This window comes from Amphibalanus amphitrite, unplaced genomic scaffold (assembly GCF_019059575.1).
Source record: "Amphibalanus amphitrite isolate SeventyFive unplaced genomic scaffold, NRLGWU_Aamphi_draft 000152F_arrow, whole genome shotgun sequence".
NCBI classification, from domain to species: Eukaryota; Metazoa; Arthropoda; class Thecostraca; order Balanomorpha; family Balanidae; genus Amphibalanus; species Amphibalanus amphitrite.
In genome coordinates this window covers 825842-963249 of record NW_024881647.1, presented here as the reverse complement: position 1 = coordinate 963249, position 137408 = coordinate 825842, and the positions used below count along the sequence as shown (strand labels likewise).

The following is a 137408-nucleotide window of genomic DNA, read 5'->3' as shown; positions in this document are numbered from 1 at the left end:
CTGCCCGTCGCGCTCCTCCCGTCTACTCCATCCTCCGTGCACTGCCGTGACCTCTGCGCCCGCCCAGTCGGACGTCGATGCTCCGTGCACTCCGGTGTCCTGTGCACTCCTCGGTCTGCTTTGACGCTCTGTGCACTCCGGTGCCCTGCGCACTTCTCGTACCTCCTCCATGACTCTTCGTTCCTTTATACCCAGATTACTATCGCGTTGGTGTTCCAGGTGTGATAAGCATGGCTAGATATTCGTCGGTGTGGCGTGATAGGCCTAGTATCTTTATCTGTATGATGACTCATGAGTGGCATCGGTCCTAGTTGTTGACTTTCTCCCAGCTGGTTGTAATTGGGCCGGGTGCAGTGCTTATCACTTTTGCTATCTTCTTGCCATCTGTCGTGCACACCTTTGTTCTGCTGGGAAGCTGAGGTACCCTGTCCGGCGTCGGCGCTTTATTGCTTGGTTTGGTTGTAATCACGATATCTCGGGTATGTATTCCGCCATGGTCATTGAACTTCCCAGCTGTTCCTGTTTTGGCCGAACGCTTGTGATATTAGCGAATTCGTCAGTTATTACTCTGTTTGCTGGACGCTCATTTGTCCCAGCTGCCGTCCAGTATCAGAATCCCCGACCGTCGGCGTCGCTGCTCGTCAGGTGAATGCCAGATATGGGCATTGGCGTGTCCCACTCTCGGCACGGAACATCTGCTCTTCTGGATGTTATTTGCACCTCCGATTCCGCAGGGAGGGTGACTGGGACTTTTGGTTAGCATCTGTCGGCGGCTGATAACTTCGTCGGCGTGAGTGTAATTTGATGGCTTGACGCCTTCTATTTGCGGCACTTGCGGCATGATACGGCCCGAGGGTCCCTGCGTCAGCTGTTTCTTGTTTGACATGCTCACACCGGTGTCGATCCACTAGGTCGAGGCGGTGCCGGTGGCGATATCCCAGGCGCAGGTGCAGAGGGTTGGCGCACAGTGCCGGCCGATTGCGCTTTGGAGAGATAAAGTTCCGTTATGAGCTTTTCCTGTAGATGCGGGCGGGGAGGCGGCAGTGTTTACACCTCTGCAGTGCCAGGTGTAGCCAGTTTTTGACGTGGCCACCCAATTGGCGTGCGACCGATAAGAGGGGTCGGCGCTACGTCGGGTCCAGGTGGGGTAGACCATCTGCCGCCTGCGCCCTGCTGACCCGCGTTATCCATGAAGGTGTCGGGAATTGAAGCGCCGTTCTTCTCCGATGATTTCACTTTTGCGTGTTTGGCTTTTAGTCTCACATCAATATGCATGCCTTATGATTCTGTCAATTCCTGTAAGCTGTGATTCGAAAAAAATGTGGCTTCCGTCACATTTGCAGATGTGGACGAATCTGTTTTATCCTTTTCTCTCCCTCATATGTCTATGCTCTGTCGACGCCAACGTACTTTTCTTGCCCCGTGGAACACTCTTTGCCTCGTTCAATCATTGGACTTTACATTTTCCCATTCAGACGCAGACATCGTGGACTTATGTTCAAAAACTAACGTACCGTGTTAAAGTGTTCAAAAACAGATTTACTAGTCGTTTTGCGCAGCACACGCCAACATGAGCGTATTGACCTGATACAACGCATTTGGGGAAAGTTCATGCATGAAACGGATCTACTAGATCAGGAACTGAACATTACCGTTGCTGCTTTACAGCATTTGCAGACACCTAGCACAAACCGTAGGAAACGTGCTCTTCTACCCTTTGTTGGTGATGCCCTCTCATCCTTATTCGGTACTGCGACGACCACGGAAATCCAGGACATTCTGTCTCGTGTGAATGAGTTGACTGACGCTCAGGACGATGTGTTGGACGTGATTGACAGTAGCGTGACTATGATCAACCAGACTATTGTAGACATAGACATGAACCGCAGACTATTAACCGACTGATTAACTCGACAAACTACTTGACTGACAAATAGGTGGACTCAAGAGACGTCGTTCTCAACGGTTATTGCTTCTAACTTGGAGTCTCGGATGGACGAGGTATTTGCTGACCTCGGCACCTCCATTCGTGACTTTCGTAAAAGTATTATGAATATGGAACTACCTCAGTTTGGCCGAAAACGGCATTCTACCAAGATCACTGCTTCCCCCTAGCCGTTTCGTAGGAATTTTGGAAGGCATTCAGAAGACCTGCCCCGGGAATTAGCTTTGCCATTCTCCCCGTCGGACACCGACCAGTACTTCTCTATCTCTCATACCCGGACTATTAGAACAACTAAAGGTGTATCTGTTCTTGTGACTATCCCCCTGATCTCCGTTCAGCAACACTTTAACGTGTTCCAAGTCTTCAACGTACCCGTACCGAAACTGACTGGCAGTCAGACCGTAGTCGCCAACTATGATATTGAGCCCGTGAAATTCATTGCGCTATCTCAGGACTCGCTGAAGTTTATGTTCATTGATGACGATGACATTCAACTGTACTTGCGAAGACGTTTACCGTTCTGTCCCATTCGACGACCTATCATGAATGTGCTGACCTCGACGATGTGTGTCACTGCCTTGTTGACCAACCAGACTGACAAAGTTGACCGTTTTTGTGACAACGTTATTCACGTGAACCAAAGTAGTGACCCGACTGCAGAGTACATAGGAAACGGACATTGGATAGTCATTAGTGTGGACCCACTTGACCTACAGATCAGCTGTAAAAACGGTGACGTTATGAACAAGACCAAAGTTGTGACGACTGTGTCCCCGTTGACGTTAGTAACATTGGATTTCGGTTGTGCAGCTTCGAATTTCCATTTCCAGCTTCCCACCCATTACCGCACTGATTCCCATATTGAGCCGTACCAGCTTCAACAGATGAACCGTAGCTTAATGTCTAATGACGTATGGCAGCGTGTTACTGCCAGCATTGCTGAGGATGTACATTTTGATGATGCACTAGAGAATATGCCGCCGATGCAGATGAAGGCAACCATGCTCTCCGCTTTGAAGCAACGGATTAAAGTACTCAAAGTTAGGGATCGTCATTACTTTAGGACAGTAGTTATTCCTTCAGTGTCGGTCACTACAACAGCTGTGTTGGTTGCGTTAGTGCTTCTAACTGTAAAGTACGCCCGATGTCTGACGTTCAGCCCCTCTGTCCGCCCCGACTTCTCATCCCCTGACATAAATCCTAACCCCGACTCGACTCATGACGACTCTGCACCGGACCAAACGACCGACACCAGCCCTGGAGGACACGACAAACACCTGACTTGGCTCCCCATCTGTCACCGCCCATAAGATACTGCCGCTCGTCTTCTTTGTCTCGGCAGAAACAAGAGACCAGCCTATCGAACCGAGAGATATGAAACCGGGCCCCGGAGGCCGCCAGACACCACAGAGGCTGACTGGCGCCGAGGTCGCAGCCGGTCATGGAGACAAAGACTGGATGACCTGCCAGGCTGCCGCCGGTCAACGGGTACCCCAGGTGACACCACACAGGCGCGGCGCATCAGCTGACGCTGCTGCTGTCGGGTGACAGAACTGACGTCGGCTGACAATACCTGACGTCGGCGACACAACGAAGCCGCCCGGACTCGGTGCTCTGCTGACCAACGGTAACGTCGTTCCGCCCGGCACTGGGTACACACTCGATGCCCTCAGGGTCTCGTGGTGCGCGGTGAGCACCAGAGCCGCCCACGGGACCCCACAGCCGGCGGAACGTCCTACATCAGCACCGTGTCCCCGACACCTGTTCACCTGGACCCCATCGCCCCGGTGCCCCGGTACAGTATCAGTGGACTTTTAATGGTTCGATAGAGACTGAAAGTATGAACAATGAGCAATAGTGTAAGTGACAGAGGCAGAGATGGGTGAGTGAGTCACATGAACTGCAACCAGAAGTGAACTTTGAACTGAACTGGTGAACTCTTATTAACAGTAACTACTTCTTCAACTACGAGACTTTAATATCATCGACCGTCTTTTCTGTTCTTATATATCGCTAGTGTTGTGTTATATTGTGTTATGTTGTGTTGTACTGGGATGTGTTGTGGTATGCGTGTGGTGTTGTATTATGTGTTGTTGTGTTGTGAATGATATGACTAACTTGTGTTGTACGTCATATCCTTTCCCATAAAGTAATTGAAGTTGAAATTATGATTTATTTGAATCAAATTTCAAAAGGACCTCGCAGTTGTGATGTAACGAAGTACCTTCCCTTTCCTCTCAATTAGCCTCCTTGCCGACCGCCCCGCGTTAATTCCTAATATGGTAATCCTTTCATGATTGGCCCCGAGATATGACGTACATGTATGACGTGTAGCTTTGTGTGCCGGCCGAGCCGTGGCCGGGCCGGAGCGGGCGGAGCCCCCGGCATTCGACTGTCGGGCCTGGTCACTTGAGGCCACACATTTACTAACCTCTTGGCTAAAGGCAATAAAAGTCAGAAGGAACATCTTCTTTTAAAACACAACGCGAGAATTCAGGTTATATTTCTCTATCACGGGCGCAAGGTTACACCGTTGGCAGTTTCCAAAATGTTGAAATAGTCAACATTTTACCTTTGGTGACCTCTGGTGACCTGACCTTTGACCTGACCCCAAAATGACCAAGTGTTTTCGTCCTTATTTTGGACGTTCTTTCGATTGCCGCTTACCGCGTGTCGCTCCGTGGCCCAGGAGCCGAGTTAGAAGGGGGCGGGTGTTCAGACACCCCGGCCCGGCGCGGAATCTCAGAGCACCGGCCCGGCGCGGGTTAAAAACATCTGATATAAGATCATACTTGCGCCTTCCAGTTACTACCCTTGCACAGAAGTTGATAATCTTTTGAAGCCTCCTATGGTTTCTGTCTGAGGCGGTCCCAAAAACCGATATACGAGTACAATATCTAACGTGAGACATGACAAGACCATGCAAATAGTAGGTATCACATTTTCCGGGAGGTAGTACCGAATATTACTGAAGCCTATCAGCATACCAAAACACTTGTGACCGTGTGCCACTTCCAGTAGCGCGGGAACCGGGGGGCTGGCGGGGGCTGAGCCCCCCCCCCAACATTTCGGCTAGGGGGGCTCGTAATGTATTTGAGCCCCCCCCCCCCCCCTCAGCTGTAGGAATCGAAATAGAAAATCTACCAACATAAATTCATAGATTCATACATAGGCGCGGGAATCGGGGGAGGGGGCAGTGGGGGAAGATTGCCCCCACAACTCTGGGGCCGTGGGGGCGGTGCCCCACAACTTTTCATGAGGCCATGAACCGTTGGGGCAGCTTGTCCTCCCCAAATTAGGGGTTGTGGGTCACAAAGGAAGAAAGCATGTGTGAAAATCCACCTCTTTCACTGGCTCGGCAACTCATTTGGCAGATTAAAACCTTGATTCCAGGTTGCCACTCAGCTGATATGGAATACCTCACTTTTTTGCAAACATTTTTGTTTTTTTCAACAAAGGTCTGAAAAATAAGTGGCCTAAAACCGGTGAGAAAACTAGATTTGGGTGTACCCTAGGTTGATCTATAGTATGGTTCAGTAACGGCCAGCATAAGTGCGCGTTCTAAAAAGCGTGCCGATGTTTGTGGCCCATGCCAATGCATGTCAGCTGGTAGAGTTGGCATGGTTGATTGGGTTTGCTTGGAACGTAAGATGTACGGGATCCTAGCGACAATCTCCTTCGCTCAGCACCATTCAGTGGTAGGCTCAGCACACGCACAGTTGCGTGTCAAAGCCAACCTAACTATTATAGGACGACCGTTGCTGACACCTAATTTCTTAGAACAAGCATTGTCTGCCCCAAGCAATCCGTTGTGTAGGAGTGGATCCGAGGGGTCCTTAACCCTCGCCCATGCAGGGGGGGGGTTGGTGCAGCCCCCCCCCCCCCTGAGGATTTTCGGAAATAGTGCAAAAACGGCGGCGCGCAGCGCCGCCAAATTTTGGGTACCTTTTGGGGCAAACCTTGCGCATCTTTTGATAAAAAAAAATTGACCGGGTCATGTCAGGTCACGGAGTTATGACGTCACAAAGGGAACAGCCTCCGACCGGATTTTCACAAACTGAGTGCCAACGCCCGAGGTTTCCTGCCGGTGGTACGGACATCGGTTGATGGATCGTGATGAAACTTCCCATGCGTTGGGGCAAGTATTGGCTATCATATGGTATAAGAAACTTGACCGGGTCAGGTCAGGTCACGGAGCTATGACGTCACAAGAGGAACAGCGTCCGGTACTATTTTTGAAAAGCGCCCGAACCACTATTTTGCTAATTCTTGTCACGTCAATGGGAATATGCAGCAATATTAGCTTCTATAGGGAGCAAATGGACCTCCCAAATCCAAAAATACAATCAGATTTCAAAAATTTAAATTTTGATTTTTCGAATTTCTGCCGCCGACTGTGACCTTGCCGACTTCCGGCGCTCCCAACGCGCCATTTTTAGAGCTAGGGAAACGAAATACATACCAAACGATAGAGAATTGATCAAGTAACACGACAGTGAAGGTTTCAAGTCGATATCTCCCACCGTTTTGCCGCAATCGCCGCGGAAAGTTGAAAAAGTCTATTTTTTTCCGAAAATTTGACCTTTGACCGGTCAAAAGTAGGTCAAATGTTGACCTAGGACCAAAAATATACCACCAATCGCGAGATCTCGGCGAGAGCAATCCGTTGGTCTTTTCCGCTAAGCTCTACGACGCTTCGTTTTCAAACGCCAAGGGGGGGTCGCACCAACCCCCCCCCCCCCTGCATGGGCGAAGGTGGCAGATCGCCGTTTACGGGCGAGGGTTAAAGGGATCCTCCCACCTTAACATTAGATTTGAGTTGAGATAGCCAAAATGGGGTCCCTGGCTCACAATTACCGGTTTCGGCACTCACAACATCGAGAAATGCCTTAAATCGGAAATATTGAATTTCAAAATTGCAGCATTTTGATTCAGAGGGGCTAATGCATAGGAATACCCCTCTGAATGTGTGACGTCAGCGCAGATATCTAACGATTTCTAAATGTTTGACTAAAACGTTTTGTAGCACGCGGTGGTATATGCTGCTTTGCGCGCAACAAATGCCGCACTTTCAAATAAAGTCGCTAGGAACAGCGGAGATCCCAAAAAGTAAACAAAAGTAAAAGTCTAATATCTTGAAAACCGGTGAATATTTTTCGGTGAAATTTGGTATATTTATTTATTTATTTATTTATTTTATTCAGGCCTCCCTCCAACGGGCTCTTGTGTTGTCCCAATTATAGGAGGGCTCCATCTCCTCCCGGCCACAATACCCCACCCCCCAGGCTACGGCTGAAGTGGGAGCCTACCCCACACCTGGTGACACAGCCGGGGACGACGCCCGCGGAACGGGCGGAACCGGGAATCGAACCCGAATCCGGCACCGCCCGCACCGCGGGTCGACGCCTTAACCGACTGCGCCACCAGGGCCGCTATATATTCTTTTTTGCTCTTTCTGAACCGAGCGACATCACTTTCATGCCAATTCATAAGCTTTTTTGAAGGTGGGAGGGTCCCTTTAATCTGGAGTGAATACGGTGCTGGATTTTAGTGCTTCGATTTTTAACGTTTCACTGCCCAGGTCAAACGAAGTCACATACTCACCAACGTTTTGCAGGCCAAGTTACTACAGTTTATGTGCTAGAGAATCTGCTTTTGATCGCAATTGTTCCTATTCACATATCCAACAATATCTGTGCAGCTGTCTTTTTTTTATTCACCTTTAACCCTCGCCGGCCGAGGGGGGGGGGCGGGAGCCGCCCCCCCCCCCATAGGGTTTTTTCGCGATAGCTCCGAACACGTTGGCGATAGAGAGCTGAAACTTGGCATGCCTGACCTTTGATTCAAGCCGCATCTTTTGACACCAACCGCATTTTTGTGTCAGGTCAGGTCACTGACCTATGACGTCATAAGTGAACCTCTGCACTAGTGGTGCCAATTTCATGAAATTTCAATTCCAATTCCGATCCAATTCCAAGAAATTGCCAAGTAAATTTCCAATTTTGTCCAAAGCGGGGGCTATTCCAATTTTTAACGATTTTTGCATTTTTTGCGTAAATTTTAAAAGTGTTTAAAAGCGTTTTAAAGGCCTCCGTTTTAAAATTTTAAATTTTAAAGGCCTTGTGTTCCGATTAATTTCCAAAAAATGTTAAGAATTCCGTCCAAATTCCAAATTGGAATTGGACAAAAATTGGAATTCCAAGAAAAGAAATTCCGATTGGCACCAATATGCACGGTCTTCAGATGTCGCAACTTCGCAACGCCCTCACTGCCAGAGGAGATGTCACAGGGAAATGAAACTTGCAGGATCTAGTATCCATTATGAGTCTCACAACTTGTATATCTCGGATTTTTCCTTAAGGTTATATGAGGTCAGGTCATTTTCGTGACCTCACCATTATAAGTCAATGGGGAAAATGAAAACTGCTATTCTGGCGCCGGGAATGATCCCCAACTATCTCAAGCACACAGAATCTTGATTTGATGCACTCCTTGCAAGGTTAAATGCGTCACTTTTGCGATATTGACCTTGCGTGACGTCATTTATGACGTCATCAAGGTCATATTAGTTTTCGTCAATAACTCCCGATCAAATTGAGCTAGCGAGTCGGGAAAGCCACCAATGGACTCAGGAAGACCTGCCGAATCGAATGATATGCAGCATGACCTCTTTCGACCAACTTTGTGACCTGGGGGTGCTGACCTGACCTTGACCTGAGGTCAACACCCTAGGTTGACCTGACCCAAACAAAAAGTATATCATTCGACGCGCCTGAGCGAGGCGAACACGATGCTGCCAAAATCGCGGCTCTGCGGCCGTATTTGCGAAGTTATTCACCAAAAACTGAACCGTACCTTGGGGCACTTGACCTGACCTCAGAGGTCACCGGTTGACCTAGAACCTTAAAATCGGGTACCAATCTCTGCGTCTCGTAACGGCGCACACGCTCGTTTTTTCCGCGACGCGCTAGCTCCACCAGGGGCGAAACGGCGAGGGGTGTTGTACCCGCCCCCCCCCCCCCCCTCGGCCGGTGCGTATGTAGAAAACCAATAGGTCCGGCGAGGGTTAATCGCTGTGACAGCTTCGCAGTGTGCGCTGGTCACTTTCAGGGGCTCCACTATACGGTCGCAGGTGGGGAGGGGGATGTTCAACCCTAAAACGCACCCTTTATGCATAAAGCTTCATTACGAAAGTCAAATCATTGGGGGTCCGGCCCCCCGTGACCCCACCGCGCCGGTGCGGTGGAGCCCGTGGTCACTTTCATTGGAATAAGTAAGACAATGAGGAATGCTAGCCTGTACGCTTGTAGTGCAGGGAACGGAACGTGCAGTTGCGATACATGCTTTTTAATGAAAATAGCTGACACCGGTTAATAAAGCCACCGCTTAATAAATCCAAAACACCTTGACCAAGGTGGATTTATTAAGCGGATTCCACTGCAATACCGGGTGGCAGCGCCGGCAGCGCCGCCTGTAGAAGCAGAGTGAAACAGCGACGGTTCCTAGATGTCGCCTCGCTACAGGCCACTGCTTTCACGATGTCAAAGACAAACTGATTTAGTGGGTGAAATATTGAACACATTTTCCTACAGGGTCTTTCATAATGAATGTTACTTTTGAAAGAGCCATTTCTCAGGACATATATGTTCCTCATGTAATATGTACCATCACATGAAACAGAAACACATCAGCGTTTTTGCACACACAACTTTCATTTTAATACTCCTCAGGAATTTTCCACTGATCGCCCTTAATTAAGGCACACGTTTCGGCCCTCTGATGAAGGTGTCGCACCCCGCGCCTCACAACGTCTGGGTCCAGGCTTCCAGCAAACCCTTCCACTGTGGTTCGCAGTGGATGGCTGCAGGAGGGTTTTGTCTCAGATCAACCAATGCGACTCCCCAAAGCCAGTAGTCCAGCGGGGAGAGGTCAGGACTCCGTGGTGGCCATGGTCGCTCGGTGAGGCGGCTGATAACGCGCTCTTCGAAATTTTCGATCAGCCACTGGCGCAACAGCTGCCGTGGTGTGCACTGTGGCACCATCCTGCTGGAACCACAGGCCGTCTATTTGAACCTTGTCCCTGACCTGAGGCAGAAGCATTCCTTGAGCAGCCTGAGGTAAGCCACCCCGTTCAGTGTTGACCCAGGGGAGAGCCAATGGCTGAAGACTTGTCCGTCGACCGTAATCCGTAATGCGTTTTGGTGGTGTCGACATACTCTGCTTTTGCGTGAAAGAAAATTGGCGTTGTGAATTTTTTATTTTTTTGGAACAAAACCCTAATCAATTTGCAACAATACCCATATAAAATTCACGCGGAAGTGATAAATTAAGAGCTCCTAACTAAATGTTCAAAAGTAACATTCATTATGAAAGACCCTGTAGCTCTAACGCCCCGCAAAGTGTGCAAGCTGCTGAAAACAAGCATCTGTTGCATATCAGCGCACATATGCGCCCCATTATTTGACCCAGACCCCGTCCCTATGGAAGTACGGTCCGTCCTTGCCCAGCCAGCCGTCAGGCAGGGATGAGTCAGCCGGTTTCGAGTAAGCCGCTAAGATGCTAAGACCAGAATGAGACGGAGCCCCTCCCCCGCGACCGTGACGCCGGCCGCACGGTATAAAGCCGGTCGAAGTCGGTGGATCCTCACATTCGAGTAGTGGCCATCTACTCAGTGGCACAACAAGAACACTAGGTGAGTGCGCCGCGCCGGCGGCATCGCGTGCGATATACGATACCGGGAGTCTGTGAATGTGATAGTCAGCCGGCGACCGGACGCCGTCAGTCTGACCTGACCTGACCTGAGCTGAGGTCGAGTGGTGATTTTGTGACGTACTAGGCCTTGACGAGGGTAAAGTGGTGTGCTCTTGGGTATCTGCCCATCTGCAGGTAAGAAGAGGTGGCTTTAAACGATACACTTTTACCAAAATCGTCAAGTAACATAATTATAACCCACCTAAAAACTGATTGTTAACTTTCCTTAACTCATCTATGATCTAAGCGCCGTCTAAATGGATATGTTATCAATAAAGTTCAGCAAAATTATCCATATGAAAAGGCTGAAATCCCAAAGGCAGTGTTTTCATTGGCAAATTAATCGCATTTGCAAAAAGTACTAACTACCTAGTACGGGTCCATTATGTTGAATAGGGCCAAAAAGACTAAAAATTTCATTGAAACTGGTTAAAAGTTCTAAAATAGCCTACAAATCCCATTATCGAGTCGATAAGTCACTGCGACTTTATAACAATAGCTACCTACCTTACCAACTCCGTTAGCATGGACACACAAAACAACCTACAACGCATATTTGTCGAAAAAGCGTAAGAAAAGTTGATTTACACAGGATGAACAATAAATGCAACAAATACCTATCGCAAATCGTTACCCTAGATTCGTCATCAAATCGATAACAGTTAATTACTACGGGCTAAATCGTTATTAAGTTAGATGTGTCTATTTTTAATTCGTAATGATTTTAACCCGCGCCGGGCCGGGGGGGTGTTTGAACACCCCCCCCCCCCTTGCGGTTTTTCGCAGATATTTCAAAAACGGCGGCGCGTAGCGCCGCCGTTTTTGGCACACCTGTTCATGCATCTTTTCCGTACATGTTGTGAAAATTTCAGACCCAGGTCACCTTAGGTCAGGTCACCAGGTCACGCCAAGTGACCTCACCTCAGAAAAATAAGAATGCTCGTCATAGCTACACCGACTGAACGATTGCCTTGAAACTTCCAGCGATTGATAAGAGCAACACTATCTATAAAATGTATATCTCGGAATTTTGATATCGGTGACCTAAGGTCAGGTCAATTTTGCGGCCTCTCCATTAGGTATAAGTCAATGGGAGAAAATTGAAAAGCGTCTGTTTTGCACGAACGCTATTCTATACACTCTCAAACATCGAGATGTAGGTAAAATAGACACACTGAACCAGAAAATGGCAACTGTGACCCCTCGTTATGTCCCCAAGGTCATCTCAGGTCACGAACAGAATCTAACAGTTTTTCGATGATAACTTCTGATAGAGGCGTGCTAGAGCGCTGAAAACGCCTTAGCTGTGTTCGGCTCGACGTTGCGGTTCGACTGATATGCAACATGACCTTTTCCGGTCAGGTCATGACCTTGACCTGAGGTCAAATTTTCAAGTTGACCTTTCAAGGTCAAATTATAGTTCATTCGACGCGTCTCGACGAGAGGAACACGATGTGGCAAAAGTAATGTCATAGCTCTTTTGAGTCAAAAGTTATTGCCGAAAAAACGTTTTTCGTAAAAACGGCTATTTTTGGAGTTTTTGCCCTCTGGAGGCTAAACCGTTGACCTGAGGTCAAATCTGAGAACATTACTCAGAAAGGTCTGTAAAAGGGCTATCGAATGCGCTTTTTTGCAGCGCTGTAGCTCTATTGGTTCCCGAGATAGCCGTTGGCAGTTTCCAAAATGTTGAAATAGTCAACATTTTACCTTTGGTGACATCTGGTGACCTGACCTTTGACCTGACCCAAAAAATGATCGAAGTGTTTTCGTCCTTATTTTTGACGTTCTTTCGATTGCCGCTTACCGCGTGTCGCTACATGGGCCAGGAGCCGAGTTAGAAGGGGGGGGTGTTCAGACACCCCCCCCCGCGGCCCGGCGCGGAATCTCAGAGCACCGGCCCGGCGCGGGTTAAGACTAGTGATTAAAGACGTACGATTTTAAGGTGATTTTAGAGTAACGATTTGCTAGAGGTCTTTGTTGCATTCATTCTCTCAAAGTTAACAAAAAAATGCATCATTTAATTCCAAGTAGACGTGAGCGATGGCAAAGAGGAGAGGACCGAGGATGCGCCGACCGTGTTTGTTCGACCGCTCGGAACCCCCGCCGGCCAGAGTGGGCAGTAAAGTCCATCCAATCTCATGCAGCTGCAGCTTACCGATATCACATGTATCCGCTCCGTTCGCAGCCGGAATAGAGAGGCAGGTACATGCCGGTGAGAAGTGATTGGACTTTATTGCCCACTGCCCGCCAGTTGTTCAGCCGCGGTACCAAACAGAGCCATTCAAAAGGTCCAATCACTGATCCCCGTGTACCTGCCCTCCTGTTCTGTGTTGCAGAATGTGGCGGATCCTGGTTTCCCTCTTGCTGCTGGCTGCGGCCGACGCCCAGCTCGGTTCGGGCTTCCCGAGCAACCTGGACCTGGCCGATGGCTACCTGCCGCCGCCGGGACCGGGCAACCCGGAGCCGAACACGAAGCCCTGCGAGCAGCCCAAGACCATCTACCGCACGCAGACGCAGCAGGTCACCAACACGGTGACGCGCACCGTGGTGCAGACGGTGCCGCAGCGGGTCGAGCAGACGCGCGTCGTCACCAGCGTGGTGCCCAGCACCCTGGTGCGCACCAGCGTCACCACCATCGTCTCGCCCGTGGTGCGCACCCAAGTGCGGACCAGCGTCGTCCAGCGCCAGAGCACCCGCATCGTCGACGTGCCCGGCCAGACGCGCGTGGTGACCCAAACCCAGACGCAGAGCCAGGTCACCTTCAACACGAGGCAGAGCGTCGTCGAGCGCACCCAGGTGGTCACCAGCACACAGATTCGCGTCTCCAACGTCGTGCAGCGCGTCACGCAGACCGTCACCCGGACGGTGCCGCAAGTGGTCTACGTCACGAGGACGCAGCAGATCCCCGGACGCACTGTCGTCATCACGCAAACGGAGCAGCGCCAGACCACCAGCGTGCAGCAGTACCAGCCGCCGGCGCAGACCAGGGTGACGACACAGCAGCAGTACAGGACGCGCACCGAGATCCAGCAGGTGCCCGGACCCGTCATCACCCAGTCCAGCAACGTCGTGCGCACTCAGGTGGTGCAGAGCACGAGGGTGCAACAGGTGCCCCAGCTCAGCACGCGCGTCGTCCAGGTCACCAGCGTGCGCGAGCAGACCACGACGCAGACGCAGCGTGTGACGCAGACCCGGGTGGTGACGGTGACGCAGACGCAGACCGTGCCCGTGGTGGTGACGCAGACCCAGGAGCGTCTGGTCACCGTGCCCGTGGAGCTCACCCAGACGCGTACCGTCGTGCGGACGGTGCCCGGACAGAACGTCGTGCGCACCGCCGTCCGGACGCAGACCCAGACGCAGACCGTGCGCGGCCAGGACCGCATCATCACCGACTACCGCACCATCGACAACGTCCGGACGCGCGTCCTCACCAGCACCGTCATCCAGCCGTCGGTCGTCACCCGGGTCACCACCAGCACCGAGCCGTGCGAGGGCTACAACTACCAGGAGCCCAGCAACCCCCTCAGATTCTAGAGGGCCCCCACCATACACCGTCCACACGGCGGCGGCCACAGGCCAACGCGGTAGTCCGCCAACCGCCTGGCGGTCGTCGCTCCATCATCTGTTAAGCTGAATAAGTTATGCGCGTGTCCACCAACGACTACACTGAAAGTGCCACAGCTGCCCCTGACCATGTGACAACATAAGGCTGACATGTACTTACTCGTCATCAAATGATCAATAAACCACGCTAAAAAATTGAGCAGCGATATGTTCATTACGAAAGACTGCCAATGATGCGAAAATGCCAACAGTCTTTCAGGTAAGCATGCATGCTTTTTCATGCCTGTACCCCTGCGCTTGCTCGTCTTGCCCTGTACCCTCTATGTGCTTGGACTCGTCGCCCTTTGCGATTCATGGCACTCTGCTGTTTCACCTCAGCTGGCTTCTGAGGTCTGACGGTCGTTGTGTGGCGTTCTGTTGCAGGATGCGCTCGTTGCTGGCTCTGACATGTCTGGTGGCGTCGGCGCTGGCTGCGCCGCAGTTTGCCGGCCAGCCGTACCTGCCGCCTCCGACGCCCAGCTACCCCAACCCGTCCACATCGTGTCCGCCCGTTAACGACGTCTACCGCACCACCTACGTCACCAACACCGTCAACCGGGACGTGGTGCGAACCAGCCAGGTGGTGGTGCCGCAGACCGTCTACGTGACACGCACGCAGGTGGTGCCCACCGTACAGACGCGCCAGGTCGTGTCCACCCAGATCGTGGCCACCACCCGGCTCCAGCAGGTCGTCTCCACGGTCGTGCGCACCTCCTTCGTGACGCAGAGCCGTCGCGGCCAGGATCGCGTCATCCAGCAGACGGTCACCCGCACTGTGCCTGTCGTGCGGACCATCACCGAGACGCAGACGCGCGTCCTGACGCAGACGGTGCCGCGAGAGGTCGTGACGACGCGCGTCTCCACGCAGGTGGTGCAGCAGACGCGCCAGGTGCCGCAGATCTCCACCCAGACCAGCGTCGTCCAGCGCCAGCTGCCCGACCAGACTCAGGTGCGCACCCAGTACGTCACGCAGACGGTCGTGCGGACCCAGACGCTGCCGGCGCAGACGGTCCTGCGCACCGTCACGCAAACGCAGACGATCGTGCAGACGCAGACGCAGCGGCTGCCCGCCCAGACCGTCACCGTCTCGCGCACCCAGGTGCTGACGCGTACCCAGGAGGTGGTCAGCACCCAGTACGTGCCGCAGGTGGTCACGCAGACGCAGACCAACTACAACACGCAGATCCGCACCGCCTACCGGACGCAGCAGGTCCAGGTGACGTCCACTAGCGTGCAGCAGCGCGTGCTCTCGCAGACCCAGGTGCGCACCGATGTGCGCCAGCGCACCGTCACCCAGACCGACTACCGGACGGCCACCGTCAACAGCGTGCAGCAGCTGCCCGGACAGACGAGCACGCAGACGCGCATCCAGTACGTCACGCTCACCCAGCAGGTGCCGGGCGCCACCCGCACCATCGTACAGACCCGGACCAACGCGCGCACCGTCACCCAGACGTCCACCGTGGTGCGCGCCCAGGTCAGCACCGTCTACCGCACCCAGGTGGTCAAGGCGACCTGCGGATACAACTACGACGCGCCCAGCAACCCGCTCCAGTTCTAGACACGCCCTCCACCATTCGCCCCGCCATCAATTGTTACAATAACTTATGTTGTCACGTGGTCAGACAACAGCCGTGCACATTCAGTGTAACCGTGTAAGAGTGTGGACATCTTCAAAGCCAAGCGTCTCATACACAACTGTAACGAAATAAAAGTGTCCATAAAAACAGATACGGTGTTTTAGTTTTCACGAAACGCAATGCAGGCCCTCCCGTTCTTCTAGTGTGAGCAGTCCGTCCGACTAGATCCAAGCCTGTTATAACTCTTATTTTTTAGACTCAGCTATACTCGTGATATCATTGGAACCGTCGCTATATTATTTGATGCAGTCTTCTTTGCTGTGTAGTGTGTATATAGTGTCATCGCGCATACCCGAATTCATCTTTTCTGTAAGTAGGTATTAGGTGATCACTCAGTCAGACTCAGCAACATTGGTGTGGGCTGTCTGGTTTTACTCTGGCCAGCTCTGGCACTTACTCCGGCCGAAGTACGGGCAAGGTCTGGGGCTCTATTGGAGCTGACACACGATGGCCCAGAGCTCGCCCGAACCATAGCCGGACTTATGCCGCATCAGCCGTGCCATGTCTCAACCACAGTACTTAACAGTACTTCAGCCACAGTAAGCCAGAGCAGCTACGAGGCAGCCAGACTTGACCGTAGCACGCCATGGCAGGAAGCCAGACTTGAGCCGGAGCTGGCGGTCCGAAATCATACCAACTCCGGAGCGCTGCGGCAAAGACTGGCTAACCAGAATGGAGCCATGTCGACCCAAACCCTTCCGACAGCGTTCCGTTTACACCGACCCAAATATGGCATGTCGAAGTTGCCGGGGCAAAACGGGCACACGACACATGCCACATCAGGCGTGTCAAGACTGATCCCATTTTCCTTTGAAATCACAACCTACCCCGCTCGTGCTGAAACTTGTGGTCGTTTCTCGGTTCGTGTGACACGTTTCTATTTTGTATCTCCATGCAAGGTAATATTCTCCATGTAGGTACCCATCCACCCCTATAAGCTATCTTCACCGGCTGGATAAGGTGCAACTGTACCCCGGCGACAAGTGACAACTGCACGTCTCCACAGCACTAGCGCACCGACGTATACCTACTATGCATTTCAGACCCCATGAGACCCTACTTTTCGGCGATAATTTCTTCAATTTTTGTCCAATTAGCTTGAAATTTTGGCAAACGATATTTCAGCTCAAGCGCCAATTTTTGTCAATATGGTCTCTTAACAAAATATCAAAATTTAGAGCACTTGTCGTTGGCTCGTAATGTTAATCAGTTTTTACACCCGGATAGAGGCTCACTCGCTACCGCACCGGATTGGATAGGAGCGCTGGCCAATCACGTTGCGCCGGGCCGAACTAAACTCCGCCCACTGGCCGTGACCGGGATGGGTCTATGCCGCTTCAGTCGGTGTCAGCACCGCGGAGAGGTCGGAGCGGGACCACATACTGGAGACAAGTGGAAGCTGGCAAAGTTGTTTCGGGACGAAAGCCAAAAAAAAAAAAAATTATCTGTTTGAGGGCATTTGGTATCCTCTTCATCTTATTTTGGTATTTAAACATCGAACCAACTCAGAATATTCAGAATGATCAAAATCAAGGTAGGATCTATTGGAACTGAACCGGCCCTATGAAGGAAAGAGGGATAGACTCTTGGACTCTGAACATTTATTTAAGCCGGAGTTGCACCTATCTCATCGTCAGGTTGGGTCAGGTCACTACCCGATTACCTATAAGATCATGTGTAAGCCTGTGCTTAACCCAAAAATATTGATATATTTGGCAGTGCCAATAAATGTTTCTGAGGAAGGCGCAGAAAGCAACAAAGTAGGATGAAGAGTCTCGGGCACGGCCGACTGCCTGGGGCATCGCTCCAGCGAAACGACCGTATTTCGTGATTCGTGAAGCGGTGCGGGGCGCCGGGTGGGGCAGAAGCGTAATGTGTCGTATGGTAGAAATGGCCTTTATCGCGGTATCATGTGTGTGTTATGTTGTTAAGACGTGCACAAAAAGAAATAGCAATGTGGCAGGCGGACATTGGGCACTACACGAGAACGATCATCAATAAACTCGGTATCTTTTTTGTAAAACTTAAGTAACAGTAGGTACTATGTCCTCAATGGTGAGGAAACTATCTCTAGGCTTTCACTTTTCATGTTTGCATTTCAACACACAAGCTCTGGGGGCAAAGTTAGTCTGGCGACCTCCTCAACCTAAGTCGATGATCAAATGGATTAGTCCTGAAGGTGTTCAATGCTTAGTTGCACCGGGATGATATAAATCGATCACGCCGGCATACATTCCTAATCAAATTTCATATATCAAACACATAAATTGCATCATGTTAATGGTGATTCTGTTTTGCAATTTTGACGTAGTCTGACGCGATAGGTACATAATCTTACGCAATCATTTGAAATCAACAGCGTCTTTTATGCGCGTTTTTCACAAGCCCCGAATCTTGTGTGGAAATATAATTTTTTTGTGACTGAACAAGGTGTGTGTACATTTGTGATAGATACAATTAGTCGAGGGCTTCAGCTGGTGCGTTACTTATGCGCGTTATTTAGCTCATTCGGTGAAATTACGGCTGCAACGCCAACTGCACGGCAGCTACGGTCCATGCGAGCCGCCCCGGTGCGACAGCTACTGCCCCGCCCGCTCCACGCAGTCGACTGACCGGCCAAGGTCACTACCCCGTCCGCCGGGAGGGCGGAGCTTAATGGTCACGTGTTTGTGACGTCACACATACGCACGGATAGCCTCTACTCCACTGACGGATTTACGGAGCCGATTTTAACATTACGAGGCAACGACAAGTACCCTAAAATTTGATATTTTTTTAAGAGACCATATTGGTGAAAATTGGCGCTTGAGCTGAAATGTGCATTGTGAAAATTTGAAGCAAATTGGACAAATATTGAACAAATTATCGCCAAAAATTAGGGTCTCATGGGGTCTGAAATGCATAGTAGTATCGTTATAACGATTCTAGATCTCCAGAATAATGAAAGCCTTGGTCGATTCATATTTCAGAATAGATTGCGTAATTTGGCGGACCGGCTATATAAGACTCTTCAGAGCGTCAGGGAGGTGCGGTGCGTAATGGTCCAACGGACCGAAGCACCTAACCAGCAAAAGAAAAAAAGTCAGGAAGGCGCTAAATGGGTGACATAAAGTCAAGGCCTCGCGGGTCGCCCAAGAATGAGAATGATGTCATTTTTTCGGAACGAATGCGTAGAAGTTAACAGCAAATGGCCATTTAACGTCGGGATGACCGATAATGTGAAAATGAAGCACGGTGAAGATAAAAAAAAAAACAATCTACCTAACCTGACCTAACATTACGGCTAAACTACTGACCTTCGACAATGAGCCTACCAACCTATGCAATGCAACCCACAAACCTACAACCTACCAACCTAAAACCTACCAACCCAACCTACCAGCCTGCAACCTATTAACCCACGCCCCGCTGGGCTATTCAGCCATACGCGCCCTGCTGGAGTGGTTGTAGAAAGACGGGGAAAACGGCAATCGAAAGCTCTCAACAAGGCGGATCTTAAGAGCCCAAGTTTTTTGCTTAAGTAGGTCAGAGGTCAGGTCAAGGTCAGGTTAAGGGTACAACGTGCAAGTTTCTACAGTATCGGCCTTGCACCGTAGTTGCCGAAGAATGGACTGAGACTGATTGCCCAAAACGTGTTCTTAGGCTACCAGGACAATATTCGTTACATATAATATCATTCAAAGGTCAAGGTCAAGGTCAAGGTCAGGTCAGGTCACCAAAAACGAAATATAGAAAAGGACATGTGCGACGCATGTTTTATGGGTCATTTTATTCATAGAATTCAATAGGCACACTCAATAAGTGATATGGACCACATCTGGATGAATTTCAGGTCGAGGTCAGGTCAAGGTCAGGTCAAGTGAGGTCAAATTTTTTAAGTTGGTTGTTAAGGCCTAAAAATGTGTCTATCTGATGCAGTTTTTCACAGTGAATCGAATGGTGCTATTTTTGTTTCCGTGCGAGGTCTAGAACTAAAAAAAAACGTTTTAAAAATGTGTGCCGTGACGTCATAAAATTTTGAATAATTCCCACATTTTTGAACCGATTCTTCTAAAAATTGCTATGTAGGTGCACATAGACCACTTCTCGGACACATATTTGTTTTTTAAACACTCAAAATTTTGGGTTTTATAATCATTTTCCCAAAAAAGCCAGTTTTTTTAAGAAAAAAAGGGCCAAAATCCAAAATTTTCAAAAAAACCGAGATAACCATTTGATAGACAAAGTAAAATAAATTATCACCTTTTTTGTTACGTCTTGGATCGTTTAAAAATGAAGATGTTAGCGGCGTTTGAAATTTTGCCGTTTTTTAGACGAAAATAGCGAGCATGACGTCACTAAAACGTCATTTTCTCAAAAAAATTCCCGACGGATTTCGCTCAACTTTTCAGGTAATGTGTCAGATTGATGTATGATAAGGTACTGAAAGGTACTGAAGGTACGTCGCTGGCGTAACGTGTTTAGAAGTTATCGGCGAAAAACGGGAGGGGGCACATTCTGCCCCCCTTCAGCGGGTTAACCGAACTTACCAACCGTACTTCATCTACAGATATAAGTACCTGATCACCCCTGCCGTCCCTGCGATCACACTTACGTCTTCTGCTGGCCTCCTGCCGGAGCCGGGAGCCCAGCTCGTATTCGGGCTTTTGGCCTTGCCTCCGAACTTGCTCCGAACAACCTCAAACACCCGATGAAAATCAGGCGATAAAATACTTACAACCATCTTACAACAAATAACAAATACAAAACAAAAATAATGCAGCGCTGAGCGCACGTTCGGCCACCCCCCATCCCGCATCCCCCTCCACCCCACGCGTACAACTCCTGGCACGTGTTGAAATTACAAATACGACCAGAATGGCTAGTTCTAAGAGATATACCAAGGCAGTATGTACCATATACTAGCATATGGCAGCAAAAATGCGGCATCTCTGGGGGTGAGACTAAATGCTTACTTCGAAATCTAAGCTGCGTTGCGGCATTGGCGGTTATGTGCGGCGTGTATGCCGCATGATTAGTAAGCGGCGACCACTAAATTGAAAACTCAATAGCTTTGACCTGTTTTCAATGGATAACACTGCATACCAAAAATGTCCATCGCCTTCGTCATAGGATATTAAGATTTAAATAACTAACTTATCTACATCATTGTTTTGAACCAAATTAATACTTTCAACTTGACCCTCGCCCGTATTGGTGTTTTTCCAGCCGCGAACGTATAAGGTGTAACCCCTTGCCGTTTCGCTCCTGATCAAGCTAGAGCTTCGCGGAAAAAACGAGCGTGTTGCCCGTGACGAGAGAAAGCCGATGATACCCAATTTTAAGGTCCTAGATCATCAGTTGACCTTCCAGGTCAGGTCAATGACCCAAAAGGCGGGAAAATTGGGACCTGTTAGAACGTCGTAGTGTGGCTGCTATGGGGTTTTTCGGGGTGCTGATCACGAATATCATGCTAGTTTTGATCACAGATGATGTCTTCATTCATTTAGGTCAGGTCAGGTCAACCAGTAGAGGTCCTGCCGGGTATTTGTAGTAGGTGTCAACCGCCTCTGACAGCCTCGTAACATGTTACGAAGGCACCAAAACTACTTTGTAAACGTTCATGTGGTTGCTTAATTCGAATTCAGCTCGAAAAAAACTGGCCTAGAAACATGTCAAACTCGAAAAAGTGAACCGAGGTCACCAAAGGTCAATGACCTGACCTGACCTTCAGGTGACCTTGACACCCACCCTAATGCATGGGGGCAACATCATATCACATGTTTGAACGCTTGAAACCACGAAAAGACTGCAAACGCGCTGCTAATGCGAGCCGACATACGCTGAATCGCGGTTCCGGCCAAACATGGTCTCGAAAAGTAGGTCACAGGTCATAGGTTATTTGCGTCAGGGTCATGAAATTTTCAGGTTAGGTGTAAAATTGATCAACGCGAGAGTACTAAAAGTTACGTCGTGATCGGCCGCTTTTTACGCGAGTTATTTGCGAAAAACCGAGGGGAGTCCGTTCGACCCCCCCCCCCCTAAAGGGAGAGGGTTAACCCGCGCCCCGTAGGGGGGGCCGAAACGGCCCCCCCCCTGTCCTTTTCGGTCGATATCTTCTAAACGGCTGGAGATATCGCCACCAAACTTTCAGGACCCCTCCGGGCATCAATTTTACACATTGTGACCAAAAAAATTTCCAGAGGCTATGATAGGTTGGCCACAAATGACGTCAGAGTGACGTCATGTTCTGTCATTTTCGACCGAAAAAAAGACCTTCGTGAGAAGACCTGTCAGGACTACAGCTTTGAAGATACAGAAAAATGATCAAAACATAAAAGGTGTAGAATTAACAGGGCTACAAAACTGCTATCTCGAATTTTTGAAATTTTTGAGTTTTGACCCCCAAAAATAAAAAAGCACTTTTGGGGATATATTCGCCAAAAAAAACCAAAAAGTTTTTTGAGTTTCGAAAAAAAACCGCAATATATGTGATAGTGCCTACCGTCTTCTATCTACATACCAAATTTCAGATCGATACCTCGTTTTTTTGGCCAAGTTATAGCGAAAAAACTGTTCAGAAATGATGACTTCAAATTTTCAAACTCAATTTTTGGCAATTCTAGAACTCGTAGAGCAATACCCAGTAAACATGCCGACGTCGGCCCGACGTCGGCCGACGTCGGGGTGACGTCGGCAACTCGGCATCGGCATGCCGACGTCGGCCCGACGTCGGTCCAACCTCGGCACGACGTCGGCTGGATGTCGGATATGCCCGCATGTTCCGACGTCCAGCCGAGGTCCAGCCGACGTCGGGCCGACGTCGGACCGAGATCAATTGCTGAGGTCTAGCCGACGTCGGGCCGACGTCGGGGCGACGTCGGTCCGACATCGGCCGCTGTTTTGACCGTTAAAATAATATAAAATACATGTTTCATGTTTCATAAAGAGCTTCTGTATTCAAAATATCCTCAGGAAACTCAAATCTTCCTCCACGCCGCAACCCCCTGATCCGGACTGGACGGGAAACTTTATCCCATTTGGGATTGCCCGTAAGCCGAGCTCGCCCGTAGCCGGGTGCGGTGAGTGCTTGGGGGCTGCTCGGCCTATCCTTTGGTCAGGCTCAGCCCCGGCAACTCACCAGGGCCGGGCTCAGTTCATATAGAAAGGCCACTTTGCCAAAGTGCCACTTATCAAAGGGACACTTTGGGCAACGTTGGTGCAGGTGTGTAAGAGTGGCTATATGAATCCATTGTGGGGTCGCCCTTTCCAATAAGTGTCACGTAACAGCAATGGGACCAGGGACTCTATATGAACTGGACCCAGGGTGTTCGCCAAGAAGACCAATGTCTCCATCCTATGACCCTTCCGGCTCTGAAATTGTCTTGTCATACCGAAATGGCATAATCCAACAAAACAAACCTAGGTCGTTAGCTGGCTGCGTGGTGTAGTGGTTAGCGCGCTAACCTTGCGTTCGAATGACATGGGGTTCGAATCCCATCGCCGGCTGATGCTTTTGGCGTGTTGTCCCAGTAAACATGCCGACGTCGGCGACTGGGGGGCTCGAATCCCGCCGCCGGTTGATATTTTTGGGGCGGTGTCCCAATAAACATGCCGACGTCGGCCCCGTCGGTCCAACGACAAACGATCTCGTCAACCTCGGCAAACGATCTCGGCCCGACGTCGGCTCGACGTCGGCTGGACTTCGGGTGGACGTCGGAACATGCGGGCATTTCCGACGTCCAGCCGATGTCGGGCCGAGGTTGAACCGACGTTGGGCCGACGTCGGGCCGAGCCTCGGCCCGACGTCGGGCCGACGTCGTCATGTTTACTGGGATACGAAGACCACCATTAGACTCCCCGTGACGAGCTGCATCGAATCGATACCCATTTTATGCAAAAATATCAACTTTGAAATTTAACCTAATTTGACCTGACCTTGACCTGACCTTCACAAAAACGTGACCTAGGCTGGCCCCAAAGGCTGCCTAACCCAGATAATCGCATTTGTCATGTAAAATGGACCATAAAACATGTATCACACGACACATTCATATTGTGACCCCCGGTGACCTGACCTCGCTGTGACCTGACCTGGTATCAGTGACCTCAGATAGCAAAGTATGTGTTTCACGAACAATGTACCATCGATGGTTTTCAATAAATTACCAATTTACTCGCTTTCACAGCACATTTCTTGAATTGCCTGTGAACGGTGAAAATCTGACCTTTGACCTGACCTGTGACGTCATCGGTTTGACCTAGATCAATGAAATTTGGTCACAAGGTAGTTCCCGGGTGGGGCTATCGAACGCCGTTTGAATTTTGAAAATCGGCCGGTAACTTTCCGAGATCTTAGGGGGGGCCGAAACGGCCCCCCCCCTACGGGTGGTAGGGTCCGCCGGTAGCCCTACGGGGCGCGGGTTAACTCACAGTCCGAACTCCGAACAAGTTCGGTCTTGTTTGTGAATTTGTCGGAGCATCACGTAAATCTAGTAGAGATGATGGAGGGAAACTAGGCTTTTAAGGAGGGAAGGGAGTCGGTGACGGTCAGGGGCACTACAAGCTGGTGAGAGGGCTGACATACCATGTTTTGATAGCATGACTGAAACAGACTTTTTGGGTAGCCAGGAAATCGCATGCGAGAGCCTATTGAAATTCTTACATCGGCCTTTATATGCACCAGTCGTATACAGGTGCGGGATTTGGCATACGATTTCCAGACAATCGAAGCAGGGGTGTCGATTTTTCAAAATGGTTGGGGGTGCTCAACCCCTGCACCGGGTGAAAGATTGCAGCTTTGCCATGGGGCAGTGGGCACAACCGTACAAGGCAGGGTTGCGGCTGGGTGTCCCTATATAGGGTACTGATAATCCCGGGATTTCCACTAATATTCCCCAAAGGTAGAACATACTTCTTGAAAATCATTCTGCTCGTCCTAGTACTTGGCTACCTTATTACATAAACATCTTTCCGAAAAATTCGTATATGTATTTGCCGGCAGCTCGGCAACAGCCGCGGCACCTCTGTAATAAGGTGACAGAAACCGATGATCGCGATTAGCACCGGTGCAGCAGCCCTTGCGGCCCGCATGGGGACGGACATTGCGCGGAGGCAGCGGTAGCTACGAGGCTCTGGCGAGAGTCAGACGATCACAATAGTCGCTAAAAATGACAGGTGATCGCATTTCGCCTATTTACGGGTTTACTATTTTCCTCAGTGGCGTAGCCAGGTGGGTCCGTGAGGCACGTGCCCCCTCCCCCCATCAGGTTCAGGGGCCCTCGGGTTATTCGGGCCTGATGGGCCCTGCGGCGCCAATTGGCCGCTGAGGGTCCATGCTGGCCATATTTGGACTCAGAAGGGCCCCACATGACTCGTAATAACACCTCATGGGCCCACAAGTACCAACACTAAGAACTCCATAAGGGCCCAAGCCACTAGCCAGCCTCTGAGGGCCCCTTGGCGGCCTCTGAGGGCCCCTTACCGGCCTCAGAGGGCCACTTGTCGGCCTCTGGGGGGTCTTAACCGGCCTATTCTCAGTCAGCAAATTTGGTCTGGGCCGTAGCTTTAGGGCTAGCAGTCCGGCATTTGCTCCGGCGAAAGTACGGGCAAGGTCTGGGGCTCTACTATGAGCTGACACACGATCCCGGAGCTCGCCCGCACCACAGCCGGCCTTATGCCGCATCAGCCGTGCCGTACCTTAACCGTACTTCAGCCACAGTAAGCCAGAGCAGCTATGCGGAAGCCGGACCTGGCCGTAGGGGAGCCGGACGGAGTTGAGCCAGACTTGGCGGTCCGAAACCATACCAACTCGGGAGCGCTACGGCAAAGACTGGCTAACCGGAATAGAGCCATATAGACCCAAGCCCCGGCTCTGACAGCGTCCCGTTTACACCGGCCCAGGTCTGGCATGTCGGAGTTGCCGGGGCAAAACGGAATTGCGCCGAACCAAATTGCTGGCTGGGTTAGGGGGCCAGCTCTAAGAACTCCACATCCGCCTACAATAGCCCCAGGCCCACACCCATTTCTCTGAGGGACTTTATACCGGCGACTGTGAGGGCCCTCACCGGCGCCCCTGAGAGCCACAGCGGCGTCTCTGAGGGCCCCACACCCCTAACACTGAGGCCCTACGCCAATGCCTTTAAAAACCCTACATTGGCGGTTCTGAGGGCCCTTGTCAGTTGCCAGCCAGCTACCAGCGACCCTGACGGCTCCACACAGGTGACTCGGAGGGTCCCAGCGGCGTCTGAGAGCACCATGCCGGTCTCCAGCTCCTGAAGGCACCGGTGACCTCTTGATATCTTCTTGTCGGCCTATGAAGGGTCCGTTCCGTAACAGCAGTTCTGAGGGCCCCACGCGTGCCTGTGATGGCCCTAAACCAGTGTCTCTGAGAGCCCCCACACCGGCGCCTGTGATGGCAATCACCGGCGACTGTGAAGCCCATACACCGGCGCCTCCGAGGGCTCCACATTGCCATATCTGAGGGCCCCACACTAGTGCCTCTTAAGGCCCTATATCGGCGGCTCTGAGGGCCCAACGCCGTCGCTTCTGAAGGCCCCACCAGTGTGCATATGACGGCCACCCACCGGTGACTTGTGAAGGCCCCACACCGGCGACTCTGAGGGCCCCATCGGCGTCTGAGTCCGTGCCGGTCTCTAAAGACGACCCCACAGGGTTTCTGAAGGTACTTACCACCGGCCTCTGATGGCCCTTTGCCGGCCTCTGGCTCTGAGGGCCCGTCGCTGGTCTCTGGAGCCCCCTGCCGGCTTGGCAGCTCAAAGGGTCCGAGTCTGACACCCGTGTACGACGGACCCACACCAGTGTCTGCAACTTATCGTCTTTTTCGCCCTTCTTCTCAAGACTAACATTGCTTTTCTTTACATCTTTTTTCATGCATTGTAAATTGCGTAATTGTTTTGTTTTTAGCAGTGAAAGACTGCAGAACCAATTATGTTCCTCAAGCAGAGTTAGTGGGAGGTATTGAGGGACAAAATCATTTGGGGTGCTAACTGGAACATTTGGGGGTGCCCGGAAAACCATTGGGGGTGCTCATTTGAGCATTGGGGGTGCTGCAGCACCCCCAAAGGTATACAAATCGACACCCATGAATCGAAGTACTGTTTGGAGCCAACGAAGGAAGGAATGAGTGAGTACTAAGTTGAAAGCATTAATTTGGTTCAAAATGATGATGCAGATAAATTAGTTATTTAAATATAAATATCTTATGACGAGAGCGATTGACATTTTTGGTATGCAGTGTTATTCATTGAAAACAGGTTGGAGCGTTTAGGTCTTTAATTTAGTGGTCGCCGCTTACTAATCATGCGGCATACACGCCGCACATAACCACCAATGCCGCAACGCAGCTTAGATTTCGAAGTAAGCATTTAGTCTCACCCCGAACGAGGTTCGATGGTGTCGATAGGACTTACCAAAAGTACTATATACCAAGGCCTTATACTATATACCCTGGTCGGTTGGCTCACCTTTTGCCGAGTTTTCAATTCTTCAGGCAAAAATTTGCCTGAAAATAGGCTATTGCAAGCAGGGTATATAGAAATTGCAAGCGTCTGTGACTGTGTGCCTACTGCCTATATCTCTCGAATTGTACAAAACATTTTAGAAAATAGGTTATGTTTACACGTAATTCTTTATACTAGACCTGACGAAGGTTCCCGTATTTGTTATACCTTGAGCCTGGAACGGAGTCGTCCCCGCGCGCGGCCCGCGCTGCCGCCTCCGCGTCCGCATGAAGAATGGATGGGCGCTAGTCTCTAAGTATCAAGCGTAGTTCGTTGCAAGGACATTTTTCGTTATTGATACTTATTGTAATTACTATTTGTATCTATGCAAGACTCGAGTATTAACTACTTGGCGTATACTATCTACTAGTTGTGTTGATTTGATAATGGCTTCAAGAGCATCAGGCTGATATTGCAGGTTACTGAATGCTTTATTGTTATGAACTGAAACTGCAAGTGTTCACTACCAGGTAAAGGTAAGTTATCTGGTTCAAATTACCACAGAAGTTTCTTTTTTAGCTGCGGGCAATATTCACATGGAATTTTCATGCTACGAAATTCTTCATGAAAACAGCAATTCAGGTAGGCCCTTTTTGTGGCATCACATGAGATTTCTCATGTTTCACAATGCCTGAATAGCTGTTTTTTGTGAGGAATTCCTCAGTGTGGAAATTGCACGCCAAAATCAGTAGAGGCAGAAGGAACACAACACCTTCAATGAAGGGGGCACGCCGACTTTTGGTCCCATTCTTTCCATGCAACGTCCATAGGGCAAATGTTAAAATGGCAAAATCAAGGGGGCACGGTGCACCGGTGCCCCCCCCCCCCGCTCCACCGCCTATGCAAAAAATGGCTCGTCTGAATGTGGGGTTTAACAGCTCTCAGCAGGTTGCCTGCTTACTAACTTCAGAGCAATCCTCACTTTATGCCAGACATATCAATCTAGATGGTAGCATGGATCATTCCAGTCTGGCAGCATGAAGCTGAAACCAAATGGAGTATATGCTTGAGCTTAGGCTTGATTAGGTTTTAAGATGATCTAGAAAAGCTGTGTTGTCCCTGGGGAAAGACATATTGGAAAAGGTATATCCCAATCCCATGGCCTTATTTTAACAGATTTTCCAAGAGGCTTCTTGCAGGAGTCAGCAGAAGTGCAATGACACTTCACCTTCAGTTTGTAATAATTATGCAGAATCTAATTGTATGTTAATTCACAAAAAAACTTAGCCTTAAATGAGACTGCAGCCACAATGTTAGGGATTTTTCTTTTCAAACATCTTATTAGATAAATAGATACATTGATTTTATGTATATACACATTAAAGAAATCCAGCTTTTCCTGCCCTCCTTTTCAGCCATTGCCAAGATGCTGAGCCTGAAGGCAGGCAAGTGCCCTACTGATGAACTTTCCATCACCAACTGTGCCATCGCCAATGACAAGCAGGTGGCCGAGGATCGCACGTGAGTTGTTGATGCTGCCTCCAACTTACTGTTCCACTCGCCCTAGGAATGTGCTTTTGCGGCTTTTTAAAAGGTGCCTGGTTTTTTATTGCAAAGCCAGTGCTACTTATTTGAGCTATGACCTGGCTTTCTGAAGTTTGCTGAGTTGACTTATGTTATCATATTTTTCATGGGCATATAAACATGTATATAGGGTGCTGATCTCCCAACTCTCTATTCACCATCGCCACCTCCCCGCCAGTCACCTGGAGGTGTCCACCGCGCCGGGGACCTCCTTCATCATTACCTGCTTGCGCCACCCGAGCGTCGAGCCTGGCTACCTGGGCTTCTCGTTGCCGCAGCGCAAGTGGGCCAGCCTGTCCATCGGCCAGGAGCTCAGCTGCCGGCCGTACACCTTCAGCAACTCGCAGTACCTCAGCGCTATCGTGCTGGAGGCTGACTTTCTGCAGAAGCGCAGGTGGGTGTGCTGCGGCCACCGCGCCCAGGGGCCGGGCCGGTGGGTTCTTCTGTGTGAGTGTGGGATGAGCTGGTAGGTTAACATCAGCAGAGTGGGTAGAAGGGGTGTTGCTCTGTGGTAGAGATCCCCCAGATGAGCTAAGATTGAGATGTTTGATGGGATGCGCGTAGTGTGAGTGAGATGGCGAATTTCGAACTAGTTATCGACATTTGAGGATGAAATTCAGTTGTTTGTGAATGATGTGGATAATGGAAAGCACGGAAAGGACTCATGAACTACAGGTCATCTGTACTTAAAGGTAGTGTGCCAGCTTTCTTGGACCGTATGGAGTTAATGGCCCAGATAAGGAGAACCGGATTTTTAGAACTTATCCATACCTTCAAAACTCATGGAAACGTCTTAAATTCTTCAAATTTTGAGTACCCCAGTGCGAAATTCGCCCCGACGGGTTGTCGGTCGTACCCCAACCACATTTCACACCACTATGAACAATAAATGCACACACTGAAATCGCTATTACCGATATGCTCATCCAATCAAGTTTCGATAAACCCGTTCATCATCATCTCCTGCGGTTTCGAACACGCCTGTTAGGTGGCTTCTGATGCTCGTCGAGGTCGGAATTTCCAAATACGCGTGGTGCGTCGGGCCGCGCGCTCTGACTTCGGCCAAGAAAAATGCGTCAGCTGATCATTGTCATTTCTGCCACTTGCGTGTGGTGAAATGGGGTCATAACTTATAAGACGGCTTTTTCATATCAATTATTTTACATAAAATCATATTTCAAACCATAAATAATGTTCGACAGCTAAATAAAAGAAACAATACCAATACAGGCTTACAGTTTAAGGCTCGACATTGTGTTGTCTACGATTAGACAGCTGATAACTCATTCCCGTACGTCGTATGGTCGTAACACTATAATGACCTTTGCTTATTGTCACAAGTGCGCCGCATTCGCGATTGTTGCCCGACGCCTGTTTGCAGGTGAGCCCACTACAGTTGTTATACATATCTAAAAACCGAAAAACTTTTAGGCGAAAAAGGCACTATTCCAGGCCCATTTTTGATTTTTTTTGCGATATTAGGTAAAAACAGAAGCTTCTTATCCTAGGAAAAATAAAATGGGAAATCTTTCAAAGGTGGCACACTACCTTTAAAAGGATTGTAGCATCGGTCATATGTTGTAGCTCGTCGTAAATTTATATGTATCAGCAGTGTTGGTACTTTCAACATAACGTTGCCTCTACACGTTGTAGAATTGTACAAATCGCCACTTATTTCCGTTCTAGTGCCGCCCTCTCCGCTCATAACTCTCTCTGTCATTATATGTTATCATGGCCGGCCAGTCCGTCAGCAGTAAATGTGCCGTGCCACATATCATTGACCTGCACCATTACCGGCCGGCCATGGGTGTCGCCATATGTAGGCCGACCGCCGCACTTACGGCCATACCCGTTGCAGCGGGGTCCCTCACTCCTCAGTATCGATTGGACGCTGAACGACGCACCCCTATGTGCGTTAGGCCGTGACGGTCGCGACCAAATGCGGCCGTTGACGCCGATGGGTCCGGTCGGAGGCCATGAACTTGATTGGATCTGGCTCGTATACGACAGTCGAAGTTCGGAGGCAATAAGAATCGCCATGCCAAGTATCTAGACCAGGGATGCGGAGCCGTGGAAATTTCAGACGGCTCCGACTCCGGCTCCGGCTCCGGAGAAAAAAATCTGCTCCGGCTCCGGCTCCGGCTCCGGGTGAAATGTCATGGCGGCTCCGGCTCCGGCTCCGGCTCCGAGTAAAATGATCCGGCTCCGGCTCCGGCGGCTCCGGCTCCGGCTTCTACGAAGTACATCCCCTATGCGATCAATTAAATACGGGTGGAAGAAAAAAGGCGATGGGATTGGTGCACGTTGCTACTGTATTTGTATAACAAGGCTATTTTGAATACCACATTGTTTTACGCCTTGTAGGTGGTGGCAGCATTGCTTTGAATGCGAGGCGAGGTGTAACCGTGTATGCGAACACTGAAGGTAGGGAACACTGACCAGGACCTCGACGGTCCCTACTGTCAAACCGAACTAGGTAAATAATTGTTTCCTCTAAAGAAAAGGAGCCGGAGTCGCCCCCTTTTTTGACGGCTCCGGCTCCGACTCCGGCTCCGGGCTACATTGTTTCACGGCTCCGGCTCCGGCTCCGGGCAAAATATGCCGGCTCCGGCGGCTCCGGCTCCGGCTCCGGCTCCGGCTCCGCATCCCTGATCTAGACTGATCGAGGATTATACCTAATAAAACGGATTAAAGGGACCCTCCCACCGTAACATTAGTTTTGAGTTGAGATAGCCAAGTTTGCGGCCAGGCTCAGAAACCACCATTTATCCTGGTCATAACCCCCGCAGCTTTATGGTGTTCAAGAAATTTCTTCCCTTTACTTGCAGGGTGGGACCAGCGTGGTCCCTATCTCTTAACCATTACGGGAATCTGATGACGTCATCAGGCTTTCGAACGTCCGTTAAATGTTTGACTTAAACGTTTTGTAGCACGCGGTGGTATATGCTGCTCTGCGCGCAACAAATGCCGCACTTTCAAATAAAGTCGCTAGGAACAGCGGAGATCCCAAAAAGTAAACAAAAGTAAAAGTCTAATATCTTGAAAACCGGTGAATATTTTTCGATGAAATTTGGTAGATATTCGTTTTTGCTCTTTCTGAACTGAGCGACATCACTTTCATGCCAATTCATTAACTTTTTTGAAGGTGGGAGGGTCCCTTTAAGTTTTACTTCGCAAGGGGCTTAACATTTCCTTGAGTACACATTTTTTCCGATTTTGCGTATTGAAGCATTGAATGAGTTGTTGTTGTCGTCTCAGGCCTTTTTTACCCTACCTTTTTTAAATGACTTACCCAACTGTCTGTTATCGGAGTGGCATGTACCTACACCTCGAAATCCCTCGGCCGCATTGACCCATCCGCCACCATCGTCTCACCGCCGTTCGTCTCTGCCCTGTTCCAGCACCACCCAGGAGCCGTATGACACGGACAAGATGGCGGCGGCGTTTAGCGCCCAGTTCGCGCGCCAGGCCTTCACCGTCGGACAGCTGCTCGTCTTCGCGTTCGAGAACAAAAAGATGCTCGGGCTGGTCGTGAAGTCGATGCAGGGTGAGTGCTCGATGCTATTAGCTTTTCCATTGGTATGAGGTTGAACTCGTCTGCCGGGAAGAACGGCAAGTGCAAAAAGGGAATCTCTTTGTGACTGCTGGCAATATATAGTTCCAGTCCTTGAAAATTAGTAAATACACAGTAAGAGAAGGTGTAACTAAAAACATCCGTAGGTTCCGAGTTCCGACACTCCTTATGAAATTGTAGCTGCATAACTGCATGCCCGCAGCCGTGTGGCAATGGCTGTCCGTGTAGAAGGAAATCCGTCACTCTGAACACCGGCGGCCCACAGGCTACTGTAGCTGTGCTACTGAAGCAGACACTGTAATGTGTATATTGTCTGTACCTGCGGTGGGTGCGACCTGCACAGCTGCAGCTGTCGGTTACCGCCGAGCCCCACTGTGCCGGCCCCGCGGATCGAGCGCCCGGGGCACGCGGCGTGTATCGATTGACGTACCCCGTGTGAGCGGCTGTCCCACTGAGCGCGCTCTCTCCGGCTGCCTCCTTATCGGCTCTTCCCCCTGTCTGGGTCATGTTTGGTAGCAACCCCACAGCCACCTGTCGGCAGCACGCATTATGTCGCTGTCCCAGCACTGCTGGACGTGGATAGACTCGTCCGATTCTTTGTCGGACGGGGCTGGCGATAGCGTGATGGGGAGGTGTGGGGAGAATGGGAGGGGGAGCGTATGGCGTGACAGGGACCGTTTGCATGCATGTAGACTCGCTGGAAGTCCAGAACGGCTGAATCATGTGTGTTTTAAGCTCAGACGGAATTGGCGCCTAAACGTAGCCCGCACAGTCCTGGTTAATTTCGGGATATAATGAAGTTCATTTGTTGGGTTATGAAATTACCGTCGTGAGGCTTTTATTAGGGTCACTTATTGTTAAAGCCGCCACGTTTTCGCGCCAGCGGAAGCTTAATCAATGATGTTAGGATCAATGTCTGAAATCGCTGTCTAATGGTTGATCAATGCGGCTGAGTTCTCAGAGTGGGCCGCCCCCGCCTCTGTCGGTCGGGCTGCCGTTCCCCTCCCCTTCTGACCCCCGCTCGCCGCCGGCAGTGGCTGACATGATGGCCATCGCCAAAGGAGAGGACAGTAAGCCGCGGGACGCCCGCATCGGCCTCCTGCTGCCCAACACCACCGTCCAGTTCGAGAAGGCCGACAACTCGAGCCTCAACCTCGTCGGAAAGTCCAAGGGGTCAGTCGGAGGGTTTGGGACTTGTGACCAATAAACAGAAGCCCGCTCGCAATCGGGGTCATTACCCCGGCAATCGAATAAATGGCAAAGTTCGCCAGGAGATGCTGCCCAGTTGAATGTCGTCTTATATTACGTTCCGGAATGCAATTTTCTAGTCCGAACATCGTCCTGGCCGATCCAAGTCCAATTGGTCTTGTGGGGACGAGTGGGGACGCAGGAGTGGGCGATACATCGTATAGGCTGATACACTATCCTGGCGGAGCGGGGTACTGACGGTGTTTTTATGGCGCAGAAAAAAAGTTCGGTGATATATCAACCTTCTAAGACGATCGCACTGTTTGTATCGCGTTTGGTCTGCCCCATCTCTTCTAACTCCGAGAATCGACTCGGTCCGTGATGACTGTTTTGGTCCCGACAGAACCCAGGTGCGCCAGTCGCTCATAAACCCCGACTGGGACTTCAACAAGATGGGCATCGGCGGCTTGGACAAGGAGTTCAACGCCATCTTCCGCCGGGCGTTCGCCTCGCGCGTCTTCCCGCCGGAGATCATCGAGCAGCTCGGTACGTCAACCCCTTTGGGGTCACCTCTAGGCGGTCCTGAGCTGATGCCAGTGCATCCCTCGCCAGTAACCCTCGGGACTACCAATGTGTATTGTGTCTCCGCCGGCGATCCCATTCTGGCTGATCCACGCGCTTATCACCAAGACCGGGTGCTTATGTACGTTGATCCCTGTGGAGCTGATATTGTTTCTCGATCACATCTGCTTCCTCTCCCCCCTTCTCCTGAGCTTAACTTTTTACTCTATCCGGGCAGCTGTGTCCCCGTTACCTTTATTCCATCACCGAGCGTCTTCACGCGCCCCTCTTCTATCACAGGCCGTCCTCGTTCCCGCCCGCTCCTGCCGAGCTCACCAGTCGCCGTCGGCAGAACGAGATATCCCCCGGGAGGTGTAATGGGAGGAAATCCACCGTCCCCGGCGGCCAGCGGCCAGCGGCCCCTTATTACGGTGGCCGACGCTCGATAGCACGGCGTATGGCTGCCTGCTTCTGGGTCACCGCACGAGTGGGGACGCAGGAGTGGGCGACACATTGTATAGGCTGATACACTATCCTGGCGGAGCGGGGTACTGGCGGTGTTTTTATGGCGCAGAAAAAAAAGTTCGGTGATTTATCAATGTTATTACGCTATTCACGCTAGACTCGGGAAAGTGTGTTAGGCTAATGCTGGGAATGGGTGATTACTGTCATAATGCTGTTGTGATAACGATGATAACGAGCGAGATCCAAAAGTGGCAAAGATGTGAGTCTGGCAGCTCATAGGTGTTGTGTGTTACTATCTAGTGGGTCTTAACGCTACTCAGGACGATAAGTTCCAGGTGTTATGTGTTTGCATCTGATGGGTCTTAACGCTACTCAGGACGATAAGACTTGCCTCCTTCCTACACCGTGCACCGCTGCCTTCCCCTCCTTCCATTTCTCCTCGCAGCTGTCCTCCCTCTCCTACTGTGAGGAGTTGGCAGCATCCTGCTGGCTACCACTCTCGCCGCGTATCGACCAGACACACCTACACAGGCCGCTGTATTCGCCTCCTCTCGGCAGGCAGCCGACGACACGAAACGCTCTTAGCCGAGCGGTGGGGAGCCACGGCCCCGCCTGGCACTGAATACAATATATATTTTCATTGGGAAAGAAAATAGAAACTCTTCTCGCTGAGCAAACGAGAAGAAGTTCTTCCTTTCAATAACAAATAGGAGCTCCCCTCTGACTGCACAAACAGTAAATAAATTCTCACAGTGCGCCAAAACGGAAACGTACTTAAGATCTCGATAGCTTTCAACGTTTGGTGCGAATCGTTTTCCTTGACCCCTGCCCCTCCTTCCGACAGGGTGTAAGCACGTCAAGGGCATCCTGCTCTACGGGCCGCCTGGCACCGGTAAAACGCTGATGGCGCGCCAAATTGGCCAGATGCTGAACGCGCGCGAGCCCAAGATCGTGAACGGCCCGCAGATTTTGGACAAGTACGTCGGCGAGTCGGAGGCCAACATCCGAAAACTGTTCGCCGAGGCGGAGGAGGAGGAAGAGAAGGTGAGTGTCCGCCGCCGTGTGGTGCGGGCACAGCGCGCTACGGTGTCCCTGGATGCGGGCGATATGACATGGAGCAGGTAATTGCGGCAAAGGCGTTAAATTTGAAGGATTTCCTAACTTGTTGAAGGTGAGCTATGGCTAGTTTGAGCATAATTATGAATATTATGATGTTAGAAAATGACCTGATGCTCACGATACAATGAAATATTACTTTTTAGCCTTATTTTACTATCATTTCATTGTATCATGAGCATAAGGTCATTTTCTAACATCATAAGATTTACTAACTATGCACGCATTGTTATAACGGTTGAGCTTCAAGCGCAGTTCAATGCAAATGTTGTGAAATTAGCCATTCAACTTCCCAGATGCACATTCACGTCCCCGCTATTCCTAGTTACTTGCGTAGATCCATTTCACATTCCCTCCCGGTCATTTTCTCATCTTTATGATCTCAGCCTTTCATCCCTGGGAATTTTAGTGTCGGTTGGAAGAGCGATGGCTCTCCAGAGGATTGGTTTGAGAGGCCGCTGAGATTCCACTCGGATGAGACACCCGCGGACACATTGTCCCCAAGTTCCGCCGCCACCGCTCGGCAGGGGGGCTGACATCGGCTGTCACCGGACTCGGGGCATTGTTTGCCGGAAGGATGCATCCTGAGCTACCCGAGCGTTGTTTGCTGCAATGTTTGCCTGAGCTATGTGGCAAGGAATCCGCATTACTACTTATGAGCAGATCCTTGCATGAAACTTGCAACTGTTTGAAATTGTGTGTGCCAAATTGTATCTCAGTTTCTCCTCCGTTTAAAGTTTAAGCCCATGACCTTGGTTCCGTACCACGGCTGGCCCGACAGCGGTTCCTTGCCTTCGATCGCCCGCACCCGACCGTCAGCCGGCCGCTGCTGGTCCAACGCTGTTCAGAGGGGCGGCGTCCCTCCCCGCTGAGGGAGGGGGAGGGGGCGGCTCCCCGGCGGTCGATCCCGGCCGGTCACCCGCGCGTCCGCCGCCGCCGGCCGGTCGGGACGGCCGCCTCTCCGGCCTCTGTCGGCGGCAGTAATGGGAGACGACGCCGGGACCCGGCTGTGTGCCACGACCCATGGTAGCAGCCACAGGAGCCGGAGATGGAAAATCGCTACACAGACACAGTGGAGGACAAATGCTCGCTAACATTTGTATTGATTTGGCAGAGCGTCAGCTGGCACTTGACCTACTTAAAGAAGAGGCGTTTGATTAAGCGCATCAGTTAAAGAACGTGATTAAAAGCATACGTTTAAAGGAGCATTGATATTTTGCCCTTGGTACCTAATTTCCCCACGGTCCTATCCCCATTGAGTTATATGTTCAAAACGATGCTGTTTTAATTAAAACCAGTTGCAGACCCAGCCACTCGCGACCTCTGTACAGCCGCTGTGAGATTGCCCCGGACCAGCTGTGTCGTATCTGGGAGCTGTGTCGGCCGGCTCCATCCATTACCTCCCAACGAGAAGTCACGTTCATGTCATGAATTGGCCGGCGCAGCATTTGGATTTAACGCTGAACGCTATCAATTTTGACGATGTCAGCCAATGCCCGCCCGCCTGTCTTCTGAAAACAGCAAATACTCGACATCCTCAGATCTCAAATTCCCGAGAACTATTGGATCAACGACCAATCGGCGAAGCTATTTTCAAACAATATCAAGTAGGGTCTGGCAAATATCGGTCGAGTCCGACACCAAGCTCAGTTGTTCCCCTCAATCTGCAGGTCACATCTGTTGAATTGGGCTCATGGTTAGTCGGTCTAGTCTGAAGTTGAACCCAGGCTCGCCTCCGTCTCTCCCAGATCTGACGGACTTCTCTAACGTACCCGTGGGCTAAGAATTTGCATCACTGCTACCACAATCGTCGGTGTTCTTTGTTCTAGCCTATTGACCGTCCCACGGCCATAATCATATATTGTTTTGTTTTGTTGCTTCTAACTTTGGCGAAGTTAAACCGACCGACCTATCCGACTGCAGTGAAATGACTGCCCCAGGCGGAGTATGTGCGATCGTCCACGAATTTCGCGTGCTGGTACGGGATCTCCTGGGCAATTTCGGCGTGTTTCCCATTTGTGTGTGAAATTTAAGTTATTTGTGTCTTCTGCACGTTGTAGGTGTATAACACCGACTGGCGAACACCGTTAGTAAGTTAGTAGCACCGACTGGCGAAACTTTGCCTAGAAATAAATCACAATGCAATATTGTCGTCTGCCATTAAGAAAGAACGATGCATCATTTGAAGTTTTATTTTTTGCAATTAATATTGACAGTTCACTTAGGGCTGTGCTCTCCAAAGGTACCACATCCCGATTTCTGGACTTATCCTGAACATCTGACTTTCAACGTCCAGACCCGATCGATATCATGACCCTTCCGACCCTTTCTCCGAAACCGATTAACATTAGTAGCTCGCTTAGTGCATTTAATTTAATTTTCATCATGCAAAAGCTCAACACGTGCGACAGGAATCGTTATGGCGTTTATAGCCGAGCGTAATCTACAGCTTAGCTGAATACGTTGCATATGATTATTGATTAGCCTAATGTGCCCCAACTCGCACAACTCCCAACATTGACTCCCCCGTTCTCCTATGTACTCCACAGATGGGCCCCAACTCCGGCCTCCACATCATCATCTTTGACGAGCTGGACGCCATCTGCAAGCAGCGAGGCAGCGTGGCCAGCGGCGCGGGCGTGCACGACACGGTCGTCAACCAGCTGCTCTCCAAGATCGATGGCGTTAAGCAGCTCAACAATATCCTTGTCATTGGTGAGAGGGGATGCCGCTGAAAGGGATGGCGGTCGTCCGGTGTTGGCTTCGAGCGTCCGCTTTTGGCTATGTTTGGAACTTGTTGTCAGGATTAAGTTAGTGGGTTGCCGTTTCGTCATGCGATATGGATGTCTGGGCGGAGTCTATCGCGGTTCATGGCGGCAATGGTGACGCCGTTGGGAGGCGACCCCGACTGTGTCTCGACAACATTTCAATTATGCCCGAGGCGGCGTTAATATTGGATGAACGGCTGGATTGCTGGCCCGACAGTCGGGCGGCATTACGTGCCACTAGGCTGGATTGGTCCCCGGTGGTCATCATATATTCATACCGATTCCAGCACCGCAACAGCTGTTACCGGCTACTGCATAGCCGCGGCGTCACTAATCCTATCCATCACTCGCGGTCGGCGCCTTGTGTATGCATTCAGCGTGCCCCAAGTGTTGTGGTTTCGTTTTATGAAATGCTTGCCTGTGGGTCCTGTTGCTCACAACGTACTGTTTGGGATTAGCACAATGGGTCCGACACATTAGTTTGAAAACTCAACATCAGAGGACGTTGCCTGAGTATCCAGATCGCAATTTATGAGGTTTCATATGTAGACGTGATTTTCCACCCCACATCCCCCTTGCGCTCCTTTTATAATATATATATATATTGAGACGGGTTACACAGCACATTGGGTGGACGCGTTTCGTCTAAATGACTTTTTCGACACCCTCTCGGAAATTAAAACAATACAAACACACAAGAATAAAACTAGCACAGCAGTCTCACACTCTGTTGAAACAGAGTCTCACACTCTGTTTCAACAGAGCACAGCAGTCAGCACAGCAGTCTCACACTCTGTTTCAACAGAGTGTGAGACTGCTGTGCTAGTTTTATTCTTGTGTGTTTGTATTGTTTTAATTTCCGAGAGGGTGTCGAAAAAGTCATTTAGACGAAACGCGTCCACCCAATGTGCTGTGTAACCCGTCTCAATATATATATTTGTCTATTACGGTCACAAACCTACTGGAAGCACTTGATGTTTGGACAGAAGCGCTTAGTCACAAGTTACCTGTGGATGTTGTATTTTTAGACTATGCCAAAGCCTTCGACACTGTGCCCCATGAACGGCTTCTGGCCCAGGTCAAGGCTCTGGGAGTCGATGACGTAACATGCCGATGGATAAGGAGCTTCCTCACTGGCAGACAGCAGAGGGTGAAAGTAAATGGATCGCTCTCAGATTGGGGGAATGTAACGAGCGGGGTGCCACAGGGCTCAGTCCTTGGACCTCTCTTGTTCTCTATGTTTGTTTGTGACATTCCCGACCTGTTAAATTGTTTCATTTCCATGTTTGCCGACGATACGAAAGTCTATCAAGTCGTCAACGAGTCTGATGATTCAAATGGCTTACAAGAGGACATAAACTCTATACAGGATTGGGCAAGAACAATGCAGATGCTATTCCATCCACTGAAGTGCAAGGTCATGCATCTAGGATCAACTAATCCTGAAAAAGAATATACTATGACTACTATAGACGGAGACAATCACACTCTGGAAGCAGTCAGTGAAGAAAAAGACCTAGGAGTTACTATTGACAAGAAACTATCATTCTCAAAACATGTCATGAACCAGGTTAACAAGGCCAATAGAATTCTCGGAGTCATCAAACATACCTTTGCAAACATTGACAGTGATGTCTTTCAAGCCTTGTACAAGAGCATCGTGAGACCCCATCTTGAGTATGCCGCTGTTATATGGAGCCCCAAATTTAAGAAGGATAAAGACTCACTCGAGCAGGTGCAACGGCGGGCAACGAGACTGGTGAAGGGGCTGTCTCACCTGTCATACTCAGATCGTCTCAGAAGCCTCAATTTGCCTACCCTTGAATTCCGAAGGCAAAGATCAGATATTATCGAGACATTCAAAATCTTAAAAGGCTTCGACACGGTGAACTACCAAAGAGAGTGCTCGTGTTGTCGCAACAGCATGTTCAAGAACTCTCTTAGCCGTACCACCCGAAGTCATGGTCAAAAGCTGCAGGTTCAGCATCAGTTGGGACCTAGGAAAGCCTTCTTCGCGGCACGAGTGACTCGGGCGTGGAACAAGCTGTCTAGGAACACTATTGAAGCACCAAATGTCGATGTTTTTAAGTTCAGACTTGGGAAAGAATGGAAGGACCACCCCGACAAGTTTAACTACAACTTCTCCTACTAATGCTCAAGAGTGGCTACTCATCGTATTAACAACAGTAGCTACTGTCACTAACAACAGTGGTCGTCATTTTATGGCGACAACAAGCATGGCAGCCAACTCGTCTTCATCAGAAGAGGAGGAGGCGCCTCTTGAGTAAAGGGTCTTATTACTCGAAAGGGTATCTAATGACCTTTACTTAAGGTAAATACTTAAGGTAAATTACTACTCAGCTCCTTTTATAAGCTGCCTTGCCTGCTGCTAAATTGCACCTCGTACCAACCTCCTCCTTCCGTCCTTACTCCTAACGTGTCCTAATTATTCCGTCCCGTCCCATTACTGTGCTCTAATTCCGGCAGTAATTCTGTTTATGTGTCTACAGCGTCACACACCTTGCACCACCATGTCCCGTCCCGTCTGACAGAAATACCCTGAATCGGCCCGTCGCCCGCCTCACCCGCTATCCTAGCGTGCAACACCGATTGATCGCCCTCAGCGACAAGGGCAACAAGGTCGACAATCCCACCTCTCACGCAGGCATGACCAACCGTCGCGACATGATCGACGAGGCGCTGCTGCGACCGGGCCGACTGGAGGTGCAGATCGAGATCGGCCTGCCCGACGAGCACGGTCGCGGCCAGATCCTCGGCATCCACACCGCCAAGATGAGGGGCTACGGCAAGATCGCGCCCGACGTCGACCTGGCGGTGCGTCCCCCCCCCCCCCCCACGGGTCGATCCGGGCGTGGGTCCCGTCTCGCCGAGTCGGCGTGTACCGGTGATGATTGGCCGGTATTGAGTCGGCTCTGCGGGTCGTTTAGGGGCCGTGGCGTGGAGATGCCGGGCCGTTCGATGTGACCCGAATGAATCCCGAGGGCGTCAAAACTTTTGGGCGGGATATTGGAAAGCAGCCATTCGATCCAAACAAGTTTGCTTATCATTTGAAGCATAATCATTTCTCGAGCAATGATTGGGTGCGCCTGCATGATTATTTAGTCTTGCTCTCAGTCTTCTAAAGAAGAAAAATGCATGTTTTTCTTTATATCACTGGGTAGGTAGTGTTTCTAAATCGAGCTTGGCGAAGCTCGTCGTTTCTAGTCCGAGAGCTTTTGCCTCTTGTGTCTGTCCACTGAACCTCCTCTGATTGCCGCCACAGGAGCTGGCGCAGCTGACCAAAAACTTCAGCGGTGCTGAGCTGGAGGGTCTGGTGCGCGCCGCCCAGTCCACGGCGCTGAACCGCCTCATCAAGGCCTCCAACAAGGTGTCCGTCGACCCGGACGCAGCCAGCAAGATCTGCGTGCAGCGCTCCGACTTCCTGCATGCGCTGGAGAACGACATCAAACCGGTAGGCAGTGACTGGATGGGGTAATAAACGGTCTGCGCATAAGTTGGTTGTCTGGTAGGAGTTATATCAGTTACTACAGAGTACAGATCCACCTAAGTTGTACCACAATGCGTTCAAAGCTGCTTATTTGACTTGCAGATGCGCCCGCCGCTCGTGCTTTCGCATCTGATCATTAGGTTTTACCTTTCCTGCCGCCATGAGCGCCTGTTGCAGTGTGAGTCATGCAATAAGCGTGAATTCCTGTTTCGTTTTGCATCACCAGCCTGATAATATTTTCCTTCTACAGGCGTTCGGCACGTCGGCGGACATGCTGGAGCACTTTATGTCTCACGGCATCATCTCGTGGGGCATAGCCGTGCAGCACATCATGGAGGACGCCATGCTGTTCATCCGCCAGGCGCGCAGTCCCACCAGCAAGGTACGGTGAGGGGGTGCGGAGGGGCGTACCGCAACAGGAGGGGTGGGGTAGCTCTGTCTAAATTATTGGTGGAGACGTGAAACGTAGGTGTAGCCTGTGTGCAGGAATTAAATTCATGCTCGTAATTATAACAAGGTCGTCGGATGGTTCTGCTTCTTTTCATTTTTGCCTAGAACTTTTCTCTATGAGATAAGTATTGCGGATAAGCAAAGTAAGCACACCCTGGCGATTGCGTAGACACTCTCGGTTGTTTTACCGACACTGGTATTTGCTCCCGCCAGGGTGTGGTCACCGTGCTGCTGGAGGGTCCGCCCAACTCTGGCAAAACGGCCATCGCCGCGCACCTGGCCAAAAACTCCGAGTTCCCCTTCATCAAGATCTGCTCACCCGAGGACATGGTCGGATTCACAGAGGCCGCCAAGGTCCAGGTCATTCGCAAGGTAAGACAGCGCTCCACTCACCGATGCTGCGGAGCTCGAGCGGTCTTCAGACGGCTATTGCGGCGACCGGTGCTGGCATCTGGAACAGAATTAAGCTTATCAGAATATATAACGACATTGTGTCGCACACAGCCGTTAGTTTCACAGCCCTGTCGGGAGCCATCGAGAGCGGGTTCTGAATAACTTATACCAAAGACGTGAGAGGTATCCGGAGCTGAAATTGATGACGTGCCTGGCACCAGCCAGACGGACTTCGGCTCACGGGCTGAATGAAAAATACGTTCGCTACATGCAGCAAGGTAGCTCGTAAATCCTGGTCATTTACATCACCGAAAGGTTTTGGACTTTGGAGGATCCATCGATGATTCCCGTCGGTGAAAGTAAAGAAATTGTATGTTCTCCACGTCATCTCACCTTACACCTTTTCGCAGCTTTTCGACGACGCGTACCGCTCCCAGCTGTCGTGTATTGTGGTGGACAACATTGAGCGTCTGCTCGAGTACACCTCCGTCGGCCCGCGCTTCTCCAACGTCGTACTGCAGGCGCTGCTCGTGCTGCTCAAGAAGGAGCCGCCCAAGGGCCGCAAACTGCTCGTGCTGGCCACCTCCAGCCGCAGGTATTTATAACCCCTCGTGGAGCGGTACCGAGGACTGGACGTCCGTGGATTCGGACTGACCTGCCGCGTTATTACTAGAGTTGCATTAATGTGATCAGCGTTTCATGTATTATCGTGTTTTTCGCGTAATTGGTGCATTTTGTAAGAAATAGACGCCTGGTATGTCTCAATAAGCATAATGCTAGTCTGGGGAGGCTTCGTGCGCTTCAGTTTCCATGCCATTGATAATATTCTGTTCAAAGTTTGCATGTCGCTGCCTAGTCTGACACCCTTCACGTCGTCTTTTAGGGACGTGCTGGAGCAGATGGACATGCTGAACGCGTTCACCACCACGCTGCGGGTGCCGAACATCTCCAGCTCGGCCGAGATCGTCACCGTGCTCCGCGAGACGAGCGTCTTCAACGAGCAGCAGTGCCGCGACGTCGAGAAGAAGCTGGCAGACAGGAGGTGGGTATGGTGCGGGTGTGGACGGATCCGCGCGGCGTAGGTATGGTTTATCCGTGGTTCTGGTCTTAGTGAGACACGCTTCATGCATAGGTGTCTTCTGTATAATGCTGGCATACAAATGTCATTTTAGGACATTAGTTCGTTCTCGGTGTGGGCATAGAGACACTTCACACTCCGAACTAATGTATAAACAGTGATTGCTCCGTGGCTTTAGCTCAATGCTCCGGGAATTGTTTGTTGTATGTCTTACTGAGCGTCGGCGTGTCTCGATGCCGGGCCGGCGGCCCTAACCTCACGTCTCCGTGTCAGGGCACACATCGGCATCCGCAAGCTGCTGGCGGTGGTGGAGATGTGCCGCGAGGTGCCCGAGCGAGACCGCGTCATCAAGTTCATCTGCCGGCTGGAGGAGGACGGCCACGTCGAGCTGATGTGAGCGGCGCCCGCCAGACGCCAGACGCACACGCTTAGGTGAGGCCCGGACTGGGATGTAGTCACGGGGGGAAGGATTGTGTGTTGGGAGGTCTTGTGAAAAGGAATTGGTCGTAGGAAGCCGTTACATGTAAATGAAATTATTTCGTTCCTTAATCATGAAATGCATTTATTTCTCTTTTTTGGTAATGTAATATTTAATTGTTCGGTTTTATCCGTGCGTTTCAGGTCAACATTTCGGTGTGTTCGCCGCATTCCATTCCACTGCTAGGCTTCAGCCGCGGTGTCGCCACAGCCGGCGCTCCGAGCGAGGTGGCGCTGGACTCGACAGTCCGCCCCGCCCGCTCCTCCGGTGCCGGATTTCCCCGCCACGGGCGGACCACATGTTCCAGGTAGCAGCAATGTAGCTCGTCGCCATTGTCGTACGTAGAACGAGACCATTTGACCCCCTTCCCCGCCGCCCGCTCGCTGTCTTATCCACGGCACTGCGCGGCTGAGGCTTATTTAAAGCTATCCGGCTGCACAGAAGAATCTCTCCACGCTCGGCACATGCTAGCCTGTTCTGTTACCCGAAGTGGCTCTTGAATGGGCTAGTGCGATGAATGTCGGCTTCTAAAGGTAACTGCGCAGTGATGAGCATTTGCGCCCAAGCCTGTACCGCTATCTGATATGATGGTTGAGTTGGTCAAAGCGACTGCCTATTCAACTTACCGAAGTTAGATTGATGTTAATGGAGAATAGCGTGTAACCGTTCGATTGGTTGTTTTACTGATTTACAGCTCATATTGCGAAACATCTTCACAGCTGATACTGGAATATAATTATGTTGCTTTGGGGAATGTGGCGGTAACAAATTGTGATTTTTACCACTCTCAATGTATCCGCTTGGCCCGGCAGTCGAACCGTAGTTGGTCCCATCCCTTGCTGCCGGCCGCACGCGGCGTCTTAGAAGCTCCTCGTCGCGGACATTCCATGACGTAGGAACTTCTGCCGGCTCTGGCTCGGGCGACTAGCTCCAGCAGTTCCCATTTTGACTCTGGGTGTCGAGCATGTTTGCTGTTAGAGGCAGTGATAGTCGATTGCGTTTGATTGCCGCTGGTATCGTACCGGCGTGTAGACAAGACCCCGACTTATTCCTGGGGGAACAATCATGTCCGTAGGATCACGGGGTCACACCAGGCGTCTCGGTGTCGATGATAGGGGTTGTGACAAGTCAGAATGGTTGCGGTTGCCGGCGTATATGCAGTCAGATTCGTGTTGCGGTAGGTAGGGCTTAAAGCAATGGGTGTTGTGTCGTGTGCATTACCTGTATATTTATTGATTTTATAGTATATACTTCAATACGATGAACGGTAATAAAGCATACAATAATCTAGTTTTGGTTTTATGTCGCGATAAGATGGGATCTGAAATGATAACTTCAGTCTCTGAATTTGCCGATGATTTATCTTTTGTTGGATGCTGGATTTTAGACTGAAAAACACGGTTGAATGTGAAGTGCGCTAGACTCGATGTTTAGTTATCACGCGGGCTTAGCCAGAAGCCACGAGTCAGGTATCTGTTGCTGGGATAGTTATAAGCAGGGCTGCGGAGTCGATGGATTTACGGCGACTCCGACTCCGACTCCGACTCCGGCTTTCAAAAACCAACTCCGACTCCGACTCCGACTCCGGGCAGAAATGTCGACTCCAATCGACTCCAACTCCCGACTCCGACTCCGCACACCTGGCAGGGCTGCGGAGTCGACAGATTTTCGGTCACTCCGACTCCGACTCCGGCTGGGGTTTCCAATATCGACTCCGACTCCGACTCCGACTCCGGTCAAAACTGTCGACTCCGACCGACTCCGACTCCGACTCCGACTCCGACTCCGCAGCCCTGGTTATAAGACAGGTCCCCGCGCGACAGAGGAGGGGGAGAGAACGTGCGAGGTGACACCCGGTGCGGGGGAGGGGCGTTTTTGTCGCCCCGTGCCCGGTCCCAGGATACTGACCGCCGCGACAACACATAACCCACCACTTTTTGTCGTCAGCTTTGACAAATGTGGCGCTAAAGCCGCGTGTGGTGCGACTGTGTTTGTTCGGTCCGTTTTTACACCGCACCAGTAAATTGTGAATGATTTACTAGGTGGCATCAAATCTCTGGCGGCTGTAAAAAGGTGATTAAGCTGGGCAGTCGCGGAGCCGAGGGTTTTACAGGCGGATAGTTGGGCGCCACATGGCGAGCTCATTGCCAAGGCTGAGGTCAGCTCGAGAAATGACATCTAAAACGCCGTCGTCTTTTGACCAGCCGTTGGAATGCGGAAGAAAAACGAGCATCAATGAAGCCTTCGTCGTTATCGTTTTTGCCGAGGGACACAGGCGCTACACTGAATGAACTCTGATAAACTCAGAGCGGTCTTCTGTGCCTGAGTAATAGGAGCCTTTCAACCAACGACAGCATTCACCTGCAACGTATCCATTTCACACTACACTGAGTCATCCAGACTGGACATCCACGTTCGGTGCGGGTTACGGACAAAAATACGTATCGCTAAAGTACGTAGGACAAAAGTACGTAAGCAAAAGTACGTAGGATTAAAGTACGTATCGCAGAAGTACGTACAGTATAAAGTACGTACGGACAAAAGTACGTCAGGGACAAAAGTACGTATCGCAGAAGTACGTACGATATAAAGTACGTATGGACAAAAGTACGTCAAGGACAAAAGTACGTATCGCAGAAGTACGTACAGTATAAAGTACGTATGGACAAAAGTACGTCAGGGACAAAAGTACGTACCGCAGAAATACGTACTGTATAAAGTACGTATGGACAAAAGTACTTCTGGGACAAAAGTACGTATCGCAGAAGTACGTAGGGTATAAAGTACGTATGGACAAAAGTACGTCACGGACAAAAGTACGTTTAGCTAATGTACGTAGGGTAAAAAGTACGTATGGACAAAAGTACGTCACGGACAAAAGTACGTATCGCAGAAGTACGTAGGGTATAAAGTACGTATGGACAAAAGTACGTCACGTACAAAAGCCTACGCATAGCAAATGTACGTAGGGTATAAAGTAGGGTAGCCTTGGGCAAGACGCCCCAGATAATTTATTTTGCTACATAGGTACCTTCTTTTGTCTCACATCACCTGGAAGGCCAAATTTGTGCTCAATGTGTTCTTTGGACATTTTATTTTAAATTCCACCCCTCAAATTTATTCACTTATGATCGGACTCCCAGCTAGGAAGTGATTTGTGAAGCAACTGCAAATGGGGCATTTTGCCCCAACCCCAGGGCAAAACGCCCCACGGCCTGAGGCAAGAAGCCCCATACACTAGATTAACCCGCGCCCCGTTGGGCTCTGCCGAGCAACGCGCCCTGTTGGGGGGGGGGGCCATTTTGGCCCCCCCCCCCCTAAGGTCTCGAGAACCACGCAACCTAGCGACAAGCGGCAAACGGTGTTGGATAGCCCTATCAGGGAACTACCTTGTGACCAAATTTTATTGACCTAGGTCAAACCGATGACGTCACAGGTCAGGTCAAAGGTCCAATTTTCACCGTTTACAGGCATTTCAAGAAATGCGTTGTAAAATCGAGTAAAATGCATTTCATTGAAAATCATCGATGGGGAAATGTTCTTCAACACATATTTTGCTATTTGAGGTCACTGATACCAGGTCAGGTCACAGAGGTCAGGTCACTGGGGGGGGTCACAATATGGAAGTGTCGTGTGATACATGTTTTATGGTCCATTTTACATGACAAATGCGATTATGTGGGTCAGGCAGCCTTTGGGGCCAGCTTAGGTCACGTTTTGGTCAAGGTCAGGTCAAGGTCAGGTCAAGGTCAGGTCAAATTAGGTCAAATTTCAAAGTTGATATTTTTGCATAAAATGGGTATCGAATCGATGCAGCTCGTCACGGGGAGTTCAATGGTGGTCTTTGTTTTGCCGTACGAGGTCTGGAATCGCTAAAAATTGAGTTCAAAAATTTGACGTCATCATTTTGAACAGTTTTTTCGCTATAACTTGGCCAAAAAACGAGATATCGATCTGATGTTTGGTATGTATATAGAAGAGCGCAGGGACTATCACATATATGCCGGTTTTTCGAAATTCGGAAAAATTTTGGATTTTTTTAGTTTCTCTAAAAAAAATCAATTTTTTTTATTTTTTTGGGTCAAAAACCCAAAATTTTGAAAATCCGAGAGAGCAGTTTTGTAGCGCCGCTTTTTGTCTACTAGACCACATAAAGAACTTTGAAATTGCTTGATAACTGTGTATATTTGGTGAGCGTTTCAAGATTGCATGTTTTTTGCTCATTTTTGCTCGAACATGACCTCAGTTTGACCTCAATAACTCCTGACCTAAGGTGACCTAAGACTTGAGATTTGGTGTGAAGGTGTCAAATTGATGCCCGGGAAGGTACTGAAAGCTTGGCGGCGCTGCGCGCCGCCGTTTTCTTGCTATTCAGGAAAAACCACAGGGGGGGGGGGGCATTGGGGCGAGGGAGATTGAACATACATAGTAGTTGGCTAAATCTTATATGAGAGGTCCGTTAGACCGCTGGAGGCACGGCACTGAAGGTAACACCTTCCATCCTATCAAGTGTTCAGCTATGACACTATTGTATGACCAGGTTTTTCACCTGCCTCATAAGGCCAAATAATAAATCATTGCAATGCAAATCAGTTAACAATATACTTCCTTCGCTACAGTTGCTGAGAAAAATACATATAAATGCATAGAAACTTGTTGTTCGCCAGGTACCGAACATTAGGAAGTGGGTAGTCCGAACAACACATGAGGTAAAACGCCCCATGGGGCTTTTTGCCCTGCGACCTACTCGGGCGTTTTACCCCATCACGTAGTTCGGTCAGCGAAAAACGCCTTGCGCTCCAGCAAGACATAATTTAACACGAACCAGCCCGGCATCATAAGCGTTAGACAACAGTTGTTCAAAATACATAAAAGTTGTTAACCTGATGTGGACCACAAAAGAACGCGATGATGTATAATCAGACAACCAAACATAAAAATCACTCAACAAACACATTTTTGGCTATATCTCCTTAGAAAATTACCTATCACAATTTCTTTCCAGTCTGCCCATATAATGGTCATATAGTGCACATTTAACAGAAGAGAGGATCTTCCCCAGAACCCTGCCAGTTCCGAGAAACATCGGTGAGGCGTTTTATCTCGGCGGGGCGACTTGCCCCGGTCTACCCTACGTGTAGACAAAAGTACGTCACGGACAAAAGTACGCATAGCAAATGCACGTAGCCCGTAGGGTATTAAGTACGTACCCCACCCTTGGGTTAAGTTGATCAATGTGTAATACCTTTCTTATTCTTTGTTTAATGAGCATTTGTTACAAGGCATAGCAAAATTTCTCGGTGAGTAAATGGGCGAAATGGACATAGCTATATTACCTAGTTGGTATATGAATTTATCATATTAGTATTTTATCCCTGTTAGTATTTTTTTATATGTATTATATTTTTATTATATTTTTTTTTAGTATGGCAACAGAGCAGCAATAAAGAAAAAGTGGCTCAACTTACACTACTATACCTACCCTACTTCTAGCATACGTACTTTATACACTACGTACTTTGGCATACGAACCGTACGTACTTTTGCCTTTTGGCATACGTACTTTTTACACTACGTACTTTTGCATACGAACTTTTGCATACGAACATTTGCGTACGTACTTTTAGCATACGTACTTTATACACTACGTACTTTTGCATACGTACTTTTGCGTACGAACATTTGCGTACGTACTTTTGGCATACGTACTTTATACACTAAGTACTTTTACATACGAACTTTTGCGTACGAACATTTGCGTACGTACTTTTGGCATACGTACATTTTACACTACGTACTTTTGCATACGTACTTTTGCGTACGAACATTTGCGTACGTACTTTTGACATACGTACTTTATGCACTACGTACTTTTTCATACGTACTTTTGCGTACGAACATTTGCGTACGTACTTTTGACATACATACTTTATGCACTACGTACTTTTGCATACGTGCTTTTGCGTACGAATATTTGCGTACGTAATTTTGGCATACGAACTTTATCGCCTACGTATATTTGCGTACGAACATTTGCATACGTACTTTTGTCCTACGTACTTTAGCGATACGTACTTTAGTCCTAAAATCGTTCGGTGCCTACAACACTGAGGTTTCCTTCACCCACAATGTTCTGTATAGATGTCGCGCAGATCGTTGAGCAGGGCTGTGTGCCGAGACCTGGCGCTGCCTCGCCGTAAGTCGCTCGACCGTCATCCGGAGCGCGGCTGGATGATGAGAGAGAGAGAGCCCTCGAATCTAGCGCTTACGCGATTTTTACATTCAAAATGACTTCAGAATGGAGTGCCAGTGCGTCGCAAGCTTCTCTCCCGATTCACGCTGAACTATCTCACCAAAAGCGTTTTGCAATAAAAAAAACATCCTGGTAATGTCAAATAAGCGAATGCACCAGGCATTCCACAAGGTGCCTGTGCAAATTAGAACTGACATTTGCAAGTGCCAGCAATCATCATCCTCGGCTGTGCAGGTTTCTGCATAAATCTACCCCTTTCTTCCCGACCCGACTCCCTCCTCACCCCGGGCTGGGGAGCCCTCATCTGCACACAGTGCACCCTTCCGCCCCATCCAAGGTCGCCCCTGACCGGACCGCACCCGTCATCCCTCAGACCATCACAGGGCCGTCATCGCCGGCCGACACGAGACCCCGCGGCGACGACACCGGTCCGTTCGACCCGCCCTGCCCCCCACCTGTGCGGCCATCGACTCGGCCCGCGTATCGGGCGGCGGAGAGCGGCGCCGGCGGGTTTCGAACCCGCGACCCAGCGGGGTGCGGGAGGTAGTGCTGAGTTGTGGGACGTCTCTGCTGATAGCGTCACCTGGGATAGCTGGGGAGGGCTGGGGAGGGAGCAGGGGCGAGCTGCGGTGCGAGAGGCTGTGAGCGGGGGATCAAACTGACAATGAATCAAAGATGCGCTTCTGGCTGCGAGGACTGGGTCAGAGCCTGATTGGTTTTTGCGAGATGAGTCAGTGATAACTGCTGGGCTTCTGAGGTAGGTAACACGAACAGGTGTGGTGCCCGTTGAAGGAATCAGGGGAAGGTTGCGGAGAAATGGGATAAACCTGTTGAAAATATCAGAGAAAGGCGGTGTACTGATAAGGAGCAGAAGAAGTCCGATGAATTATAGTATCAGCAACTTTTGTGGAGGGAATCGCATAGATGCAGTAGGGGTCGTTGACTGTTTGCTCGAGGCTCAAGTAATGGGAGGCTGTTTGGATTGTGGGCTGTTTGCAAGAAGACTCAGGAAATAAATGCATAGGTATCAGTGGCTGACTAAAGGAGGGACCGGACACTGACTTCTAGACGATGAACGGCACAGACGGGGTAGGCAATTCGGAGAAGGGTGGAGTGCGCGCGGCCTCCTATTAGCAGAACCGGCGGGGGGCGCCCGGGGGAACAGATTAGAATGGACGGGGTGGACAGAAGCATAGAAGCCACACGACTTATGAGATGTCAGCACGGTGCGAAAGCAGTGGGTGGCCGGGCGGTATCTGTCGGGCGGAGGGCCGGTGGCCATTGGGCCTGCAGGGCGGTGGGCGGTGCACGCCCACTAAGGGAGATGGGATGGTAATCGGCTGTGCCGGCTTCCAACCACCCCCTATGCCCGCTACCGAGCAGTCATGCCGCACTGGAGAAGAGGCGTCTCCAGACACGGACAATGGGTTTCGTTGAAACAATACACCGGTCCTCAGACATGCACCAATTAGCGATGGGAACGGAGGCATCTGGTGACCTCGGAGGTCACGGGTCAAACACGGCAAGCTGAAACGGAGAGGCTTCATGTGACCTGCGAGGTCAAAGGTCAAAGGTGGCAGGATGGGAGAGGATTTATCTGCGTAGGATCATCGTAGCATTGGATGCAACATCTTTCACTTTCATCAGGTTTTTACGCCTTGATATCAACACTAAGCTAATAGATAGAAAGAATTGCATTCAAATTTTCAAATATTTACACTTAAAAATAATAATAAAACAAATAAATAACGAGAACAAAACTTCACGGAAAATTGTCGTACGGCCTTCTAAAGCGTGTTACCTACCGCTGATAGTGTTCTAGAGACTAGAAGTACAGCACATTGTCAGCAAATGTAAGATAGGTATCTAATGCAACGCAGGAAAGGTGATATTGCTCAGATAACGAATGCCGAAAACGAAAAACCGATAACGAATTCAAACACTGCACTATCAAGGCATTTGTTTCTATAAGCGTGCCGGTGATCAATTTAGGTAAACAAATGTGGGCACGGAAATAAACGAAACTAGCCTGCATCTGGTTTTTCCTGTAAATGGAATAGCAAAGTCCCGTGTGAACACTATTGAGCATACAGCCCATGGCAGCACCATCCTCGAATCCCACTTATTATGCCTGGGAGTTTTCATGAACTACAGCGATAACACGGACCCCTATCCCATCCCTCCGAACGCCCCCTGACCCTCACCCTCCGACCCGACCCCTCCCCGCTCCCCTGCGTACCGTCCCATTTGGTGGTGATGTATGTCGGACAGCTGTCCAGGACACGCCGGCAGGGGACGGGTATCGATGGGGGCAAACGGGGGCTGCTGTCATAATACCCACAGCCAACCGACAAACCAATACGCTGTGGGGTCCAGTCATGGTTATTGGTTAATTGGCGGCGCACTTCGATAATTTTAGTCAGTTTTCGAACGCACATAATGAAACGGCTGTGAACTGATTACCATGATATTGTTGCCAAATGTGATATTAAATGCGATTGACACGAGTCATCTTTGTGTACAGAAGCTTCAAGCTATGTGCTAACGTCTAAATACCCTCCCTAAGAAACTCGGATGTTTCACAACCATGATCTATTTACGGAGCGAGCGAAGCGAGCGTAGTCTTTCCTTAGATTAACGGAAATTTCTTAGTATGAGCGGCCGGCCGGCCGGCCGTGGTCACGCTTTTGCGAGGCTTATATCTCAGCAACCACTTGACCGATTTACATGCGGTAATTTTTGTAGGGTAGCTTCATTCCTTCTACCAAGTATTGCACTATTCCCGATGCATGTGTGATGTGGGTGACCCCTTATGCACGTGCCACGTGCAAAACGAAGAGGTGTCACTTTTGTAATTGTTGCAATATCTCGGTAACTACTGGGCCGATTGCGCTGAGAGTTGGCATGTAGGTAGGCACCCACTAGGCAATGCATATCCATGTGCCAGAGTTGGGGTGCTGCTGCACGTGCGCACGTGCAGGGGTCGTTTCCAGATCTCGAGAACGGCTGGACCGATTGCGCTCAAATTTGGTACACGGTTACGGAGCAGTTAGTAGGGTGCCGTGCACAAGTCAGTTGGGACCCATTTTGCACGTGCGCACGTGCAGGGTGCCGCTTCCAGATCTCGAGAACGGCTGGGCCGATTGTGCTCAAATTTGGCACATCGCTAGAGACCGATTAGTAAGGTGCCGTGCACAAGTCAGTTGGAGGTACCCCCTCGCAATTTCGCACGTGCAAGGCCCACCCTCTCGCTCGCTCCGTTAGTCGCCGCAAAAAGGCGTTATACTGGTTACTAAGTAGGTACAGCTGCACTGAAGGAGCAGGAAAATTAGCGGATTGTAGCCTCAGCTACCGTCTGTCGCGCGTCGTCGTCGTGCCCTTGCCATATCGCCCGGAGCACTATGGCAGCCATGGATTATCGCCGAACCGTTCCATGAACGTGTTCGGGGCTCGTAAACAATCGGCCCACATGGCCAGCAAAGTAATAGGGCCGCAATTAGCCTCAGATATAATGTGGCGCACATTTGGGTGATTAATGACAGCATTGCATGTGTTTTGCGCTCGTGCTGGCTGCTGGAATCGCTGGGCGTAACGTTATCATTTATTCTCTGACGGCATAATTCAGCGCTGCTTTGTATCAATTTTCATGCAGCCAGGGAGCTGGGGACCGAGTAACTGACCCCACGGGCCTCGTGACTGGATCGTTGGTGGATTATTTCTTCCTGATCTGCAGACACGTCGTGAGGCGCCACGCCCACGCCAGCCGCAAACCTCTGGCCGCTGACCGTCCTACTCTTCCTCGTAGCTCACAACCAATCAGCATAGCCGCACGTGGCAAGCTGGGGCATGTGCGCGTGAAATTCTGGCCGACAGATGTCACCACGAGCAGGTCGACCCTTTCGCTGAGGTCACGCGCTGTGTCGGGGCAGATGACCGGAACGGAAACAGCAAATGACTGGGCTGGGCCTGTGGCAGTGGACAGAGTCGCTGTAACATGTCAGTGACAGCGGAAAGATCTGCCGTGACATGTCAGTGACAAGATGTGGACAGGTGACACAGTCGCGCGGCTCCTACCGACAGACAGGCGGGAATACTGTCTCGGCGAGTTATGTCCAGCATCAGGACCTGTGTATGGGAGCGTGACACGTGTTCATGGATCGCGCGGACATTTGCATACTACTCGCCGTAGAAAATGGCCGCGTTCGTGGGCGTTAAATTAGCATAACGGCGTGGCTCATAGAACTGTGTGGTAAATAGTAACAGTACTTCAACAGTGACGTGCGCATTCGAAACCCCATGGGACATTTATTTAGCCTGACGGACAAAATGGTGCACTACTCATGTAATTAACAGCTAGTGTCATTTTGAAGATGGCAGGAATGCTATTGCTGCAAAAGTGGTAGAGGTCCTGGATGCTTGCATGCTTTGTTACATTATCTTTCTAACATAACCTTGTGCTCTAATCGGCTGTACCTACAGTTACATATGTTTAAAAGATGTCACATGGATGACACAAACAGCCTTTGTCACAACATTAGGCAGTGACAAGAAAGATAACATCATCGATAAACGACGCTCAACAACCCGTGCGTAGAACGGCGAACGTTCATCGTCATTTTATTTTATCAAGAGATCCCAAATGACAATGATCTTCCTCCATACCTCTATGGTAGATGCGATTGCGAACAAGCATTGCTTCCAGCTGCCACGCCACGCACCTAAGATCAATATCACCACACAATTATGTCCCGTTTTTCGTCAACTGACCTCTAACTCTTATTTTGTCAGCAGCGGTTTCATCTAACACACCATATTTAACAGTCGCGGCAAAAACAGACTCGAATTTCCCTGTCACACCGTACTGCATCACCACATCCGCGGTACGTCATACCAACTGCGCACCGCACTTGAAACCCGACGCAGCAGTTGGCGCCGTTATTTTATAGGCGTCTTATTCGCACAGGCCCTCGTTGATGTCGCCTGAAATCAAAATTTTATTGTCGCCGTAAACGGTCGCAAGCGGAGCTGGCTGTGGTGAGAAGAGACTCTCGGAGGCTGCGTGTCCGTGGCTAGGGGTAGGTATAAGAGGGGCTGGTGACCGCAGAGCCGCAAGGGGGCTGCCAAAGATGGGCCCTCAGACTTACTGTGCGGTTACTGATGGTGGTTGCCTGCGCGGCCACTGCACGGTTATATAGCTCGGGCATACGAAGGGGATGGTGTGCTTCGAGATGTAAGGGGTGTGAAAAGTTATCTTTATGGCAGTCATGTATAAGGACACCCGTGGGATCCATAACGTGTGCACAAGGAGAGTTATTATCCTGCACTGACGTGTTCCATGACGTGTTTTTTCCATTCCATTCCAGAATGTTTATTGCGCATCGACAACCTATAAGTAAAACGATCGGAAAATGAACATGAATAACAGAGATAAAGCAAAATAATATAAGAGTGGTGCAAAAGCACATTGTGCTTGACTCTAGGCACCACCTCTTGTAACATAATCAGATAGACATCATAAACATAAAACTACATGAACATAGCCTTCAGATCAACGTCGAATATAACATAAACATACAACGTAATGAAGGTAACGTAGCGTATTGAAACAAAACTACCACTGCCGCCGCCACGACAGGCCACCGACCCAACCCGCGCCGACGTCACTCAGCCCACCGGGGACGCCGCCCACAAAACTGAATGAGGTAGGTAAATTAATAGGTAAATCTGTGCGAACGAAGCAAGAAATTTTGGAAATGCTGAGCCACCGCACGACCAGGGCTGAAAAAAGTGCTTCGGTGGTTGTCGTCCGAAAGAAAACGGGATTATTTGGTTGTCAACTCAAGATGTCTAATCCGCGCCCCGCTGAGGGTCCTTGATTTCCACAGCTTGCTGGGGGGGGGGGGGTCAACAACTCGCTCTTAACCTTCCAGGCGGTGGGGGGGGGCATTTTTTTGCCCCCCCCCTTTAGTTTTTTCGATATATCTCGAGAACCGCTGCGCCGATCGTCACCAAACTTTCAGTACCCTCCCGAGAGCAGCTAGCGCACATGGTGACCAAAAATTTTTCCAAAGGCTATGATAGGTTGGCCGCTAATGACGTCAGAGTGACGTCATTTTTGCCATTTTCGACCCAAAAAAAGGTTTCGCGGGAAGAGCTGTCAGGCCTACAGCTTTAGAGATACAGAAAAATGTTTCAGACATAAAAGGTGTGGAATTAAGAGGGCTACAAAACTGCTATTTCGGTTTTCGAATTTTTTGGATTTTGACCCCAAAAAATCAAAAAATAGATTTTTTGAATATAATAGCCAAAAAATCCAAAAAGTTTTTTGAATTTCAAAAACACCGGAATATATGTGATAGCCCCTACCGCCTTCTATCTACATACCAAATTTGAGATCGATACCTCTTTTTTTTTGGCCAAGTTATAGCGAAAAAACTGTTCAAAATTGATGACGTCAAATTTTCAAACTCAATTTTTAGCAATTCTAGACCTCGTAGCGCAAAACAAAGACCACCATTAGACTCCCTGTGACGAGCTGCATCGAATCGATACCCATTTTATGCAAAAATATCAACTTTGAAATTTGACCTTTTTTGACCTGACCTTGACCTGACCTCCACCAGAAAGTGACCTAAACCGTACCTGATGGTCTTATAGCCAACACCATTGAGTTGGAAATGAAAAACTGGCCATAAAACATGCATCGCATAACCTTAGTAAAGCTGGGCTCATTTGGTGACCCTTGGTGACCTTTGGTGACCTGACCTGTGACCTGACCTGGTATGACCAGTGACCTCTAATAGCAACATATTTACTAGACAACTGACGCCTTATCGCTGATTTTCGACAAAATGCGTTTTACTCGGTGTTATAGCGCTTTCCCTAGAAGCCCCGTGAACGGTGAAACATTTTATCTTTGACCTGACCTGTGACGTCATCGGTGACCCCGAGGTCAATGAAATTTGGTTTCCCTCGATAAATTTGACAGGGCTATCGAACGCCGTTTGAATTTTCCGGATCCGTCCAGTAGTTTTGGAGATACGGGGGGGGGGCAAAAAAGTGCCCCCCACCACCGCGCGGAAGGTGGCTGGTAGGCCCACCGCCTGCCGGGTTAACCCTATTAGTGGCAGGCTCCTGGCTACCCCCTATTAGTGGCAGGGGGGGGGGCTGTTTACGACCCCCCCTTGATATCTCGAGATCTAACGGGCCGATTTTCAAAATTCAAACGGCATTCGATTTCGCTCAACGTGATCTACATTTCTAAAAAATAAAAATTAAAAAATGTCAATAGGGGGGGGGGGTAGAGGGGGGTAAAAACGGGCAAATTGCAGATACATTTTAGACTGTTTATCACGGTCAGGTTTCTGAACCAATCTTAACGCAACTTTTGCCGATCGATAGAGAATGAACCAGAAATTCACATGGATCCCAAAAATATGCATTTTCAAAAATCATAGGCGGATACAGATCATTGAGATTGGGGGTACACAAAAAGTATAGTAAATAAGGTTTTTGTTCGTACTGTTTCTAAAAATGGTGGTAATGGTCTTGTTATGTTACAATTTTCTTATGAGAGAACGACTACAATTGTATTGGTCATGCATAGGCGGTGTCAGGGCACCTATGTTGGGAGGTAAAACATAACCCCCCTTTTTGGACGCCTGGATCCGCCTATTATAGCAAAAACGTGTCAAAAGAGGATGCACAATAGCTGTATATGTTATCACATGATACCTTTCATTCACTGTTCGTAAAACTGGTGCAGCATCGTGATCTTCGCCCAAATGACTCGCTTCACGAATAGGACCCCCCAATTCCCAGTGCTCTGGAGCCGCCCCTGGTAAAGTTATGAACTTGAAATTTTCAGGGAATGTGCCCAATTTAGTTTTAGGAAAAGTCAGAAAATTTCAGCATCGTAGCTTCAGCGGTTTCGGAGATATTCCCGAAAAACCTGAGGGGTGGATAAAAACAACCCCCCCTGCCACTAATAGGGTTAAGTCTGATCCTAGGTCAAGTAGTGACAAGCAGTAAACGGCATTCGAAAGAACGTCCAAAATAAGGACGAAAATATGTCATTCATTTTTTAGGTCAAGTAAAAGGTCAGAGGTCACCAGATGCCATTGAATGATTTTTTTTTCGAAACAGCGGCACGCAACCCGGGAACCAATTATAGAGCTACGGCGCCGCGGAAAAGATTCGATAGCATTTTTGACCCTTTCCGCGACTCTTCGACGGTGCCACTGGTCGACTTCCACTCACCTTTGAACAAAACGTGCTCAAGTTAGTACATGCACTTCAGTCGTGCAGAAGCCACGGACCCTGCGTGCGAATACATCCAAATTCCTCTCCTTGATAGCGCAGCGCGCTCAGCTGTCAGGCTCAAATGTCCGGCGATCTTTATTCCTCGACCTTGGAAGTCCCGAGACACCATATCCTCGTGGGCATGACATGGCGTGCCCTCCCCACATTAAAATATTACCGGCACTGGTGCGGTCCCACTGCGGACCTACCCCCAGGCGCCGCCGGGGGTGGGTATGACGTCACAAAAGGAGCCCCGGCGGATTGGAGGGGACGCTAACTGACCGCCGGCCGGCGGCCAGGGGCGGCGCTGAAGGGTGCGGGCAGGGGCCGGCCGAGTCCTGGAAGGTACTAGATTTGCCAGACACGTGTTGCCAGTGGACAACCACGGCGACCACTTGGTATGTCATTGGTCGCCTTTATGAGGGTCGCCGGTCGGCCGTCCGAACGATGGTCGAACGACGCAGTATATACTAAATAGCTCCGGGGAGTTGGAATATGTCTGTAACTACCAGGAAATTTTCCACTGGGATGCCGCCGCGTAGGGAGGTAACGGACTCGAGAACTGCAAGTCGATTTGATGGGGTAGGGGCAGAGAATGGTTTGCGTATAGGCAGAGGCGATTGGGTTGGGTGGGCAGACGCGAATGGATTGCGCGCTACTAACCGCACTAAGCGGAAGGTCTAAGTCTATTCAGGCGCTGCGCGTGGTCGCCATAGGATCGTCTTCTCGGTTGTCGTCGACAACGACAAAACGATACAATTTTTCACCCCTGCGCACGACAGTCCCCGCCGCCAAGATCGTCGCCATGCAAAAGAACACGTAATAACCGTGTAATTGACATTTGACCAAAATTTTCGCCAAAAATTTGCAACATGTCCCGGTAAAGTTCCTCTCTCTGCAAATTATAGTTGGGACACGCGAGAATGAAATGATGAATATTTTCTGTTTCAAAGCCACAAGCACATTCAGGTGTATCGTGCCTTTGTATTTGAAATAAATGTGAATTTAGTTGTGACATTTGCATTCGTAGCCTAGAATGGAAAATATTGCCCATTTTAGTGCCAATTTTGTAAAAGGGAGAAGGCCCAGGCACCCCCAGTCGCCTCGAGATCTCTCGTTGAAAGGAACGAGGAGGAAGGGATCGGATGGATTCGGGAAGCTGGTTCCAGGATTTGCCTGTTGAGGGGAAAAAGGACTTCTGGAAGGATGTGGTTCGGTTGGGAGGCATGGTGTGTGTGTTGGAGTTGCGTAGTGTTCTGCCGGTGTTTTCTGCACGTGTTTCTGGCATGATCATCGTGATATAATTTGGCGTTTGGTGTCTTGGATTAGTGAATGTATGATATAAAGTGAGTTTGTGTATTTGTCGTCTTACAGTCAGTTTGTCCCAGCCCAAGTCTTGTAGAAGTTTTTCGGTTGACGTCCTGAACATAGCCCCCGTCACAAGTCTCCCTGCTCTGTTTTGTAGCGTGTCAAGTCGGGCAGCGTCTTGTATTGTTATGTGTCCGTCATATATTGTGTCACAGTAGTCAAAGTAAGGTCTTATATACGTCTTGTAAATTTGGTCGAGAATGGGCCTTGGTATGTAACGTGCAATGGAGTAGAGTGGACTGAGTGATTTGTGTACCTTGTTGCATATTGCATTGACGTGTTGGTGGAAGCGTAGGTCCTTAGAAAGTGTCAAGCCAAGGTGAGTATGAGTTTCATGAATGGGTACGTTTGCGCCCTCGAAAGTGAGCTTTGGTGGTGTGTACTGATGTCTGTGTGAAAATGTTTGTTGGATGGTCTTCGTAGCGTTGAATGTAATTGCCCATTCTCGACCATATTTGTGGATTTCGATGAGGTCTTGTTGTAGTGATAGCTGTACGGCGTCAATGTCTGCTGTCGTGTGCGAGGCGTAGATAGATGTGTCGTCAGCGAAAAAGAGAATGTCATTCTTTATTCGTCTTGAAAGTCCGTCGAGATACATAAGTGCCAGCAAAGGCCCGAGTACGGATCCCTGCGGGCAGCCCGCATTTATTGTTTTAGTGGCCGAGAATGTGCTGTTGATCCGTACTCGGTGTGTCCTGTCACAAAGATATGATTTTAACCAGTCGAAAAGTGAGTCAGTAATTCCGAAGTCGTGCTTACTCTTGTACAACAGTCCGTCATGCCAGATCTTGTCAAAGTATTTAGAAATGTCGAGGTAGATAGCAGTAAAGTCTCGTCCCATGTCCAGTGATTTGTACAAGTTGTGAGTCAGGTATAAAAGCTGTTGTTCTGTACTGTGGCTACGCCGGTACCCACTCTGCTTGTCGGTCAAAAGAGAATGATTCAGTAAATGGGAATATATACCCTTGAAGACAATTTTTTCGAAGACTTTAGATAACGATGAAAGTATACTGATGGGACGGTAACAAGTGTAGTCAGAAGGTGATCCCTTGTTTTTGAAAATTGGTTTTATGTTTGCTTCTTTAAATTTCGATGGATAAATTCCCTGACTTAGTGACATGTTAAAAAGTTTGGACAATGGTTCTGCGATGATGAGAGCGGTTAACTTGATAAGTTTTACTGGAATTTCATCGGGGCCCGTTGATTTGTTAGGATCGAGTGAATTTAGTATTTGGAGAACCTCTCTCTCGGATGTCATCAGTTCACCCAGAGTGGGCACCGGCGTTCTGTCTGAGTCATGATTTAGTGGATGTCTGTGTGTGCCGGTTAAGTCGACCGTCGCTTGACTGGCGAAATGATTGTTTAATAGCGTCGCTTTTTCGAAGTCGTCAGTTAATATGTCTCCGTTATGTCCCTCTAGCGGTGGAATAGTGTAGTCGCGTGTTCGTCCTGTCATTGTGCGTAGTGTTTGGTGGTACTTGCGTGGGTCGTGCTTAAGTGTCAAAAGTTTCTCCACTTGGTGTTGGATGTGTTGTCGCTTCAGCCTTTTGTTCATCGATGTCACTTTGTTTCGTTGATATTTCCATCGGTCCCAGTCGTAGGCAGTCTGAGTTTGTTTGGCTCGTCTGAACAGTCTGTCGCGTTTCCTTATTTGTGTTTTTAGGTCGTTTGTCGTCCATGGCTTTTGAAATTTGTCTCTAACTATCTTTTTTGGAATCGATGCGTCGGCAGCACTTGATAAAGCCTCTATAAACAGTTCGGTTGCTGTGTCTATGTCGTTGTCCAGAATTTGTTCCCAGTCAGTGTCTTGTAAAAGTCTGGTAAGAAGTTGTGAGTCAAGGTTTGCATAATCCCATATCGTTTTATGAGTGAGGTCTGTCGTTTGTCGTGGAAAAGCAGTACATACAGTCGCAAATATTGGGAAATGGTCTAAACGTGAAAACGAAGGTAATATCCCACTATCAATAATAATGTCAGTATTGTCTGTAAATATTAAGTCACGTAAGTTGCTTTTGTCGTTTGTCATTCGGGTGGGTTGTGTGATGAGTTGGCTGAGTCCTAGCATGCTAGCAGTGTCTTGGAGTCTTAGGTCGAAGGTCGTGATACCACTGTGATTAGTCATGTTGTTGAGATACACGTTCCCGGCGTTAAAATCTCCTAAAATGATGGTTACAGTTGGTGAGTGTTTTTGAGCGAGGCTTACGCTTTCCGAAAAACGTTCAATGAAACTTTGTAGTCTATTAGCGTTTGAATTTGGCGGCAGATATGTACAACAAATAAGAATAGTTTGATTTTGCGTTTTAATTTTCGCCCATATCCATTCCTCTTCCTCCAATTCAAGCTCAGTCAATCTTTTTATAGGCAGTGAGGCGTGGGCATACAGGGCCACTCCGCCTCCGTTTCTGTCTCTATGTCTAGTGAAAGGATCGTGAAAACCGCCTAATTTATATAATGTGGGAGAAACTCTGTCATCTAATTTAGTTTCTGTAAGCGCACAAACTTTTACATCATTAATTTCGACAAATTGAAAAAGTTCGTCAATTCTGTTTTCTGCCGTCACGCTATTGATATTTACATGAGCCACATTCAAATTTTGTGTTAATGGCGGGCCAGGATTTGGCTCAATGCCGCTCATAGTTAGCAAAAGATTAATGTCATGATATATACTTAAGAGGTACCATTGAAAGTTTGAAATGTTTCCAACGTTGTCAGTGGGGTGGATAACAGTTAGTCGTTGTCTTGAGTACCTGATACTGTATGTGATGTGTGCTGTGGTGTCTGTAGGCCACAAGTGTGTTGCAAGTGTGATGTTTATATCGATCATATATCATGGTTACAAATCGGCATATCTTCGTGAGATACGTAAGTCTTGCGGTATAAGATACCATGCAAATCATGCAGAAACGTAACTCAAACTACCGTCTCTTTCACAGCCCATAGACTCGTCATCTTTCAGATCAGACTTCATCAGAGCTTGCACGTTCAGCTGCCGTGCGCCGCTTCAGACGGCTTCCCGCTGGCAGCTCTGACAACTGCAGCGCGAAGACATACACGCTCGTCGTCGTATCAGATCGGGAATAGAGCTGGCTATTGGCGATGTTTAGTGGGTCTTTAGTGAGGCGGTATGGGAGCGTGGGAGCTGCTTCACGCCGACGTCCAGTGGGCTGGGCAGAATGAATGGAATGGTGCGCCATTCCAGTCGTTATAAGGGCTGTAGCGGTCACGGTGTGACACAGAGGCACACTCCACCGAGATGGGGCGACCAGCGACAGCGATCCGGTCTTCCCAGGCACTGAGACGCGTCGGTTTTCATGTAGAATGATCTAATGAGTACCCAAGGACACATGCATAACAGCAAACTGAACGATGTATAACCGGACAAAAGGCGCTTTTTGGTAGTTTTTTGTTTGAGATTTCACCGAATACTTACGTTGCAATGCACCTAATGGTAAGCGACCGATTTATTTCCAACGCAACCGAGTGGGGTTCGTTTGGTACGGCGTTATTCCCGTTTAGCTACGGACCCTCCTGAACCAATTTCAGCTGACGGCCAACCAACTGGCTGACTTATTGCCGGCGTTCCGGGGATAAGTGAAGAACACTCGGCTACCGTTTGCTCTATTTCAAGCGAAGGTCATGCTTTCGACTCATTTTAGCCCTCTTGTGAAAGGTGAGGGGTTCCAAGCTATCACATGCACAAAGTAAGCCAAAGTAGAACAAAGAGATAAACAGAGTAAAGTTTCATGTATCAATTCGAAAACTATTAACGCCCATTGACAACTGTAATCTTAAACGAAACGAGAACGCAATAAAATGTGTTAGATAAATTTATTTGTATTCCCAAGTGTTGGTCCTTTCAAGCTTAGCGAAGATGTTCAGGCATTGCGAATGGTCCACTCCCCCCCCCCCCTCCCTCGTTTCTTTCTACCGCTGTGCGTTACCTGTGGCTCTGCCACGGGCAGGGTCAGGGGCGGCCCGCACCGCGCCGCCGTCGTCGCCGGGGTACCCCCGCGTCGGGCGGAGCCGGCCGAGTCGACTGCCGACGGTCGGCAGGAGCGCGGTGGTCGGTCGGCGGTGGTCTAAGCGGCGCGTGGCTCCAGTCGCGGCGTGAGGCGCCGCCGGAGAGGACGGCACGAGGGGCGGTGTGGAGTCGGGACGCACGGCACCATTGCAGACGGGCGCTACAGGTGTGCAGTGAGTGACAGTGTGCCGTTTGAAGTGAGGCTTCAATCTCTGTCACGAGAAGTGACTGCGACATTTATAAGTAGGGATATAAAAAAACTAACAGTTCCTCAGACGGAATCGAACTGAAAAAAGCATAACAGCCTCGAGCCATTGGAACACTGAATCTGGTAAGTAACGCATTTTCTTTTAATTTACATCTGATACAATATGTTATCATTGTGTTCATTGTGATGTGCTGAAAATCGCAGTTATTGTTGAGCAGAGTAGGAACGACTGTTTTTTCGTTCAGTCTCGTCTAAAAATATGCACATGTTCTTCATGTCGTGTCATCTCGTGTCTTACCCGGACGTTTATGGATATCTTCACCGATGACTTTACCGCATTTGTTGCACGCAATTAGCTATGTACCTGCCATGATGATAATGTGTCTCCAGCAGTCTCGACGTGACCCCTGTGGTTGTGACCATCTCCACCCTATAAAGTCCTGTCACAGCCCCCCCCCCCCTCCCCTGCCTGTGGACTACATGGATTGTGGCCTGTGGACTGTGGACCAACTTTAGTCTCGTCACAGCCTCCCAGCGTGGCGCCGCTCGCTGTAGTACTGTCAAAGCCTCCTCAGCCGTCTAGACTAGTGGAGTGTGGACCGACCACCGCCTCCAGTCGCTGCCGTGCCGGCCGGCGACCACTGCAGCTCCCATAAATCAGAGCGCGCACTCAAATTGGCCGGCCGGGGACGGCAGACACGGCCATCATGTCATTACCGCAGCCCATGGGCCGCTCCTCGGCGAATTGAGACGTCACGGGCCGTCGTTAAAATTCAATCCATTGTACTCCTGGGAGGGAAATGTGTATGCTTCCAAATCATGATGGGGATCGATCGGAGTATAATCTGACTTCTGGCGCCTTTTCTCTTTGCTTATAGATGAAGTAGAGCTGAAACGGGTTTAATATTTTCTATCGATGCGTCTTATTTGGTTACTGTCGTGCCTATTTCCATCAGTTTGTCACATATGTACATGCTCATGAATAGAGAAACAGCTCATAGAGAAACGTCTTTTTAACGATGAAGTAATTGACGCATTGTTTTCCTAACTGATCAGCGGCTACGCGGACCTCTGTCCTAACCCCTGGTATCCCGGGTTGTTGACCGCCTGTTGGACGGATGTTGAACCTCCACGTGGCGCTGCAAGATCGATGCCTCTCGGGAGAACGCCCAGTCTTTAATTGCTCGACATCGCGCCTCATTAAATCCGTTAGACGCTTCCTCGGCCTGCGTGACGGGAATTTTACAGCACATACATTTCCGCCTGTCATGTCTGCAGTCGCTGCCGAGAGCTGATTTTATAGCTGCGCGGGACGCTTTTCCGGATGGTAAGGAGAACGTGTTCCCAGCACGCATTCGAGAGGCGTAGGGCATTACGTCCCCCCTTGCTGTTTTCATAGGTATACGAGAGCACAATCGTGCGTGAAAAGCAGCCGCATATAAGTCGGCACACACTGATTTCAGCGTTGTGAGGGTGACTGCCTAAAAAAAACTGCCGGCTGAACAGCTGAATAAATTTTGTTACGCCTAATACGAACATTTTCTTTTTATATATTTTCGAAGGAATTTCAGACCGATTCAGTTAAGAAAACACATCAATTATGCATCAGTGCAGTGGCACATTAGGAGCCCATCGCCATTAAATACAAATTCATTAGGATGCATCCGAGATCATGTGATGGAGCCAACAATCAATCAAAATTCCCACGACCTGGCGCAGCCGGAGCGAGCTGAATGACGTTACATAGGTATTCGGCTATCATGGCTACCTATATCATTGAAAGCAAGGCACACATTAATTCACATCATCGTCTAGCTATTTTGTAGGAAGCAATGCTTGCGAGAATATGGAAACGCGTATTTTGATCTGAATGCCAGCTAAATGCGTGGTGGGTCCAGGAAGGTGATTTTGGAAGCTGCGGGGCCGCGGAGCGTACTCCCCCCAAAAAAAGCTCCCCAATTTTTAAAACTCATCAGAATTCGCCTGAATATCCGTTGCAGTGTAATGAAAAACAAACGTTTTCAGCGACGTTGTTTTGTTATATTTCTAGGCTAAAGCAAAGCTTTGCCGATTCCTGAGGTTGCGAGGCAAATGCCCTAAATGCCGGAATTAAAATAACATTAAGGAGTTAAAATGTTATGTATTTAAAGCACAATGGATGTGCTAAATTGGTGCCTTTAAAATGTTACAAGGTTCAGAAGCGTTTCTTCAAATATGAATTTCCTTGGCAGGTTTAACAACTGATCCAATGTGACCCCCTTTATCTCCATGTTACATTGAATAATCCATTAAATATCATCCTTCCTATCTCACGACTAGGAAATCCTGAGAAACGAATCCATACTACCTCAGATAGCGCCAGACGAGCTCCTTATCGACTTTAAACTAACGATTACCACCTATTTTTTTTTTTTTTCTACACCGCCACCCATGAACAGGTGACCAGGAGTGCCCCCTCCCTCTATCCCAGCGACACACAGAACCTTACGTTAACACCAGTGAACTTAAAATGATAAGTCGCGGCACTCCCAGCTAAGAGTAAGGAAAAAAACAAAAAAATGCAAAAAACGAGAGAGATATCAGTGGAGTATGCATGCTGTTAATATAGTAGCTTAAGAGAAGCAAAGTAGTCACAACTGAAAACAGTTGGTGACTGCCCTTCTACGCCTGAAACGCCCACTGATGCACACTTACACAGGGTATTGTTAGTGGGAGGAAGGGATTAGAGGGGGAGCAGTCATACATACATGGAAGATGGTCGTAGATGGTCATCTCTGGTCAAATTCAAGCAAGGTCATTCACTGAGCCTCTGTAAAGCTGTCCAACTAAGCAGAGCTTGTTGTCAGACAGCCCACAGAGGCCAGTTCCGAGGTGGTTGGAGTAGAAAATTAATGCAATTTAAGCAATATAACGAAAATGAGAGGTAACATCAACGAGAAAAAAAACGGAGAAGGAATACAGTTGGGAAGGAAAGACGGGCAAGAGAACTACTACCCTACAATAAACGTAGTTTTAATGTTTGACGGCCAGACGGGCCACGAGCCCCCGCCCGCACCCCCGGAAAATCATTTTCCCGGGGGTGCCCCCTAACCACCGCCCGGGCGAGGGGAGCGCCGACCCGACCCGACAGGCCGGTACCCCGCCCGCCCGGGCGGCCGACCGGTCCCTTTCAAGTGGGACCGGTACCCAGGTTGGCCCGGATGGGTCATAGGGGCGGGGGCCCAATGCTCGGCAACTCAGGGCTCCGGCACCTATCTAACATGAAGTTAATTCGCGTTGTTCCCGATACCGCCAGCAGCAATTAGCGCTGAACCTGGTGGATCACCTCATTAGCGGGTGTAATAGCCGCGCGGCTCTGCCGTCCGCGCACTGCAGCGACGTTGCAGGTCCTCGGTAACCTGTAATTATGTGGGGCACCACCCGCGCCGCGCTAATGTCGGGCCCGGCGGCGGGGGTGCAGGGGTGCGGCCGTCCTACAGGTCTGTGTGCCGCACCCTGGGTTAGAGCAATGGTGGCCGGACGGACGTGGTACAGAGATGGACGAGACGGGGCAAGCAATCATCTCTTACAAACCAGAGTCAAGCATTTACGATAAGTAAATATGTGGTGAGACCGTCACTCCTCGTCCTCTCCGCACTTTATCCTCCTCCCCCCACAAGAGGGAAGCCAATGGCACCAACAGACCATTCCACAATTCCACCAATGTCCCGCCATATGACTGTTAAACGGATCCCCCCCCCCCCCCGGGCTACGGACATGTGTCAACAGACTGTCTGCGTGACAGTGGGCTGTGATTTGTCGTGTTAGCTCTGTCGAGGTTTTATGGACACGCCAGTTACGCCAGTTGTGTGGTAATGTGCTTACAGAACAGATTACTATTCACTTGTGGGCAAGGTCTCCTGGGCGTTCACAACAGCAAAGAGCACGGATAAATTAGCCGGGAGAATTACGACATACTTCCGATGATGCATTGGCCGGTGCAATTCATCCGAGTGCCCCATGCATTAAGATAAACGATGGCTGTTACCCCGGGGAAACCCCCAACACACACTTTTGGTCCTGAATTTACCCCACGCCAGAAAGTGAACCACATAAGTGCCTTATTTTGCAGTAGCCATGACCAGCAAGAGCCGTTAGTATGCGCAATTTGGGCCTCACCTTATATGTTTATTTTTTCTTGTATGCTTCTGCTGTTAAAATGAAAATTGGTGTATGGAAATTGGCCAACATTTAAGTGCGCGATTGTACAACATTAAGAGCAATATTTAAGTGCCAAAAGCCTAATTGTTCCACGAAATCATTTGTATCCGATCCCGACTTTGTTTTATCGTGTTTGAATGTAGGCATTTAACTGTAATCCCTCCATAGATTAGCACACAATTCTGACTAAACCAATGGAATGTGTTTGGACCATGTAACGTGTTCTGGAGCTGTCAGTATGTCAACGCTCATTTGTCATATTTTTCGTGATGCGTCGTTACTATTAGCCACCATAGCTGATCACTATCAACGCTTGAAGTTGATTTCTGATCTGTGGTCAAGCATGGAGCCAATTATTTTTGAAGATTCTCTGCTCAACACATCGTGATGACAAATGATGTTCTATCTAGATGTTATCTGAGCGTGTCCTTTCAATGTCGCTGTCATCACATATCAACACTATGTCTAAATGTGTGTTCTTCAATTAGTTTCGAATAACAACGGCTGAAATAACGTTTGAAACATAACTGCTTTGCCCCCCTGAACCCTATTCGTACGACTTTTTAATTGCAGTGTGATTTATTTTGAGAGCAATTGCATGCCTTTTGTCGCATTAAAATCATCCTTGCCCTTCTTGAGATATCAAAGGTATCGAATCGCCCTCCTCCACTCACACACACACACATGTACACATACCAGTTAGGTAACTGGTTGAGAAAGCTCACCAGTAAAAGGGTTCAAAAAGTTGTAACTGATCGGACTCATATCAGTCGAATTGATAATATTGCGTGGTACTATTATACAACCTCTGATTATTTTGATTTGGTAAATTTTGTTTTCTGCTCCTTGTCCCCTGCAATTAAAATTTGCAACGAATATCGGTTTACAGTATTACACCATCCATCATTTTCATCTGATACTTGATATTATCTCGTTTTTTATCGGTCCGCTCTGTGTTTGGACATAGTTTTGACCTATCGGGCGACCCTGTCAAAGCCAGGTGCAGGCAGCTGGCGATGGACCCGCATGCTGCTGTCAGGGAGGGGTGCCGACTGGCGAACACCGACTACCGAGGACCGGCCTGAGGGTCCCTCTCCCATATCTTATGTTTATTGTTTAGTAGTTCCAAGAGCTGTCAGAGCACAGCATTATCTCGATGATTCCACTCTCGCCCAGTGTTGACGCTGGTCCGCGGAGACTGACGACCTTGAACATCAGAAATGCTATCGAACTAGCAGACATAAACTACTGGCACAAATGCAACAGGGCATAGGTCGTGTTCCGAGAGAATGAAGCAGGTTTAACTAATGTGCTTCAGTATTTGAAGACTTGTAGTACTGGGCAAGATTAGCGAAAAGAGATACCTCGGAGAGGAAACAGTAGTCAGTAACAATAAAATAAATTCCCAGGGAAGCACAAATGATCATTAGCCTGTCTGACCGATCCTTTCATCACAAATCTCTGTCTAATCGATCGATTAAACAGCGCGACCTGCAAAGCCATCACTCTCTGGGTAAATCTCCATTTACATATTAAGCCGCTTGATCACGTGATCGGATGCGTCTGGAGCGGCCAATAGCTGTCGCCCTGTCTCCGGACCGCTCAGGTCACTGGCCTGGTAAGGCTCGCTATCATTTCCCATGCGTAGTAATAGACAGCTCGCCTCGAACTCCTCTCATGTCGTAAATTCGGTAGAGGCGTTATTCGGCATATGGAATGGCTGATGTGACGAGAAATTCGCCAGCGAGAGTAAGTGCGTGCTTCAATAATAATATCACTCGACTATTCTTTTGGAAATACGAGTATGCGCAGCTGGTTGTATTCGTAGCTGACCACACAGTCCTTCCTCTAACTGACTGACTGTCAATATTGCCGACAAGCGTATTTCGTTTAAGGACTGAGTAAACGGACAAGCTTCCAGGCATACGAACAGGATGCATAAATTTCCCTCCAACGGCGTTCTACTCGTAATTAAATCGAGTGATAAGAGGGCCATCACTCTCAAGAAGACCATTATCGTCGGCACGATAGAAAAGAGCAAAAAATGCAGTTCCAACCAAGACGGATGCTCCCTCGCGCATCCCGCCTCACCACACGCAGGTGACACCGGAGTGGCAACAGTCGCAGGTAGATGTCCCGGCAACAGTCGCACGTCCCGGCAACAGCCGTAAGTTGACAGATGCCCATGTCCATCCCTCCTGTGGCGGCGGCACTTCTGAAGTCGTTACCACCACCTCCCGCGGGTCGATCGAGCCCCTCTCCACCGAACTGGCCGCGCCGATCAGCCGTAAATTCCTGTCGACTCGTTTACACGCGCGACATAACCATAAAGCCCGACTGCCGCCTGTGCAGCCGTCCCCCGCCGGGTGCGGGAGGTGGCGCAGCGCTCACCGCCTCACAATGCTCAGCGCAGGATGCTGTGGGTGCAGGAGGGAGGGTGCAGCGGGGGGGGGGGGCGGCAGGGGTGCCGAGGGGTGCAGCGGGGGCGGTAGGGGTGAACAGGGGTGCGTGAGGGCCGGCTGCGCGTTGCAGCACCCGATGGCAGTGAGTTGCAAAAGGCCGGTTTGTGTCTGACTCTGAAAGGCACCGGGTACATCGCACGCGCCAGCTGTCTTCTGAGTAGAGGTTATGCTCGCCTGTTAGTGTCGGGTTTTAATGGCAGTGCAACGACAGGATATACGGCAAAATCGATTTAGCCATGAACAGAAGTCTCTTCAGTGTCATCCACGCTAACAGCAAGAGGATGCTTTGTTCCCATGAAAAGGCACATAGAGATTAGAGGGTCAGGGGCCCGTATGTTCTTGAAGCTTTGACAGAACATTTAATTAACCGGTGCTCTGAAAGCAATCTGCACAGCTGATTTTACGGCGATGTTCCTGAGATCCCCATTGCCCCTGGCTTTTGGAATATTGTTTAGCGCCCCTAGCAGCACTTTCGTTTAGCACCGCAACAATGTCACTTACCATCTACCACAATCCGTCAAGCACAATGTCCTTTGTATTTACGATTTAGCATAGCGATAGTTCCTGTGACTGGGAGGCTGCATTTGTCATCTGTCACAGCCGCATGGCAGTTCTCCATCCGCTGGACAGTGCAATGTCCCAGTCCGTTGACCGAGTCCCCCAGACCTCAGCCCGGCGGTACTCCACCGCCCCATCCCGCCTCCAGCGGAGTTCATCTGCCCGTCCCGGCGCGGCGTGTGGGAGCCGGTCCTGACAAACGGCCGTGTCAGCGTGATGTCCGATAGGCCTCAGAGCTGGGTGGAGTCCGCTGCCGCCTCCGTCCCTGTCTGTCCCGGCCTGCTCACAGCGAGACCGACCCACCACCCGGCAAAGCACCGTCAGCAGGACAGGCTGTTAATTAGCCCACTCGATGCGTACCTGCGCCGGGTTCGAGCCGCTCCGCGGCGCGTTCGAAGTCCGTCGTGCGTCGCTCAGCTGGCGCGGCTCCAATTAGCCAGCTGAGTTGAGGTGTGGTGATGGGGCAGTGGTGCGCTGGCCAGGTCTCCCAGCACGCACACAGAGCGCGGTGTCGTGACCCCGCTGAAGCCGAACCGTACATCGGCGGGGAGCTCGCATCGTGCACCGGAGTCGTCTGTTATTGGTCACGGTTCAGAGGAGAATGCGCTTCCCGCTGGGTGTCGCTGTCGGGAGTTTGGTAACAAGAAAGGGCTACAGCGAGTGAGAGCGATGGAATCTCAGGGCTGGAGGAAGCGCTGATGAATAGCGGTTGGTGTTCGTCTGCAGTCGGGTCTTGAAGTCTCCGGCTCTGAATGCTGTTTGACTTAAACGTTCTCTTGCTTGAAGGTGCAATGCTGTTTCGTACCTGCAACATCTTACGAGCATATAGAACAGACAGTAGACATATTTCCTTTCTGCAATTCTCCTTACCAAACAGTGTATCGTTTCACGCCAGTGCAACACGAAACTGTTCGAGAATGGGCGTTGCTCGCTCAATGTTTCCCTCTCTTACAGCCACGAGCTCCGCCCGTCTCGAGTGTCCTGGCTTTGCGATCTCACCCCGTTACAAGCTGTGCATGATGATAAGCCCACATAAGCAGAGCACAGGACTGGGCAGTGCCCACTCAAGGAGGGCAGATGGAATGTAATAGGGAGGCCGAATGCAAAACACTTCTCTCTTGGTCATTACACGATTTGGCAACAGCGTGCCGCGTGTGTGCGGATTTGCATTATCTCATTGCAAAGACTTGTCAGTGTTAAATGCATTGAGGCATTACCGGCCGAAACGCACGCATGTCGGAAACGACAGGAGCACACAACACAGCTTTTCAAGAACCTGGATGGTCTGGTACTCGTTTTTGCTCCTTGGCGTGTCTGGCCGGCAGTTGTGTCCCCAGATAACGCAGATTTATAGAGCCGCCAATGGACGGGTGGCCCAGGAATATGAGCGCCCTCCGATGATCGATGGACCGACCGGCTCCGTTTGTCGGATTTATGGAGGTCTCGCGGCGGGCGGGTGGCCAGTGGACGCCGTTTATAACGCTCTGCCGTGGCGGCTGACAATAAGTCCCAATTTACGGCACTTAGCGCCGTAGGTGGCGTCACCGGGCTCGGTACCGGTGACGTTCGGGGCGAGAAACGATTGGCGAGTCCATTCGCATGATGATTGCTCTATTGCCATGCAGAGTATGGCATGATAAATGAGCCGATGAGACGATACAGGCACCTAAGGATTCATCATTCAGAATTATCCTAGCTCCAAACGTAAATCGGTTGAAAAAGTATGAATATTATATCAGTAAACGCGTTTTGGGGCGACTAACGGAGCGAGGGAGAGGGTGAGCCTTGCACGTGCGAAATTTCGAGGTGGTATCTCCAACTGACTTGTGCACGGCATCCTACTAACCGGTCTCTAGCGATGTGCCAAATTTGAGCACAATCGGCCCAGCCGTTCTCGAGATCTGGAAGCGGTACCCTGCACGTGCGCACGTGCAGAATGGGTCCCAACTGACTTGTGCACGGCACCTTACTAACTGGTCCCTAACCGTGTACAAAATTTGAGCGCCATCGGTCCAGCCGTTCTCGAGATCTGGAAACGACCCCTGCACGTGCGCACGTGCAGCAGCACCCCAACTCTGGCACATGGATATGCATTGCCTATAGTTGGTGCCTACCTACATGCCAACTTTCAGCGCATTCGGCCAAGTAGTTGCCGAGATATTGCAACTATTACAAAACTGACACCTCTTCGTTTTGCACGTAGCACGTGCATAAGGGTCACCCATATGCATGGGGAATAGTCCAATACTTGGTAGAAGGAATGAAGCTCCCCTACAAAAATTACCGCATGTAAATCGGTTAAGGGGTTGCTGAGATATAAGCCTCTCAAAAGCGTCCGCACGGCCGGCCGGCCGCTCATACTCAGAAATTTCCGTTACTCTAAGGAAAGACTAGGCTCGCTTCGCTCGCTCCGTAATCAGAAGCATGCCCTCCCTGACTAAACGGGGTGATTTTTTTCGAATGAGGCATGAAGATTATGCACCAAAATGACAATGGTTTCTGTTTGCAGGATCTTGAAATGAAGATAAGAAGCACACGGGTACTTTGAAGATGTTTTGCCGGTCTCGGCCGGCGGCGGCGCTGCTGCTGCCGCTGCTGCTGTCGGTCGCCTATGCCGATGACCCGGTGGTGACCCAGCTCGACCTGAGCGCTGAGGTCAGCCGACTGACCCACCTCCGGCTCAGCCCCGACTCGGGCCAGGTGTACGTGGCCGGCGTCAACCGGATCTACCAGCTGTCCTCGACGCTGGCCCGGCTGCAGGAGGTGGTCACCGGGCCGCGCCAGGACAACCCGCTCTCATGCCCCGCCTCCGGCTGTCCCGCCGACGTGGCCACCGAGCCCACAGACAATGTCAACAAGGTGCTGGTGGTCGACCAGGAGTCGCGGACACTGCTGGCGTGCGGCTCGGTGCTGCAGGGCGCCTGCACCAAGTTCGACCTCAACAACATCTCCCTGCCCAGCCAGGACCTGCCCGAGGCCATCGCCGCCAACGACGCCAACTCGTCGACAGTGGCGTTCATCGGGCCGGAGCACTACCACGCGTGGGGAGCCTCCAACGTTCTGTATGTGGCCACCACCTTCACCTTAGTGGGCATCTACCGCAACACTGTGCCGGCGATATCCACACGGCGACTTGACAATCTGGACTTTGTCGAGCGCTCGGTCAACAAGCACTCGATGCTGACAGTGGATGTCAAGTACCGGGACCACTTTCTGGTAGAATACGTGTACGGCTTCCATGAGAAAGAGTACGCCTACTTTCTAACGGTGCAGCGGCTTTCCCATCTGCCTGGCCAGCAGGAGCGGGGCTACATCTCTCGGATCGTGCGCACGTGCGTCACCGACGCCAACTACGACAGCTACGTGGAGATGACGCTGAGCTGCGGCGGCGACAACCTGCTGCAGGCGGCCAGGGTGGCTGAGCCGGGCGACGACCTCTCGCAGGACGCCGGCATCCTCGAGGGCGACAGAGTGCTCGTCGCTGCCTTCTCACCCAGCCACGGCTACTCCAACGAGCCGCAGGACCGCGCCAGCATCTGTGTCTTCTCCATGAAACAGGTGGAGGACATGTTCAGCGAGAACATCCACATGTGCTTCAACGGTTCGATGCAGTACCGGAACATGGAGTACATATCGGGACCCATCCTCAACGGACACTGCCCGAAGGCCGGGGTGAGTATGCCGTGTCAGGCATTTAGGAAAATCTTTTTTTTATTCACATGGCAATATTCAAAATTCATTTTCCATTTCCTTAGTCACTTGTCTCTGATCTTAACATCTTGCTCATTTGTACAATATGCATGGTAGGTAGTGTTTTGTGCCCTTAGCTTAGACGTAAAGTAATAAAAACCAACAAAGCGTCAAGCTTCCCTGATAAATTAATGAAACAGGAATAAAGAAAATAGTTAATGAATGAATGAACGAATGAATGAATGAATGAACAAATGAATGAATGAATGAATGAATGAATGAATGAATGAATGAATGAATGAATGAATGAATGAATGAATGAATGAATGAATGAATGAATGAATGAACGAATGAATACAACAGGGACTGAGCAAGTGTGAAAGGGGAATTCAGACGTATGGATGAGGACGAGTGTGTTTCGCTGAGTCACAGCGAGCCACAGGTCACCAAGACAGAATGCATGTAAACCATGCGAGTATTAAGTACCGCATTCCGCGCCCCCGTCGTAATCGCCTGCGACACGTATGTAATGCCTCAACAATCGACTTATTAAAATGAGTAGAGCCCCTGCAGTAGAAAACAAAGGGCGTATCTGATGCTGAAATTCTCGGCAAGGTATTTTTGTTGCACCGGCTCTCCATTCGTTATAAGTCATTCTTTTCCATCGTCCATTTTACGCCATTGTGGACGCATATTTCTCCAAATCAGAATGACGTCCAATCGCCTGAAATGATTGCAAATTATTATAGAACGGCCTGCATTCGTTTGCTTCGAATTGATTCCGGCCATCTATGCATATCCCGTCCAATTTCCCGTTTAAATTGTTGGCCGCCTGGCGATGGTTTTCGGAGCAGGGAAGCCCAATATTACTGCAGCTATTTCCGGATCGTTTTCAGGTATTCCATTGCTGGATTATTCATAGCACCATCCAACATTAGTAGAAAATAATCACGATGATGGCATTATGTTCCATTGTCTTTCAGACGACTGGAAAAATTCGCCATTTCTGCTCGGAGGGTCTGAAGATCTCTGCGGTGCACCCTCTGACGGCCGAGCCGGTGCTGTCCTGGGACCAGCGGGTCACCAGCGTGGCCGTCACCTCCACGGGTCGACACACGGTGGCGCTGCTGGGCACGCAGCAGGGCACACTGAAAAAGGTGAGGTCCAGGGACGGGAGAAGTGGCTTCCCCAGCCGCTCAATTCCCGTGATGTGTGGTGTGAAGACAATGCTCATGCCAAGCTCGTACTGCGTGTATTTCCGTAAGGATAGTGGGTATGGCATAAATGGGCTGATTCTTGACTCTTGAAAGAAATGTTTAATCCATTAAACTTTTACAACTCAAGCTAATGAATTGTAAATTCAAGATCCTGAGGTTGCTGACAATTGAATTATGAATAGATCAAAGATGAAATATAAAACTAATCAGACTGATGCTTTTTAACTTTTACCTCTTCTGGACCCTGAACGATGCGTTCAACGCGTTCAACCACCCTTAACCCTATTCCTGGCGGGGGGGCCTCAGGAGCCCCCCCCTCCTGAGGTTTTTTGGTTATTTCTCCCAAACGCGTTGAACTAGGAAGCTCAAATTTTCTGACTTTTCCCAAAGGCTTCTACGCAACATGTCTGAAAATTTTGAGTTGATCTGACCTCAGGTCAGGTCACCAGAGGCGGTTTGGTGACCCTACCTCAGAAAAGTTTGCAATCACGCCAGAGCTAGAGTTTTTGACCGATCAATTTCTTCTTTTCAGGCTTTAGTTAGGGTACCAGTATGTGCAATTTGTATATCTCGGAATTTTGATATCGGTGACCTAAGGTCAGGTCAGTTTCGCGACCTCCCCATTATAAGTCAATGGGGGAAAAATCAACTCCCTGTTTTTACCACTAAAACGGGTCGGAATGGCCCCATATACCATACATGACTTCATATACGATCAACCTTCACTACCTTGAGGTCTGTTTTGCTGTTGGGCAGCTGTGAGGTCATGTGACGTCATCAAAGGTCACCAAAGGTTTTTGGCCAATAACTTTTTTTATTTTATTTTTTAAATAAATTTAGCTCGAATGTTTGAATGGACGGATTGACAGAGCCGAGGCCCACGCTAAGCAGAGCTTGTTGCGTAGGCCCCGACCCCTACCGTCCGATCGCGCAATTCCGGGTAACGGGAGAATTTAGATGCCAAAGTTTAACGTGCCCTTCAAAGCCGGACACGGCCTGTCCCACTCAACTGACTTCAACTGGCTGCGGCTGCTCCCACCAACCGCAGACCATCCCCGTCAGGAGTCTCAAATATCGAGCGCCGGAGCGACTCGAACCCGGGCTCTCACTACCGGGAGTCCGGTGCTCTACCAACTGAGCTACGGGACAGGCAAAACCGTACAGGAACTCCGTACAGGAACAAGATACAGACGCGTGGATGGTCTCATTGTGTTCATCTCGTCAAGACGCATCGAATGTTATACATGATGACCTCGAGGTCACGTGACCTGAGGTCAACCTTTGACCTTGACCTTTCGAGGTCAACATATATATCATTCGATGCGGATTGACGAGAGGATCACGATGATGCCCTTAGTTTGTTCCTATCTTGACTAATTCGAAAGTTATTCGAGAAAAACTCTCTCCATATCTAGCGCCGCCATTTTGACTTTTTCGACCCCTGTGACGTCATCTTTGACCTGACCTGAAAATGACCTTAGTAAAAATTGTAGATCTTGACCGTGCGTATCCGATGCCGTTTACCGTTTGTCGCTGCGATGTGTAGTTTTTGAGATCTGAAGGGGGGGGCCGAATCGGCCCCCCCCGCCAGTTTCTTGTCCCGGCGGAGCCCGCCAGGAATAGGGTAAAGGCCGCCGTCCACTGTGCGGAACGCGTGCGGTCCGTACGGAATTTAACACAGAACCCTATGGGCGCATCCGGTCCGTACGGAAATCGTGTGCGCTCCGTCCGGACCGCATCCGAACGGCAATCAGCTGTTGATTTTCCGTCAGCTCTCCGCATGCGTTTCGGATGCGGTTGCTACGGAGACGGAAGAGTGATGTCCGACGCGTTGAACTTTTCCGCATCCGGAACGTCCGGAACAGACTTGGTTTGGGGCCGTATCGGAGGCAAACATTGTGAATAGTACGAAGAATTGGAACTCGATCATCATGAAGTAAGTAAAAATTATTTCCTTAGAATGGCAAGAGTATTCGCTGCTGGTTACTTGCAATATTTTATTTGGTAATAAGTGATAGGAAACATTTATTAGCTCTCCGCATCCGGACCGCATCCGGACCGGATGCGGCCAGCGTGCGGCGACATTCCGGACGGACTCCGGACGGAATTCCGTCGCAGTGGACGGCGGCCTTTAAAGTTCTTGGGTCTCGGGGTCAATCAACAGGTTAATTGCGCATTAATATCCCACGAGTAGGCATTTTGCAAAACACTTGGCAAATTCTCTATCAAGTTTGGTGAGTTAGACGGCTGTGATGAGTGAAACATTCACCGTTTCAGGCGCTAAGGGAAGAACCTCATGTTTATGGTGCGGGTGATCGTCTTATGCCAATGAACTTGTTTACTTGTCTTCGATGTACTTTTTCCATTTAAACTTTGGTATTGTTCCCTAGCTTCCTGCCAAAGTAGCACTTGGTCTCAATACTTTCCAAAAGAAGCCGTCGAACTTCGAGTGCTCTTCGTTCGACAAGCCCATTGATTATTTGTCCTACTTTGGAGTGACTTGCAATAGTTTCTTGTTGCGTCGAGCTGGTTATCAATGACATATATTTTACCTTTTGGGCTGATAAATTTTAGACTACAATTTACCTTTATATGATAAGCTTCTTGATAAATTGTAATGGGAATAAGTTGACCTACATACACCTACATAAATTGACCTGTATATGCATAGGTATTTGCAATTGGAAGCCAGCGTAAACAATTTTTCATATCACAATAAAATGTCTTAGTTGAGACTGGTTGAGACACCACATCTTATCATCGCCACAGACGCCATATCTTATAGAACTCAATTTTAGTCCGTGAATCCACCCAAGTTCCCTATCTTTCCCTCCCCCGCCGCTCCCCACTCCCGACTCAGCAATCCACGGATGCCGCGGCCCGTTTAGATTGGGCAGCGCTAGTGGCGCTCGTTTGGCAGCGCCCGGCCATAACCCGGGAATTAGGGGTGGCCCGGCGCCGGCCCGGTCGCACAAAGTTGCCGTTTTTTCGTGCTATTTGCTGGCGCTCTATCGCAGACTCCGATCAGGGGCCGGCGTACAAACTCGCCAGAACTGGACTCTGCCAAACTACCGGCCAAATGCCTGAGTTAAAGCGAATGAAAACGTTGTTAACTTGAAAAAAAAAAACAAGCGGTACAGATTAAGTCACGGGGCATCTCTGTTGAACCTGAACCTGTATATTTTTCCGATGCGATTCGCATTTGGATTGCTAGGATCTTTAACCCTCGCATGTGTAGGGGGGGGGGTCGGATGGACCCCCCCCCATGGTTTTTCGCGAATAACTCGCGTAAAAAGCGGCCGATCGCGACGAAACTTTCAGTACCCTCGCATTGATCAATTTGACACCTACCCTGAAAATTTCATGACCCTGACCCAAATGACCTTTGACCTGTGACCTCTTTTCCGAGACCATGTTTGGCCGGAATCGCGATTCGGCGTACGTCGGCTCGCATTAGCCGCGCGTTTGCAAGCTTTTCGTGGTTTCAAACGTTCAAACATGTGATTTGATGTTGCTCCCATGCATTAGGGTGGGTGTCAAGGTCACCTGAAGGTCAGGTCAGGTCATTGACCTTCGGTGACCTCGGGTGACCTCGGTTCACTTTTTCGAGTTTTACATGTTTCTAGGCTAGTTTTTGGAGCTGAATTCGAATTAAGCAACCATTTGAACATTTACGAAGTAGTTTTGGTGCCTTCGTAACATGTTACGAAGCTGTCAGAGGCGGTTGACACGTACTACGAATACCCGTCACGACGCCTACTGATTGACCTGACCTGACCTGACCCGACCTGGTCTAAATGCTTAAAGACATCATCTGTGATCAAAACTAACACGATATTCGTGATCAGCACCCCGAAAAACCCCTTAGCAGCCACACTTTACGACTTTTTAATAGGTCCCGATTTTCCCGGCTTTGGGTCATTGACCTGACCTGGAAGGTCAACCAATGACCTAGGACCTTAAAATTGGGTATCATCGGCTTCCTCTCGTCACGGGCAACACGCTCGTTTTTTCCGCGAAGCTCTAGCTCGATCAGGGGCCAAACGGCAAGGGGGGGTCCAACCGACCCCCCCCCCTACACATTAGAAGCTGGAAAACGCCGCACACATGCGAGGGTTAAATTAATCGAATATCAATCACTAATCACTCTATAGAAACTACCCAAAAACCAACTCTCAGTGTCATGTAAGCCACATACTTGGATAGTTGCGTATATAGGTGGCCAGGCCACCTTTACCTTCGTCTTTTGGGCGAAGTATGAGTAGAAAATCATAAGCGTCGAGTGCATTCTTCCGGCACTTTTTTCCGAGCACACAAAGTGAGCCCTTGCTTCCCGTGGACCGTAGGCCGTTGATCCCATCAGTGAAGACCAGTGGGGAGCGACAGCACGAGGTGCTCCGACACAGGCGCGTCGTTGTTTTCCGCCGGCGGGATCAGCGGTTCACCCGCCGCCTGCTGTCGGCGGCGACGGCCGAGCACGGGCCTATTAGCGGCGGCTTACCGGCGCGCGCCGCCGGCGACGACCGGCATACTAATGCGCCGCGGGCAGATTTGACGGGCGGCGGCGCACATCGACAGCGGTAACCGGAGCCGTCGCCGGCGACTCGGCTGATCCGCTGCGGAGCGGAGCGGCGCCGACGGACAGGGCGGGGCGCCGGCCGCGGCTGGGATAACACAGACAGAGCAGCAGCTGCTGAATGGGAATAAGGTTAGGACGGTGATTTGTATTTCGGTAGCTGCTTCTGGTCCGTTTGAATAAAGGGTGTGTTCACCTTAGGGATCGTTGGTGATTTCACCAAGTGTTGTTTGATGTCAATACACGGCATGAATTATGTAACGTAATTAAGTCCTCATTCATTATTTTGGAATCACAATCGTCTTCAGCCATCATTTTAATCTGAATGACCTTATATTTCCCCTAGACTGTCCTTGCCCTCCGCCTCCTCACCTCTCCCTGTCCCTTCCTCTCCCCGTCCCTTCCTCTCCCCTAAGCCATGTCCTTGGGGACCGCGCACGGCGGCAGCATATGTACAACATCCGGCCGCGGCCGCAGCCCGGCGACCGATGGCTGTTCGACGGCGGGGAAATGTGCTGTCAATCTCAGCCGGCGACCAATCACCGTCCGCTGATGGATGTCGGCCGCCGCTCTCCTGAACATGGCTGTGCGCGAGTCCGGGTGGGAAAAGATTGGGCGTGTTTCTAAGGGACCTAGTCAGGCCGATTTGACGGGTTAGATATTGGGTATATTTGATTGAAGTGTAGAGTGGGATGTCAGATGGAACAGGTAACATTGAAATATCTAGAATGTCATTGGAGAGTGGAAGGGATTGCTTTATGTATATTGATAATCGAACGGCTAACGGGCGGGGTATAGATTGACATCACCGGAACAAGTGACGTTCAAACGTCACGATCACTGCAAACAAGGTCATAGCATTCATACCAAACCATAATCGCTTTCATCTCGTTTATGATTAACTTGTATCCGATTAGATAAATGCGCATCGATCCTGTTTTATTTCCGTCACAAGCGTTTTCAGTTGCACGCATTTTGTCTTATTCCATTTCTGTTTCCCTCGAATTCATCTTCCCCTCGCTCGTTCCAACGATGTCCTTAAATTGTTGACGCCTCTCACAATTGCAAATAATCGAATTCCTGGTGTGAGGCCCTACATACCCGTGCTCAACTCCTGGTATATGAGACCCCGCATACCCACGAAAATTTCAGCGAAGGTCACCGTTTTGTAGCGACTCAGGTAGGTGAGTTAGTGGCTCGCCTCTTGCAGGCCGCTATTTATGTTATGGCCCGCGGGCGGCTATTATTTTCCGACAATTGAAATTGATAACGACTCTGAAGCAAGCGGCTATGACCACCAACTGCGCTGGCGGATGTAATCGCTCGTTGGCATTCGGTCACGGTGGTGACTGTAAGACGGGCGCGCACCCTGGTGCTCCGGTGTTCCCTACCGGTGATAGTTATGTGATGTGCACACGTTCCCTCCGTCACTGTGATACTGTGAGGTCAGGCTCGCCACCCCCCGTCCATCACACAGCCACAGTTAATGCAAACTATCAGCAAGTGATAACTATCTTCTGACATCTCATTATGTCGGCACTTTGTGCTGTACAGTGAGTGTACACCTCATAGTTATATCTCATTTCATTCAATTAGAGAAGTAAAGGGACCATTCAAACAGAGTTACCTGGCTGGAGACGGCCCAGACGAAAATATTACATGATTAACGCATGAGTTCGACTCGGTAAATGCAACGATAAGGTGGGCGCGGGCGTGTCAGTATGCGGCCAGTCACCGTTTGCATTTGATTATGCAGACAGGGTGTTCTTCAAAGACGACGCCCTCCGTTAGCTGGCCGCGCTCGAGGTGTTCTATGAGCCGGCGGAAGGGGACGCCAGGCCTGGGAACAGACTGCATACTTCCGGAACTCGGCTATTTCCAATCCCAGCGCACCCGTCCACCGCCACTTAGCATGGGTAACAATCGGATAAATTGGCCTGGGAACCCAGAAAGATAGTTCCTGTCTCAGGGTCTGGTGAGGTTCTGGGGAAATACGCACTATCGCAGCCCCATCGTAAAGGAGGGCAAAGGGAAACGAATAACAGTAAAATGTTTACTTGACGAGCTGATGAAGAATGTTTGACGAGAGTGCTTGCAGCGAAGAGGATATTCTACTACTCTGAGTGAAAGATCAAATATATTTTCAAGCGGGTTTCTAAAGGAGGGAGCGAGGCCTTAGGCAATGTTGATCATTTTTTAATAGAATAATAGAACAATGTTCAATAGCAATGAAAAGACAACGTCTGCCATCCATTACTTTCATGATACACTTGCTATGACAGATCTAATGTGTTTATATGTACTCGACTGTTTGATCATTTTAAGCATGTCGATCGCTTCCAACTGTTGTCACTGGACTTGGAACAGCCAACAGCGCCCGTAACATCATCGGGCCGGTATCGGTGTCTGTTTTTGGCCGGTGCCCGTGCCACCCACGGCAGCGTAATTGGCTCATTATGTCGGCTGTTGTCAGTCGACAGTCACGGCAGCCAGCCGGGGCTCAGCCGGCCCAAATTATGCCAATCAAACCGCCGCCAGTCGCCCAGCGGCCACCCCTTTTTATTCATGCCGGCTAATTTTCATTGTTCGAGGGCGCTGTGCGGTGCGTGTGCCGTACCGGCGTTTGCATGCAATTTGGGCAGAATTAGCCTGCCATACTTTCATCGAGCGGTCTATTGTAGTCATCATTAAGGCAGAATAACGTCAAAGCTAGAGGGATCACAGGACCGGGAGGGACTGACAGTGGGGTGAACACCCAACAACCAGCCGGTGAGTGAGTAATTCGTCTAGTTACAAAACAACGTCATGCAACTGATGTTTTTTTCGGTGCATCGTTCTCATGCGGTAAGTGAACTCTCAGTTATCTTTCAAGACGGAAAAGCGTGACTAAAAATGATGTGGGATGCATGCGTTGGAGCAGCTTAAAAGCTCCTTCAACATTGAAAGGTGAAAACGCCCTCCACCCTGCTGTAGGTTTTGCCAAACTACTTTAATGCCAATTCATTCTGAGTCACTGGAAACGTTAGCGTTTAAATGCGCATTGAAGTACGGCCGTAATCACTCGAGCTCTCCGTACGATCCTGAGCGCCCACATGCGCTCGTACATTGCGCAGATAATTCCCAACAGCCGGTAAGCGCCGTGGGCTGAAAATTACGATATAACCTGTGTGACATTTACTGCCCTTTCACATGTCAGGAAACCACTTAAGAGGGTAACTTGCATGATACCAACGTTTTTTATCACATGCTTACGCTCGGCAGCGTCGTTACTTACCGCAGGGCGCCCCTGGCCCGCCCTGTTCGAACTCTCGCCCTGGCTTGTCCACTCCCTCGCCCTGACTCGTTCTGTCTCAACCCACTCCCTCTCTCCCTGTATCCCAACACTGGGCACCCCGCTCATCCCATCCTATCCAGCTCACAGTAAAACAGACGCTGAACGGCCGGGGCGGGGAAAACTGACACGGCACGCCGCCGGCCCCGCTGTCGGCCCATTCGGAACGCTTCCTCTCGGCGGCGCTCCTGTCATTTCCTGTCGCCTTTCAGCGGCGCTGTCTCAGCCATTCTGTGGGGCTGCCCGGCCCGCCGGCGGCCTATTGTTGCCGGCAGGCAGATACGATCTGCGCCCCCCGGCGGCAGACGCGCGTCCCAACAGACGCAAAGCTGCTGCCGCGGCGCCGGAGCTGCAGCTGCGGCCGCTCGTGCTGGGAGATAGATGGGGCCGATCGGTGTGTTCCAGATGCGTTTGTATGGACAGATCGGACGCACTGCAGAATAAGATTCGCAGCATCCACCCCGCTTTGAATGTTTTTTCTTATGTGCACAAAGTAAACTTCAACGCCACTGGCCATAGACCACTATATATCTGGACTGTGCACGGATTTTGCCGACTGCTATTAGGGCCCTGCTGGGAAATTCGACGTAGCACGCGGAATTGTGTATTGACGCTCTAGTAAGCCCATTTAAATGAAAGTAACTTCTTAAATGTGATGTATATTTTAATAAATGTATAATTTATAGCATGATTTTTAACACGATAAATAAATAAAAGCACTTATAGACAGGTATATCACACTGTATTAAGTTCAAAGCATCAATAGACAGGAACAATCCGTGATCGGTCGTTTTTGACAAGAGACAGTCTGATGACATATTGGACACACTGCAGATTAATTTGCCTGTCTAAATCAGACACGCACCCGGCTCAATGCTTTGAAAGCCCACACGATCTGCGCCACGGAATTACGAAGATTCCTATGGGTAAATAACAAAGCTGCCGGTGCTGCGTTTTTAGCGAGACCGTCCGAGGTGACCTGCTGGGCCACAACTGTTCCCTGCTTCCACTGAGGCCGATTTCATGCTCAGCATAGGGACAGACGGGTTCTGTCATCTGTCCCTCTGGAGAGAAGGGGACTTTTGAACACCGTTGTCAGCGGGTGATGGCGATCGAGATTCGAGATTTAGACGGAGTCACGAGATCTCGGTTCACTGGACACTGCAGCAGAGCTTCGCACTTAGGAATGCACTTTCTTATAGTTCTTGTGCTACATTTGCCTTTAGTTACTATTCGAATTGTAAATCCACATCTGAAATTCTCAGCCATGTAGGTATCTTACACAATACACATCGACGAATAGGATCGTAGTTATTGATTGCATAGACAAACTGATCCCAGGAATGTTGCATTGTGTTTACGTCCTGCGGCTCAACCTTTCTCATTTTCATGAAGCTTTCTTATTTCATGAAGCTCTGTTCGCGCATCGCTGGTGTTGAGTGACGGTACACTGTCCATATTGACTCCATGAATTGCAATGTTTGTTTTTCGCTCAACTATACACATCAATGTTTTGAAGGAATGCAGGTCGTAGCGTTGTAACTTGAGGTGCTTCTCGACAGTGTGACTCCCTCAGCGAGCAATGTGAAGAAAGTTATCGTTTTCCTTTACAATGGTAGTCGCGCTGTCTTGAAACACACGTTTGAAGCTATACGTGTGCTGTGCCGAAGAGAGAGCGACTCGGCAGCTGTTACCAGAGCAGGACCCATTGCTTGCATGCAGGAGCGGAACACAGATTGCTGATGTGGGCACGCCAGCTCTCCGCAAGCCATAACATATGTGACCATCACTTGACCAAATTGCAAGACTTTAGCTAGTTTTGGGCTTCACTTGTGACTGATATTATAGGAGCCGCTAGTCTGGAAACGGATCCGCCACCTCTCCTTACAGTTATCTTCTGCTCAATTTTTCGGTCTCGGCCAGCGTCACAGCATGTAATAAAACTCACAGGGAGCCCAGTGGTCAGAATTCCAAGACATTTTCAGCTTTAGGGCATATAGAAATTGACTTCATATTGATGCCTTAGCCAGGAACCGGAAAACTGACATTGTTGCATGCACTGTCTTGGCTCTTTGAATATGCTCACTCCCTGTTCTGTTCATAGGATATTCTGAAGTGATTATCACTAGCGGCACATTTTACTGTATTTCAGTGGCATGTATGCATTAAAAGGTTTCATTTTATTTAAAGACAAAAGAGAACTATCCCGCATGTCAATGATAAACAACAAACAACAATAATCTTGCAAAAATATTCGCTACATGTCTGTGAAAATTTGCTAATTCTCGTGAAAATTAGCTGGGAACCATCATCCACACCATGTTAAATCATGGAAGAAATGGGCAGAAAATGCCCTTCTTTTTTCGATGATTGCGCTAATATTATATATTTTTTGCTCAATGTAAGATATAACTCAGATTACAAATTGACTAGTGGTGATGTTTCCCAAAGCACATCATCATATGGCGAATAAGTTGGCTGTGACGACCTTCGAAAGTTAGGGCCCTAATGGCAGGGCCCTAATTTCCGTGCACAGTCCAGATATATAGTGGTCTATGCACTGGCATATGCAGAACATCGATACTTTGTGTTTAGTCACTTGCATTCGTACCATATGACACAATAACGTTTTGATTTGATCTTTTCCATGGAGGGTACCCGACGTCACTCCCACTTGGCCCGTAGAGTAAGAAGCGTCCTTGAAATCCACTTTCTTCCATGCCCTATTTTTCTGCTCCAGGCTGAATCCAACAACGGTTCCAACTGATATGTAATGGCTGCCCCATTCCCCTGGGTCACACCGAGTGACCTCTGGCGTGCGGGTCAGGCCTGCCGTGTGCGCTGTGTGTCGGGCTCGCGTGCGGTGACCTACTCGCAGCTCCCCAAACCTGCCCTTCCCTCAGCATTGTGTGCCGACGGCGCTGGGAAAACCACTTACCGGAGACAAAACGAAGGATGGGCGCGGAGATTTTGCAAGGATGGAACTACCCGGTGCAACAGATTTAATCAATCGTGTCAAGTCTGCTGCTTTTTGTCTTGATGTTGCGTAAAGATTGAACAACTTGTGTTAAAAAAAAAAAATCAGTTACACTTGGCTCATGTTACCTAAAAGATGTTGATATATCATGACCACACTGGACCCGGTATATCCAAATAGCCTCATTGATCGCCACTTAAATCAAATCAACCCCTAGTAGCGCACAATCTCAAATGTTTGCGATGCCCGCATTGCTAGCCCGATTCAAGACCGTGCAATGTGTATGCTCGCCAAAAGGCAGCCCGGGCGGGCGGTGAAGCACCCTCATCTCACGGCTGGGCTGTCGTTCTTTCATGCCGGCTCGGGTGGCTGAGTTGCTAAGATTCCTCAGCAATACAAACCCCCGCTGTTTGTTCTCACTAACTCTGATACGTGCCGCATTTAGAGCTCCCAGTTACAGTGATTGTGGCGGGCGAGACTAGCACGATAACACCGACTCGCATTGCAGAGGTTAACAAAGTTCCTCATATACAGAGAAGCTTATCGCCCCAGGACATTAATCTTCAAGTGAACTGGCGACCAACTCCTTCCCCATCCACATCACCATTTACTCACCACTTCTCCCACCCGCCTTCCTCCAGCCAACGGCCAAACGCGCCGAATCTCGCCGTCTGATTAATTAAAATTCAGTCCCGTTCTTCACGCTCGTAATTTCCTATTCTCGCACAATGCACAGGCTGCGTCGGCTGTCAAATAAATATCCCAGAGAAGGAAATAAATACAGCTGCTTTTTGCCGGCTTTGTTACGTTGTTTATTGGCTTGGCGACTCAGAAGGCTTCGTCAGACGGTAAATTCCTAAAAAAAGAAACTCCAGCATCAGTATCGCTGCGCTACTCTAACTCACCAGGATCCAGCTAGTGAATGTATCGTGATGTGATAATTTTCGTTCAATTATCATATTTTTACTTTTTATAAATGACTTGGGAAACATTACTCACGCTGGAGAGAAATAACATTGACGCAACATGCCAGACGATAGATGCATGCTTTGCCTGTGAGACAATTAACTATCACCTCAATGCAATCATTGGCGTGTGTTTTCGTCACTGGCAGGTGCTGGTGTCGTCCATGCGCTCAGCCCGACAGTACGCCGAGCTACCCGTCGACCCCGGGTCACCGGTCCTGGCCGACATGCAGGTGGACCTGCCCGGAGAGCACGTCTACGTTCCCACAACACAAAAGGTGAGTATGTGACAAACGACTTTCTTTGGTTTTGTTCCATCCTCAACTCGACATGGCCTGCACTTGATTGTCGTCGTTTGTGTTTTACGTGAAAATTTGCCAAAACTCCGGGGTCCTCGCTCTAATTTTATGGTTTTAATTAACTACGCTAAGCTTCTTTTCCATGTAGCGTCGCCTAGTCTAATAAGCGATTTCGCCAGTCATCGGGCAGATTACGGAGTGCCACTTATGGGATCGTCTGCGTCTCGACCAACGCGGTTCTGTCTCAGATTCCCCACATTCGAGTCTGCTGAGCCACAAGCGCCCCGAGTGGCCTAGCCACGTTCGTGTGAGTTTTAACGAGGCCTGGAGAGGATCACGAGCGGTGGGCGCTGTCCGACGGAATCTCGAGCGGCGCCGGAATCCCTCGCCAGGTGCGGATTCCTGGAGTCCGGGGAGCCGCGGTGGCGAGCTGCGCCTTCCATAGGCGGCTGTTTGGGACGGCGGAATCCGTACTGCGAGGGACAGTTGCGTAAGTGGCCCGTGCCGTACGCTGCGTCGAATTCCGAGGGGATGAGGAAACGTGACCTGTTTGTTCATCAGCTCCCGCGGTTCGGGGTGACAACTTTGTAACGAAATCAGCAGAGAATCAGATTTGTATGACCAATAACTGTCTGCATCCGACCTAACAATTAGCGTAGAGTTTTCCCATGTCATAGGTATGAAATATATTTCATTTTATTATTCCCCTTTGTTTGATGTATTAGTGAAGAAATATTGACTTGCTGTAGATGTGTGTAAAAGGTGCCTTGCTACGTACTTATGTACAAATTATATATTTATAAAAAAAATTAAAACGTTGAAACGATGACTAGATTTTAAACAGGGGTACTTTCAACAGATTATTTCTTCAAAAGACTTTGTTTGGGAAGCTAGCCTGAAGCACATTGATAAATGTTGCGCTACCCCACAGGGGAATGGTTTATTAGTACTCTACAAGAGCAGTTGACATGGGTCGATCACTTGAAGAGCAAAGATCAGTTCTCATGCAATCGGCTCAGCTCACTATGCATGATCAAGTCTCCACTTCTTCAGCCACTCGCTGTAAATGTGTATTTCAATCATCTCACCTGCGTCTTTTATGGACGTTCAATTGATTGGACGGACCAAACGACGTCATTCCGTCGAGTCAAAGAGCGGAACGGTTCGGAGCACTGAACGAATTCCACACCGAGGTCACACTGTGCGCTGCGCCCACGAGCTTCGGTCAACGAACTTAAAGAGTTTGTGACAAATGACTTTACTTCTGATCCTAACGTAAGTATTGTTGAACCCATTCATCCGATGAAAGTAAAATTACTGAAAGCGATAAGCTGCGAAATACTCGATTGTATTAAAACTCTCGCATCTAGTCACACCACTCAATTTTCCCCCGAAGCTCCTATAGCGGTCTGTCTCTGACTCACAGGGCTCAGATCCCCACCAGACAGCGCGGCGGCGCGTCCACTGTCGCGTCTGGCGGTATTCAGATGTGTTGCTACGCCCGCTGACGCCCCAACAGAGCTGTTGGTGTTGGCCCTCTCCGCCGTCTGGTTGTCGTCGGTCTCGCTATCGACTAGACTGGAGCTACTGAGAGGCAGACGGCGAGACGGCGGACGTGACGTCAAGTAGTTGGCGGGGTGACGTCATCAGATTAATGGAGGTGACGTCACACGTCTACGGAATACTGGAAATGGAACACATGATTACGGTTTCATGCTGATTGAACTGACATGAAATCGCTGATAAAGGATGATTTTCTCCTAAACGGTAGCGTAGGAAGACGAAAAATTGGTTATTTTCCTTAGAAGGAGAAAGGAGTGTTGGACAGATGTTCGACCGACAAAAAAGTTCGTCCATATTTACCCACTTGCAACGCCACGTGTCATTGCTCACTCGATACCATGAGTCGATGCTTAACTGTCGAGTCAGAGACCGTGCCCCTGTCAAGTGCGTGTCTCTCCCCTCGTCTCCCCTCCAGGCAGGGGTCACCACAGGTCATCTCACTGACACGCCCCACCCGCCATTTCTGACAGCTCCGACACCCTCGGAACACAGCCCTGTCCATCCATCACGTGACACAGGGGAGAGGTCACGTGCCGCGGGCGACCACGTGACACTCAGGCGCACTCTGTAACCGGGCGACAAATGGGAGGTGTCAAAAGACACGCTGCCATGTCATGTGTGGTGATGACAAAAACGCGCCGCCTGCCTGCGGGCCCAGTCGTCAGCGCAGGGGGAACAGGCCGAGTGAGATGAGACAGAGGGAGATGTTCGCTGTCCCTGCCTGCCGGCTAAGAAACTTGACGCCCTGTGTTTCTGTCACGTGATGGAGATGTGAACGGGTGGGGTGGCTGATGCCAAACGACGGCTCTCAAAAGCTGGGCTCTTGTTGCGCTCTGGGGGAATTCAGAAACTAACGGCAAAATGGCATCCATTACCGACCCGTTCATAATTCATTCGCATGTATTTAGCCATGCCATAAGCATATTTGCCGTTGCTTGTCTGATATCTCATCAATGGAAATAGATGAGCATTTATCGATAGATGCCCCCTTTCCCAATGCATCCCCAACTTCAATGTGTTTCTAATATCCCCGTGACCAACTCATCAGTCTGTAGTCCAGCTCCGCCGGCACTCACAAATCCGCCTCGCGCAATTCCCACGGCCGATCAGGCGTGAAACAGCATCGTCGTCGTCGACGCTCTGTACGTCCGTCGAAGTCGACGGAGCGGTCCGATCAGCCGATTGGCGCGGGGATCTGGCGGATCAGAGCGGCGCGGCGCTCTGATCTGTCCGACAGTGCTCGCCCATCAGCTCAGCCTGAGGGGAGCTGGTCGCTCAGATCTGCCGTCTGCGGTCGGTCGTGGCCACAACACACGGGCGGTGACAGCCGCCACGCCAGCAGCCGACCGCGAGATGCGCAGGCTAGGAGATAAATCCAATGGTCGCTCCGGATGTTGGCAAAGGTCCCGGGAAAGCTGCTCAGTCTGATATATGTAGAAGCGGTATGGCTCGTTTCAGCCCCAGGCATGACTGCCGAGACTCCCTCCTTCCAGATGCGCGAACGGTGCACAGATTTTAGCCGAGTGAGCCCGTTCCAGACGTCTTGAACAATGTTGATCTCTTGTGCCCGCCAGGTTACGCTGCTGAGACTCCAGACGTGCGAGCAGTACACCAACTGCACCGAGTGTCTTCAGACCAAAGACCCTTACTGCGGCTGGTGCTCGCTCGAGAAAAGGTAAGCTGATTGCTCAGATCGTGAGAAAAGGTGAGCTGATTGTTAAGATCGTGTTTATTTTTATCCGAAGCTGCACCCTAAAGCTTTCAAAGGCACCGGGCCATAGTCTGTTGTTAGCAGACAAGGCGACCGTAAGTAGTTGGCCTTCGCCCTGGACCCCTATTCAAGCCCGCTAGCCTTTCTGTCATTTCTCGCCGCGTTGACCTCATACTGCACCGTGAAGAAAGGCCTCCTTCCTGTCGCGCCGCGACCAAACAGCCGCCTTATTTTACCACTCAACAAGTGAAACCGTATCGGATGTCATTGTGCGCGGAAGAAAGCAGGCTGGCCAGGTCATCACGACTGGCCGGCCCTGTGAAGTCACTTTGACGCTGCAGGTCGGCGTTTGTGTGAACGCTCTGGCGACCTATGAAGGCACTCTACTGGTCTGAGTGGTTCTGCGCTCTCCTCTGTCTGAATGGTATTGTCCGGCCAGGTGCTACCCATTCGGGCAGACGGTCTCCGCGGGTCCACTCGGCGCCGAGAGGAGCGCTAACGATATTCGGCCGACCAGCCGACGGGTCAAAGGGTTATCGATCGTAATCACCCGCCGCCAACTCCCCGGGCTCTGGGGTGATTAGAGTCCAATCAAAACGCTCCCAGAGAGCAGCGGTTACGGACAAAGACGCCGGAAGGGAAGTAATGGAGTCGCTTCGCGCGGTGCCGTACATTTCTCTCCGCGGCCGAACTCCCCACGGAACAGTTCAGCACTGCGACCGGTGCAATCGAGATGACGCGTGTCCAGACACGGAGAAGTCAGGGCTGTTCATTTGTTGAATCCCGCTGGACCCGTAGCTGTGCCACCAGGTGTGGATTGATGTAAATTGCCTCTCCTGATAGCCTGTTACCCATATGACTCGTGACTTCAGATACGGATGATTCTAGAGTTGGAATTGATGTTGGCTATAGGATGCAATGTTTATTTTGCTCATTTGTGTTATTTCATCTTGAAACTTGATAGAAAAGAACAGAAAGTCGGGCCTACCATTTCACGAGCACGGTTGATCTGGAATCTCGTTTACGAAATATACGGCGCCCTCTGCCAACAATAAAAGCTCAGTGATCTGTAAAAACTCAGGCCCCATGTGCGAGATCAGTTGTGTTCAGCGGTCTCATGCAAAGCCCAGGAAGCTCCTACCTGTGTCCGTCCGGCTGACCCCACCTTTCCAGTGTCACCGGCGCGCCCGGGCTCCCCCGGCACTCTAATCTTGCGCCGAGACCAGCGCCGTCCGTGGCGCCGGTCCGTCTGTCTCGACGGCGAGTAATTAATTGTTAATTACACCCCTGCCTGGCGTCACTCGCCGCCGCTCTGATCCGACCGGGGGGACCGAGGCGTACCGACCGTTTTTGTCGACCGATGTGCCACGGTGGTCCGACAGGCTGGTCGGGGCGGGTGAAGTACCCGTATGGTATAGTTGAATGTTTTGGCTGAGTTTGTTGAGCTAGTGAGATCGAACAGCTCATTGTCTTGGATGCTGGGATTGCCTTTGTCTGGCAAGTGTTAATTTTGTTGGAGTTTTGTCGTTATTTGTTCACTTTATTTATGTTGACACTGTTATCGACATTGAAGTTAAGAGACTGTCAAATGCAGGGTCCGTACTTTAGTGTTTTCTGAAGTAACGCTTTGGGTTGGCTTGTTCAGCGATAAGTTAATATTTTCCCTACATTTATTGAACCCCTTGGTTCCCGGCCCAGCCGAGCCTAAAATAATAATCCGCCTCAGAGCTCGTCATGTGGTAAATGACCCATGTTTATAGCAGAAGCGTGTAATCCTTTGATAGCAATCATAGGTGGACATCCGGAGGATTTGAAACGGCGTAGGATCCCCACCCTCCAACACTTTCCGCCCCAACCCGTCCTGTACCCACCGTCCTGTTGACGTCACGCCCCGACTTTACAAATGACGTCACGCCGGCTGGCCCGGTCAATTGATGGCCGATCGCCGATGTGGAACCGTGGAAGGCTTTTTAGATCTCGCCGCCGATACGGTGGCAGGACGAGACCTTGTTTCCGATGGGGCGATCTAGGTGTGGACGGAACAGAAGATTTGGATTACTGGACCGTAGCGCGGAACTTTCAGGCAAATATGTACATTTGGTTAGTTTGTTTGCAAAAACTCCAACAGCAACTGGGTAAAGGCAGCTATAAAACATGCATTCTGACGAAGGAGGGATGATGGTGCTGTTTTTTTTTTGTGTCTGCAGGTGCACGGTGCGTTCCGAGTGCGGAAAGGCCGACTCGAGCTCGCCGCGGTGGCTCTCCATTGACGCCGGCCAGCAGTGTATTGACATGGAGAGGATCGAGCCGCAGCACATCGCCATCGACCAACAGGCCCAGGTCAGTTCAGTACTGGATTAGTCGCGAGAGTCAGGTCAGTAAAACTGGGTCAAAGGGGAGGTCAGATTCAGATGTCAATCAGAAGCCCGTCAAGAAGACAACCACAGTCAACTAAGGCATATCGCGCATAGCAGCTGACGCCTTGCAACGATAAGTAAGACCTAAATCAATCTCAAAGAGACGTCTCTCATCAGGTAACGGAAAAGCTTTGTCCGCAACCGCAGACACGCTTTCGAATTCTGCGTTTGACGTTGACAAAAGCGGCGATGTCACCATCAATCGGCCGTCGTCGCGGTCAGCTCTCGGACTGTCAGTCACTCGGAAAATCCGCCGAGCTGCCCCTCCAGTAGGAGACAGGACCGTCTGCAATAAAACATCCGTATCTGCCGGAATCGAGGGAGTATCGAGGCGGACGTCCGTGCCCATCGCTCGTGCAAAGAGGAACGGCCCGACTGATTGACAGCACGCTAACTGGGATGTCCACGTTATTTGGTCGGCGCCGAGTGCGCGGCGGCGGACGTCGAGGAGTTGGAGACAGGCGTGAAAGATATGGAGTCGAACGTGGAAGATTGTGTGACAGACGTGGAAGGTCTCGTAGAGGATATGGAATATTTGAAGACGCGTTGAAGATGTGGAGACACAGACGTCGCAGGGAGGGCGACGGGCTTATGAAGATAGAGGGATTTAAAAGGTTTGGAGATAAACCTGGCTTAAATAGAGGTTAAAATGATAACAAAGTCAGTCCCACGCACAAGGGGGAAAAGCTCAAATTATTGAGTGCTCAAAATATTGAGCGTGTGACGTCAGAGGCTCCCATAGGCGTAATGTTGAGGGCTCAAAAAATTGAGCCGTTTCAGGAACACGTTTTGCAAAAGCAACTCGCAACACCTAGGGAGAAATGGCAACACCCTAGGAGAATCACTAATGATGCAAAACAGATTAGGCTTTCATATTTTTCACTGCTCAAGCTTCAATGATTGGGGGAACACCAATTTATAGGTCGAAATCTTACGGCATACCAGAATGACTTAAAAACAGGCCAATATTTATGTCGAAATAAAAGTTATTTTTTGTCCATTCACGTTTTTTACTAGGGTTCTGTTGGAAAGAGCATTTTTCATACTACCCAAAATGATTGCGACTCAATTTCACATTACTCATATCGGAGAATATTTTTCATTTGGCGGCGCCGTTCGTTTATTTCGTCGCGACGTCTCCGGTCGCGTGGTTGTCGTCGTCCTCGTGTTGAAGGTAAGTTTTTATCGTTTTAGTTATATTTAGATGTTAAAAGGTACACTGAAAAGTTTGAATATGCTGTGATTTTAAATTTGGAAACACGTAAACGTCAATCAATTCACGTTTTCCTCGATTTTGATTTGCGTGCAGATAAGTAACTGTCGACGAAAGTGGCGCCATCCGATATGATGTTTTGAAGGAAGGAGACACAACAACATATTTACGTGGAAATTTTTGTTTTTTAGTGGTCTAAGTGCTTCAAAGAGGCTGTGAATGTTTTCTTCACACAATTTTTCATTAGGTATGATGAGGTAAAAGGTAGTTTCAGTCTTAACTTTCATATAATTGACATTAAAACATATGATAGTCCACTCCTGGGGCATTCCACGATAGATCGTACCACTTTTTTCCAATTTGACACCCTCATCTCTCGGAATTTGACGAGAATTGGTCTCAGGGGTAATCAGGGGCTCTGAATCCACCTGTAACAATTTCAGGCTTATCAGATAAGTATTTTTTGAGTTATGGTGTATAACATTTTTTGGATCTTGCTTTGCAGTGCTAAGTTTGGCGGGCTGTAACTCTAAGACGGATTATTTAAATGCCAAATTTTATATAACATTGAATTTGCAATGAAACAGAGATTAATATGTATTTTTGAAATTTCGAAAAATACGCTTTTTTTGATACATGACATATCGAGTTTTCTTTCATTTGTATTTTTTGGACTTTGGGACCAAATTTTTTTAAATTTTTATTTCTTTGAAAAAATATTTGGCTCATTGTTAAGAAGTATCCAAAAAATTAGGAAGGTGTTCTTTCTATAAATGTATTTATTTTACGTCACGATAACGGTTTCGAATAGTGATTTCGGGAGGGGAGCTTATAAATGGGGTGGTAAAGCTGCCTAGTGACATCACGGGTTACTGAAATTTCAATTGAAGTCTGAGTCATCTGAAAAAAGTGAAAAGAGGGTTCATCCAACCCTCTTTCCTATAAGCGCGAGGGTGAAAAACAGGGTATATAGGTGAAAAAGGCTGTGTGGTTCTGACATTGTTTTGGACGCCAATGACCATAGCTGTCCGAGATGAAAGTTACAGGACGCATACATGGTGTCCTCCAGAGGTCTCACAACTTGTATATCTGGGAATTTTTTAAGGTTACATGAGGTCAGGTCGGTCACGTGACATCACTGTTATAAGCCAATGGGGAAATATAAAAACTGTTATTTTGGCGCCGAGAATGATCTAAAACTATCTCACATACATATTATCGTGATTTCATGCACTCCTTATGCTTCACTTTTGCATTGTTAACCTTGCGTGACGTCATTTATGACGTCACTAGGGTCGTACGAGTTTTTCGTCAATAACTCCCGATCAAATGCAGCTACAGAGTCGGGAAAGCCACCAATGGACTCGGGAAGACCTTCCGAATCGAATGATATGCCATATGATACCCTTTGCCCAGCTTCGTGACCTGAGGGGCTCTGACCTGACCTTGACCCGAGGTCAACTACTTAAGTTGACCTCACCCTAGCAAAAAGTATATCATTCGATGCACCAGAGCTAGGCGAACACAATGATGCCAAAATCGCGGCTCTGCGGCCATTTTTTGCAAAGTTATTTACTTAAAACCGAATCCGTAACTTCAGTCACTTGACCTGACCTCAGACGCTACCGGTTAACCTGAGACCTTAAAATCGGGTACCAATCGCTGCGACTTGTAACGGCACACACGCTCGTTTTTTCCGCGAGGCTCTAGCTCTATTAGAAGCGAAACGGCGTGCTGGGGTCGTATCAATCCCTCCGAAACCCATTTTGCTTGCGGGAAAATGAGGAACTTATAGAAAAAACACCTTTCTAATTTTTTGCATGTCGATTTGCAATGACATGAAGTTTATTTTGAAAAAATAAAAATGTGAAAAATTTTGGTCCCAAAAGTCATTAGAGGTAAATGAAAAAAAAATAAGGTTTTTGCTCACAAATGAAATTTTTTCTTTGGAATTTTTAAATAGTAATATTAATTTTTGATCCATCGCAAGCTTAGTGTTGTTTACTGTTTGTTGGTTGCTTAACCCGTTCTTGAGTTATAGGCCATTAAAATCACCGTTACGAACCGAAGTTAAAAAAATGTAATGCAATATAACTCAAAAAGTTTTGCTCTGAGAAGTCTGATATTTTGCCAGGCGTCTTTGGGGCCTATGATTACCCCTAGGACCGATTTTCATTAAAATCTGAGAGATGAGGGTGACGGGCCTGGTACGATCTATCGTGGAATGCCCCTCCTATCAGTGATTGAGTACCTTGATATTTGGCATTTCTTATTAATTTGAATGTATTCTCTATCCATATGTCCTGATAGTAAGTGACAATACTCTGCCAATATGTTTCCATAGTTTTCACATTCATTTTCCAGTCCTTTACATAACATCACAATTTATAATCAACAAAACTCAACTCCTTCGTTACTTCACAGCACTGACAGCATGAGAGACTGACAGTCAACTATTGTGTGTGTGAATGCTGAAACAGGATAGCCACTTTGCTGACTGGCTCATATGAAATAAGATAAAAATGATCCTTTATATCATTTCCATTTGGAGGATCGGAGTCAACGGAAAAGGAAGGCCACTTTCAAGCCTCAAGGTCTAGGCCGCCAGACACCAGTCGACAGTCACCACCAAATTTATAATAGATTAATTCATTATTATACTTTGAGACCCTTAGGTCACTTGATCGGCATCACATTTTCAGTTTCAATATAGTAAAGGTTTTTATTTGTATGATGTGAAATATTTTCCTGAATCAGAATTTAATTATCCCTAGGTACCTGGTAGAGGTTTCGGATTTAATGCTCATTGTTGGTGTGCAGTCAGGATTTTTTGACAGGTCCAGATAAGGAATCCTGAGCAATTTTATAGTAAAGTGGCCTCCTTATAAGTTATAATCACCGCACATTTTATCAAAACTCAAAAGCATTTGCAGAATTCATTCAATGAAGAATTTTATCAATGTTGCACCCATTTCTTAGACGACCTAGGCTGCATCTTTTTTTAGTTCCTGTTGTATGACATATTTTCCATTTTGTTCCACTGCATAAAGAAAAAATCGTTTGAGATCACCAAACAGCTTTTCTTTTTCTGGCAGGTCTGCACAACAAAGCGGTCGCTGGCGAGGACGTCGGCCGTCCCTGTGGGTAAGGTCATCTGTTCAGCCTTTGTGGAGATCAGCAAGACGTCACCAAGATGAAGACTTCGCTGGAGCAGAAGCCGCTGACCCGCGTCCGATCGGGCAGGTCATGCTCGACGGCACGAGCCACAACTTGAACGACTCGGTGACATCAACCACATGGTAGAGCAGGTGAATGAGTTTGGCGACGTGTTGTGCGACTGCAAGAAGGGTTGTCTGCGTGTTCTGGCCGGCGGAGCGGCGACGCTGCGCAGTCTGTGCTGGTGGTGAGCAGCTGGCCGTGGTGACCGCGCGCGCCCACATGCGCCGACAATCTGTGCGGCTTCGACGGCCCCGGGACAGCCCGATGCCGCCCACTATGCGACGCCGACCGCGCACTGTCCGTACGGCCACATGGAGGTGTGCCCGCGCCTTTTGCCCGCACGCCGCTACCTCGCAGCTGGTCTGCAACCACGCCGTCGCCGCCTGTAGCCCAATAACAAAACGGCTGTCTGATAATGCCGCGTGTTCTTTGTGATGTTGCTACTGTGATGGTTGCTACTGCTGGTCTGAGACTCGATGTTTCCATTCGTTCCTTACATGTTAAGGATTTGATAATGATTAGCTTAGTCCGAGCTTAGGTCGTTTATATTATTTGTTATATGACATATTTTGGATCAAAGCAGTACGACACTGCCTCCTGCTTTTGTGGTGTATGCTGGCAAGACGCAGGTTCCGGTCGCAGGTCACCCGGTTCCAATGTGGTCGGGCTGGCATGCGATAATGTGATGTTGTTTTGCTCGTCTCTGTGTTCCACACTTGATGATGTTTGTGAATCTAACCCACATTGTATAGTATTTTTGTTTGTTTGCGGCCGATGGCCTTGTAAGTTGTAACCGTGGCAATACAGTTTTTCCTGCTATAATTCTCCAATATTCAAGCGTGGGTGGATATCTTTCTGTATTCACGTATTCCCTTCTCCCAGTACAGTCAGAGAATATCAATACAGTATTCATACGGATTATTCAAGCCCTGTATAATTATTTGAGGTGTGCCGAATCCGAAAGGCGACCGATAAAACTACTAGCGGAAAATGTGACATGATGCCATGGGTTTGTGAAAAGTTTTAGTACCACGTAGCATTCAACTTCCTGCATTTCTGTTTCAACTCAGTTTAACGTATTTCAACGAACATAACATCAAAAATGGCAGCCAGTACCGGCTTCACCTGTCACGGAGAACGCTCAAAAAATTGAGTGTAGATGCTGGCCGGCACTCAATTTTTTGAGCGCCAGCTGACTGTCGTCTGTCGTGGCGCTCAATTTATTGAGTATCGCGGTCCCGAACGACAAGTGGCGCTCAAAAAGTTGAGCGTCTTTAGGGCATTTTCTTTCCAAAAACACCGATATAAATTATCACGGCGAGTGTTCGAGAAGAAACCTTGTTGCTCTCTCTTGCCATTGATACCTTATTTGGATACGATATTTGCCGTAGTGTGACGCTAAAGGCATTTTAAAATACCATCGTTTCGCCTATTCCTTCATAATGGGGCCCGCTCAATTTTTTGAGCGCTCAATTTTTTTAGCTTTTCCCCCTTGTGCGTGGGACTGAAGTGATTCTTGGAAGGAAATGAATGGTAACAGACGGTCAGTGTATAAGCTCAGTTCCCATGCATCATTGAGTAGGCGTTCGGCGTCACATTGGGGCCCTCCGTCCTGTCTCTGTCACAGGCAGACACCGCTATTTACTCTCAGGTAAAGGGCGACCTGCAGCCATTAGTTCAAGGACGATCGATCTGTGGATGTCGCCCTGCGTCAGCTCGGGGTCGGGGTGTTTAATTACACCTCGCTAGATTTAGATCAAACGCCCCGATCTAGATGAAACGAATTGGTCCCAAAAAGCATTTCAGTGTCGGTGCCGCGTCATTACGATTACACTGCTGTAAATTCGTTGCGACAAAGGCATTCGACGCTCTAAAGTCGCTCGAGACAAAACACCTCCAACTCTCCAGCCACAGAACGTTTCAGAAATACGGCACTCGGCTTGGCGGTCACGCCCAAACTGTGGGCCGGCGAATACCGGCAGGACCACTTTATTTCTCAGTAGAGTTGTCGTGTATCGTGAAACTCAATGCCGCGCCGTCGTACAGCTCGAGTCTATCTTCTCTCGAGAAATCTCTGCGCTGTAAGAGGGGCCTCGGCGGCGGTCGTGAAGCTCCAGAAGGTCGCTGGCCGCGGCGCCGGGTCCCGTATGGCCCCCATCCGGCGCCGGACACTCCTCCGCGGGGGCCGCGACCCTGACTGCCCACTGGCGGCTTTGGTGCCGCTACAAACGAGACAACTTCCCATGCAGTGAATGCTGAACTGAGTAAATCCAATTTCGCCTCCAGATTTGTTGCGTTCTTCTGTGGAATGGTGGATTCAAAGTCGCGCTCAACTGCTTTGATGGTCGGCGCAGAATTTTTCGACACCTGCGGACGCCATATGCGGGCCTAGCTCCGACATGCAAATCACGCCGGCCTACTGATTTGTTTTTGACCCCGTTTTCACTTTTCATTGAAACCTGAGGCTTAAAAGAAGAAGTTCATCTTGGATATATATATATATATATATATATATATATATATATATATATATATATATATATATATATATATATATATATATATATATATATATATATATATATATATATATATATATATATATATTCACGTTTCGCTCAGTTTTTCTTCAACTGGTATGTACTACCTTCATTAACACAATTCAACGACATTCTGTTGCCGATTTCACTGGCCATCAACTCTTCTGTCGTTCTCTAGGCTAACCTTCGAGCGCGCTCGTCCTCGAAGTAGGACCTAATGCATTTTCCTGCCATCTGAAAGCACTTTGACTGCGAACGGGTTTTTGTTCCGACTAAAAGTATGGGCGTGTTGGAGGCGATTGGGTCTGGGCGCCGTCACTCCCAGGATGCCGGGCAGTCGCCAGCTGTCCCGCTGGCCCGGAGACATCGCCAAACGGCGCGGGGAGACGCGGCCGGGCGAGGGACTCAGAGTGGCAGCTGCCGGCAACTCTGGATCGGCCGGGAAACTTCCTGCCGCCGAGAAAGTGACGTCCAAAAACGGTTAAGACGTAACGATGCATAGAAGTAGGTAAGCGTGATGAATACAAATATAACGCATAAAATGCATGAAGATTTGAGCACTGCGTCAAAGTAATGCTCAACCTCAAAGTATCCCACTGGCGGCAACCGACACTGACGTGACCAATTACACCATCCGACATTTGAGGATTGAAAGCATGATTTAGCCTTGAATGGGGTGCAAAGAAACATATTAAATCATAGCAAACGATAATGCTCATCAGTAGCCATCACCATACCGCACATTTTTTCCACTAACCTGTACTAAAAAAAAAGAAGCATCCAAGGCTCCCACCACACATCACCCTAATTTGCTATTCTCGCTCTATTTTCTGAGGCTGGCAGAGGCGCCAGCCAGCGGAACACATCACTCTGCATAATCGCCGACTTTGTAGCGCCTCTTGTGAGCCTCCCCATTGCCGGGTGCCCTGAATGGCCCGCACCGCAGACTTGAGGCGGTGCCACTCCGTCTAGACTCAGACAGGAGACAGGCCGTCCCAGTCAGCTCCGCCCCTCACAAAAACGACTAAACAGCGAGGGAAGTCAGTGCGTTCAGACAGTCATGTCACACCTCGGAAGAAAGGTGCTCGTTTTTGTCACTGATGCAGAACGTTTAAACAGTTTCTCCCGACTATTACAGTCTTGAAAATTATCATGCACGCATAAGCTTTACTGTGGCGTCTTTTTGTCTTTGCTGTTCGGTCTTACGAGACCATATAAAAAAAATCTTACATTTTTGGCTTACAGTCTAAGCAAAACGTAGCCTTTTACAAGTCCAATGGACGTTTGGTGTCAATTCAACCTCACAACTACATAGATCGGTAGGCATCCTAGCGTCCATACGCTTCGTACGATTTTTTGTAGCTTCCATTCGCACTCCGACGTGGAGGGAGGACGGAGCAATACCCTTACCCATCGATGTCTGTCAGCAACCGAGCCTCGCTCCTTAACTGGAGCTTGTTCCCGTCCGGTAGACCCATTACACGTTGGATATTTTGATGTGATTAGCGGATGTGGGAATCCGCTAAAAATATTTGCTTGCAATGCATCTCTCTTGACACTGTTTCTTCGGTCTTACCAAAGGTCTGTTTATTCGCGAGCACCATAAAATGCTTCAAAATAAAATGAGCTTTCAAGATATGTGTCCTGATACTACTGTTTGGTGCCTTTACAAACCGCGTTATCTAAGGATTCGGCCGGAGCCTGTCCCTCACGTCGTCAGAGTGGTGCAGAATCGCACCGCTCTCGTCTGTCACCTGGCAGTTCTGTCACAACAAGCTGTCACAACATCTGTCACAACAGCTGTCATCACTGCGGGGCCTAAATGATGGCAGCCAGTTTTTTGTTCTTGATATACACCGCGCGTCGACGGGAGCTGACACGCGATGACCCGATACCGGTAATTCGGGCACTCACAGAGTGACAGGGAGCAGCGCGAACAAATCGGCGACACTCAAAAACGTCACCGGTGCGCGGCTGATGGCCGGCGCCGCACGCAAAGATGGCTCACGGGGACAGTGCAATCCGTGACGGCTGACAAGGAAACGCGTCCGTTCCCATCGGGCGGAACCGGCATAAGACCAGACCTTTGCAAAGTTTGATAGACACAAGCCTAATAAACGACTGAGAAGATAAAAAGGCATTTAGGCAAACGTGATAAAGAAGACGATTTTTCATGCCAGACTGGATTTAGGTGTCAAGCTTCTGAAACCAGACACTTGTCAGCCCTTACAAGCACACATACAGGTGGTGGCCTTGGTTATGATCTGGGAGGCAGTGTGGATATAGGTTATGTAAGTGATGCCTTTCATCTTTGTGTCAATGCAACAGTGTAATTTTTCAAAGGACCGCCCTAATCATGTCAGACAGGTAAAGTCATTTATGTTGTCCAAAGCCGCGGAATTCTCAGAATACATACATGCTGAATGCTGATTGCTGGTGCTGAATATGATACCGAGTCCGGAACACGGGACATACAAACCAAGCTATTCGTATCAGCCACTCTTTCTTATTGCTGAGCACAGAGCATTACATAATCATTAACAGCTATTCGTATCAGCCACTCTTTCTTATTGCTGAGCACAGAGCATTACATAATCATTAACAAATGGGACAGTATCCACATCCAGTAAAGACCATTACAGTTTTACATGAAATCCATGATTAAGTTGAGCAATAATAGACATCCAGTTCCCATTCAAATGTTTACCTTCAATAACATGTTGCTCGGCATAATTGGACATGTTTGTGGCTTTCTCTTGTCGCTTCTTCAGCTAATAACAGTGTCACATTTTGTCCTTTTTTGCATATTAACCAGGTAACGAGTCGCATTTGAATCTCATATTAAGGCACATTTATTTGAGGAAGACATTGGAAAACATTGCAGTAGGCGCCATGATCTTAACCCGCGCACCGACGGGGGTCTGCGCCAACTTAGTACCGACGGGGGGGGGGGCGGATGACCGCCCCCCCCTGAGATCTCGAGAACGAAGCAAGATAGCGACAAGCGGTAAACGGCATCGAATACGCACGGTCAAGATCTACAATTTTTACTAAGGTCATTTTCAGGTCAGGTCAAAGATGACGTCACAGGGGTCGAAAAAGTCAAAATGGCGGCGCTAAATATGGAGAGAGTTTTTCTCGAATAACTTTCGAATTAGTCAAGATAGGAACAAACTAAGGGCATCATCGTGATCCTCTCGTCAATCCGCATCGAATGATATATATGTTGACCTCGAAAGGTCAAGGTCAAAGGTTGACCTCAGGTCACGTGACCTCGAGGTCATCATGTATATCATTCGATGCGTCTTGACGAGCTGAACACAATGAGACCATCCACGCGTCTGTATCTTGTTCCTGTACGGAGTTATTGGCCAAAAACCTTTGGTGACCTTTGATGACGTCACATGACCTCACAGCTGCCCAACAGCAAAACAGACCTCAAGGTAGTGAAGGTTGATCGTATATGAAGTCATGTATGGTATGTGGGGCCATTCCGACCCGTTTTAGTGGTAAAAACAGGGAGTTGATTTTTCCCCCATTGACTTATAATGGGGAGGTCGCGAAATTGACCTGACCTTAGGTCACCGATATCAAAATTCCGAGATATACAAATTGTAGCTACTAATGACCTAATAACATCCTGAGACTTTCAAAGGCCTCCGACATCTACTGTAGCTCTGGCACGGTGACAAAGTTGCAAAAAAGTGACTTGAGGTTGGGTCATTCAAAGTGACCTGGTGACCTGACCTTGAAAGGTAGGAGGTTCAAACTTGCACACCATGTGTAAAATTGATAAGGGAATAGTCATACCAAATTTCGCGGCGCTACGCGCCGCGGTTTTCCCGCTATTCGCGAAAAACCTCAGGGGGGGCGGATATCCGCCCCCCCCCCCGTCGGTGCGCGGGTTATTAGCATGCCTTACACATATAGGGGGTAGGCTGTCCCGCAATACACCAACGCCGTGCGGTACAGTTTGTCAGCAAACTGATCGGTAGTTGAGTGTCGTCGTTCGATTTTATCGTATTTTATCGTGTGGAGCTTCGTAACTGACGTGACATACAGTACTTACGTTCCACACTCCTGGAAGAACCGCATGTACATACTCTTAATTACGAGTGAGCATTATTTCAGCCTTTCAGTATCATTTATGCCCTCCGCCACGCTCAGCCTGAGTCTCCTTGCGTCTCGCCCGGTGATGACGGAGCACGGCAGAGCGGCGGAATCCATCTCCCAAATCGCATCACGTCGTAATGCATCACGACTGGTGTACTTGGAGCTCTTCGTCGCACAAGGAGCTCTCATCGCCGGCCTGTGGTGTCGACGGTGTTGCTAGGCCGCAACTGCTACAGGATCTGACACGGAAAACATTCCACCGAGCGTTTCTGAGGGACTAAGGGAGTTTTTGTACGTATGTGAGCTTCATATTTTAAAATTTTAAAGAAAGGCTCAACGTAGAGCATGGTAGATTGGTTTCGTGTCGAACAGCTCGATAGTGTTAACCCTCGCCCATGTAGGGGGGGGGTTGGTGCACCCCCCCCCCCCTGAGGTTTTTCGGAAATAGTGCAAAAACGGCGGCGCTGCGCCAAATTTTGGGTACCTTATGGGGCAAACCTTGCGCATCTTTTGATAAAAAAAAATTTGACCGAGTCATGTCAGGTCACGGAGTTATGACGTCACAAAGGGAACAGCCTCCGGCCGGATTTTCACAAACTGAGTGCCAACGCCCGAGGTTTCCTGCCGGTGGTACGGACATCGGTTGATGGATCGTGATGAAACTTCTCATGCATGTTGGGGCAAGTATTGGCTATCATATGGTATAAGAAACTTGACCGGGTCAGGTCAGGTCACGGAGCTATGACGTCACAAGAGGAACAGCGTCCGGTACTATTTTTGAAAAGCGCCCGAACCACTATTTTGCTAATTCTTGTCACCTCAATGGGAATATGCAGCAATATTAGCTTCTATAGGGAGCAAATGGACCTTCCAAATCCAAAAATACAATCAGATTTCAAAAATTTAAATTTTGATTTTTCGAATTTCTGCCGCCGACTGTGACCTTGCCGACTTCCGGCGCTCCCAACGCGCCATTTTTAGAGCTAGGGAAACGAAATACATACCAAACGATAGAGAATTGATCAAGGAACACGATAGTGAAGGTTTCAAGTCGATATCTCCCACCGTTTTGCCGCAATCGCCGCGGAAAGTTGAAAAAAGTCTATTTTTCCGAAAATTTGACCTTTGACCGGTCAAAAGTAGGTCAAATGTTGACCTAGGACCAGAAAATATACCACCAATCGCGAGATCTCGGCGAGAGCAATCCGTTGGTCTTTTCCGCTAAGCTCTACGACGCTCCGTTTTCAAACGCCAAGGGGGGGGGGTCGCACCAACCCCCCCCCCCTGCATGGGCGAAGGTGGCAGATCGCCGTTTACGGGCGAGGGTTAAATCACTGCATTTAATGTTCCGCCTTGAACCCGTCCGATACACAATGTTGCGATCTCACTCAAATGGCTTGACAAATAGCGGCATATTCGTGGCTGAATTGTGTCAAACGAAGTGAGCAGATGCCGTCCATCGAGCGCTCGGGACCGAAGCCACAGCTGCAGGCTGCGTGATAAATTATCGCCATCCTCCATGAAATATCCCCTAAAAAACGACCACCATTCATCGCCGAGCTCTATTGACAATAAAAAATCAGATAGCACCGATGCCCTAAGAGTTCGAGCGCTCTTTTCACGGTGCGCTTGGAAGGTCGACGTCAATGGGCACGGCGAGTCGATAACGTATCACGGCATCTGGCGGCGATTCAGCGCCCTTTACGGCCTCCCGGCCCCGACCCGCCGCCCATTTGCCACGGACTTGCTAAGTGTGGGCTTAATGCGTCACGACCACTCAAACTGAAACTGGATCGCCGAGCTATCGCTGAAGCTGTACCGGCGGGAGAGAGGATTTATGAAACACGGTGGAAAAGCACTCAGTCTTCATTTGCATGTGACGGGCTTCAAGCAAAATAATGGTCGGGAACATGATCAGCTCTAAGGATTATACCTGAGCTCGCTGCATCTGCGGTGATTCTTTATGAACGGGCTCCTAGCAGGTATTTTCAAGTAAATTTTATTTAATTAATTTACGCCTTGTCGTCACGAGTTTTGCTACTAAAGCCCGCTCGTGGTCATACAGAGCTGCTATGATGACATCATACTCTATCGTACCCTCGTGGACAGAACTTGAGCCGGTCTCCCGGCCACCACATCCACAGACCCCTGATTTCAGCTCCCGCCGCGGCCACCAGTCTGAGCTCCCCAGCCTTCAGGGAGAGGCGCTGAATGATGGGCGAGCGGGGTGCTAAACTGACGAATGGCCAGCCAGTTCACCGTGCCACAGCGTCCCCTCTGCGCGGCCACAAATTGGCCCACGACCACCAATCACTCTTCACCGCCGGCCGCCGCCAGCACAATCAATCCCTTCTTCTGACCCTCCGCTCGGTCGATATGTGAGCGAATCCGTCGGGACCAGAGCAGTCCCAGTGCAATTGAACAGTCGGAGGACCCCCTAGAGCCTGGAGTGCCCTCTCCCCTCTGTGACGGTTGGACGGGACGCTGTACCGTCACTTCGCCGTCATGGGTATCTGATGAAGCCGTGTGCCGGCGATGACGCGCTGACGGCCGAAGGTGACGCCGGCGATGGTGGCGATACACTCGGCCCGTCCGTCTGATGACGCCCGCTGACACGCCATGTGTCGGCACAGATCCGTCATCGGCGGCGCTGATGGACGCTGGGGCGGCGGCCAGCCCCGTCTGCCCCTCGCGGTGCCACGGCCGTCGCCGGTGGCGTATTAATGGAGTGGGATTTGGGGAAGGGTTGGACGACAATGCGGGCCGATTAAATTTCGGCAGCGATGGATGATTGGCTCCAACGGGCGGAAACTTCACAGCGCCGTGCCACCGTGGGTCCGAAAATTGGATGGAATGGACCGATCCATCGCTTTTCATCAGACAGCGCGACCATGATTAAATACCATGATGTGGTCACTGTGCGGAATGACATTAGCATTTCCCTGTTCACGAATGATGACCACTAGTCATCATAAGTAATGTTTGATGGGATACATGATATTGTGACGATTACATTATCATGTTTTTCTCATTTTCAGATTCATCTGTCGATCCGCGCGCTGCCGCCGCTGCCGTCGGGCGCCAAGTACCAGTGCGTGTTCGGCTCAGCGCCGCCCGTCGACGCCACGGCCACCGTTCGCGGCCTGCGCTGTCCGGCGCCGCCGCTCAGCCTCCGACCCCTGCTGGCGCCCTCGGCCGATCACGTGACCGTGCCGCTCTCCGTGCGCTCCTCCGAGACCAAGAAGGACTTTGTGACGCGCCAGTTCGTCTACTTTGACTGCGGCCGGCACACAACCTGCGGTTCGTGTGTGACGTCACAGTGGCAGTGCAGCTGGTGCGTGTACGACAACAAGTGCGGTAACGAGAACAGCATCTGTCACAGAGGCTCCATTTCCAGAATGGTCGGTAAGGTAAGTCAACTCGGATATCACCTCTACACCTGGTGAATGCACTGCAGGGAGCCGTGGCAACCGGCTCCATCACCTTCTTTATTGTGTCTCATATGCTATCCCAGCAGGCTTTGGGGTCCTATTTTATGGTCTAACGTCTGAGTTGAAGCCGCAATGCATCATTCTAGTCAACAGGGCGCTTTTTTGCGAGAGCTGTCATACTTTGACAGGACCCGACTGTTTTTGTGGTTTTGTTGAAGTTGGCTGAGACGCCGATTTGGAAGATACGCTTCCTATCCCAGGATGCTAAAAAAACGCATGAAAAGTGAGAAAGCGTTTTTCTTGGTGTCTTCTCCAAAGGTGACTTCATCAATCTATATCATTGTCTTCAGACTTGTTACTGTTTTGCGTTTCTATACCAGGCGTCTGAAGCATTACATAATGCCATAACAATGATGCTTGTGCATAAGCATAAACGTCGATGCCATCTAAGCAAAAGAGTTCAACAACAGACCGTATTTTCCAGTGTCTACATTTAGCCCTATACGGCATAATTTAGCCTAATGGACGCCCTTCTCCAAGACACCGGGCATCGTACTCGAAATGATGCCATAAGCATTTCTCGTTCCAAACAGCGCTGTTGCAGCCGTTCTCATCAGCGCAAAGCCGAGGCGCGTCTTCTAAGCGCAGACCATTACTCTGAACGATGGTGCATATCAACACGCCGTTGTGACCGTCCTTCAGGTCACGCCCCTAATGACGTCAGGCCCCGCTCCCGGAGGACGAGCCGTGACGCTACTGCCGTCCATCACTTCCGACGAATTTACGGCATCCCGTTCGTTATTTACTTTCCGCGCCGTCTCGCGCGTAATAGACCCACATATAGCTCCGAATGGACCCGTTCCCTGTTTGTTTGTGCGGAAAGTTCGCACGGAAACTGGACCTCGTCCCAGTGAAGATGTCTGTTTTCAGACCACTCAGCACATCTTCAAAACTTGGCCGAAATGTCGGGCTTCGTTTGAATGGACGGCTAGTGTCGCCATAAGTTGCCTCTCTTGGCTTGTCTAGTGATCGGTACGATTCTCGACGAAGACGAAGGGATCGTAACAGTATCGAATGTTCAGCACATTTAGCTGCAGACAGCGGTACTTTGATTACAAACCGAAAAGACCTAGCATCAGGCGAGAGATAACATGCTCACTAGTCACTGCCGCAGCCACCGTTTGCGCTTGCCGTAGACGTTTTCCCCGTGACCGGTTCGGTTTCGTGTACCCCGTCAGGTGCTCTCTCCGTCCGAGCTGGGCTGTCCGGCGGTGGTGCCGCCCCGACAGCCGATCCTGGTCGCTGACGAGGTCGCCCACAGTCTCGTGCTGGAGGTGACCAACCTGCCGTCGCCGTTGGCCGGACAGTCCAGCTACACGTGCGTCATCGTCATCGAGGGCCGGACCGTGATGGTGCCCGGTAGACTCGACGCCGGGCGGCTCATTGTGTGCGACAAGAACAAGGTGTGCTCAAAGTCGAAACAGATGTCTGCTCTTTACCTGTCTGTGTGATTGGCTTTCTTTGTATGTCTTATCAAACGGGACATTGTTGACGATGCATTTCAGTAAAAATACATTCCATATTTTGCCAGTTATTCCATACCGTTCCCAACTAATTCATCGGATTTGCTATCCTATTTGTTATGTTTTTGCAATGTTCCTTATTTTATTGGAGACTTGTGCTAACAAGCTCACAATTCCTTCTTTTGCACCGTCAAGTTCTCGTACCGCGCCAACCAATCATCAATCAGCGCCACGGTCAGCGTCAAACGGAACGACAACCTCATCGGCTCTGTGGACTTCACGCTGTACAAGTGCGCCCTGCTGGCCACCCACCAGGGGTCGGAGGACTGCTCCCTATGTCTCACCAGGGACCCCAGATACAGGTGAATACAGAAATTATTTCTAACCTTTGTTTTATATAACCTGGCAATTCACAAGGCCAGGATTTACAAGTTGAATTCAAGTCATTACTCGATCAGACAGCTGTAATAGCACATCTCTCCCAACTTTTTCAAAGAAAAAAAAATGTTTTACTCGGGTGTATCATCTGAACGTTATGGCCGAGGCCGGAGACCTAACTTTCTCGATGACCTCGTCCTTCAGGTGCCAGTGGTGCGGCGGACAGTGCCGATTCAGCGAGCAGTGCCTTCAGAAGCCGGTCACCGAGTGTCCCCGGCCGCAGATTTATCAGGTGGGTGCACTGAATCACACTTCGTTCACGACCTTGCCACAATGACATTGCATGAATTGCATGTTCCTGGCGAGAGACAGTGATCATGATTATGAGGGGAAGGGATGATCTTTATAACCGATAAGTTGTTGCTATTCGTAGCAACAACTTATCGTAGCAACAACTCGTAGTATGCTATTCGCAATACGCATGTCTTATTTCAGCTGCTCCATCGGGTGTTCTCCCGAATTTGCGAAGAAAGGCCTAGGTGTTCTCATTTACTCTGGCCTCTTCATTATCAGTTAAATTGCATTCCCGAAACCTGTCTTCCTCTCAGCTCAGACGTTTGATGTGGTCGGATTGAGTATGACGGACACAAAGCATAACAAGGGACGGCGATGGGAGCGGTACTCGAAACCACACGGCACTGGTAAATCCACCCCTTAGGCAATGCACCTCTCAGTACATAACATCTCCGCTTCCGCCTCCTTCCATTCAGCGACTGCAGCTTCGTCCATTATATATGATCGCGCCGCGGGGCCCCGGGTCTCTCTGATGACTCAGGAGGTAGACCAGTCCGCGTGACTGCGTTCATCCGATGCGTGGAGGTATAATGGCACCAGGGTCTCCGAATGGGGTGTGAAGTGACCCTTGGGGCTCCGGTCTTTGAGACAGGTGTGAGCTGAGCCCCTGGCCGACCCGTCGGGCTGGTCCTGACAGATGGTTTAGGGAAACACTGCTAATCCGACGGCAGACGGATCATTGGTGCTCACACCTGCCTGGGCCTCCGGAGGCTCGGAGAAATGCGTCAGATAGTTCAATGGGACAGTGCTCAGGAACGTGTTCAGGAATCGAGCCGGAACCCTTCGGCAAGGACACAACTGGCACGTGAGCCTTGAACGATCGATTTTCAAAAACAGAACGTTCGTTTTCTCCAGCTTCCCTACTCCCGACGCCTCGGTGTGTTACGATCGAACCACTGCACTGCACCGTGCTGGCGCGGTTTGAATTACGGCAACACATCTCTGTATAATGTATTTTTCTATTCCTTTTCAGATATATCCCCGTTCGGGTCCTCTGGAGGGCGGCACCCTGCTCACCATCGAGGGCAGAAACCTGGGACTGCACCGAAACGAGGTGACCGGACGCATCTTCGTCGGCCGGGTGCCCTGTGGCCTTGTCGACTACGAGGTCTCGGTCAAGGTCATGTGCCGCACCGGCGCCGTCACCCAGCCCGCAGAAGAAACGGTCAAACTGGGAAACAACGCCGGATTCGCAGATTCGGCAGTCACATTCCGTTATCAGGTACGAGTATGTCCAAAATCCCCTGCAAATATATAGCGTTTAAGTTCATGCCAATCCAAAATTTTATCTTTCTAAACCGAAAAATGCTTCAATACAATTTAAAAAATCAGTAGAAAATTAACCTTTTAAACCAAAATATTTTTGCGTTCTTTAATGTCAAAATCGCCAACAAAAAACGGACACCTCACCAGAGTCGGTTCCCCATTCCAGCGTTTCGACGTATCGGACATTTTTCCTCGGCTCGGCCCTCGTAGTGGTGGAACACAGCTGACTTTGACCGGGTCAAATCTGGACATCGGGTCAAACCTGACCGTCACGCTGGGCGGCCGGCCGTGCCGTGTGGCGTCACGTGACACAGCGACCGTCACGTGCGTGACGTCAGCGTCACAGAAGGCCAGCAGGGGTAACCAGGTGGTCGTCACGCTGGATGGAGCGATCAGAATCCTGAGCGATCACTTCCAGTACACCCCGGGTAAGATGACAATCAGATGACTTACGAGCACTTTGCCCAATTTGGGAGCAATCTCTGCAATGTTAGCTCCGTTATGCTCCCTATTTTAATAAGCTACCGGGCAGGTTTGACAGCTGGTAGGTTGTGAAACAAATGATCGCAAATAGTTATACTTATCCCCTTGATTACATCTTTTTGTACCGCATGCACCTGCTTTTAGCATATTTCTTCTAAGCGGTGGTGTGGTAGTAACATTGCCTTTTGTCTGTATTATGTTCCACTCCTTCAGCTCTGCCATTCCCATTTACTGGCGAAGTTGCGGTGTAATTTTAAGTCCTTCATCCTAAGAGATAATCATCTCAAGAACATTGTCAGACATGATTAGCCATGCAATGCAGCTGTGATAGTCACCGTGGCAGCTGTGTAATTGTAAAAATGTTATTTTCTCATGTTCGCTTTCAATTACAACTTGCACTGCGACTGTTGTGAAATGCCATGTGAACAACATATGGCTCTGCTCCCACCGTTAATGACTGTATATGAATTAGAGTGCAACCGCACCGGAACAAGTTGTAGTTTACTGCTGGTAGTCACTCGCCCCTGGTATCTGCCTAAAATGTCTTCATGACAAACTGAACTGAAGAACGCGTTTTCAGACAGCAGACCAACATAATCGTACTACGAATAAAGCACACACCTTGAATCTTGATTTTTTTTTTGCATGTCAATCGCTGCCGCCTTACCTCTCCGGCAGAAAGCGATAGTCTTATATCTTTTGACCTGTCTCCTTGACCCCCCAGACCCGGTGGTGCTGGACATTCGTCCGCTGAAGAGCTACGTCTCTGGCGGCCGGCCGCTGACCGTCCACGGCCGTCAGTTTGACTCGATACAGCAGCCCAGGATCATAGTGTTCAACGAGACCGCTCTACGACCCATCAACGGCACGGTAAGGCATTGAGGACCGATGAGGGCTATCGCGCTTTTATTAAGGTTCAATTATTGTCATCATATTCAACGCTATGAATATGAAATTGAAAATTATTTAAAGAAAAATATATAAAATATAGCTAAGAAAGTTGATAATAAGAAAGACTACTCACATGAGTTGGCAAGAATGTATATTGCAGTGCTAAGTGGGCATCTGTAGTCCGCATCACATATTCTTCATTTTTGTGAGGCTCGATTAACCCTATTCCTGGCGGGGGGGCCTCAGGAGCCCCCCTGAGGTTTTTTGGTTATTTCTCCCAAACGCGTTGACCTAGGAAGCTCAAATTTTCTGACTTTTCCTAAAAGGCTTCTATGCAACATGTCTGAAAATTTTGAGTTGATCTGACCTCAGGTCAGGTCACCAGAGGCGGTTTGGTGACCCTACCTTAAAAAAGTTTGCAATCACGCCAGAGCTAGAGTTTTTGACCGATCAATTTCTTCTCTTCAGGGTTTAGTAAGGGTACCAGTATGTGCAATTTGTATATCTCGGAATTTTGATATCGGTGACCTAAGGTCAGGTCAATTTCGCGACCTCCCCATTATAAGTCAATGGGGGAAAAATCAACTCCCTGTTTTTACCACTAAAACGGGTCGGAATGGCCCCATATACCATGCATGACTTCATATACGATCAACCTTCACTACCTTGAGGTCTGTTTTGCTGTTGGGCAGCTGTGAGGTCATGTGACGTCATCAAAGGTCACCAAAGGTTTTTGGCCAATAACTCCGTACAGGAACAAGATACAGACGCGTGGATGGTCTCATTGTGTTCAGCTCGTCAAGACGCATCGAATGATATACATGATGACCTCGAGGTCACGTGACCTGAGGTCAACCTTTGACCTTGACCTTTCGAGGTCAACATATATATCATTCGATGCGGATTGACGAGAGGATCACGATGATGCCCTTAGTTTGTTCCTATCTTGACTAATTCGAAAGTTATTCGAGAAAAACTCTCTCCATATCTAGCGCCGCCATTTTGACTTTTTCGACCCCTGTGACGTCATCTTTGACCTGACCTGAAAATGACCTGAGTAAAAATTGTAGATCTTGGCCGTGCGTATCCGATGCCGTTTACCGCTTGTCGCTATCTTGCTTCGTTCTCGAGATCTCAGGGGGGGGCGAATCGGCCCCCCCCCCCGCCAGTTTCTTGTCCCGGCGGAGCCCGCCAGGAATAGGGTTAAACAATGAATGCCTATCGATTTGGTTGACGCTACGGATGAACGCCCAAAACAATATTATAAACACATGTACGTAACGCTTTATGCACTTATAGAACAAATTACACTCATTGCACGACTATGTAGAGCAATAAAGGTTAACAAACAACCCCTCATTATGCATAGTTAAGCTCGTAAGAGGCTGTCTGAATTGTCTCATGCATTGTTTTTGATGGCATTGTTTATGTCAGACTGGTAGTTTATTGCTTTAGTAATTAACATTGGGCTCATGCCTGACGCCTCCGTGATCTAGACACTCTGTTGGCTGAGTAAAGGCCGATCGCCCACTGGTGGCAGTTCCTGCTCCTGGAACCACCCGCCACAGTGGGGTCACGACAGGGAAAAAAAAAACAAAGAAGAACAAAAAAAAAATTGTTGAGACCATGACCGATGGTCCGTCCCCTTCGCTGGCTCGTCTCTGACTGTCCTATATCCCGCGCTCCCCTCGTGCCTCCCGCCCCAGCCCGCCCGCTCCGCTTATCTCTCTCCCTCCCACCCTCCCTCCCTCTCCCTCGCTCTCTCCGGCATCTGTCTGCCCTCGCCCAACGCCTCTTAGCCGGGGGCCGCTAAGTTGCCATTGGGCTCATGCCTGACGCCTCCGTGATCTAGACACTCTGTTGGCTGAGTAAAGGCCGATCGCCCACTGGTGGCAGTTCCTGCTCCTGGAACCACCCGCCAAACCCCGCCAAACGGAGCGACCACGCAATAGGCCACGTAGCTAATTGTAAGCTCCTAAGAGTTTCCACAGCCACTCGTAGTGTTCCCTAGAGTTCGGGACCGGAACCATCCGGAGCGGTCTGCCCCCAAGGGCAGGAACCCGAGAGCTGGTCCAGCCCACTGTAAGCTCCCAAGAGCTCACAGCCACTCGCCATGCTCCCTTGAGCTCGCGACAGGAAAACCCCCGTAGCAGTCTGCCCCCGGGGCAAGGAACTCCCAAGCTTAACCAGCCAACTGCGAGTTCCCAATTGAGCCCCCACGGCCACCTATCATACTCCCTTGAGCTGCGCCAGGAAACGCCCGTAGCGGTCTGCCCCGAGGGCATTAAGCTCCCAAGAGCTCGCGCAGTCAAGTGGAGAGCTCCCGAGAGCTGCCACGGCCACCCGTCATGTTCCCTAGCTCGCGCAGGGGAAAAACACCCGAAGCGGCCTGTCCTTGAAGGCAGGAAGCCCCCGAGAGCTTGTTTAGCCAACTTAAAGCTCCCAAGAGCTCTCGCAAATCGCAGCCATCCGTGATGCTCTCTTGCGCTCCCTAGAGCTCGTGGCATGAAACATACGTAGCGGTCTGCCCCTCCCCCCTCCCAGGGCAAGATGCTCTCAAGAGCTCGGAGCTCGCACAGCCCACTGTAAGCTCCCAAGAGCTCTCGTCAGTAACCCTAGAGCAATAAGCTCCCGAGAGCTCGCACGGGTACCCGTCATGCTCAATAGAGCTCCCGATGTGAACACTCTTAGCGGTCTGCCCCCAGCGGCAAGAGGCTCCTAAGAGCTCGCACAGCCAACTGTAAGCTCCCAGGAGCTCTCGACACTAGCCCCATAGAGGCTTCCCCCGAGGGCAATAAGCTCCCAAGAGCTCGCACGGCCATCCGTCGGCTCCCAAGAGCTCTCGACAGTAACACCCGTATCCGTCTGCTCCCAAGGACAATAGGCTCCCGCCGGCTCGAGCAGTCGCTTGGCTCCTAAAGCTTCCAACAGTAGCGCCTATGCGGTCTGCCCCAAAGAGCAATAGCTCTGAAGAGTTTGCGCAGCCACCCGTCCGGCTCCAACGAGCTCTAGACATTGGCACCCAAGCGGTCTGCCCCCAAGGGCAAGAAGCTCTCGCGAGCTCGCGCCGCCATCCTTCAGGCTCCCAATACTCGTAGCTCTCTACAGTAGCACCCATAGCGGTCTGCCCCCAAGGGCAATGAGCTCCCGAGAGCTCGCACAGTAACCCCTCAAGCTTCCTGGAGGTCGCGACAGAAAACGATCGTAGCAGCTAGCCCCCAGGGCAAGAAGCTCCAAATAGCTCGCCCGGCCACCGGTCAGGCTCCCAAGAACTCTCGACAACAGCGGCCTTGGCGGTCTGCACCAAGGGCAGTAGTACCCAATAGCTCGCGCAGCTCCCTTCGTCAGGCTCCCAGGAGCTCTCGACATCAGCGCTCGTAACGGTATGTCCCAGGGCAAGAGCACCCAAAAACTCGCACAGCCACCTGACAGCCCCCAAGAGCTCTCGACAGTAGAGTCACTAACGGTGTGCCCCCAAGGGCTATAAGCTCCCAAGAGCTCGCACCGCCAACTATTATCTCCCAAGAGCTCGCACGGCCACCCGTCATGCTCCCAAGAGCCCTGGACAGTAGCGCGCATGCAGCCTGCCCCCAAGGGCAATAAGCTCCCAAGAGCTGGCAAAGTCCCCTCGTCAGACTCCCAAGAGCTTCGACTGTAGCGTCCCTAACGGTGTGCCCCCAAGGGCCATAAGCTCCCAAGAGCTCGCACCGTCAACTATGATCTTCCAAGAGCTCGCAAGCCCCCGTCATTCTCCCCCAGGCTCCCGACAGTAGCATCCACGCGGTCTGCCCCCAAGGGCAATAAGCTCCCCAGAGCTTGCACAGCCCCAAGTTACAGTACAGCCCCAACGCCCGCACCGGTCAGATGACCGTATAGGTCGCCGGCAGATACAGATAGTCGGACGGGTCGCTCTGGCGCGTCCACACACCCGGAGCTCACACCCGCCGCGGCCCGCGGTCCGGTTGTGAAACGAAAGAATTGCTGGCACGCAGCCCGCCGAAAAAGGCAGCGCGTTACGCCCTCCTCGTCGACCCAGTGCCGGTCCCCGCGCCGCCGCGACACGTGCGAACCGTCGCCCACTGCCCGCAGATGGCCGAGCCGTTCGCGCCTACACCCCCCCCCCTGCGAGTGACGAGGGAGGGGGTGGCAAGCGCCCCCGTGTGTGCCGCCGCGCCACTCGAGCCGGCCAAGCGCCCGCCCTGTCACCGCGCCCTCCCCCTCCCCCCACCAGGGATGGGGGCGCGCAGCTGGGCGGACGCCGCCCCGTGGCGCATCCTCCAATCCAGTAATTAGAACGGCAACCGCGCGTTGGCCGCGCGGTGGACCTTCGGCCCCCATCGCGTGCCCCTCCCCGCGCCGGGCGGTCGCGGCGCGGCGGGCGCGGACACGCGGCGGACAGAGAGAACAGGGCGAACAGCAAACATCGGGTAAGATAACCGGACCTCTTACTCCCGCCCAAGGCGAAAGCACACACATCTGGGAAGAGAACCGGGCCGCTCCCGGCTACCAAGTACGGCCTTGGGTGTCGCTCCTTGAGGGTCAGGCGCGGCGGCGTCCGGCGAGCGCCAGGGGGCTCCCGACAGTGCCGCACCCAGTGGCTGCGCCTAAGGGCAATAAGCTTCTAAGAGCTCGTAGGGCTGCTGTCGGTCCCAAAGGCAAAGCTCCCAAGAGCTCGTACAGCCTCGGCCGCCCCAAGGGCAAGAACCTCCCAAAAGCTCGTACAGCTACCGTCGCCCCAAGGGGAGCAAGCTCGCCCCAAGGGCAATAAGCTCCCAAGAGCTCATACAGCCGTCGTCGCCACTAGGTGCAATAAGTTCCCAAGAGCTCGTACCGCCCCAGTCGCCCCCGAGGGCAATAGGGCTACCGTCACCCCCAAGGGCAGCAAGCGCTAAGCTACCAAGAACACGTACAGCTACCGTCGCCCCCAAGGGCAGGAAGCTCTCCCCAAGGGCAATAACCTCCCAAGAGCTCGTACAGCCATCGTCGCCCCAAGGCCAAAGCTCGCAAGAGCTTGCGCAGCCATCGTCACCCCAAGGACAAAGCTCACATGAGCTCGTACAGCGACCGTCGCCCCCAAGGGCAGCAAGCTCGCTCCCAGGGCAATAAGCTCCCAAGAGCTCGAACGGCCGTCGTCGCCCTCAAAGGCAAGCTTCAAGAGCTCGGACGTGTGCTGAAGCCTTCGAGGGCAGGCAGCAAGCTCGCCTTCCAAGGGCAATAATGTTCCAAGAGCTCATACAGCCATCCATCGTCGCTCCCAAGGGCAGTGAGCTCCTTAGAGCTCATAGGCTACGGTCGCCTTCGAGGGCAGCAAGCTCGCCCCTAAGAGCAAAAAGCTCCTAACAGCCCGTACAGCCAACGTCGCCCCCAAGGGCAAGAAGCTCCCAAGAGCTACCGTCGCCCCCCAGGGGCAGCAAGCTCGCCCCCAAGGGCGATGAGCTCCCAAGCGCTCGTGAAGCCATCGGCACCCGAAGGGCAATAAGCTCCCAAGAGCTCGTACAGCTACTGTCGCCTCAAGGGCAGAAAGCCCGCCCCAAGGAAAAAATAAGCTCCCAAGAGCTCGTACAGCCATCGTCGCCCCCAAAGGCAATAAGCACCCATAGGCTCGTACGGTTACCGTCGCCCCCAAGGGCAATAAGCTCCCAAGAGCTTGTACAACCATTGTCGCCCCCAAGGGCAAAGCTCCCAAGAGCTTGTATAGCCTCAGTCGCCCCCAAGGGCAATAAGCTCCCAAGAGCTTGTACAGCCATCGTCGCCCCCAAGGGCAATAAGCTCCCAAGAGCTCGTACGGCTACCGTCGCCCCCCAGGGCAGCAAGCTCGTCGCCCCCAAGGGCAATAAGCACCCAAAGGCTTGTACGGTTACCTTCACCCCCAAGGGCAATAAGCTCCCAAGAGCTTGTACAACCATCGTCGCCTCAAGGGCAAAGCTCCCAAGAGCTTGTACAGCCGCAGTCGCCCCCAAGGGCAATAAGCTCCCAAGAGCTTGTACAGCCATCGTCGCCCCCAAGGGCAATACGCTCCCAAGAGCACGTACGGCTACCGTCGCCCCCCAGGGCAGCAAGCTCGCCCCCAAGAGGAATAAGCTCCCAAGAGCTCGTACAACCATCGTCGCCCCCAAGGGCAAGCTCCCAAGAGCCCGTGCAGCCTCAGTCGCCCCCACGAGCAAAGCTCCCGAGAGCTCGTACAGCCTCAGTCGCCCCAAGGACAATAAGCTCCCAGGAGCTTGTACGGCCGTCGTCGCCCCCAAGGGCAATAAGCTCCCAAGAGCTCGTACAACCATCGTCGCCCCCAAGGGCAAAGCTCCCAAGAGCCCGTGCAGCCACAGTCGCCCCCAAGGGCAATAAGCTCCCTAAGAGCTTGTACTGCCATCGTCGCCCCCCCCCCCCACGGGCAATAAGCTCCCAAGAGCCCGTGCAGCCTCAGTCGCCCCCAAGGGCAATAAGCTCCTCAAGAGCTTGTACAGCCATCGTCGCCCCAAAGACAATTAACTCCCGAGGGCTGTAACAGCTACCGTCGCCCCCAAGGGGCAGCAAGCTCGCCCCCAAGGGCAATAAGCTCGAGAGCTAGGACAGCTACTGTCGCCGTTAAGGGTAAGAAACTCCCAAGAGCTCCCACGGCCGCCCGTCAGACCCGCGATAGTGGCGCCCGTAGCGGTCTGCCACCCTCCCCCCCCCGGTCATCCCGCGGCGCTTGCCCGGTCGCCACCGGCGCTCTGCTCCTTCAGCGCACCCTGCCGAAGCTTGTCTAAGCTCGTTCTTATCAACCAGGAAGCAGAGATAGAAGAAATAGCATTTCTCGTCCCCCGAGCAAGTGATTGTTCAAGCTGTGCAAGCCAGTGTAACCTTTGTTCAACCATCTCCCGAAATGAACATTAGACAAATCGGAATGCCGAAGGTCCAATCCCAGGTGACACCACTAATCGGTCCGCGACGTCGCATTGTATTCTGCCAACAACCAGCGACCCGCACCACTCGGTCAAACTGACCCTCGACCGCTCACGCGGCTGCTCCTCGCCCGGCAAAGGCGGTCAAGCCACGCAAAGACGAGGGCACGTCAGAGCCCGCGTGGTCCGGAACAGCGACAGCCGATAGGTAGCCGTGGTGTGCCTGCGAACCGACGGCGCGCCGCTGCGCGCGCTTTAGGTCTGTAAAAAAACTAAATAGACAACATTTGGGACCACCACGATCACCCCGTTCCGGAAGGGTCACTGCCCCCTCGACTCTCCCTCAAACACAATGTTCCTTTCACCTTGGCCCTGTCCCACTGCCCGTCCCATGACTCCAGCGGACATTCACCCATGCCCCAGCTGTGAGCCATGCGGCCGGGCGCCGCCATACGACACCGTGACCGATAAGGCCGGGCTGTTTACTTTATTGGGTCTCCGCTGCCCGGTCCGCCGCGCCGCGGCGCCGGCGGGCCCGTGGACCGCGCGGACAAAGGGAGGGCCATTCCCGTTTTTGAGCGGCATTTCACTCGATGCTGCTACCACGCTGCTATCGCATTTTGCGAGCTGAAGTCACACATGTGACGACATTTTGGCATGGTTGGAGATACGGATGTACGGATGTCATGGAAACCCAATAGCACGTGTGATAGCGCACGCCGGCAGCGGCCGTAAACAGGGCCCCGGCCCGGCGCCTAGATCTGGCTGCGTGCGGCGTGCTTCGATGACGTCACCCACCCGGCTCCGCTCGCTCAGCCGGCGCGCAGGGGTTAAGCGCCGCTGCACCGTTGCAGCGCGCAGCGATACCAGGGTGCAGGTGGTCACGGGCCAAACCTGATATCAGCCCTGAAAATGTCACCCGAAGTCACCAAGTCACTGACCGCGTTCGCCCCCAAGGGTACCGCACCGCACCCACCAGCCCCCAAAGGCTTCAAAGACCAACAGCAGGCCCTCAGCCGCTGCCACACTCCATATGCACAGGGACGTCGGACCCCGTCCCGCTCCCCCGCCGCAGTCGGCAGTCGCGCTGGCAACCAGTCACCGGACTGTGACAACAGGAGACCAGGCAGGCGCTAACCCACAGTCTGGGTCCTCACGGAGCGCTCCCACGACCACAGCTGCCGCCGTGGCGCGCTTCAAGCGTCAAAAAGCTCTTGACGAAGCAACGAAAAAAAAACGTCCACGACCGTCTCTCCCAAGCCGATATTGCCAGCCTATTCAATTTGTAGCACGAGATGTCGGACAACACCATCCAGATTAGACAGCGCGTGCAATGACGCAAGTCGCGCGAATCTGCTACCCGCTGATTATACATCGACAGCTGACAGCCATGACAATAAGCTCCCAAGAGCTGGAAAGTAGCGCCCTCGCGGTCTGCCCACAAAAGCATCCCTGCTCTCGAGAGCGCAGGTGACTGCGCCCGTCAAGCTGTCGCAGCACCCGGCCAGTCACACAACAGCGAACTCGGCCCTTCGCTTACCTGTAGTCAGTGGCATCTACTGACAAACCTCGCGTCATGAGTCGTCACAGGCGGTTGATTCTCTGCCTCCCAGCTCCTGCGCTGCGCTGAATCGCAAGGCACCGCCCCTCGGAGTACCATGCCACCACTCCCTCTTTCACCGTCACTATTCATAGCCTCTCTGTCACTCTGTCACTCCGAGTGTCACACAATGAGAGAAGCCAAAAAAATTGTTGAGACCATGACCGATGGTCCGTCCCCTTCGCTGGCTCGTCTCTGACTGTCCTATATCCCGCGCTCCCCTCGTGCCTCCCGCCCCAGCCCGCCCGCTCCGCTTATCTCTCTCCCTCCCACCCTCCCTCCCTCTCCCTCGCTCTCTCCGGCATCTGTCTGCCCTCGCCCAACGCCTCTTAGCCGGGGGCCGCTAAGTTGCCATTTACCTTTGCATGCTGCTATACTTTATCCAGCTAGAGCTATTATACCTTCCAATTGCAACAGTTACAGATCGCATACAAATAAGAAGTTAGTTTTCACTGTCTGTGCATAGACTGGCACAAGAGTAAATGATTCGCTCTTAATTTTAATCAATTTTATACAAGGAGGCTTCTTGAGGGACACTTCTTCTAGCTACGTTTCCCCTTCTAGTGGTAACACATTCCTGTGTAGTGAAAATACGCACGCTTATTCGGTAACTTGTTCTGCTTACACCTCACGCCTCTGTTGTTTTGCCTAGCAAAGACAAACCTCTAACTCTCTCCCTCCCCGCCCAGCTGTGTCAGGTGCTGTCGTCCAGTCTCATGGAGTGTCCGTCGCCGGCGCTGCCGCCCCTCGCCAACGAGACCCCCGAGCTCTCCGCACTGTTCAGCTACCGAGCCTCGCGGGCGTTCCGAGCTCCGAGGGCTGTCGGAGCTCCTCGAGCTGCCCGAGCTCAGAGAGCTGTCCGGCGCCCCGCAGCCTCCTGGAACTCTCCGGCCGACCCACTGGGACCCAGAGAACTACGAGTAAGTTGTTCCGCTTTAGTCAGCACTGCTGCAGCCAGCTATAATGACTAAATTTCCTGCACGCTGCACGCGTGCCCAGCGGAGGTTGTCGCTATTGACTTGATTTATATGCCGCTAAGTGGCTGTCATTTGTGTTTCATGTCCGTCGGCTATAGTGGTGTCGGCTCTGATGTATGACATCTGATATGATTGGGTTTGTTGTCAATTACGGGGCTGCACTACTTTGCAGATCAGTTTTCTGATGGATGGGGTGGAGCGCGTGAGGAATCTCCGGAAGTATGCTCCTAATGTCAAGGCGACCATCACTTATGTGGACGATCCGCAGTACTTTCAGTTTGCTGACGGGGTCAAGGTTTTCGGAGGGAATACACTGGTTATTGAGGTGAGAGGAAAGGCGATTGTCTCGTAACTTCTTTGGATCTCTTATTGTATGTTATCATGTAAGGACTCAAATAAAAAAGAACTATTGTTATATGACGTGTCATAAAGATTGTGTTAACGATGACAAATAACGATCACGACTAAACCAAATAATTAAAGCTTATCATTTTGAATAATGTTTCAATTCGTTAACATCGTTTACCTTGGCATGTTTGGTGTTGTTTTGTTTGACTGCATCCTCCCTACAGCAATCAGCGCGCTTGCTCGTTTGTGCATGGGTCGATCGAGATCATTAGTTCAGTCGTTTGAAGTGAACGGCTTTCTCCCATTCGAAGCCTGGAGCGCAGCATTGTGTTCACAGCTCTCCCGACTAGACAACATAGTAGTTTCGCTCAGAAATGTCCCATTGGATAACTCATTTGCTGGGAGGACAGTGATCGAAAGTTGTAGATAAGTTGGACGCGTTGACGATACTGAGCACAAACTTCTGTCTCCAGTCGATTTGGGTTTCCCGCCGTCCTTGTTATAAAATCTAATTTCAAGATAATCTGTCGTCTTCAGGGTGTGAACCTGAACGGCGCCAGTGACGAGCGTGACACGGCCGTGACGGTGGGCGGCGTGCCGTGTAACGTCACCACGCTGACGGACACACAGCTGGTGTGTGTGCCGCCGCGCAGACAGTCGGACGGCATGCTGCTCTCGGAGCAGACCGGCCTGCCGCGGGTGCAGGTCACCGTCGGAAACCTCCGCTTCCCGCTCGGAAACTTGCAGTACGATGATGTCCGCAAAGCTAGGGTAAGATAGTTTCTCTAAGGGTCGGTGGGTACTCGATTAATTTAAAATGAAAGGCGGACCGAAAACTCCGGGATATTGTAAGGATTTCCAAGTTCGCAAAGTTTGTCGGCCTTAGATTTACCAGCCGTAGTAAACGTAGTGACTACGACTCGTTACAAACTAATGTGAACACGTTGATGTGATGCGACCGATATTTCAGCTTCAGCGAGATGTTTCAAGGAAAGTTAAACTTTGTCCGTACATATCGTTTAACACTTACTCGTAGCAGTGTCTACAATTTGGAAATCCCAACTCAAAACTTATAGTACCTACTATCTCTTGAGCAATTTAGGTAAGAGCCAACTTGTTCTCGCAAAGCCTCTTTTATAGCGCTATTAACTCGCGTCGCTATCTAATGACGCACCATCAGAACTTGGCACTTCTCCGACAGCAGGACTGTTTTCAGCTCCACGGCTGATTACTCCAGCGCTGTGTCTCTGTTTCAGCTGAGCGGCGAGGTGATAGCGGGGATCGCGGCCGGCGCCGTGGTGCTCGTGCTGGCCTCCCTGCTCATCCTGCTCGTCTACCGGCGCAAGTCCACTCAGGTCGAGCGAGAGTACAAGCGCATCCAGATCCAGATGGACACGCTCGAGAACAACATCCGCTCCGAGTGCAAGCAGGCGTTCGCGGCCATGTGCACGTGGGACTCGCGGCGCGGCCGGGACACACTGGCGGCGGCCAGTCCCGACCTGCCGGCCCAGCTGAGCAGCCTGGCCGCCACCTTCAACCCCGACGAGGTCGATTGTCTCGAGCAGCGAGAGTTCCTCGCCAAGGCAAGTCGCCAAACATTTGAGCTGCTGATTTGTTCATGACTGAGCTTTTTATTGTGGAGATTCGTTTTTTACAATCAATTATTTCCGAAACGTATTTTTTTACAAGTCGCTCGTTGGACGTTTCAGATTTTGTTTCCTGGCATCGCGGAGCACCCGATCCTGAGCCGGCAGCGTCCGTCGTCTCCGACCAGCCCTCGCACCTCGCTGGACGTGGCCATGCTACAGCTGGAGCAGCTCGTCAGGAACCAGCACTTCCTCGTCACCGTCATCGACACCATGGAGCGACAAAAGGACTTCTCCGTCCGGGACCGGTCAGTGGCGGCTGCGTTGACGTTCATTTTCGGGGAACCGCTGCACAACTTGCTACATAGAGACGGAAGTTTGTGCTAGGGATAGCTTAGTTCATGTTGAGTTATCGATGACTTAACTGGTCTTCGACACACCTTGCTGCATCAAAAATTCATGTGCTCCCGTTCGGAGAAAACTAGACGGTTATTGGTTACATACAACTGGGATGAATGCCCGACGGTGATAGTCCTTTTGACGTTTCTGCGTCCCCCGCAGGGTGACGGTGGCGTCGCTGCTGACGGTGATCCTGATGACCAACATGGAGTACCTGACCACCGTGCTCCACCAGCTGCTGGTCCGACACATTTCCCGCATAGCCAGGTCCCGGCACCCGCACCTGATGCTCAGACGAACAGAGACCGTTATGGAGAAGCTGCTCACCAACTGGATCTCCGTCTGCCTTCATAGGTCAGAAATGTATAAAAACATATGTGAATTGAGAAGATGAGGCACGAACCATATGCCTAGCTAAACACCTCCCACGCCGGGAATCGAACCCGGGCCTTCTGGGTGAAAGCCAGATATCCTAGCCACTAGACCACGTGGGACCACGGCGGTTCTGACATCCCCGCTCGGGCGACAGGGGGGGGGGGCACACAAACATACATACAAATATTTAGTTTGAACGAAATTATTACAGGTACAAATTAACGCCCAGTCTGATGACTAACCCGCTTAAACAAACATTTAGTTTTGCTTTGCTCGCCTTGCCACCTGCGAATTAGACAAACGCTGTTGCAATCCGATCGAATGTTTGCAGCCACATCCGGGAGCATCTGTCGTCCCGGCTGTGCCTGCTCACCAAGGCCATCAAACACCAGATCTCGTGCGGTCCCGTGGACGCCGTCACCCTGGAGGCTCACTACAGCCTGGCAGAGGAGCGGCTGCTCCGACCCCAGATCGAACACAACAGCGTGGTAAGGAAATCATTCAAGTCAGCAACGTGAAAACTTTGTTTTGCACATTGCGCTCCTGTGCTTTGATGAGTGTTGAAAATTTTACCTATCTTATCTTGATTAGAAGTTGAAAGCACTAAAATGTTTCCCAGACGTTACTGGTGACGACTGAAGAAACTCCGTACGAGAAGATCCCATGTAACGACTACCAGAGCCAGCCTCGCCACTACGAGGACGTCATTGACAAGGTGAAGGTGCACGCGCTCGACTGCGACTCCATCAGCCAGGTGAAGCAGAAGGTGATCGACGCGGTGTTCTGCGGCCTGCCCGCCTCGCAGCGGCCCAGCCACCACTGCGTCGCACTAGGTGAGTAACGCGAGTTTATTCTACCAAGCAGAATATAGTCACATTTAAAATAACTGGTGAAGTTATCTGGCGTTTTCTTGTCATTCCGAAAGAATGTCTGAAAACACGGCAATGCTTTTTCAGTGTGGCTGACGGCGGACGGTCAGCGGACGCCGCTGGCGGACGAGGACTCCACCAGCAGGACCGTGGACGGCTGGCGGCAGATCAACACCCTCTCCCACTACGGCATCAACAAGATCGCCACCATGTTCCTCGTGCAGGCGCCCGAGACACCACGAATAAAGAAAACTGTTACTAACTGTGAGTAGAAGTTGAACTATGTTTCAGTGAATGCCTAATGGTATCAATGGAATTAAAATGAATGAATGAATGAATGAATGAATGAATGAATGAATGAATGAATGAATGAATGAATAAATGACTGAATGAATGAATGAATGAAAAGCTTTGAAAAAGTTCAAACCTAAAGCCAGTATTTCTTATCAGCCGTTAATTCTTTACTTATTATAAAGCGAATCGTTTGCATGAAGCATGTTTCGACGTTTTTTTTTTCTTCTTCTTTTCTAGCTGCAAGCAGTTTCTCACTTCCGTCGGCGCTCTCTCCTCTGATGAGCTCCAACATTTACGTGAAGCCGGGCGCCGAGATCCGTGTGTACCACCTGGTGCGTCCCGAGGGTCCGGCAGGCGGAGGCGGCGGCTCCGGTGGTCAGGAGACGGCCGCCAGAGCCGTCCCCGAGGTGTTCCTCACCCGGCTACTCGCCACCAAAGGTGAGTCAGAGGGCATGAACAGCATTGCCAATGTTGGACTTCTTTGCATCGTTGACTTACCCATGCCGATGCTGCTGAGGAGTTGCCCATTCTCTAGATTAAGCGGTTTTCATGCCTTTAGCGGTGTTTCTGACGCTATGTCTGCGGTGTTTCTGACGCTGTGTCCGTCTCTCCATCGGTGTTTCTGATGCTGTGTCTGTCTCCCCAGCGGTGTTTCTGACTATATCCGTCTCTCCAGCGATGCTGCAGGGTGTGATAGACGACACAATGTCGTCTCTGTTCCAAGCCGACGAGGAGCCGCCGCCGGTGGTCAAGTGGCTGTTTGACGTGCTCGATGAGGAGGCCGAGCGTCAGGGGATGGACCAGCCGGACATCCTGCACGCCTGGAAGGCCAACTGGTGAGCGATGGACGCTGAAATTGCGATCAGAGTCCATTCACCTATACGCCACATGTGTATTCATCGTCGCTGTCCACTGATCGCGTGACCCTCGTTAACAACGTTCGAAAATGATATTGAAGGAGAGGATAAAGTTAAAAGAACAACATCTTGGTGGTAATCGTGATTTCCACCTCAGAATCCACACAACCCATTGAATTGAGCAGCATAAGCCACCGCGCCGCCCGCAATACGTTCGTGCCTTGCGGAACAGCATAACTTCAGGCGTCTACCACTAGCGCCATCTAGTTTCAGTAATGTAATCTAAGGCCGGCAGACCGCGAAACAAAGTCCGGTACCTTTCTAACGCTGGTAATATCGTACGCTTGAAATATTCAGATGTTGTTTGGACCTCTACTCAAATAATAAACAATTTGTAAGCATAGACATTGACTTTTATATGGCATTCTTCGCAGTTTGCCGCTTCGGATGTGGGCGAACCTGATCCGCCGGCCGGAGCTGATATTTGACCTGGACAAGTCGCCCGCCGTCGAGTCCAGTCTCACTGTGATATCTCAGAGCCTTGTGGAGGCGTGTCTGCCCACGCCGCACACAATCTCCAAAAACTCTCCGTCGCACAAGCTGGTGTTTGCCAAGGACATTGGTCGGTGGCAGTGTATGGTGGGCGACTATTTCGAGTCTGTGCGGAGCCGGCCGCCGGTCAGTGACCAGGACCTGGCCGTGCTGCTGCAGCAGCTGTCGCGCCACCACGCCGGCCAGTTTGACGCCATCGCCGCGCTCAAGGAGCTCTACATCTACATCACCAAGTACGGCGAGCCGATCGCGCAGGCGCTCGACAGCGAGCCCGTGAGTCGGCAGATGATGTTCTCTGGGAGGCTAGAGGGAATCGCCGCCAGTCTGGGAACCCCGCTCTCCTGAGGATAGACTTTCCCTGTGTACAGATTGGTGCGGTGTGTATGAGATCATCAGTGACATTGTCTTCATCAACACGATCGAGTGGGTTTCATAACAACGTATGGTATGCTTCGCAATACTGGAAGAGATTTCGAGAAGCACGTGGTCTGTAAGAATGACTGAAATCATTTTATAGTGTATGTGTGTGCCTTTCAACGCTACGTCTTAGCGAGTCGACTCAATGGAGCGCTTTTGTTCAGCAGCCTCCAGTGGTTCCGTCTTGTTACGCCACTCCTGCTGACAGTTACTGATTAAAATTTGACTTTCGCCTGCCTGTGACGGTAACATTTGCGTGTGTTGAGAGATGGCTGTTTTACCGACCATTTATCGAATTATTTTGTTCTTACAGTTCTATCTTGGCCGTCACGTCCACAATTGCTGGCTACAATAAGGCCAATAGCACAATGCTGACCGGATTATTAGTTATGGTGACGAGCTATCGGACTGTTTGCTTACTTATAAAACCGTCCAAGCAAAACATTTCCGTGCATTTGTTGTGTTGCATATCTTTTTTGATAATAGATGAGAACATTGCTTCCTTACGTCAGAAAAGTGAAAAATACTCGCAGTCGACCTTTTGAATATCACATGTCGCGTTCTGCTGTGAAAAGTGTGTACGACGCTGCTGGGAGGACAAATAAACTGACATGCTGTGTAGCTGTGTCTCCAGCTTTGCGTTCACCAAATAATCGTCCATAGCGTGAATTCGCATTGCAAGAGTGCGACACGTCCTCGCAAAACAATTTGCCTTTCGTTACGCTGCTTTATATTACACTATGCAACAAAAAATGAAACATTTTCTGTTCCTGGAAAGCGACCGAATTTTTCTTATTCATTGGGTCCTATTATAACCGAAATGGGCATTAGTTTTGATCTGAAAATGCTTTTCCGGTTTTCAGAGACGATTTTCGATTTTTGGCCCCGAAATTCGGTTTTTGGCCCACCGTGTCCGATGTAATGGAGTAATCGACTCGCGGTAACTTTCATCGCCTTTCCTATGCCACAAGCTTTCGAATGATATCTGGTTTTGCACATTTGCGTGCGAAAATAACGTCATAAATCTATGTTAAAGTAAGAAAATGTTGAAATTTTGTAAAAATTTGACATTTTTTTCGATTTCATTTCAAAATAGAGGAAAAACTAAAGGCCCTATCCAAATTCTGAGCCCAGTTCCTTGAAGAGCATTCAATTTCCGTTCGGAAGGTACCTTTTTAGTGCATTTTATCGGATTTCTGTGGCGTCCAGATTGAGTTAACCTAATCACATATCCTAAGTCATATCACATAGCATTAACCTGATAACGTATGTTAACCCGCGCGGGGCTGGGGTCTCCAGCCGAACGCGCGGGGCTGGGGGGGGGTAAATTTTACCCCCCCCCCCCTGTTATCTCCCGAACTAATGGTCCGATTTGGAAAATTCAAACGCCAATCGAAAGCTCTTATCACGAACTACTAAAAACATGTACTTAATTTAAAGTTTGAGGTCAAGGTCAAGGTCAGGTCAAGGGTACAAATTGCAAGTTTCTACAGTATCGGCCTTGCACCGTAGTTGCCGAAGAATGGAGTCATGGACTGAGACTTATCGCCCAAAACGTGTTCTTAGGCTACCAAGACAATATTCGTTGCATACAATATCATTCAGAGGTCAAGGTCAAGGTCAGGTCAGGTCAGGTCAGGTCACCAAAAAACAAAATATAGAAAAGGGCATGTGCGACACATGTTTTATGGGTCATTTTACTCATAGAATTCAATAGGCACACTCAATAAGTGATATGGACCACCTCTGGATGAATTTCAGGTCGAGGTCAGGTCAAGGTCGGGTCAAGTGAGGTCAAATTTTGAAGTTGGTTGTTAAGGCCTAAAAAGGTGTCTATCTGATGCAGTTTTTCACGGCGAATCGAATGGTGCTATTTTTGTTTCCGTACGAGGTCTAGAACTTCCAAAAAAGTAATTTTTCAAAAAAAAAATTGTGTGTCGTGACGTCATAAAATTTTGAATAACTCCAACATTTTTGAACCGATTCTTCTAAAATTTGGTATGTAGGTGCACATAGACCACTTCTCTGACATATATTCCGGTTTTTTCGATAGACTCAAAATTTTGGAGTTTATAATGATTTTCCCAAAAGTCAGATTTTTGAAAAAATTTAGGCCAAAATCAAAACTTTTCAAAAAACCGAGATAGCCATTTGATAGACAAAGTAAAATTACGCATAACCTTTTTTGTTACGTCTTGATTCCTTTAAAAATGAAGATGTTAGCGGCGTTTGAACTTTTGCCGTTTTTGAGGCGAAAATGGCGAACATGACGTCACTAAAACGTCAATTTCTCAAAAATTTTCCGACGGATTTCGCTCAAATTTTCAGGGAACGTGTCAAATTGATGTAAGAAAAGGTACTGAAAGTTTGGCGGCGCTGCGCGCCGCCGTTTTTGAGATATCGCAAAAATTCGCGAGGGGGGTAAAATTTACCCCCCCCCCCAGCCCCGCGCGGGTTAACGCCATAGGATCAACGAGGGGTCAACTGAGGTCATGTTATTGACCCCTTGTGACCTCGGGTCACACGCAGGAACTTACTTTTGAGCAGTCCTGTCGCTCAGAATCTTGATCTGTACCTCCATTTGTTAGAATGATTCTTCATGCACTGAACACATATTGTCATGGAAATGGCTGCGGGCCCGTTTTTCAAGTGACTCAATCTGGACGCCACAGTAAACCGATAAAATGCACTAAAATAGTACCTTCCGAACGGAACATGAATGCTCTTAAGGGAACTGGGCTCAGAATTTGGATAGGGCCTTTAGTTTTTTCTCTATTTTGAAATGAAATCGAAAAAATGTCAAATTTTTACAAAATTTCAATATTTTCTTACTTTAACATAGATTTATGACGTTATTTTTACACGCAAATATGCAAAACCGGATATCATTCGAAAGCTTGTGGCATAGCAAGGGCGATGAAAGTTACCGCGAGTCGATTACTCAATTGCACCGGACACAGTGGGCCAAAAACCGAATTTCGGGACCAAAAATCGAAAATCGTCTCTGAAAACCGGAAAAGCATTTTCAGATCAAAACAAATGCCCATTTCGGTTATAATGGGACCCAATGAGTCCAAAAAAATCAGTCGTTACTCAGGAACAAAATGCCTGTTGCATAGTGTTATTGGAGTTACATAGCTGAAGGACAACCCCCGCGCCGGCTACGAAAAGGGGTTCGAAAATGATGCATTAATTTTGTCTTGAATTGTACGATCATCCGCATTCTTATTTCGATCCCGATTCGGCTCCAACTAGGGTCAATTATTTTCCGGCCTTGTGCTCGCATACATTCCTCAAATTGGCTCTAGATCAGCCAATCCATGCGTCCCCTCATGCCATGAACTCATATAGCCAACCCAAACAGCCAAGCTGACACCACTCTCCGTCAAACTCTCACAGGAAGACTGCGCCACCTCTGAGGCCGCACATCACAGATGACGTCCGTTAACGCACGTCACCCACGGAGACATCCAATATCCGGCCACTGACGGTCCCCGCTAGTCCGACCCGCTCCGCCGCGACTCCGAGCAAAAGCCGCGATATCCTGTCCCCATATCGCGGGCACCCCACCTCCTCGCCACCAGAGCAGTCCACCGTCTACTAACGTAGGCTATCGTACGCCGCCCACCGCCGCCGCCGCCGCCGCCGTCCCTGTCCCTGTCCGTCACCTCCATCGACTGCGACGTTGATGACGGTTCGGGCCCTTATTAAGCTGTCAGGTGCGCCTACGGAGCCGGCCACCGCCGTCGGCTGAATCGCCGGCCAGCCGTGCTCCCTGGACACGGTGACCAGGATTTAGATTGGCTGGACGGCAAAGGAGACTGCTGGTCAGGTCAGGGGTCAGAGACTGGGAAATTGAATTGGACGTTCTCTGATTTTGGATTGGTATTTGCATGTTAGACATGTTCTTTTCATCTGAAGCAAAATTGTGATCGCCTTAAAATCACTGTCCAGACTACTGAACAAAAATCACTTTACTGCTCAAGACTGTAACGATGGCTGTAATGTAATGAGCTCTATATGATCATGCTCAAGGCGAATTATTGTCATAAAAAAATATTTTTATTCGCTTAAAGCGTTATTTAACGGCGCACACATGCACCGCCACGGTCAGTGGCTGTATGCTTTCACTTTTTTATTTTGCGAAATGCATACCTAAATCAGAACCTACCCAATATTTTTGTGAAGACCGGGTAAACATATTCACACAAAGTCCAGTGTAATGCGCGTGATGCACCGCTACACATTACTTATTTTGGCACGGCTGTTTGCTTTGCCGACGATGACGCAGGGCGGACGTTCTCAGAAAGACGCCGCGCAGATGAGGTCTTTCCATCAGCAGACTAGTGCTGTCACGGCCCGATCCTTTCCCCTAATCCGGCGGCGCGCCTCCCCACAATCACCCGTCCCATGGCCGGGCGGGCGGCAGACGGCACGGGCGGGTGGACGGTGGGGGCGAGGGCGGGGGCGGGGGCGGCAGTAATTTGTGACGCCAGCTCTGCGGCCGACAGCCAAACAGCCGGGCCGATCCCGCACTAAGCCCCACAGAGGAGAGCAGACGTATTGTTCCAGCTGATGACTCCTCAGCCCCCCCCCCCTCCCCCGAGCTCTCTCGCTCCGCTCGGCACATCCGGCAGCTCTTCCGATGTTTGGAAGACGAAGGGATAATATTGTACCGACAGAGGATCAAAGAGGGTTCCTTATGATGATCATAGGAATGTGAAGACTTAAATGCTGCGGTAAATAGATGCTGGAAAACCACAATTAGCAAATTGAGCACAATTAATTAATACCGAAGACATATGTTGATATTTACGCTACTTGAGGCAGGTAAGAAACTTAGTACAGAAAAACAGTTATTTGATGAGACATAATTGAAATAACGAATAGAATATAAATAAAAGGTCGGGATGCATCCACATTTTTAAATTGACTAGGAAAAATAGCTTATTAGGTAAAGACAGCCTTCGGTGTATAGGTATCGTTCACTATCGGTCCTGTTCCTTTCACGCCCCACCGCGCTGCTCTAAGTGAGGCCAGCCGCAACGACCGCCGCGGTCGCCCCCTCAATCACCGTATATACCGCCACACCTGGCGCTGTCACTGTTGGCCGGCACTTCCGGCCGCCGGCCGATCGGTCCCCGGTTTCGGCTCGTTCGACGCCCGCTGCGCCGTGACGCCCGCCGTGACGGACGGTGTGACGCTTGTGACGCCCGGTCCGCTGTGACGCGCCCGGACAGAGCCCGTGACGCGCCAGTACGAGCAGCCGCGGCCGTGGCGGGACGAGGGGTTTGTTTGAGAGGCATCGAAGTGTCCCGTGCCGAGATAGGAGAAGGAAAAATCACTGAGCTGCGGTTTCACAGCACTACAGAGCTTTTTGTACGCAGCAATAACAATGGTGCGGGATCACACCCGAGCGCCCGTATTAATTTCACCTCCACTCCGGTGATCGTTACGAAAGATCAAACACCAGCGCACCGAACGGAATTGAATTTTGTGACCGCAGGCCGTTACCACACCCCTGGACACACACACCCTTGTTTACAGGAAGAGGAGGCGATTGGCCGCGAGGCTATACACTCGGCGACTAAAAACATCCCCGTTTCTGCACCAATCTGTCGGATATCTCATATCGATCCCTCTACAAGTCTACATGCAATCAATCCATGTTGTGATGTTTGAGCCGTGCTGTGGTAATCAATGGAAATGCGGCGATAAGCCACGCTTTCTTTTTGCCAAAGTTTCAAATTTTCAGAAAGTGGACTCTGTTGCTGAACGTGAACATGCTCAGAAGGTATGGTAGGTAAGATATGTTAATTTCAATAAGAAAAGATTACGACTATTCGTAATTTTTTCTTATCAACAGTGAACTTTCAAATGCCAAAAGATGAGAAATTATGCGCAAAATATGACTATCAAATACTTTTCTATAGCACTTCACTCATAACAGATTAAAACTGAGCGCCAGACGTCGACCCTCTGTTGCTCTATTGACCTACCCCAACCTCCCCGCTCGACCCACCCCGCTCGGGTCGATGCCTTCCGGCTACTCCTCTGATTGGTGCCGCTCTGGTGAGATCCCAACGACAGACGCTATCTGAAGATGTTCGGCCCAGCTGGAGGGTCCAGACCTCCCCAGCGTAGGTCGGGCCGTCACCGCTGACAGAAAAACTATCGGGCAGGATATTGTGGGACTAAGGTGGGATTAGATCATACAGAGAGTGATATGCTGCTGGTCGGTGGAGTGGGAAATGGTTGGTGGTAGCAGTGGTGTGTGTCTGTGCCGCATTTGTGTTACAAGTAGGTATGCGTATTCGGTATTTAATTCGAGTGATCAATCATTTTGTTAGGCATTTTGCTAAAACCTCCAGTCATCAAAATGGCCGCAAGAGATGCCTTTCCATTGGTAATGTACATTTTACGGCTATTCGGATAAATGAGGACAATAGAAGCCAAATATAACAAATTTTGATCATACCTACTCCATCGTAAATGCATGAATTGAAAAGAAAAAAATGTGAAGGTCAAATAAAAAAGTGAAAAACATACGAATTTAGCGTACCATCATATAACCCTTAAAAACTGCTAATGCATGCTGATTCATTCAGCCCAACGGAATGTCAACCGTACAGCCGTTCTCACCCTGTCTTCAGAAGACAACACGTGTTTTCCCAGCGTAGCCATCCCGTCCACACCTTGATCAGATTACTGTGAATCGGTGTCGAGAGGCGTCAACCGGCCGCCCTCTCACCGACGGATGCAGACGAGCGCGCCGCGCCGCTCTGATCTCGGCCGCGCCGTGAATGTCGCCGCATCACTCGGGTGGCGCGGACAAAGCGCGCGCCGCTCGGACGGCGGCCAAAAACGGCGCGTCGCCGTCGCGGCCGGCCGCTTTTTGCTGTGACGGGACGGTGTCGGCCGATCAGCCGACCGGCCGCCGACCGCCGCACCGATCCGTCACAGCCGTCACAGGCATCCGTCACGACCCGTCACAGCGTCTGGCCGGGCGTCACGGCGTCACGGCGAGATGGTGTGACGGTTGACGGGGAGGCGCCGGTGACTGAGCGTCCCGGACTGCCGCCATGGGACTGGTGACGGTCTGACGGTCTCACAGTCCAGTCAATATCCGACCAGACATGCGCCTGATACTTTATCGCCGCTATTGTCTTATGACCCCGTCTTGAGAGAAATACTTCAATCTCGTGACTGATTGACAGCCCAATGTTGTGACTTAATTTTCAGTTTCGTGACTGTCTAATGATCCAGTCATGTGACTGCTGCTCCAGTTTTAAGACTTTAGTCCCGTGACTAACGTTCCATCCAGCGACTACTGTGAAACGACCGTGCCAGGGAGCTGCGCCAGCTCAGTCTGTGTGGTAATTAATTCCCACTCGGGGAGCTCCCTGCGGACGACCAGCACGGTGGCGTGCATAGATTTGTCGGAGACGAGCCGTCACAGTCCACCTCTGGCCGGGCGGGACGGTCGCATCGGGCGCCCAAATAAAGCAGGTATCCATCTGATGACAGTCAGCGCGTCCACTGACAGTAACATTACAGTCCGCTGTGACAGTCATATGGGCTGGAGAGACAGTCACAGTCACATTGCTAAGCTTATAGAGAGACAAAAGTCTCTGACAGTCACATTGGACGAGCACGATGTCTGCTATGACAGCCACATTGGACGAGTAAGATTGAGATTGATATACCGAGTTTTCAATTAGAAAGCAAAAGAATGACAGTCATTGACAAATTTATTTGTGTTGACTGTAGAAATAATTATAGCAAAACGTCTGTCACAGGAAGGCTAAGGTCGAGTATTAAATAAGGTAAATTGTACGATTCCAAGCGTTGATAGTCTTCCGGTCGCACCATAATCAAAATGAGGTCTATACCATAATTGGATCGATTTCGGCTGAAAGCAGCAGTTCTGGAGGTTGAGTAGAAACCCGAACTTTTTAAACGTTTCCTGCCAACAGTCGTCATTAAACCTCGACAGGTCGTTGAATCTTAGATCTGCGATGCTTCACGTCCACAGCCACAAGTCCCTGCGATACTGTCTAGTGTCTACAGCCAGGCGACACCTGAATTTTGGACCGTTTAAAATCGCCCACGCATATGTATGTAGAGCTCAGCTGAAATGCAGGACCGAAGTTTAGACATAACTGTGGCCATGAACAAGATT

The 137408-nt window shown here is 50.1% G+C and overlaps 4 protein-coding genes and 1 non-coding gene across 8 annotated transcripts; 4 read left to right on the top strand and 1 right to left on the bottom strand.

Annotated features, from left to right (window-relative positions):
• Nucleotides 1-10535: 10535 nt before the first annotated feature.
• On the top strand, nt 10536-16030 carry LOC122383004. Its single transcript, XM_043369046.1, has 2 exons — nt 10536-10637; nt 14684-16030. Exon 2 carries the CDS (start codon nt 14685-14687, stop codon nt 15858-15860), a length of 1176 nt encoding a protein of 391 aa, XP_043224981.1. The 5' UTR covers nt 10536-10637; nt 14684; the 3' UTR covers nt 15861-16030.
• On the top strand, nt 10808-14459 carry LOC122383003 (zonadhesin-like). The gene is made up of 2 exons (XM_043369044.1): nt 10808-10831; nt 13033-14459. The coding sequence occupies exon 2, from the start codon at nt 13034-13036 to the stop codon at nt 14228-14230; it is 1197 nt and encodes a 398-aa protein (XP_043224979.1). The 5' UTR covers nt 10808-10831; nt 13033; the 3' UTR covers nt 14231-14459.
• An 11277-nt stretch (nt 16031-27307) lies between the features above and the next one.
• Nucleotides 27308-45833, top strand: LOC122383001 (vesicle-fusing ATPase 1-like). 4 transcript variants are annotated; one of them, XM_043369040.1, is made up of 16 exons: nt 27308-27916; nt 28796-28901; nt 29143-29358; nt 32366-32511; nt 33573-33711; nt 34130-34272; nt 35597-35796; nt 38418-38583; nt 41302-41471; nt 41920-42108; nt 42395-42526; nt 42808-42966; nt 43398-43582; nt 43871-44029; nt 44339-44497; nt 44687-45833. In XM_043369040.1, the coding sequence occupies exons 2-15, from the start codon at nt 28807-28809 to the stop codon at nt 44460-44462; spliced, it is 2223 nt and encodes a 740-aa protein (XP_043224975.1). In that variant the 5' UTR covers nt 27308-27916; nt 28796-28806; the 3' UTR covers nt 44463-44497; nt 44687-45833. The 4 variants fall into 4 exon arrangements, with proteins under 4 accessions (XP_043224975.1, XP_043224977.1, XP_043224976.1 ...); XM_043369042.1 differs by having other exon boundaries at nt 27618-27696; XM_043369041.1 differs by having other exon boundaries at nt 27652-27858.
• Nucleotides 45834-64585: 18752 nt separating this feature from the next.
• LOC122383005 (plexin-B-like) lies at nt 64586-129845 on the top strand. The gene is made up of 25 exons (XM_043369047.1): nt 64586-64817; nt 74424-75586; nt 76588-76761; nt 88820-88948; nt 92107-92207; nt 94451-94583; nt 108784-109155; nt 110415-110639; nt 110895-111061; nt 111282-111369; nt 112405-112653; nt 112864-113125; nt 113905-114050; nt 123242-123472; nt 123702-123854; nt 124415-124648; nt 125134-125460; nt 125587-125771; nt 126025-126216; nt 126569-126725; nt 126857-127070; nt 127194-127370; nt 127638-127838; nt 128077-128236; nt 128692-129845. The coding sequence occupies exons 2-25, from the start codon at nt 74465-74467 to the stop codon at nt 129152-129154; spliced, it is 5862 nt and encodes a 1953-aa protein (XP_043224982.1). The 5' UTR covers nt 64586-64817; nt 74424-74464; the 3' UTR covers nt 129155-129845.
• On the bottom strand, nt 126285-126356 carry Trnae-uuc. The gene has a single exon. It is a non-coding gene; the product is annotated as a tRNA-Glu (tRNA).
• Nucleotides 129846-137408: the final 7563 nt, after the last annotated feature.

Bases quoted from the DNA above. Each gene is read 5' to 3' on its own strand.
- LOC122383001 (XM_043369040.1), top strand. From the start codon at position 28,807: ATGCTGAGCCTGAAGGCAGGCAAGTGCCCTACTGATGAACTTTCCATC. The intron at 33,712-34,129 runs GTCAGTCGGAGG...TGGTCCCGACAG, and splicing joins CTCGTCGGAAAGTCCAAGGG to AACCCAGGTGCGCCAGTCGC. The intron at 42,967-43,397 runs GTAAGACAGCGC...ACCTTTTCGCAG, and splicing joins AGGTCCAGGTCATTCGCAAG to CTTTTCGACGACGCGTACCG.
- LOC122383004 (XM_043369046.1), top strand. From the start codon at position 14,685: ATGCGCTCGTTGCTGGCTCTGACATGTCTGGTGGCGTCGGCGCTGGCT.
- LOC122383005 (XM_043369047.1), top strand. From the start codon at position 74,465: ATGTTTTGCCGGTCTCGGCCGGCGGCGGCGCTGCTGCTGCCGCTGCTG. The intron at 123,855-124,414 runs GTGAGAGGAAAG...TGTCGTCTTCAG, and splicing joins GGAATACACTGGTTATTGAG to GGTGTGAACCTGAACGGCGC. The intron at 126,217-126,568 runs GTCAGAAATGTA...GAATGTTTGCAG, and splicing joins ATCTCCGTCTGCCTTCATAG to CCACATCCGGGAGCATCTGT.
- LOC122383003 (XM_043369044.1), top strand. From the start codon at position 13,034: ATGTGGCGGATCCTGGTTTCCCTCTTGCTGCTGGCTGCGGCCGACGCC.